Raw genomic sequence first — 102873 nt, forward strand, 5'->3', positions numbered from 1 at the left:
AAGTCATGGTATGGTATGCTGTACATAATCACAGAAACTGTCAGTCAGTCATTCTACCAGTGCGCCCCACTTTTAAGTCAATACAACATATAAACACTTTAACTTTCTGCCTTTCAACGTGCTACCTCAACTACTAATGTACAGTTTCAGCCCACTAACTATCCCACTATTGGCAATGGTACTACTGTTCTTTCAATAAAGCAATCGTATTATCAAATTCACAAAAACTCTGTCTGAATACATTGCTCTTCTTAATGGGTTCAGTTGACTATTTAATCTGCAATTTCCTATGACCTGTATCCCAAACACACACCATGTGAAGCTGTGCGTGGGCAACTGTGCACTCAATGGGTATGGACTAGTATCTATTTAATGTACAATAATTCTACCTTACCTAAGACAACATTTAAAAAGCCATGACTTTAGACCATTCTAAACATGACATATATGTCATAAACTGGCCCTTTGAGCTTATCTTCTACAATTTTACATTTGTTATTTCTGTAATATGTCACCTTCTAAACCCTTAAATAACAAATCGGCCTATGGTGGTTGTACAGTCGATTAGACTGGACTTTATTGCCAGACTCCTGTGGAAAATGTCTGGTCTACAAGCGGCCACAATGTCTATTTCATTGCTTTCTAGTACAGCATCCTGCCCGACTGCACATTACCCTTGGTCTAATATGCCAATCATTCATCACGTCTGCTTACTCGCAGACTCTCCTTCCTTTAAAGATCAGTATTTAAAGTGCGATCCACCCACGATGCAAACGCAGTCCACGCCGTTTGCCAGGTTAAATGCAAACAGCATGAGGGTGAAAGCCTGTTTAGACGTGCCATTCTGTCGGAGCTGTGATTGATTCGGCGGTTTGTGCCCCCTTCAGGTTGACAGATCTGAATGCCCACAAGTATGAAACAGTTCACACCCTCTGCAGCTGCCGGTCCACAGTGAGGGGGTTGTTGGCATCTCATAGGAAGCCTACAGTGATATTATCCTTCATGGTGAAAAACATGATTGTTATTCAGCTGCCAAGCTGTAACATGTGCCATTAAAATGAAATAGTAAAAATGAAATAGTAGGCTGGGGTCAATAGTGTGACCACAGAGTTGTGTATAGTGTTGGACAAGACAAGTGATAAATCACATGTTCTTCTTATATGCACTTAAAGCTCAGCAGCACTAAATAAGACAGATAATCTGTGAAAAAATTACACTCTTCTGCCTACTTTTGCCTTGTAGCACATCTAATTGCCGTACCATATGTGAACAAAAACAACCAGTCAGAGCCGCGGCGTCTCTAAAGCAGCTGTCAATCATGTCATCCACTGCTCTTGAACTGCGGTCAAACTGGGCAGCGCTGATCAAATATAAATCAAGATTCTGTTTCTGGCCTATTGCTTGCCTCGAATGTTTTCACAAATATATTTTAGTGTAGTGTTTAGCTGTAAAATGAGAAACTTTCTCATTTTACAGCTAAACAGTACACTAAAATATGTTTCTGAAAACATTTAAGGTGAGAATTAGGCAATGCATTTACAGAATCTTGATTTATAATTGATCAACACCGTCTAGTATGACGATTTGATCAGAGTTCTCCAGGTGATTGACATGACTGATGCTCCTTGGCTTTGATTGGTTGTTGCTGCCATGCTGCGATCAATTCTAGCTAATGCCATTAGAGGAGGAAGGAAGAGGAAGGACATGATTTTGGTTTTTTTAGAGACTGTCTGTCACTAGACTCACAAGTCAGTCTTTAGACGCTTTGCTTAACTAAAGACTGATGACTTTCTCCCTGATTTTGTGTTTAGATGGGCGGATACAATTTCAGAGTTTAAAAAAACTCCCTACGTTGCAGAACCAATAGTAAATCCGCAGGGTGGTCCTTCGGTGGCTCGCTGAACTCTTGTGCTCGTAAACATAGTCCGACTGCGTTAAAAGTTTTAAACAAAGTCGCTGTAAGTCCTTCATTTCCACAATCTTGTGGACTGAGCACACGTTTGATAAAACGGAGTTAAATCTCTCGGCATCCATTTTCAAGCTCTCTGTGTGTTTGTTTCCTTGCGGACGAGAAAAGGGGGAGCGCACATTTCCGGGAGGGCGTGTCCTTTTCAAAAATGCAAGAGGTGTTGCTTTGTTGCCGGCTGTTTTCGCCGGTGTGTTAAACACACTTTAGAAAGGAGTGTCCCCAGACTATCAGCAGGCGGAGATCTCTGATTGTCTGGTGGCGAGACTAGTCTGTCACATGCACTTCTTTCAGAACATAGTGACAGTCTCAACAAATATGACACAAAGTTATTTTCCTAACAGTTACCAATGGTAGCTTTAATATAAGGTGGTAAAAACCTACATTTGCTGAGTCACTATTGGAAAAAAAAGAAGCTTATTTTTAAAGCTACTCTCTAATGAGCATGTCCACCAGGTTATCTCAATGTGTTTCTTTTTTACATGATGTGCGAAGTATGACAGAAATCGTTATCAGCTCGGAGGTAAAAACAAACGGCAGCAAATCAAAAGATGTGGTGACGTTACTCTTAATGGGGGCCCTCATTATATCAGCAGAGAGCACCAAATGACTCAGCATGACGTGGTTAGATAAAGGAACAATTTCTAAATGGGGTCTAATAAAGACAGATTTTAAAGAAAGTTGAGCTATATAAACGGCACTGGAAATAAAAAGAGTCAGTTGGACGGAGGAGAATTTAGAGACAAGGTGGAAGCCAGTCTGGTGGCATTTCAGATGTGGTTTAAAAATTTTAGCAATGTCAGACCACAGAGAGTGCTTTCTCATGTTCACGTCCGAAAGCTCTCAGCAAGGAGGGATGTGTTTGCGCATTTGCTATATTTAAAAAACAAAACACCTGGCCTTACAATGCATGCTTCCTTTCCAGTTTCAGTGCTCTTTATTTTCTGTTTCTTGTCGTCGCTGCAGCAGAATCACACTAAAATCTCCTCATGAAGTTACAAAATTTGTTGTTTATGTCTTTTTGGATTCAAGCTTCTGACATTACATCACTGTGGTCTGATTGCCAGACTGTTTCTCATATCCAATAGTGCTTACAGTAGATCATTCTGCTCCCACAGCTTGATGCTAACCGAGTGGGGCTGTGACAGCATATGTGTGGGTTGTAAAACTGGAATGATAGTGGAACTGGGCATCTGTGTGTTCAGTGATGCCATTATAGAGGACTATACCTCCCCCAGCTCTTATCTAAAGATGACACAACATATCACCACAGCCAGACTCACACATGCCACCCTGTCTGCAAAGAGAATGGGTGCCATGAAAGATGAAGTCATTATTGATTTTTTTTTTTTTTTTCTTTTAAACGGACATGCCACTTAACTAAGCCTTCCCATGCCAGTGCTGTCACTGCCCACAATGGACCCAGTGTGTTTGATTATAGAAATGAAAACCCTGGATGCTTTGTAACAGTCTGCTGGTAATTATGTTATTATGAGGTATTGTAATATAGGCAATATATTTCATGCACTAAATGCTCAGTTTAGCTTACCACAGATATTTGGATCAGGTCTGTGTAATATATCTGTATAACTCTTATTACATGTGCAAGCCAGGGGCCCTATTAGAATTATGAATTGATGTGAGTAAAGGTAACTACCCACATGCATTTTCTAAATGTAATAAACACACACAGATGAATAAGTTGCTGGAGGTAGGTCAGTGCATGAGAGCCCAGGTGCTTCCATGATATGAGGATGCGCCAATTTGGCTCAAATTTCTGCTGTGGCTATTGAACCAAGAGGATCTAACCTGACATCTCTCTTTCTCTCTTCTCTCTCTCTGTCTGCTAATATGTGTGAGAGAGAGAAAGAGAGGATTAAAAAAAAGGAGAAACAGAGGCAGATTCTGCTTGGGACTTTAACTGGCTGCCTTGTATCATTAGAAAAAATGTTCGGTATAAGCCACATAGATTGAAAGTAAACATCTAGTCACATGTTGGAAAAGCAAACAAGTAAACAAAAGCCTCTATCGCTGCACCCATCCTTTCATTCCTGTATCTAATTACACCGTGACTGTCTCCCACTAACAAAATACATCCACAGTGGTTAATTAACTGTAACAATTTAGTAGCCAATGGATAAATCAGCATTCATCTAAATTACCTCATCCATCTTGGCCGGATCGATACCTCCTACTGCTAACCACAATGTCTGGTGCTGGCGTTTGGGTCATGACCTGCATGGCTGGAGTCTCTGACAGCTGCGGTGACATGGCTGCAGGGCAGAGAGACATATATGGCCCAAGGGACCAAATGATATGGGTCATGTATGTGTGTATGGGTGTGTGCATCTGTTTAGACCAGTTTATAATGAGGAAGGCCTAAATTTGCAATTCAATTTCCAAAGCTGTGGATATGCAGAAAATCTATACTGTGATATAAAATTGAAAAATTGCACGTAGGAGGGATTGGAGATTACTCTTCTCTGCTATTCACTCAGCTCATACTCACAGTGGTTTAACTTCAATAATCATAAAACTGCTAAAACAAATACAGATAAATACAATTGTGTAAGTATCACAGCCATATTAATTAAAAGTCCAGTGTGTGGGATTTATTGGCATCAAACAATGATGCTGCAAAACTGAAAATTCTCGCATGTGCAAAGTGTGTACGAGAACTACACTCACTGGCCATTTTATTAGGTACACCTTGCTAGTACTAGGTTGGACCCCTTTTGCCTTCAGAACTGCCTTAATTCTTGGTGTCATAGATTCAACAAGTTGCTGGAAACATTCCTCAGAGATTTTGCTCCATATTGACATGATAGCATCACACAGTTGCTGCACACCCATGATGCTAATCTTTCGTTCCACCACATCCCAAAGGTGCTCTATTGGATTGAGATCTGGNTCTGAATGTGGCAGCAGAAATCCAGACTCATCAGACCAGGCAACATTTTTGGTGAGCCCATGCGAATTGTAGCCTCAGTTTCCTGTTGTTAGCTGACAGGAGTGGCACCTGGTGTGGTCTTCTGCTGCTGTAGCCCATCTGCTTCAAGGTTGGACGTGTTGTTGGTTCAGAGATGGTCTTCTGCATATCTTGGTTGTAACGAGTGGTTATTTGAGTTACTGTTGCCTTTCTATCAACTTGAACCAGTCTGGCCATTCTCCTCTGACCTCTGGCATCAACAAGGCATTTTCGGACCATCCTCTGTAAACCCTAGAGATGGTTGTGTGTTAAAATCCCAGTAAACACTCAGCCCAGCCCGTCTGGCATCAACAACCATGCCACGTTCAAAGTCACTTAAATCACCTTTCTTCCCCATTCTGATGCTCAGTTTGAACTTGAGCAGGTCGTCTTCACCATGTCTACATGCCTAAATGCACTGAGCTGCTGCCACATGATTGGCTAATTAGCTATTTGCAATGATAAGCAATTGAACAGGTGTGCCTAATAAAGTGGCCGGTGAGTATATTACTGTCATGTGTTCCCAGTTTGGCTTGTAAAACCTATGTCCACAGTCAGTGAGGTACAGTATAGCCAAGGAATGTGCACTGCAAACTGGTTATAAGAGCTAAACACTAGGAGACCTCCTCTCTTTATTTATACTATATTAGGCAGTGCTTGCTGGTTCACTCTGCTTTGAGGAGTGCCGAATGCCTGATGAAGCATCTGTCAATTTTCTTAAGATGATTAACCTACGCTGAGCCTCACTTGCCACAAATAAACACACGATGGTGTTTTCAAATCAGACACAGCTCATCTTCCATGCATGTCACACTTAGGCGGCAACAGCTGCAATCAACTTTGATTGCCACAGTCGCATTTTAATAACTAATGTTTAAAAAACAGGAACCAGACAATGGCTGGTTGTCGCTCTGAGTGATTGAGTTTATAAGGCCACAAACATACGACGAAAAAAACCCCAGTGCTACAGTTAACCATAGCTGTCGCCTCATGGGACCGTAAAAGTGATAATGCAGCATGTTCACTGCCTGTATGCTTGTGGTATAAATGTTCATAGGGGAATTTGGGCTAATGCGCCATGACAAGATGACGACTCTGCAGGCACCTGCTTGTTTCCACTGCACCTGCCACTCTCCTTGCTGCTCATTTTTCCCCCTTCAGCATTCACGCTGGTGGGTTTTCATGTTAAAATGAGATCAATTAATTATATTTCTCTTTGCTTGTTTGACAATAACATTTCCACTGGATAAGGAGAGGACATTAAAAAAACACTGCATGTTGGGTTCTTTTTTATTTTGTAAGCCACTGTGTTGCTGTATTGTATGAAAATTGTTCTCCTCATTTTTTCAGTGATGATAACAACATATGAGATTCAGCTCATATTAAAAATATCTTCAGCATACACTGTACACACCTGAAAATAGAAACCTGGCAGATGTGTCCTTGGGTCAGTCAAAACAGAAGACAGAACAATGCTGCTGAGGACATTGGACCTACTTTGCTCTTGTCATTCGTGTCACGCACAAAGTCCTAACAAGCACTAATTGTAATTTATGCATTTCTTTTTTTTTGTATTTCTTATCTTGATTTCCTTGCCTGCTGTCTTTTAAAGTAGCATTTAAAGCAATCCGAAACTCACCATTACAGATCGAGAGAGGGAGAGGAGGAGAGAAATTGCAAAGTGAAAGTGTAACAGCAGTATCAAAGTAATTTATGAGACAGTGTGGGATAGGCTACCATTTTGTATTTTATATTATGAACACATATTTTTTCTCAAACATCCCCTCAAGGAGTCCTTGGAAAAGAAGTTACACCCCACCAAAGCAGCGGCATTAGCATACTTATATAAGGATATTGAAATGGGTACCAGAGCACCTCACAAAGGACAATGCAAACCTCAGGATACTCTTTCTGGAGTGGTTTCAAAAAATGTCAAAAGACTTGGAAAAACACATATATCATAAAAAGAATTGTGCATGCTGCCAAAATATAAATATATCATCTGGCACGGGCTACTTAACCTCATTCAGTCAAACAATTAATTAAAGTACAAAATAAACAGTAAGGTAATCAGCTCCGTTTTAAGGAGGGATGACAGTATTTATGTATTTGTTTTTATTTATTTATTTATTCATTGTCAAACCAACTGGGCTGTGAGAGCCAGGATTCCTCTTATTCAGGCAGCAACACGCTGACAGAAGCTGTCCTTGGTGCTGATGGGTGGTTTGTTATGCAGATGAAACTAATAGAGCTGTCCAAGGTGCTGAAAGCGTGACAGGACTTGACTCAGGCATGCGGCTCATTTTGGACTCTAAATAGATCTGTATGGCATCAGGAGACACACAGACAAACACACACACACACACTGCCTCACCTGAAGTGGTTTGTGTAATACTTAAAGGAATGTTTCCTTGTCTGCACTATCCTCCTGAGAGCCTGTGTCCTCATGTAACAACATCATATTTTGGGGTTACTTGACCTTATACTTCTTTTGAACTTAGACCTGTTGTCCTCATTCGTGGACACTTTTATGTGCCATTTAGTGGTAGTAAGAGCACAATACACTGATCCATGTGAAAACAAGATGGCAGCCGTCTCTGCCAAGTCAGTCTGCAGACGATCCTGACACAAAAGTGGACAAGATCTAAAACCTGATCACATTTTATGGTTGAAACTTGTTTATTTATGATTAATAATATTTGGAGTTTGATATAGCAACAAAGTGCTCTTATGAAGACATTACGACTTCATTATCGTCTCGTTTGAAGACACTGGGACTTAATTATCATTGAAAATGTTTAGTTTTTTATACTTATCCGGTCCTACTGATCCCAAATAGCTAGGAGGAATTAAAAATGCATACCAAACAAAAGTTCAGGTCTCAGGAGGCGATACAAAAAAGTGCAATACTTTACAGTACATAAAGTGGTGTATAGCTCCTTGTTAGTCTGTCAGGGACCCCGGGGTGTCACCTCAGATCTCATTTTGTGAGACTTAAAGTAGTGTGCATCATATTATTTGACAGCAATTGCCAAATCGGGCAGCTGCCAAGACATAAATCATCACCTTCACACAGTATTATTTTCACATATTAACAAATATATTAACAGGCATCGCGCGGTGTGCACCAACAGAGTGTCAGCAACAAAAAAAAAATTAAAAAAATAAAACCACCATTTTTGTTGTAGCACCAAGCTAACGCTCCCCCCACCCCACCCCCCCTTACTCAGTTGCAGCCCTGCTTCCGCTTGGTGAAACCACGCATGTGTTGATCCGTGCTGCAGCAACGTGCATCAGTTCCTCTCTGACCCCAGTGTTAATCTGCATTCAGACTGAGGCTCCACTGTGTGTGTGTGTGTGAGTGTGTGTTTTTTTTTCTTTTTTTCAGCTGCTCGATATTAAGAGTAGCATATTACAGGGGGGGAAGCTTCGCCGTCAGCGGCAGTTTTTGCAGGGCCCCTGTTTAGGGCTGACGATTGGGCAACTGACACGCACAGAACAGAAAAAAAAAAAAAAAAAAAAAGCGACGCGAAATCATCAAGCTTTCCACTCGCATCGATTTTGTTTTGGCTGATTTCACACCACCGCACGTCCGCCTCGGGTCTAGATTTGCAGACCCGCTCCCGCTAACGTGCGTAATGTATCGTAGAGAGGAAACACAGTAAATAAGACGGACACGTCCATCTGCAATAAAGAGGAAACGAAGATGGTGATGATGGCTCCACCAAATTTAGCCTCCAAATGCTCGACAGCAATGGCGAAGGCTTCCCTCCCCCTGAAGCTGTTTCTCTGGGTGTTTATCGTCGTCAATCTTCCTTCAAGGTAAGATATTACCGCCTCATATTTCCCATCCAAACCATTATTACATGTCGGCTTTATTGGGGAGCGTGTTTTTTCATTTATATAGCGGTGCCTCCCATGTAAAGCCAACACAAGCCTGCTTTTAGAGGGACCCTGAGCTATTATGTAGCTGAAGGAATCTAGATTTAGTAGAAAACCAATGCATGTAGCGGATAAATCACACCTTAAACTGCGCCTCGACATGGGAGTGTGATAATATTTTTTTTTTTACATAGCCACAGCGACACATGCGTCGCATCACAGGGAGATTTCGGGCTTCACTGTTTATTTTTCCACAGAAAACAAAAGCGACAAACAGCCACATACTGCCTTAAACATCCGGCTGTAGAAACCATTTGATTTAACACCGGCTATTTCTATACAGAGAGCAGCATCTCACACAATCTGCCCAGCGTTAGAAATAGCATAGTGGCAGGCTAATTTGCTTGAAGCTAAGGCTACATATAGGCTGTGCTAAAGCTGTCTTTAAGGATCAAGTCTATTCTAAGAGCCAAAGCCTCATTATTGAAGGCAGGTGTTGGATGTGGATGAGCTGGAATAGCTTTATGCTTTATTATAAAGGCAACTTAGGACTAGATGAGGGTATTCCCATGTATTCCAAATAAAAAAAAATACATTTCAAAATGGCAGACAATCACACAGAGAGAGTAAAGGCACAATAAGGACAAAGATAACACATATGGACTCATCCTGGTCTTGCACACACAGGCGAAAGGCATTTCAGCTTGAACTGAGGTGCAGATTCGAGTTTGTTGAGAGAAGCTGTTTGGTTGCCCCCCTCCCTGTCAAGACATTATTCTCGTGCACTAAGATGAGAGAAGTCAAGAGGAAGGATGGTTAGGCTCCTCGCGTCGCTTTCGTCTTGTGCTGCTGGAGGGTGAAAAATGGAGGCAGATAAATCAGACGACGTTCAATCACCGTCATGGTGATCGCAACCTCAGGGCTCCCTGCCCAGCCTTCGTTGTCAGGCCTGTGTATTTTCTAATTGTATGCACAAGTAGTGCTTGCAATATGCTTGAGTAAACACTGCACCTTGTCCCATTGAATTGCATCCAGAATTGAGATGTACGGGCAGGTTATGGATTTTAAGTTGTGCATGAGTGGTTGAAACATAATGAAATTGAGATGTGAAGTGCTTTTTGGATAATCATAACAAGGCCGAATGTGAGCTCGGTGTGTAAACACTTCTGCAAAGGTAATATCTGGGGCTCAAACTGGTGACAGCAACATATGTTATCTTTTTAAATACATTATACACAAGTCCTGTGCATTGTATTAAAATTAAAAGACAGCTTTTGCCCGGTAAGATGCATTGGGAGTCAATTGTGATTCATGTATGAGACCTCTTACATAAGACATCTTTCAAGGCCTCTAGCATGCTTTCAGTAATCTATGCTACTTTGTGACTCATTGACAGTTACTATGTGTAGTGATGTCTGATTGCATCACCATACATTAACCCCAGTGCACAGTCAATTACTGACACAAAGGTATCACAGCATCCACCCTCAAGTGTAAGTACAAGACATTTTGTTACAAATTTCTTACCATGTAGCTCCATCAGTCAGTAATTAGGCTCAGGATGTAGGCCCAGGATCATGGTGTTGTGGTCAGGACAGGTGGAAGTGTTATAGTGTCACAGTGAGGGTCGTCTATTATGTCAAATGGTGTTTACTGTTCCTTTTACTCACCTCAAGCATTTTAGGTGGGAGATGAAATTCATCATATAGTCACAAATTCAGGCCCAACTACAATTAATCTTTTTAAATTGCCTGTTTTTATGTTTCTAACCACAACTGTACAAGAACATATTTTAATACTAATTTATATTTCTCCTATATGTGTTTGATGGACATGGACACTGGTACATGGGGCATTATGGTAAATTAAAGGGCTGAGACGATATGCTTTTATCTTGATTCGATACTATCATGACTTGCGTGCCAATTCGATATTTATTGCAGTTTTTAAGTATTGCAATTCTACATGTATTGCGAGTCATTATTACTATTAATCACAATTTGTTAACTTTTATTTTTTTCAAATAGTGGGCCATAAGAAATGTTTTTATGGTTTCATTTGTGAACAATTTTATTCTGTCAAGCACTTTGTAACTTTGCTCTGTGAAAGGTGCTATATGAAATATACCTACTTAGTAAAATGCACATACTGTACACAATATAATGAATAAAAATTACATAATTTTCTGAAGTAATCTTAAACTGCTAGCTTGCTAGCTTGCCTGCACATCAAGCTAGTGCAGTCTTTCCCATACATTGACTTATTTGTGGTGGCTGACGCATCATCAGCATTGACTGCCATATATTTATTTTCTATGTTTTTGTTTTTTACTGATTAAATGGGTTGAATTATATTTAAAAGGGGAGCTGCATGCTGAGTATTGATTGACAGCTGCTTGATATCTTGTGTTGATCAGACCACAAATGAAACAAGAAGTAGCAAGCTAGTGCAGTCTTTCCCGTACAATGATTTATTTGTGGTGGCTGCCACGTTATCAACATTGACAGCCATATGTTTATTTTCTGTCTTTTTCTTTTTACTATTTCAATGGGTTAAATCATATTTAATCGTAGAGCTGCGTGCTGCGTATTGATTTGCCCAGCCCCTCCTTGCCCCTTTCGTTCTTTCTCTGTTCATCAGACCACAAATGAAACAAGAATTAGCAAGCTAGTGCAGTCTTTCCCAGACAATGATTTATTTGTGGTGGCTGCCACATTATCAAAAATTTTTTTCAGTATTTAAATGGGTAAAATCTTATATACAGTGGTGTGAAATAGTGTTTGCCCCCTTCCTGATTTCTTACTTTTTTGCATGTTTTCCACACTTAAATGTTTCAGATCATCAAACAAATTTAAACATTAGTCAAAGATAACACAAGTAAACACAAAATGCAGTTTTTAAATGAAGGGTTTTATTAATGAGGAAGAAAAAAATCCAAAGCTACATGGCCCTGTGTGAAAAAGTGTGGAAAACATGCAAAAAAGTAAGAAATCAGGAAGGGGGCAAACACTTTTTCACACCACTGTATGTAATCAAAGAGCTGCGTGTCCCTTTCCTTCAGACTACAAATGAAACAAGAATTAGCAAGCTAGCGCACCCCACAGCCCCTCTGCCTCACTACCTCTCACCATGTAAACTATTCAAAGGGAGGAGAACAAGCAGTCGCTCTGAAGATGGACCTTCAGTTGCCGTTGTAGCAGCTCCTCAGTACCAGAGACTGTAGCAGGCTAGGTCTTACCTGTGTAACAGCAGTAACAGAAAGTTTTCTGATCTAGCGGGAAGTTTATTCTGACTGAATCTGAACAGTCTTCCATTTTCTGCTTTCTTGCTATGGCTTTGTTTTTTTATACTGATGTGATTTAATGTGATACAAGACATTTTCCTCTGCCAAAGAAAAATGCATTTCTTATCATCTTACATAAGTCTATGGAAAATAAAAACTAGTGTCTAGTAGAACCAGCAGGATAATACTGGCTGTCTACTCTCCATAGAAAGTACTGAAAACATCTTGGCATTGCATATTTTCTCGAAATCTTTCAAGGTTTTAACAGCATCACACCTTAGATGTAAAAATTATGCGCTGTGAATTTAACTCTATCCCTCATCAACTAAATATTTAATGTTGAACATGCATAGCTCGTGCCACGTATCAGTGCCAACAACGCAGGTTTCCAGTAAGTTTCCAAAGCAATATGGTGCTCCATGTAGTTTAGACGTAAGGGGAACATCCCACAGCAACCTAACAAAAACGCCGTTTTGCTAAACAAGTAGCAGATACCTTGCCAACAACATATACACCCACACAGCTATCAGCAGTTGGCATAATTGCATATAAAAGGAATTATGATAAAGTGAGTTAAATTAAATCTATCATCAGTTGCTTCAAATGAGACCTCTGGACCTGCAATGTTAATTCTGGATAAAATTAGCTTACTAGCAAGAATATACTGTGGATCTAATACATGAAATGAAGATGGTATAAACAATAATCACAGCTTTTGTAGTTGTAGATTTGTAGTAATTTTTTTGAGCTGTCATTAGTGTGGATGATGTGGGACAAACTTCAAAACAGAAAAACAGAAAACAGAAACAAAATTAATGCCGATTTTATAAATTCAACCCACAATCCAGCCTGGCACTTGCTGTATCCCAGTTATACTTGTTTATTAGTAAGTGCAGTTCCTTTAAAAGTACATCTGCTGAAATGGGAAACTTAAAATGCACTGGACTCAGTCACATATTCATACAATATCTGCCTTCTGTCACTCGGAAAGGGTCTGGATGTATAACTGTGACAAACTGTCAATCTGTCATGTATCCCATAATGACTATCATATGTTTTTATGTTTCTGAATCCCTAAAATATGGTTGATATCAAGCAGCTGTCAATTTTCTTTTCCCTTTGCTGATTAAGACAGTGTGACAGGACAGCAGAAGACGACAGTCAGAGCCCATAGCTGCCTCTTGCTTACAGTTCAGAGAGTCTTTCATAATCATCACCCATGAGGTATTAAGGTCAGAGCGATTTTAGATTTCCGAGATAGGGTTGTGTGAATTAACGGCAGTTAATTTACTCAGCACATTAAGTATCACAATAAACCCGAAGCAGGGTCACGGCTTATTTCTGGGCTGAGAGAGTGTCCTATCTACAGTGTTTCCACTATGGCCATCCCTGCTGCCTCAGCCCTGATAGTTCTGTCTTTATTCTAAGAGATACTGTGGATAAATTTAGATCTACTACCCTAAGTCCAAAAGGGTTTGTGCAATTCTATTTTAAGGACACAGGTGCATGGCAGGTGAATGAAGATACTAGAGTAGAGAGAGGATACTTAGAACTAGTCCACTGATGTTTTCTTCCCCTCCATGTGTGGCTTGCTTTTACATGCATGGAAGAGTTTATTAACAAACACCCAATGTTGCATGAGACTCCAAAAAGTTAAAAGCACTGCGATTCAAATGCAAATGGAGAGCTCACCCCACACAGAATTGGACCCTGCTATCACTCCCTTCATGTTTGACGAACTCCTTAATCCCCAGACGTTAGACAGCATCTTAATTACTGATTAATATTTTAGCTTGCTGCTGCTAAGGGTTTGTTTATATCATCTTTAAGTCAAACCACACATTGATATAGTCCAAGAGATTTCTGATTGGCCCCTTAACTTGATACACAACATTGGCAACACTGCACATTGGCCATGCCTCGTCAACACGGCATGCCAGTATCAGCTAATCTATGTGAGCTGGTTTAGATTGGACTGAGTGCAGCCTGTAAATACACTTGCTCACGACCAGAGGTCAGTTAAGAAGAGCAGGCTAACATCAGCCAAGTGATTGGTCGTTAACAGTCCGGTATGCAAGTGCCATAACTGCAGATGTTAATTTCAGCAAATCGACAGCCTGACTGATGAAGCAGAAGCACAATTTCCATCTGCTTTAAACAACTACAGTTTGTTAATTAGTGTTATTTTGTTTTATGAACAGTAGAGCTTGTGGGAGGAGGGTTGTAGCAGCAACTTGATGTGCAAGAGTGGTTTGTTGTGTTGTTGCCATAGGTGCAAGACCAATTTCATGTTGGCTGATAATAAACACAAGGGTTCATTGGATTTGGTTCCTTTATTAGCTGCAATTTAAACCACGCACAGATGATAGCTCAAGGGAACTTGATGTGGATGCTAATGGCAGGCACATAGCTGTTTCAATAGCTGGTGTTGCTATCATTACCCTACTTAGACCTTCTTATGAATAAGTAAAACTGCAGAGGATGGGGCAGTTCTCTGCAGCTTTACATGAAACCTGAGATGAGATTTTAATTGAGATCTGTTTAATAGTAGGGACAGGCTCTGACTGCTGCATATGGAACAGATGAGAGCGTTCCTTGATGATGGCGCTAAATGTGAAGGGGTAGAATATATGAAACTATCAGATTGTCCTCAATGAGAGTAGCTGTGAACACAGCACTTAACTCCAGTACGCTCTATCATTACATACACAGCCGTGGACATACATATGCATGAAAAACAAAAGCGAATATGCCCACAAACACATAATAGCACACACATTCGACACTAATACACACACACACACACACTGGCGCAGACCTCTCTGTGGATCTTCAGGTACCGAATTAGTAGGCAAAACCTCAGATCTGCCTGCAGTGGAGAACACATGGCTCTTCCTTTGATCTGCTTGTCTTTGGAGCATTTCCATATACACAGAGATACTCTGCAAGATGAATATAGATGATGAAACTGCAGCAACCTAAAAAACAGCAGAGAAGTTTCAAGTTCTTACAGCCTTATCTGCCCTGCTTATCTCTCTCTCTCTGTACATCTGTCCATCTATCCTGTCTGTGCCGGACAGATACTCCCTGGATATATCTTTTATGACATGCAGTAAGGCATATCTAAAATGGTCCACCTGAGTAAAATTAAGATTTAATGTTTTAGGCACTAGTGTTGTAGAGGAGATGGATGGCACTTAATGCAGTCTGAGGCAGAGTGCTGGTCAAAACATTATTCCTCGCACCCAACATGAGAAAGCTATCAGGGCTTCTATCTATGTGCTTTACCATGGAAACAGTCTCACCTTTTCTGATTCTTTATTATTTCATTCAGAAGTCTCTTTTCTTCTCTTAAAGCTTTGCTGAAAGCTCCCAACTGTTTCACTGTTGCCCTTTTGTGCTGTTGGCCAGATCTCCAAACCCTTCTTTCTTGGAATCACTCTCTTTCATCTCATCTGTCACTTTTGTCTCTTTCTTGCTTGTGATGCGTTGCACGCCTGAAAGAATCTGTGTTATTTATGCAAGTTTTCTGTCATCTGAGGCACAATTTCCATGTAATTAGGGGAGAAGGCCTCGCTTTAATACATATGCATTGAGGGAAGATGGCACAGATAGCAGGAGATATGAAACAAGAGGCTGATTGCACATTCTAATGTATATCACCTTGATGCTTTGTTTCCATGGAAAATTACCTCCCTCCAAAGACATGCATGCACATTTACATTGGTATATATATAAGAGAAAAGATATTTTAATTATCATGTAATCTATCGAAAACTGTTTGGTTAAAAACAAGACAACAAACTAAAACACAGGACTGGGAGATGTGGCTTTGTCGTAAACAAAAAGTTGACATTCCCCGAGCTGCTGCGGTACAAAGATATGGATTGCACTCTTGATAAGTCAAGGCAAGGCAAATTGAACTGCCTTGTTGTTGAACGGTGCTCTATAAATCAAAGTGTTTTACTTAACATATAAAAAAAGTCAGGATGTATAAAAAAGAAATATTACTGTAAAGGACACATATAAAAAGAGTACAATAAAATAACAGATTAAAGAGCATAACACGAATCACACTGCAGTAACAGTGGAGGGCAAGACATGAATGAATAGTCCCACTGTTAATTTAATAAAATATGTAGATATGGCAAACAAACGTTTAAAGTACTGATTCAGAGAACTGAGAATTGGAGCAGACCTGAAATTTTAACATAAAATTCATAGAGGCACTGCTCCTCCATGTTTAGTCAAGATAGACTTTTTTTTCTTTTTAAAAAGACGTGTTTTGTTTGGCACCACTTTTGTCACCCTGTTGCTTTTTGAATTTTTTTGGCAGTAGTATGACTCCACTGTTGTACTTTACAAACATTTCTTGGAGGTAATGTCAAGATTAAAACTTTATCAGATGCCTAAATCAGTTTCTCAGCTGAATTTTGGAAGATTGCTACTTCATCACGTAACATTATCTTGTGACTTGTTTTCAATTTTTATTTTTTAGGTTGGTAATCTTACAAAAATCGCCTCACCAAACTGCACTTTTTGGAATCTTTGACACACATAACACATCTGGAAAGCAACCCCACACACTGATTGCGTAATGGACTGCTGCCTTAGTAAATCACAGAGTAATGACACACAGATAATGCTCGCACAAATTGAATGAAAAGATGCAGCGCAAATGTGCCCCATGCACGTACATAAATCTGGCCGACAGTCTCTTTCACTTACATTCACATGTCACGTCCATGAACGTCTGTCTGCTCTTCTCTTTTTGTCACACACACACATACACACACACACAGAGCACACATCACCCCTGCCCTCTGGCAGTACACACCTCCCCTCTTACTGCAGACAGCATCAAGTCTCCTGACATTTATTCGTCCTAATGCATTGTCATACCTCCATCTTCTATTTGAGGTCTCAAACCTGAAAAAAATGATCTATTGTAACAGAGAATAACCCTTTATTCCAGACATATAATTTACCAAGATCACACTTGTCTGTGGGAGAGCAGGAAAAACATTTACGGCCCCGCTGCGGTGGTATTTGTGGTCGGGGGCTCTTGAGACATCATTATCCTTTCAGTTTGAGACGTCTGTGGTGAGGAAGTAAACTCAGGAAAATTGGCTTGTCTTCTCCGGCTCTCGCAGAAGCTTGGGGGGCCCTAAAAACCCTATTTACGATCCGACAAACAATTCCGCCGTCAAGTTCCTCAACTTTGCCATCTCACAATTTATTCACGGAGTTGGAAATTGAAGGAGCGCTTTAGCTGTTATTGAAGGTGATTGTGGAGGTTGTCATTTAAATTCCAGGCTTTACATTAAGAGTGTTTGCCATTGTTACTTTTGTCTACATTTGTGCAGTGAAGGCCATTTTGAAAAGCAGGGGAAAGACTGAAGTTTGATCTTGAGTTTTTCTCTCTATAAATGGTACTTTTTGCAGTGGTAAAATCCAGCACTTTAAGTTAATGTCTTAATGTATCTAATGTGTCTCTACACTGGTCCTTTGCCATGCAGCTTTTTTAGGGAAAGCCAACAAATGTCAAACGTCTCACTTTGGAAGAGTGGCCATTATTGACTGTGTTTCAGTCTTAACAGAGGAAGAAATTCATGATGAATCTGTCCAGTTGGGCGTTTAATATTACATCCAATTTACTTGACATTAATGCTAACATCAGCTGATTAAACTGTGGTGGGTTTGCATGACTGATGCTAACGAAATTGCTGACTATCTTCCCACATTACTTAATTTAACATTAATACATCTCGATGGGGAGAAAGTCTGTACCGGAAGAGAGTTATGTGTCTCAGAGATGACAGTGGCTCTCTGCTCGATTGGTGGTGCACACTAATTTGCATTGATGTCGGTCCCATTGAAAATAAACCAAAAAGTGTTAAACTCAGATAATGAGTTATCTGCTTCTAAATCATCTGACGGTACGTCTCCTCGGTGACAACATAATTCCCATCAGCCATAAGCTCTCCATATATCTATTTTATATCCTCTTAGATGAGCATATATGCATGAGCCTTGTGCCATTTGCAGGCAATGATTGCTTTGTGCTTTTGTCATATTTGCATCTCTTCCAACTGTTCTATGGCACGAACAAGACTGAGAACTGTAGGATTATTAAATGGAGATGCCATCGACACGCAGGGAATGCAAATATCTAAAGCAAATACATTCAGCCTTTTCTTCTCATTTTCACATCAAACATCAGATAGCACACAGTTTGTTTTTCATCTGTGTTATGTGATGCAGTCTAAAGTAGAGCTTCAGAGATTAGTCAATTAATCGATAAGTCAATCAAAAAAACAATACCAATTAGTGTTGATAGTTTTCAAATGTGAGTATTTCCCTTGTCATTTATGATTGTAAATGAAGAGTCTTCAGGTTTTGGACAGTTGGTTGGACAAAATACGCAATTTGAAGATGTCGCTTTGGCTCATTCTTCATAATTTGGTGGTTTGGACATCATTGACCATTCACAGACAACAGCACTGGTATATTTTTATCTATAAAGGAATACTGGGCAAACGTCCGGCCTACCTCTGCACCCTTGTGTGTGTCAGCTCCTGTAGTTACCAGCTACACTCCTCCAGGCGGTTGCTTTTTAATGTACCGTGGGTTTTAACAGATCTGGGGAAAACTGCATTGTCCAACTCTACAGCATGGACATGGAACAATCTTCAGAAAGATCTAAAATTAGAAACACTTATTTCCATCGATGAATTAAAGGGCATCATAAAGAATGTGGTGACAGAGACATGTGCTTGTTTTTGTTGAGAGGCCACTATGCTTGAAAAGTTGTTGTTTTATTGTGGATTTTTGTATTATAGGTTGTATTTGTTGCATTTTAAATGTGCTTTGATTGGCTGCTACCTTGGCCAGGTCTCTCTTGTAAAAGATATGTTCAATCTCAATGGGACTTCCTGGTTAAATAAAAAAAAACTATATATATATATATATATTAACATTTTTAGACTAAATGATTACTCAAGTAATCAATAATGAAATAATTGTTAGTTTAAGCCCTACTGTAACTGCATAATGACATTAGTCCTGAAATACTACTAAAAACACTAAATGATCTTATAATTTTAACATATCTGATCGGAGTATTAATCTGAATCACACTAAAAAGGCATGTTTAAAGAGACTTTTGTTAGTACAACATATACACAAGATGGCATTCCTCTAAGAATTCAGACATCTCACCAAGGATAAACCTACATATTATAGACCGGTATATAATGAAGATAACATGATTTTAACAGGCAGTAGACCAAAACAACATGAATATTTGAGTAATGACAACCTTACAGTATGAAAAACTTGAGAAAATGTATGTTCTAGAACATGAATGTGTACCATATTTGATTCAAACCATACATAATCACATTATATCACTATTTTCTGCATCTCCTATTAGTGTCTTTCAGTGATGCAGCTCATTTATTTTACCTGAAATCAAAGAAAGAAAAAAGAAAGGGAAGATTAATCACATATATTTCGGTGTGTCTGTAGTAGCAATGACGTGGTGATGAAAAGCCCTGAAAATGGTCCCAAGTTCATCTCCTGACCTTGATTGAGAAATTCAAAAGTCGTTTCTTTCTGGCTGTGTCTCTCATCTCCAAACATGTCTTTATAAAGCAAGCAGAGCACACAAGGAAAAACACTGCTTGCTCTCCTTAAAAAAAAATATTGATTGCATGCATTTATTTTCTCTCTCCTCCCCGCAGCTCCTTCCAGACTGATGACGATGATGAGGTGTCTAACAAGACGTGGGTGCTGACTCCCAAAGTGTACGAGAGTGACGTCACGCACATCCTAAACAGCCTACTAGACGGATATGACAATAAACTCAGACCTGACATCGGAGGTGGGTGCTGATTTTCCACAGATGATCCGTTTAGTCGCAGAATCACAAAGACGTACACCCACATTTGTGCAATCAACTGCATATATGCACTCATTGACTGACATACATGCTTATATCCAAGCAGTTTGCGCATCAACTGTAGAAAATAGGGGATGTAGCATGTGTGATGTCACCCACTGATTTCTAGAAGGAGCCTGGAGCCTGCCATATTTTCACTTGCTGAAGGCAGATAATCTGTGCTTGTGCAACGGTGTAAAGCCTGAAACACTTGTTAATGAAAGCGAATCAGCCCCAAAATACACCCCTCTTTAATCTTTAATATGATTCTCAAAATTGTCACTAAGAAATACATTAAAGGGAATATTTCTCCTTTTTTTGGGAGAATCAAGCAGCAATTAGAGGAATTGCATCTTAAGGCACTTATGCAAACTGCGGGGATACTACTAAAAACACATCTAGTGACACTTCATGTGCACATACTTATCAGATTTTTTTTTCTTAAATAAAAAACACAAGGTCTTACGGAGCTGAGGAAACAGCCTTGTGGTCAGACATGTTCCTCAACAGGCAGAAGACGATGTGAGAGCGAACGAAAATCACCATTGCTGGTGTAATTGGCTTCTCACACAACAACAGTGTGTGGGTCAGGAATCTGTTGACTTTTTGTCTTTATAAAAACAAAGACTTGCAATTTGACTTCAACACCAGAGACACATTACTTCACTTGGACTCTGGCCTGATGGCTTGGAATCAATTGATATCCTCCCAAAGCCCAAAGCCTAAAATCATGTTATACAAAGTAGTTTTTTCTTCCTGACAACAGTCATATATTTTTAATTAATATGGCAGCTGCAGCCGGTCACATGGCACAAACACGAGGGGAAGGTCCATTTTGCAGTCTTTGCTTATTTACCAGGAGCTTTCCATTGAGTTTTGCAGGTTTAAAATGATGCATTGCCAGTGGCTGGTTAGATCACCTGGGGCTAGTTAACAATAATGCAGCTAATTACTTGCCGAGAAGCCAAAAAAACCTTTGTTGTGTTTTGTTAAAAATGGATTTGGACCTGATAAAATGTTCAAATCACCGACACTAGTCACAGGAATAACATACCAAGACACACCTGATTAGTTTGCTATTATAGTTTCATCTACTCTACCATTATTCTGTTTGAAATACTAAAATGGCATCAAATTCGGAGGACCCGTGACCTGCTGAAGACTCAAAACACAAAGTTTAAGACTTGGACTTAACTCTGCCTCCACAGCTAAGACTTGTGACCTACTTGAGACTTTCCTCACCTCTGGTCGGAGCTAGTAATAATGTTAGTCTTGCCACCTGATACATATTTGAATATCTCTCCTGCAAATTGTGAAATGATAAGAAATAATGACTTTTTAATGGCATGAAATGAAAATGGTAGGCCAGCTGCAGCTGGATGGCCTATGCATATTCACTGGCTGTAGAAATTGAACACAGAGGATTTAATATGCGCTGCACACAATTCATTATTACTCCATGCTGGGTAGTACAAGGTGTCCTTGTGTGTTTGCCTTTGTCTATTCTATGTGTGTGTTTGTGCAGTGTGTTGACAGGCTGCTGGGCTGATTATAAAGTGTGCATACTTGTGTTTATGTACATGCATATGTTATGGTCAAGATAGCAGTCCATCATGGTCCTGCAAGCCCCGTCTTGTTGATGTGAGAAGTAGACGAGGAGCTAACACCCTTCATTTTGACAGACAGCTGGGCAGGGCTCCCTTGTCTGCACAAGTGCACATATATCCTAAAGCCTGTCACGTCCATCTGCAAGAGCAGAATAGGGAGATATTCAGTACCCTTGAATACTTGATTCATGGGTCAGTATTCCTGGGAAAACTGGTTTAAGTCAGAATCTGTCACAGACCCTTACAGAATAATAAAGATATACCACTCTATATGCTAGCAATGAAATGCCTCTCCAACCTCTGTAAGGGCGCAGGGTAGTGCTGTTTTAAAGCAGCAAATGGCAAAAATAGTTTGGCAAAATGCCCCGGTCTTATCAGTCTATGTCACGGAGTTACAATGGAGGCACTTTACATTTGTCTTGTTTGCCTAAATAAGGTGTTGTGTATTGTGCTGGTGTACACACACACAGGGAGAGGAAAACTGCAACTGAAATATGCAACCTGCACCCGTAACAGCAGCAACAAAGGGCTCCTTCCAAAGAAGAAATATTGACCCCTTTTTGTATCTCTGCCAGATGAAGTAATCACAAACCGATGAGCCAGTTTTCAATTCATTTATTTATTCAGTTAGTAGAATCATGTTCTGGGCAGGTAACAGATTCATTTATCTGACTTCATATTATTTCTGGGTTTTAATTAGGTGTCCATGCTACTTGGAGCCACCAACATTTAAACTTGCCTATTTTATTATATATTTTTATTATCATTATTCCCTATTTTTTGGTATTTTTGCCCTGATTGGACAGATGAACATTGTAGGCAGACTGGACATAGGCAGGAGAGACAGAAAGGTATAACATGCGACAAAGTTCCTATGGTTGGAATTTGGATGTTGTGGTTACATGGCAGCTACTACGATGCTCCAAACCTGCCCAGCTTTTAATTATTACTCCTGTTTTGGAATGTGCTGCGGACTTTGTCACTGCTCCTGTCTCTGTTGACCTAAGGAGGAAGTATAGTTCAACCTAATTAGCTGCTTCTTCACATCTGACACTAAGAGGTTCTTGCTATCCCTGGATGTATAAGGATGTATATGGATGTATAAAGAGAACTGGATACAGCGTTGGAGGCAAAGCCCTGCTCATTCCAAAAATGTTTGTCAGTGGCATATGGGGCCAAAAAAAGTTCAACTTCCAGGGTATGAAATTAACTAGACCTTCCGCATCATTGGGCCATTGAACAAGTGCACGAGAGACTTCTGTCCGTCAAGCAGCTAGCTTCCAGTTTAGCCCTCTGCTGACTTGAATGGCGATCATATGCGGCTCTTTTAGACTTGAGAATCGTTATTGGACTCAATGGATGAAATCACATCAGTGAAACAAGTTATTTTTAGGGAGTTGTGACTCCTGAAAAATATATCCACTGATCTACAGTGGATATACTGATCTACCTTGCGATATAAGTCTATTTTGGGCTCCGGTGGCATCCTGTGATGGACCCTGTAACTCCATGGTTTGGCCACTATGCTAAATTGGCTTCAAAGCATGGCGCTGTTCCTGGGGGCGTAGCTGCCCCCTCCATGGCCAGTTATTTCAGGTGGACCAAGCTGGATATAACACTGCCAAGGATTGACCTGATGCAACTTTAAAGCATGACTAATGAATTGACTGAAATGTTGGCACAAGATGAAAGCAGCTGAGTAACACGGATACATAGAGTAAATCCGTTTTATGTCCTTTCCACATTCTGTATATGTACAATGCTGCATGTAATGTGAAGCATTTCATGGAGGCCAGCATCTTTATTCTTAAGACTCTAGAAGAGGGCTTGTGCTATAAATTGAAGAGCAGCTCAGATGTGCTTTGAGGTGCAGCTTCAGCGCAGAGAGCCGCTGCATAGCTGGGCGGCAGGCTGCCACCGTCTTAACCATCATCTTCAAACACGCTATGATCTCGCTCACTCAGCGGTGGTATTCCAGCTGCTGCCAAGTTCCACAGCTACAGAGGGGTTATAATTAGCTGGCTATACTGTCATCTGATCCACCAACCAATCAACCAACCAACCATACCAAGGCAAAGGAAAGATTCTCCTCCACTCCTCAGAGTGCTGAAAAGCTGTGGATTTAGATTCATCGCCGAAGTCCTTTGAAGTCCATTGTGATGCTCATTTAATTTTAATGCCCCTGGAGTCTACTGTACGTATGAAAACTGAAGCAAATAGGACAGAGACACTAAGAGAGAGAGAAAAATCTGTAATTCTTAAATCATATTGCATCCCTGGCTTTGATCAAGGTCATTGCCTACTAGAAAATAAAAAAAGATTGTTTCATAGAATTCACAAGTAAGGAGAGAAACGACAAGGACAGAACGTTATTAAACAGTGAGTTTAATTAACAGGTCCAAATGATTGCTAATGCATGATGCTGCATTTGGTCAGGGTCTATGAGCTAATTCTATCAGCCTTTTACCAGGACGCCTGTGGTGGGTGTGTTGGCATGTATTATGTCGTCTCAGACAGCGAGTTAGAAATCTTAGCACAACCACTTCATGTTCACTGGCATCTTGGAATAATGTTTCCTTGGCATCTGTTGCCGTATTTATGAAAGACATCCACTTTTCCAGTTGGCGGTATGAAATAAGACACATTTGTTTTTATTTATTAATATTGTATTTATACCATGCCTGTATCTTTATGTAAGATTTGACTAATAAAGCAGCCGAGGGTTACATATTCTCTGTATCACATTTTCAGTAACAGTAATTTCAATTATGTCGGCTCAGTAATATGCACTAGTCTTCATCACTTACTGACAAAAGGAATACTTGATTGTTTAGAAAATGCTGTGAGATCTAGTGTTCATTGAGAGCATTGTGTACCTGTGTCTGTGTGTGTGTGTGTGTGTGTGTGTGCATGATTTTGCTCATGTATGTTAAAGTGTATGTTGAAGGGTGGGGGTGCAATGCACATTGATGTATGCCTGTGTGACATGAAAAATGGATGCAAACCTGCACTCACTCCCTCCGTCTATCTCTCGTACTCACTGCAGCTCCCACATCAAGTCTTAACCCGACTCTCCTCTCCAACATAACGTCCACTCATCCATAAACACACGCATTACATAGTAAAGCGTACAGTAGTGATCCAAGCTGACATAGAGGATGTGACCGAGCATAAGTGTCCCGTTTGACACCAAGCTGTCCAATTTCCTCAGCCATACTTTGTCTGACATCTGTCTGTCCACCTCAGTAAGACACTAAGATGTGTAATGCATGGCAGTGGACAGATAAAGACATGCAGGGGCTCAAGAGAAGACAGTTTCCATGTAACTGCTGCTCTAATGTTGCAATGTTTATTGATAGGAAGTGTAATCTTCTGTCAAATCTTACCAAGTCAAAATATTTACGAGGCACTTCTACCCCTAAAAGTGCGTCTCTGTGGGAGCGTCAGGCATCAGCGGGTCTGTGAGAAAAGACAGTAACTGATTGGCTATCAAGAGGAGCTCAGTGGCCTGAAGCATAGAAGGGTAGAGAAAAGGATGGATGGGATGTTGCAGAGGGGACAAACGTATTGTGTTAAATGGGTCAGGATTTTGGCCGTAAATACAGACAAAGCATGTGGTTCTCTGACATTGGCTGGAAGCCTGTTTAGAAATGAAGTTGGCCCTGCAGGTTGTGGTGTAGTCTCCTTGCAGACAAAGGGACAGGGATTTCTCTCTCATCAGCAATTTCTGATGCATCTCAGAACAGATAACATTCTGATAATGTTAAAGAGTAGAATAAAAACAGTCAAATACAGTCAGAATATTTTAGTAAAATACTGTATATGCTTGAGTGAATTGAATGTCAGTGGCCTAGAATTTAGCTAAAATGAATCAATCTCCGGGGCTGAAAATTACAGCCAATGTGGAAGTGCCGAGAAGTGCACTTCCTCTAATGGCCACTAGAGGCTGGCTCCAAAAGCGAGGCAATTATCATCGACCTACATTATGAAAATGTCCAAATTTACAGCAGAAATAAACATGTTTACAGCCTAACACAAATACAATTTTGGTCTCTATAGCTAATTTCCCCATTCATGACAACTTTAAACCCGTTTACATATTATTAAGGCTAAAAGTTATGCGTAACTAAGGGCTTGTCTAATGTTGTCTGCGATGCCTCACCATGTGTACTCAGTCTACCCTCTTGTTCAAGTATGGTCACCTCTGGATACAAAAATCTAAGACTGCGATGGGCAGAATGTCCGAGATTCAAAACAGGACTTCACAAGCCAATGGGTAGCATCACAGTGTTAATTATTATTATATAGTCAGAGCCAGAAATTCACAATATGAGATCTACAACATATTTTTACTTAGCAACAGGCTGCAACAACCTATTGAACAATCAAACACCAAATTACAAACACCCGAGACAATTACAACGTCAGTAATTGATTAAAAAACATTATTGAAATGAGACAATCATTTTTTTTCTTTTTACATTTGTCTTCATTAGTAGTGCATTGAAATATCAACCCAGTATGTCATAAAACATTTTACTATTGGTTTTAATGTTTTTACTGAAAATATTATCTTGATATTTAGTGTATTATATTTTTGTTTTATTTTATTTTATTCTGTTTGATTTAATTTAATTTAATCTAATTAAATTTAATTGGTTTTATTTCATTTCCTTTTATTTTATTCTGTTTAATTTAATCTAATTTAATTTAATTTGTTTTATTTCTTTTTTTTCTCTATTTTATTTCTTTTTTATGAAGATTTCCTCTTTAAGGTTTTGAAGTAATTTCCAGTTTGGATAGGACACTTTGATCGGTTGTTGTCAGATCTTCCTCGCCCTTTTCTCCATCACCTACTTTGCATTGTCTAATTTTAGCAATGTATTGTTTTAATCAATTATTGATGGTCTTTTATTGCTTTTTTGATTTTTGCTTCAGCCTGTGGCTTGAATATAAATATGTTGTTTCATATTGTGAATTTGCATCCTCATTAAGGTCGGTGACAACAGTTCCACTGAACTTGGTGCAGACAGTGTGCAAGAATCCAAAACTTTCTTTGAGATGATTTTATCATACACACCTGTCTGTCAAATGTGTATTAGATAAAACTTTAAAAATATATTACACTGAAAGCTAGCTGAGCAGTAAACAGCAGCTTTGTATTCACACATTGCAACAGGGAGATTATTTCCTGCTTTTTCTTCACTGATGATAATGATGATAACAGACAAAACCACTACAACTTCCTAAATCTTGTTGTGTAAGTGCATGATAAATCATTGTTCGTCTCTTGTGCTTTCTTTGCAGTGAAACCAACAGTGATCCACACAGACATGTTTGTCAACAGCATCGGTCCAGTAAATGCCATCAATATGGTGAGTGCAATATCCTGTTAATGTGTCATCGTTGTTATCAATAATCACCCTCAAACTGCATGTAGAAGTGAAGAAGAATTTTTTTTCTAACTATTTGTGTTCAGCCTGCCTCCATGATCCTGTGGGAGCTGAGCGTATAATGATTCAGAGAGTATAGCTCTCTGCTCTGGAGCTGGCAGGGTTTCACTGTCTTGCTCAAGCACACTTCAGCAGGGCAGATGCTTGCTGTCATGGTGGATTGGTTGGTCCACCTAATCACTATGCTGCCCCACTGCCCTTGCAGTGCAGCAACACAATGCAGGTGTCAATCAGCTACTTAACTACTGCACTGGCCTCTGCACCACAGGGGAAGAATGTGGTCCGTTTAATGCATCTGCGTTGCATTAAACGCCTCTTATTTGGATATTTTGCCAGAAATAAGAGGCTTTTAATGCAATTAACAGTTGATCAATTGTGTTGCTCAACACGCGGGGCAGATCTCAAAGCAGTATATTTGCAAATGGCTGCATGAGTTGGCAGATCCTGAGATGTTCGCACTTTGTAGTTGCCAACAAATTGCATCAGTGACAATCTGAGGTGTCACCTGTTCAAGCTCTTTGTGGTTTGTTCAAATAAACAACTGGTTTTTGATTTTCCTTGGATCTGGTTTGAAGACAAGGTTGTTGTTTTTTAAGCTTTTGATCATGTCTGTCTGTTGTTGTGGTTAGAGTGACACATGTAAATTGCGTACTGGTTGCACTGAATTATGTTTGTGTTCAACAGCTGCAGGACTGTTTATTTTCTTTAAACATTGCATCTATAAAAATGTGCAAATAAAACCTTTGTGTCTTTAATAAATCTTCCAGTAATCTAGAGAACCATGAAATGAAACCATGAAATAATCTTACAGTCAGGTTAATTAACAAGTGCATGCATCAATCTCCATTTTGGAAATACCAGTTTTGGTCATATTGCCTTTTCTGTCAGTATCTGGATGACTATGGATTTGGTTTTTTTGTCATCATGTCTTCTATTGTACACTTCTAGTGTTATTTTATCATTTAACAACACTATTCCTTTGAGAAATAAGAAGCTTGTGATGTTTGTGAAGCCAAGTCTGTGTAGCATTTGTTATACTACTCTTAAAATGATGTTTCAGTCAATATGAGTGGGAGACCTGCTTCCAAAAATCACATCAGTGTATTCCTTTTTATAAAAATCACCACAATTGAAAGTCAGATTCAGATAAGAAGACCCTACTCCATGTTGTTTTGGTAACGTTTTCCACAATAACACATGGATATACTGTATTTGTACGCATATATATATGTATTTGAAAACTGGGGAATAGTAATAGGATATATCCAGAAGCTGTCATGCTCCAGTGACGACCAAAATAGGGCAGAACAGTTCATCTGATAGCGGAGAGGGAAAATGTTTGTCAGAGAGGAAGGAGGATTAGAAAATGAGAGTCTCAGGCAAATCTCGCATCAGCGTTGTTTTCTGTGTCATTGTTTTCTGTGGCAGGTTCCCGCTGAGAACCCACTTCTGTGGTAATTCTGCCGAGCAGTCTGCTCTACATGGTGGTGGCGTTCCATTTCACTTAGTCTTAGCTAAAAAACACCCACTCTCAATAACGGCAGCCGCAGCGAAGTTGGAGGAGAAGCATTGATGAGATCAGATAGAAAATGTGACTTTGCGCTCACATTAGGGAGCCTGCCTGCGTGCGTGCGTGTGTGTGATGAGGGCATCACGCTGACATGAAACGATGACTGATTGCTGCACATTCATATGTAATCAGCGTGGTTGGGCCAGTGTGTTCGCACTGTGATATGACAAATGTGGTGTGGTAGGTAGATTTTCTGAAGAGCATCTCAACATGAACACGATTCTAAATTTTTAATTGAGCAGAAATCTTTGAAATATGGTAAATTGCAGCCCATGTTAGAGGGGGGGTGGGATGGGATGGGACAGACTAACAGAGAGGAAGAGATTTGAAGTAGAATCATTTATTGATGCTTTGTAGCCACTAGAGCTGAGCTGTTCTGTGCTGTTCTTGAATGTGTGCTTCTGTTTGAATTTAAAGTGAGATTCTGTAAAAGATCCCAGAGTATGTATAGGTTAAAGGGAAAAAAAATGTTGATCCTACTCAGCAGGGCCCAGATGAAGATCCTAAGGCATTCAGTCTTTCTCTCATCATTGTATTTGAACTGTCTGCCTGTCCTTTGTGGGGGGAAAAAGATGTTGAAAGGATGGGAATGTTGCCTGGTGAAAATGTTGTTTTTCAAATCTCGTTTAGGACTCTTTGGCATGGATTTAGGCTTTATTGTTGGGCTAAGCTTTGTCAGGAAGTTAATGCCTCTATGCCCTCTTACACACAAATCCCCAGATTTTTTTTCTCTCTCTCTCCTGCTGTACTTCACTTTGAACCTCAGGGCTCAACCATTCCAAATAACAAAATAAATAAGACTGATAGCTCCCTCTCACTCGCTGACTCTCCTGCCCCCCTCACATTAGACCACATCACACCTTTGCTCTCAGCTCTTCAACTCTGCACATGCCCCTTTTCATCCCTAATATGTAGCTTCCAACAGCTCTCACAGGGGCTGAATAGGAGACAGAAGGTTTTGTCAAGCTCAGGACAAAGTGCTGCCAAGGCAGCAGGTTATGAGGTTAGATAATACTCGAGCCAAACAAGGGGAATTATTAATTGCCCCGTTGAACATTTAATTTTCAGGTTGAGGGCGTCAAGATGGTCTTTTTCAACAGAAATCTTTAGTCGGGACAAAAGGACTTCTTGGCCTGAATAGAAACCATCTTGTCTGAGGAAAAAAAAAAGTGCCTCCAAAATGTGTTCCAGCGTTAAGTTTCCACTGACATAGAAAAGTTCCCCTCACAGAAGAAACAGATGAGTGCTTTTGCAGCCAACATTTGATCTCATTGCATCTCACAGTTAAAAGCCACACACTGGTGACAGCAGTGGTTGCAAACAATACTGTTTGCGAGGTTCCCCTGACAAACAGAGACTTTCATCTCGTGTGTTACATAAAGCATGTTCAGCTTTTAAACTCAAGTTCAACATAACAATTCGGGTAAGACTGTGTTTTATCTGTCGCCAGGAATACACCATCGACATCTTCTTCGCCCAGACCTGGTACGACAGGAGGTTAAAATTCAACAGCACGATGAAGGTCCTGCGTCTCAACAGCAACATGGTCGGGAAGATCTGGATTCCAGACACTTTTTTCCGCAACTCCAAGAAGGCCGACGCCCACTGGATCACCACGCCCAATCGCATGCTCCGAATCTGGAATGATGGACGGATACTCTACACCCTCAGGTAGAATGTCAGGGATGCTTACGATGAGATATGAGTTATTGAACTGATTTGGGTATTTGTCATTCATCTTAGACTCACAGTTTGATTGAGTGTGTGACTGGACGGCCGCATCATTCTACTTACTACTATCACCACCATTTTATTACACTGAAAGCTTAAATTGTCAGCTGTCATTATCTCTGCCATCATGCATCCTGTTATAATGCTCCTATGTTTAAACTGAGAGATAAAAAGGCATCTAATTTTAGATTTAGTGGAATGATAGCAAAGATGATGGGGAGTTCAAAATATATTTACATAAGCTATTAATTCTAGTGCTCTCTGCTGAATAAAGCAGAAAGCAAAAGATAACAGTGAAAATGCATTGTAACTAGTCTCAACTCAACAATTTGAGCATTTAAAGCTGGACTAACAATAACTATGCAGCATTTTCTGTTTTTATTTGGATGATTATCAATTTGTTGCCAGCCCAGTTTCCACCAAACACTTTCGGTATTGTACCTTTGGAACCAAAAGTAACCCTTCAGACATGGTATCGAGACCCTAGGTCTGTTGAGCATTTCCCCTGAAAACAGTACTCTTAAATGTGGCCGAGGTTGTTGTCACTCACTGTTCCATCCAGCACTCGCTGTATTTCTTCATAGATCGGATGTCTATACCTTGTTTGCTGTCCACACAATGAGGTTGCACACCAACATTTTCAGAGCAAAACAGAACAGTGAGAGTCTCTCGATGGGATATTAAAAAATAGGGGGTTTGTGAATGTAGTCCTTCTCAGGCAAGCTCAGCCGGCTGTAGCCCACAGGAACAATGCTCCACAATGCTTTTCTTTTCTCCAACTGAGGATTAGAATATACACAGTTCACATAATCCGGTTGACATCAATATATATATTTTTAAACCACTGACGATCCACTAATTACTAAAAGTCTGTGGCATCAAAGACAGACAAAAAAACAACTGAATGGTCAAAGTCGTCATATTGACATTTAAGTTGCGCTGATGGATTCAAGTCGTCAACTCAATGCATTGAGTAACATTACAAGTAAACGTTGTACCTTAAAAGTCGCCAGCAGTCGGCCCAGTGAATTGAGTATTTTTTCTCAGACTCCAGCTGCTGCAAGAGACAGCAAGATATCCTTTATTTTTATAGTTGCAGTTTACTAATGTAAAACTTGCCACAGTATGAACAGTGGTTTCAAAACCAGCCACAACTCAGCCCTGAGCACAGTGACCATCAGCTATTGACCAATCAACAGACTGCAGTGTTCACAGCTCCACCTTTTAGTACCAGATCTGTGTGCTAGGTACCCCAACAGAGGGGGGACCAAAAATGGGGACGGTGCGGAACGGTTCCATTGGTACCATCCACAACTTTCCACAGTGAGAACGGAAAAAAATACGTACTGAACTGAACTGTACTGTAATGCTCAGTGGAAACAGGGTTTTAGGGGCTCCCTGCTCTTCCTGGCGTCCACCACAAGCAACACATGTACTTCACTAAAGTATTCTGAAGTACCCAACAACTTACGGCTTCTCTACATAAATGATTCATGGTACTGATTATCCTGAACAGGCTCAGGGCAATTTTAAATTCCAGCATTTTAAATTTGACATTAATTTGCATGCAGGAAACCTGTCCTACTGAATCAGGCAGGATGTTGTTAGTGACAAGGAAACGCTGGAACTGCATCGCCATAAACTGATGTTTGTAGGCACTTTTGTGTGTAGCATTTGGCTTCTTCAATTTTTTATTGTTTTTTTTTTATTAGTTTGAGTTTCTGAAATCTTTGGGAATATTTTTTGAATATTATAAATGTTATGCAACTTATAAATATTGCTTGATGATCCAATGGCCCATTCTTGCCTGAAGAGCGACTGATTGGAAGTAGTATAGTATAGTAGTCAAGAAGTCACTGCTGTCTGATGGGTTGGTGTAAAATCCCTGGAACTAACAAGGAACATGTTAAAGGTGTAAAAGAGGAGGATAGATTGAAGGGGAATATTAATTGTGCTTATTATAATATTTTACATGCCATCATAAATACAGCAGACGTTCACACTGACACCACAATATATCATCAGTGATAATAAGAGAGAAAGTGAACTATTCTGGACTCAATCAAGCTGTGATGGATGTTCTGCTATGCAGAACACTACCCCTCCACTTCATTAATTTGTTAAGGAACTCAGAATTTAACCAGTGGTTAATTAGGATGACCGCTGTGATTGGGAGGACAATGATACATGACAATAGCGAGTGCATGGATGGGTAAAGTCATTTAAGGTCATTCTCTCATTAAGTGGAAGTTTAATGACTTTGCCTTCAAACTCCCTCAAGTGTGAAAAAGGAAGAGACGGGTGTGTTGCTGTGAAAAACATCAATTTAGTTTAGTGAAATTCTAATTAATAATTCCTTGTGTTAATGCTGATAAGGTTAGGGGGTTTAATTCAGACCTTTCAGGACCCTCTTAAACGTAAACTGTTGTTTTGTGGTGTGTCATTTAAAATGTATATTCATGCATATACACTCTTCTATAATGACTGAGTCAGTGGATCCAAATATTGTGTCTCTGCAGGTTGACCATCGACGCCGAGTGCCAGCTTAAACTGAACAACTTCCCAATGGATGAGCACTCGTGTCCCCTGGAGTTTTCAAGCTGTAAGTTTGGCCATATGCTGATCCCCTACTGTTTTACCTCTTCCTCTCTTTCATCTCAAACACACACACACGCTGTGGCCATGAACGAACAACATATGAGCCTAACAAAGACATCATTCGAGGTGTAATTATGCAACAGCCTAAATCAAGGAATTTAAGCTGCACTAGTTTTTTTTTAGATCACTCTAATCTCTAATAAGATGAGTCATATATTGAGGTTTCACAGATGTATGCATATCTTAAGGTTTGTATGCATTTACAGTATGTACAGAATATCTTGCTCTCTCTGCCAGCAAAAATGCTACCACATGCTTCAGAGAGCTCTGTGACAGATAAGGGAAAATACAACACTATGCATTTATGTGAACAAAAACATGTTTATTCAAAGTATGTACTGGTGTTTAATAATAGATGTCTCGTCTGCCAACTCGACCAGAGGTAAAGTCCTGATTGATTTTCCTGCACGTTGTCGATACTGCTCTAAAAGACATCTCAAAAAGTGACACGAGTCCAAATGAGTCAGTCCCTCCGTGTGAGGAGTGGATGGGGGGTAAGTTATGCTAATGAGGCCGCTATGGATCTACAGAGAAATGCACCATGGGATATTCTCCAGAGAGAATGCTTCCCAAATAGCTCCAGAGTAACAAGAAAGAGGAAGTAGGGGGGTAGCAGGCCTAAAAATGGAACAGAGGCATTCATTTAAATTTGATGAAAGCCATGGATGTTTTCAGAACTTTGAGGATCGCTTGATGTACAGTACATGAGCGCAATCTCAGAGGCAGCAGGCGGAGCACTGCGCTGCAATTTATCACGCGGCATATTTTCTCGACACGTGCCACAAAGCAACAAAGCATTGCAGATTTTCCAGCGCAGCCTCTTTTGCGGTGATTTTGGACACATGTACTTTTAAGCAGACTTAAATGACATATACTGTATCATTTTAATTTCTTAACTTCAGCCACAACTTGTTCCAAAGTGAATTCACGACACTGAGCTCCATGAGCATTGTTGTTCGAGCTTCTCAGTAAGGACACTGAATCAATAATTTGTCCTGGACGCATTGCCAGTGAAGGAGCAGACGGCCTAGCTGCCTGTCTGCGTGCCCGGCTGTAATGTGGCAAATGGGCAGATCCTTCCATCCCCTGCTCCTCTGAGGTCCAGCATTACTGGATGTCTGAGAGCACTTTAGTAATAAAGCCATTTAAAGTTCAAGCTGAGGAAGTTTCATTTGCATTATTCAAGCCACTCAGCAGCACACAGCTCATCACTTGACGAAAGACAACACTAGAGTATTCACAAGATAAGGAGCCCCCATTCCAAATTCAACTTAGTTTAAAGGAGGCTAAACTGTGCCTTTTTATTCACATTTGGATACCAGACGTAAATTCAAAATATCATTTGATTGTGATAATGCATCTGCATCGTCTTAAGTGAATCCATATCAGACATCTAAGATTGTTATTTGATTCTCAGAAGCAGGGAGCATCCTCTTAAGGAAACAGAATTACTGGATTCAAACTCGTAGACAGACGTGGATCAATTTTGTAATTTTTGCTTTTAAGTCAGCTGAGTGTTCCAGAAAAAAAAGAAAAAAAAAAGTTTTCACTCCACAGATGGACTGCATATTTTGTCAGGAGTCTGTTATGTAATGGTTCTTTCATGAAAAGGTTTATTTGCAAGCTAGCTGACTGTGTGTATGGATTACTCTGAAATAAAACAGACTGTGCTCTGTGCTTTTGTTTTATATTGAATGCCGCTTCAACATGTTGTTTTAAATAGCAGAGAGCTTATCCAAGGAGTCAAGCCTTAAGATATCTTCTGAAAGGAATGAATTTTTGCACCAAGCTAAAGCTCCATGTTTCTGTTCTGTCCTGTTCAGATGGCTACCCCAGGGAGGAGATCGTGTACAAGTGGAAGAGGAGCTCAGTGGAGGTTGGGGACATCCGCTCCTGGAGGCTCTACCAGTTCTCCTTCGTTGGCCTGAGGAACACCTCTGAGATTGTCAGGACTGTCTCAGGTAAGAAAACACTTTGATCTAACATGCCTTTTTTCCTTCTACATGTCTCCAGTGAGGGTTGACTGCATGTTCTTTGCCGGTGACACACTGTTTGTGTCATAGGACGGTCGCATGAGTGACAGAAGTGATTTCTTGAACATGCAGCAACAGAATCGGGGACTCCACGGGTGCTGCACGACACAGCATTCATGTTGAGCATGATATATTTAATCTGATGGAGGCAGGAGCGTGCAGGCAGCATCACCTTAATGTGATGATACGGTGGAGTGAGAGGCATTATTATTATTATCGAGCTTAGCTGTGCATGCCACTGACTCTAAACACATTATAAACTAAAGTGAATTTCTCTCTCTGACTCTTTCAAAATTGCCATTTCTCTTTCAAGGCTGACCTATAAGCAATCACTGCTGATGTGTAGACTGGTCTGACTCGTGTCTGTTGCTAGGGGTTACCACATGAGCTTGACTCAGGACAGGGACACGACCTGTTGTGACTTTTATCCACCTTTTGTTCTCACTGACTCATGTACAATCCATAGGGGCTGCCTACTCCATTCATATATCACTGCCCCTGTGGGATGGGCAGACATATGCTGCTGGCAGAGTGGGATGTATTGCAGGAACAATATATCCAAGACGGTGTCCCATTCATCCACTCAGTGCACTCGCTTGAAGCTTTTCAGCTTTCTCTATATTTTTGGCCCATACATCATTGCACAAAAGTTCTTATATGGCTTCTCCTGACTGTGTGTCCCCCTTTTTTTTCACAAGACTTTTAGTGGCTTTTAAAGATACACTGGACTTTATGGTACAAATTGTGATACTTTAGAAGGCAGTTATGAATATTTGTGATGACTGTAAAATCAGATGTGTATTTAACCCTTTTTGAGGCAGAGGTATCATGACCTTCAGTTTGTGGCTGCAACTCCTGGAACAATTTAATATTAAATTAAATAAAAATCATACATTTGAGTGTAAGTATGTAAAGAAGAAGAAAGCAACAAAGAAACAAAGACTAAGCGTCTTACAGTCATTGTAAAGAAAGCAGTGCACAATAAGGATTCATTATATTGTTATGTACCTGCATACAGTACAATTTAAAAGCCTTTACTGTTTGCTGGTAAAGCTCTGACACAGAGTCCTGCAGGGATCCATTTTTGAAAACCTGCACCCGCCTATACCCGTAAAGCTCAGTACCAGTACCCACCGTTTACCCTTCATTATGTCTAAGTCAAAGCCGCACCCGCTTGCAACTATTAATAAAAGTCCCGTGACCCGACCTACACCTGTGATTAAACACACACAGGCCACAGTCACTCACAACAAGCTGGGTTCTCTGTTCTTTAATTACAAATCCAACAGAGGAATAGTCTCTTTCACCAGCTGCACTCGATACCGGTATGGAAAAAACATTCCGGGGCGTCGGTAGCATAGTGGATAGTGCCGGTGCCCCATGTAAGAAGCACCTGCCTCGCTGCAGCGGCCGCGGCTTGATTCCGGCTTGTGGCCCTTTGCTGCGTTTCATCCCCCCACTCACTCTCTCCCTGTTTCACACACTTTCCTATCCATTAAAGGCAAAAGCCCATAAAAAAAATAAATATATTTTTATTCTCAGACACTGCCTGCACGCATGTAGTTCATTTTTACCTTTGCCCGTACCCATGAATTAATATATATACACATTTTTACCCGTTACACAGCTTTGTCTTGGCAGCTTACCCAACCTGGTGCAGGATCTGCTCTGACATATTGACTGTCTCACCTTCATTTATTTCCTATTCCTCTACTGTTACATTTGTGTCAATTGTCCACCATGGCATGCCCTAACAAGGGTGGATGGATAAATAATGTGGTGCCGATTAAATGACACAGAGGACTTTGTGCATCATTCATGCAGTATATTTATGGTGTACTGGCTGCGTTCCATTCACAAAGATGGAGGAATATGAATATTTGCTCGAGGAAAAACAGGAGAGCCACTGTGTTTGCATGCATATGCTTGTTTGTTTACATTTATATTCATGAGCTGTCGGTAAGTAATGTATGTAATGTTCTGCAAGGAATTATATGTATTCTTTACGCCTGTCTGTGGTGTGAATCAGAGAAAGCCTTCCCACAGAGATTAGCTTTGGCCAGAGGAGAGTTCATTCTCATTAGAGCAGCTGCATTATCCAGAGGAACTGACAATAAAAGATTAAAATAAGGGTCTATTATATATGTACAAGTAAAATATACGCTCATGAATCCCACAGTTAAATTGCTTGGAAAGAAATACAGCCATCTCAGCAATTATTTGCTTAAATTTGCAACTTTAAAGGTGATGAGAAAAGAAAAGCTGCCATATGTTTCCCTATAAACACGGTCATAGACGGGTTTATGTGCTTCAACGCAATCTCCTTTTCATGAGATGTTCAATTCATCCAAATCTATCTGTGATGTGAATATTGATCAGGGGGAATGGATGTTTTTGGTTGTTGTCCATTTGTCTATAATATACTATAGGCTGAAAAGCTACAGGAAGTTAAGTCATTGTTTCAGATGTGTGGCAGTAGGGTCATTATTCTGGCTTTCAATTGCAGCTCAGTATGTCTAGTCATTAGTGCTTCCCTTTCAAAATAAAAGCCCAGGCTGTCTTGTGAGAAGTATTATCTGCACTGTAGTGAAACAGGCAAATAGTAAAGTGGAAAATTACCATATAGAGTTTTGATCTTTTTCAACATGTGAATGAGTGTTTTTGGTGATGCAAGTGTAGGGGTGTCAAACATACAAAGGGCCCATTCCAGCCCACTGGATGACTTTGCACACCTAATAGTGATGCACTTTTGAAGGCTAAGAGGTGCCAGGTTTCAGGAACAAGTGAAACAGTGAGTAGCTTTCTTTATGTAAAATGCTGCTTCAGAGGCTTCTCCACCCCGACCAGAGTATAGTCTCACTTTATTTTTTTGTGTTAGTTTGGTGTGGTGATGTCAGGATTACTACACAGGAGTGGAAATGTTTCGCAAAATGCACGTCATGACAGTGAGTAGTCGACTTACTGAACGTGATACCGAGGTATATTGTTGAAGCTGCATTTATTCTTCTGAAGACATCACAGGCTGTTTGTCATCTGATTTGTAAATGGATAGTGTTTTTAATATGTACTTCTTTAAACAAGAAAATGGGGAAAATTTTGTGTTTGTAATTTATAGGATATTACACAGTGGTTTTGCTGGTATGGCCCACCTCTGATCAAATCCGTGGCCTGTGAAGAAAAATGACTGTGACACAACTGCTATAAAGATATAGTAGAGTATTGGCATCCTGAGCAAAAAGTCACATTCCCTCTGTATGTGTTGTAATCCAAGCCTTCCTGTTCTTCGTTGTGGTATACAGTCCTGTCACGCATGCATATTAGTGCACAAGTCCCTGTGTGTGTATATCCCACTGGCTAGCTAGCTCAGAAGGCGGTTGCCACTGATAAGGGCAACATATTGTTGCAAAAGGTAGCACCTACCCTCCAGTTCCCCTTGGGTTAACACAGTTAGCTTAGCACGGTTGCTGTCGTTAGTGATGTTCAAAATGTTAGCGCTGTTAGCTGCTAGCTGCCGGCTCAGCCACCTCCATGTTGAGAGCTGTGTGCAGACAATCTAAATCCAAGACTGAATCATAGATATGTTGCATACAGCTTCTTTAATGTTCAGCTTAAATGGGATAGCTATGGAACTCGGAGGCAATGCTCCCCTATAATGAACAGTTAAGTTTAAGGTAATATTGTGTTTGGAGTGTTTGCTTTGCTCTGTAATGGTTACAAACATATCTGTGACAGAACACCATGAACCATCAGCTTCTGTAGACAACACATTTTAGAAATGTTTGATTACATAGGAATACATACATATATGTACTGCACTGGCCTTTGCAGTGTAGTTTATGATTTTAAATATTTGAATATATATAGTCAGCAGACGCACAGAATCATGTTAAGGTGAAATGCTCACTTGGCTGACAAACCGAGCTCCATGTGACACAAACAGAAATACGCTTTTATGGAAACGCACACAAAGTAGCCAAGGGAATAACCAAAGTCACCCAGTCGTTCAGTAATTCGCCGCAGTTCAACAGAGTGTCACTGCAACGTTATGCTCACACACACACACCCACACACACAGGGAGGGTTGTGGTGTGTACGGTGCATGTGCGTTGAGAGACCAAATGCTTGAACAGCAGTGGTGCAAGTTGATTAAAAGATAAATAATAAAATCGTGCTTGTAAATTTTCTCTCTGTTTAAATCAAAACATTTTTCAAGTGACAACATAAAAAGGCGATCTGTGTAGGAGGGTGAGCTGTAGTGGAGAATCTGCAGCGTCCTCTGACTCTCTCTCTCTGATCTGGTTTGTTATTTCCACAAACAGCCATCTGCTCTCTTGTCAGAGCAGAGAACCTTGACTGTGGCTGAGAGACCTCTTGTCTCATTTTGCAGTCAGTTTGGGTATCTGACCTGCTTCAAGATTCATGAACACAACATCTGTCTCAAAAAGCACTCAGTTAGGGCCTTATAATTACCCAGTCATCTCAAGCACTCGCGATGCAGTGCGTAGCGCTCCTGAAAGGTGTGCTGGAAATGTCAGAAATATTCCTTAATGTGCTGCATCATTATCAGCTTCTTCTGTGCATTTTAAATATAGACAATCATTATTATAATAAACAGTTGTGGTGGTGATTTAGATGTTTCTGCTTTATTGCTTTGATCGCTGAGATGATAAATCCACTTCTCTGACAGTATATCATTCTAATTTTTTCTGCAGTAAATTCAATGAAAATCTTGCTTGACGATTCATTTGGCTTTTAAAGTTGCTTCATGGTTTCATCTTCTGGTATTTCTAATTAATTATGAAAGTCAAATATGCATTCAGATTCATATAAATAGTAGTGTTGGGCAGTAGCGTCACTACAAGTAGCAACATTACAAATTTAACTACATTTCTCAGTAGCGTGGTGGTAGCATCAATATTTTCTGAGTCAAATAACTTTTCAGTAGCGAAGTTAATTAATTGAGTAGCTCTCTTTACCAGGAAAAGCTCTGAAGTGCAGCTGCCTTTTTCTGCAGAGGTCTGGATAAAACTAAGGATAATAAAACTGAGGATAAGTAATGTGACTGACGTCAGCGCCACACCAAGGTGGTGTATAGACGAGGGGAAGCAGCACTTCCGTATGACATCGCATTCTAATCCTTCAGATTATTCTGCTTGCTGCTTTGCTATTGGCTTTTCTTGGCAAGACCCGCCCCACTCTGCCTCTGATTGGCGACATTGCACTTGTTGACAATCTCTCATGTGTCTTGCTCATAGACTATAGATATTTAGTGGATCTGCAGTGGACACAAGAGAAATAGACACAACAAGGGCCAAGAAAAGAGCTGGAGAGACGGAGAACAGGATTAAGTAGGAAGAGAGGACAGAGACATACTAATGTCACGTGTTATCTGCATTTCATGTTCTAATGTCTCCCAAAAAAGAAAAGTTTTAATTTAGGCTTGTTGTTTTTTATTGTTTATATACTGTCTTTTTTCATAATGGTTTTATTGAATGAAAAATAGATTTTGGATGTTTCTGAATTGCTGATAAAGCCAAAGAGCAACTGAAAGAGGCCAGGACAGAGAAATGCAAGTAGGAAGAGGAGAGAGGAGGAGAGAGAGCGAGCGATGGGCCCACTGATGATGTCGTGTCATTGGAGGACATGTCCAAATGTCACAAAGTCTTTAAAAAAAGAAGAAAGCCTTTTCTTGCCTGCCTATGTGTTTGACTGAGATAACGCTGATTTGACAAAGTAACACAAAAATAAAAGTAGCTTTGCAGGAGCAAGTTACTTTTGCCATTTTCTCATAGCTTAGCTTGCTGCATTTCTCTGATGATAGCTTCAATGTAGTGAAATTTCATTTTGATTTAGAGTAACTAGTAGCTTAGGTCACTACATTTTCCAAGTAGCTTGCCCAACAATCCGATCCAATCCACTTTATTTATATAGCACAGTTTTAACAAACACAAGGTTTCCAAATTGCTGATAGAAATGTTAGACTATTACCAAGAATTTTATTACTTATCATAATTTATCATATCTGATATGTATCTGATAAGTTTCCTTATTTTAATCATGTTATGTGAAGCAATGAGGACTGGATCTTGCGTGAAAGGTAGAATATAAACAGTCAAATACAAGTAGTTGTGTTTTTTTTTCTTAGAAAAATAAAAAAATAATTTTTCGTTGTTGTGTGGCTACATCCTAAATGCTATTAACATGCCATTTAGCAAATGAAAAAAGTATGAGAAATGTTTTTTTAGTATGTACGGAACCTGAGTGTGAAACCAATAGCACATAAATTGCAAACTTTTTCCAGTGAATTATCAAAGTATGCAAACACTGTATACTACACCTGCATAAATATCCCACAGTGCAATGAGGTAGAGGACAGCGTCCATAACAGACAATAGCGGACAGCAACCGAGACAGCTTTGTAACGTCCATAACGCTTCAATATAAGTGCAAGAGGAAGATTTTATTTTGCTAGGCGTAAAACATTTTTAAAATATTTTTTTTTAATTGCTAGTGGAGCTGATGTTGGCACGGGTTACCATAGTTACGCATCTCCATTTGGCAAGGAAGCTCTCAGGAAGTGACATGCAACTGTTTATTTACACATAAGTGTGTCAAATGATAGTACACATATGGAGTATGTTGTGCATAGTATAGTATTCCAGACGTAGCGCTAGAGCAAAGTTTGAGCTCTGCTGCTGTATGACTGCTAAACAGTAGTGAGTAGGAAGACTGTCCTTCAACCATATGACCCTGGGCTCGAGCTCCCATCTCAGCATCAGCTGGTGTGTATCACACTGTGTCGTCCCTGAGTGAGACACTGAACCCCTGCCAGCTAACAGTTTGTGTGTCTTACTTATAGGTAGTTACAGTTATTCTATAGAAACAAAGCTTTTCACAGTATTTCAGTTCAAGCGCTGTATGCTGAATCACCATCAGTTTAACAGAATTGAAATGGGTCAGGTGAGGCCACAGAAGGACACATAATAATAAGCTAAGCAGACAGGCAGGCAGGTGAATTGGCCGGATCCAGACAATGAAGACTGCAGCAAATAGTCAGAGGAAGAGATTCCCTCTCATTCTATGAGACAAGCCAGTCTCTCCCAGGCTCAACTTGTCACAGCGCTACTCTCACGAATTAATGTATCTGTGCTTGTATTCTCCGAGTATCTTTTTTTAATAAAAAGTGATGCATGATTAAAGAGCGATTGAGTGATATTGTAATTGAAGGGGGCCGGGGCGGTGACATGCCATCTGCTGCTCTCATCCAGTTGTGCTGCAGCTTTTTTATAAAGGCTATGTCTGTTTTTATTTTGTTCCTCTTCTCTCCCTCAGCCACTGTCCAAAGGCTTGGTCTCTCAACATGTCACTTCACATCAGAGCCGCCTGTACTGCCTGGAAGGCTATACCTGCATTTATAAAAACAGACACACACACACATTTGCATGCACGCACGCCATCTCAGGCCAATAAAAAAACACATTCACTGTTGCTTATGACAAGCAAGGACCCTTGAAAGGACGCCAGTGGACTAGAAAGAAACTAAAAAGAGATGCAGAGGATTTTGAAGGTAGGACAGCCAAGGCACACTAGGCACGTTGGGTACAAAGCTACCGTTGCTGTTAAGTTAACCTCAAAGTTAACCCCTCAGTGACTGGGTTAAGTTTGATGCTGGGAGCTGTGTTCTCACCCATCTGCCAGGTTTGAGTTCGGGGATGAACATCATAGTGCAGACAAGGACAGAGAGGAAAGAAAGAGAGAGCAGAGGGAGGAGGAGGTGAGGACAAATCATAGAGAGGGGGGATGGGAATAAAATGTAAAGGGATGATAGTTGTGGGGTTTTATTGGTCCTGCAAAGGAAAATTACAGAACAGAAGCCATGTTTCCACTTTACAGAGGTCGGGATGTGAGGCTTTGAGCAAAATGTGTGGATTTACTGCAGCTAAGGTTATATTTTGGGGACGTGTGTCTCAATACCTACATAAGAAACATTATATAAACCTGCTCTCCAATTGGGTTTTTGGTAGTTTTGCAAGCAAATGACCAGGAGATTAGAAACAGGTTTACTTTTCTAGCTTTGACTCTGCATTGTAGTGTGACTTGGGAGCTGGAATATGTAATGTGTGTGCATGAGGTTGAAGTACACTCTCAAGAGCTCAACAAAACTAATGTTAGTTTTTATTAGCTTTATTACCTATTTGCATCCAACAACAGCGCTGTGGTTGCATTAATACATTATGGATGCATGTGTTTGATAAAAGAAGATGTATCGTGAGGGGAGTACCAAGATGAATGAGTGATTTGTTTTATCAAGAAATGGGTGATTAGTCATTTTGTCCAAAGCCGCTGATTAATGTAGCCAGCGCGGTGCATTTACATTAACTATCAAATACTATCTTAGGGATCTCTCTGAGGCCGTTAACCATCTTCCCAGCACATTAGCGGCACAAATGAGCTCAGAAAAGCATCGCTTAGATTGCCATGGAGCTTTTCCTTTCGAGTATAAAGGGAATCATTGCTATTTGCTGTCTTTCTTCCTTGTTTTGTTACTCACTTTTCTGGGATGTTTGGATGTTTTAAGCAGGGCAGGAGGTGCTTAATTTGCCGTCCTTTAAGCCAAGCACAAATGCGTGCTACATGGTACCTATTTGTGTGTGGCTGACAGTCTTCAGAGTGCTTTGGTCTGCGCCTGTGTCCACGAATTAATGCATGCTCCTATGTGTCCATTTGTTTGCATGCACATTTCAGTGTGCGCTCTCCACTGGATACGAGTCTCCTTTTTTTTTCTCTACGTATTGAAAGCTATTCTTAGAGTGACCTTCCAAAAGCCATGCCGTGCAGCCCTGTTGTCTGTGTGCGCCCGCCTGTGTGATTCAGTTAGAGTGGAGAAAGCCCAGGGACACATCAGTGGCCCTCTCCCGATTACGGAGCTCCACAGTTTGCAGATGATTCTTTGATGGGGCGAATCTGGAGGCATTATGGTTGAAAGGAAGTGGCCCGACGAGAGGGAAACAGTCAGCCGAACAAACACATGAACGCCCATGCACACGGTATATATATACATATATATATATATATATATAAATAAACACACTCATGTAAGCGCAGTCACTCTCTGACATGCTAAAGGATTCCCCTTATAGCTTGGCAGAGTGCATGGTTGCCCTATCTTTAGGCCCTTGGTGCTGCGAATGGGGACTTAGATCATAATTTAATCCTCTGATACACAAACATACTCATACATGACTAAAATAGACAGATCTGCCGCATCTTTCGTTCTGATTTGAGTCCATATATCATATATATGTATATATATATATGTACAGGAGTCTTTGTAGAAGATAAGATTTTACTTTTGGATCAGGTGTTTCTAGAGGTGTGGACTCGAGTCACATGACTTGGACCTGAGACAAACTGGAGTCACGAATTTGATTATTTTAGACTTGACTTGACAAAATTAAACAAAGACTTGCAACTTGACTTTTACACCAATGACTCGACAAGAGTCTTTTGACTTGGAAATATTGGATACCTTCCCCCAAGCCCAAAGATTAAAAAGTATGATTTTTTGCATGTGTGTTTTTTTAAGTGTGCCATGAATCAATTTATTTCCGAAACCAGCCAAGACTATTTACTCCCAGCAAGTTGCCTAATTCCCAGATCCACTTTGTTTGAATCAATCTCACAGCATCCAGTCAAGTTTTAGGAGAGAACCAAGAAGAGCTAACATAACGTTACTGAGCGCTAGTTGAAAAATTACACCAACATTTTTTTTGTTCATGTACAAAAACTGCTCAGCTGGTCAACACAAATTTAAATTGCAGTATGAGACACATGTGGGTTGAAAATGACAGTCAAAGACACAACAACTTCCTACTTCATTCAACATTTGTTGAGTTGCACAAACAGTAAGTCAATGCCAAAATTAGCATAGCTAGCTACCTTAGCTAACAGTAGCTGAACAGCTAAGAAACATATTAACAAACTTGTTTTACAACTAAATGTAAATTTTAAAGAGTATTCATGATTTTTGTAAGTTTAATAGTTGGCATTACATTTGTTGAGGAGTGCATTATGTTTGCTTAGGAATTCAAACTCAGACTTTAGGACTTGGAAATTGACTCAAAACTTGCCTGTCTTGACTTCTGGTGTAGCTATGATACATTTTATCAAAACTGTGTTGCTTTACGATTGCACTGCCAAACAGGAAAGCTGTACCTTTAAGGATATCCACTTAAAACAGAGGTGCTCAGACATGACAACATGGTCTTGGCGTCAGGAGGTTTGTGAAATCCCCCAGTGGTGGTGTGGTAACATGCACGCCACATACGAGTTCCATAGCAAAAATCCAAAGCAAATTAAAGGGAAAATGTTATCAAATTCCTCGAAACGGAATGATGCCACAGAGGCATGGATGCTTGTCACCACCTTTCTGGTTTAATCAAGAAAAGATGGAGGGGAGACAAAAAGCAATAAAACCAAAATGCCAATAGTTTTTTTTTATTGTTACGGAGACATTGCATCCCTGATCAAATAAAGCACCTGTGAAAGCACGAGCATATTGTGTGAAATTATTCCAGTTTCCAATGCATAAATTGTCTCGATGAGTAACACTTCATTCTCAGAATAAGTCACCAAAAATGTTAAAAGAAAAAGAAAAGTGAGATTGAGGAATATGTAGATGCAGAGCAAAATGTTCAGATATTACTTTTTGCTTGTGTTAAAGGTTTTTCAATCATGTTTGTGTCAAGCATTTCAGAGGCACTGTTGTGTGCATTAAATCCAGTTCAGAGACAAAACTGCAAGTCCTAATGTTCCTGAAAAATCCCTTTAGAAAGTATTAAATCAGACATATGGTGAAAAAAAACTACAACATAGGCACAATAGGTTAGCCATGACATTATGCTGTATATGAAAACAGTAATTTAATCACAGTAATAATATGCTGCAGTTTTTTTTATCAGACGACGATCACTCCATCTTCGCTCAAGGAAAAAGGTTAAGAAGCGCTGAAACAATCCATTAGCCGCGGTGCGACTCTGTTGCTATAATAGCTGCTCTCTCTAATCTCTACCCCCCCCCCCCCCCGACACACACACACACACACACACACACACACACACCCCACCCCACCCTTCTCTCTCACTGTCTCCGTGTGTGTGTTCTCCCTCTTGCTTCTGGGTGATAGTTGTGATGGGCAGGAGTGGGAGGAAAAATGCTCTGACTCAGCCAGAATCCTCCTTTTGTGAAGTTAAATACCAATTTACACTCCTCCCCATCCCCCCTCCCATCCTCCACACACACACACACACACACACACACACACACATCCTAACCCGCCCCATACACTGAACAGTATTCACATTAACAAGTGTCTGCTCTATACACCCCCCCCACCACCACCACCCCTCACCCCTTCTCCCTTCTTCCCTGCTCACTCTCGCAAAAGAGATGATTTTTATTTTGTGCCCCGTGTATTCCTGTGTCCTACTTTTTACACCCCCCCCCCCCTCCCCCTCACCTTCTCTCCCTCTGCCTTTCACAGTTGACAGTCTAATAAGCTAGTAATTAAAACCTGAAAACAGAGAATGGTGATAGGCCATAGGAGAAGAGATTGCTTTGGGAAAATAAGGCTCTTGTTTTCCTCCCCATCGACCACCACCTGCATATAAAAGAGCGCCTGTGGTGCACAGCAGAGCAGCACAGATTTAGAGAAATAGATTTTATTTTTGTCTTTGTGAGACTGTCAGCGCTCTGTGTGTTCGGTATAGATGTTTGTTCTTTTTTGGACGACCCGTCATGAAGCATACAGGGATATGGATTGAAGACAGTGAGTGAAGGTCGAGAAATAGAATAATATCCAGTGTCAGAGGCAGCCCACTGCTCCACTCCTGCAACTTACTTCACCTTGATACGTGAATGTAACCGTCCTCCTGATGTAATTTTTTCATTCACTTCAATGACAAACCTTTCCACCGCGCAGCTAACTGTAGCTGCAATATGAGTTTCAGAGCGATAAACTAGGACACTGGAATACATTGACTGCAAAATTAAAGTCATCTAATTTGCAAGAGAGAGGAGAAGGGGGGAGCGAGTGGACGTAAATAAGTGAGGTTGTTGTTGGTTCCTGTTTTTCGGTTGAGATGCCAGTAGGCAGAGATGGAGGTCATGGGGCGGAGAGATGGAAGTACAAAAAAAAAAGAGGAGCGAGAGAGAGAAAAAAAGAAGAGGATGTTCAGCCAATACCAAAACAGGTCAAAGCTGTTAGAGATGCTGTTTCTGGAGGTTTGTGTCCTTCTTGACTTCTGCTGGTGCAGCTGTCACTCTGAAACATCATTCACGCCATAACAGTATGAAGCAGTGGAAGGGGTTGAGGAGGTCTTCGCTTTCGACAAGGGGAGAGTGGGTGACTTTGTAAGTCTGAAGGTGCGGGATGTGAGATAGTCATGAATACTTGGACTAATAATACTGCTCCTGCTGGTACCACAACTACTTTAGTACTACTGTTATTGCTAGTACTACTAATTTTACTGCTGCTACTAATACTACATCTGCTTCTGATAGTAATGTTTCCACTACTAGTACTTATAGTATCACTGTATCTGTAGTGCGAGCTTGGGCAGTGACTCGCAGCTTCACACACCAACAAATAAAGGTGTGCTTAAACTTCGACATGATACGCAGCTGGCTGCCTTTATGGTTTAACAGTGCCTGGCAGTGTCGAGGGGAAACATGGTGGGACAAGTCAAGGTGGTGAAAGTCCGACTGGGGCGGGCAGGCAGTAGGGGTGGTGAATGGGTCCAATAAACACAGACTTTCACCTGAGAGAGTGGTGTTTGTGTCCCGTAAGATTCTTAAACCAAACCCTGTTCTTTTTTCCTAAACCCAACCATGTGTGTTTGTTGTTGCGGTGTTGTACAAACGTAGTGCGTTTATTTTGAAAGAACACAATGCATGTAACATGCAGAACTTGACACGGTGTCCAAGAACATCAACAACCAAGCATCCAGGGTACCTTGCATGTTGTATGTGGACGTGGAAGGTCCATGACCAAAAGTCAATATGTGACGAGGTCAGAGTGAGAATGTGTTGGTAGTGCAGTATTGGCATGTGGCTGCAACAACTTTGTCTTTTTTTATACAGTACAATAAATAGTGATACTTTATAACAGATCTATGGGTAGGCTGTTTGATTGTTGGTTAATATTTAAACATTTTTGGTTTTGGTCAAAGCGGCCAAGTCATGTGAAGTTGCCACATTGGGCTCTGGGATATTGTGACAGTCAATTTTCTATATTTCCTGAAATTTTACTAACAAAACAAACCCCACAGCTCCCATTGGGTCAGACCTAGAGGTTTCAAATTTTACACAGGTGTGGTTGACAAGATGTAGAAAGCAGAGACAGTTGTATGCATCGTCTGGCATAAAGCATGTCCGACTTACTGTTATTCAAATATGAGTTATCATAGTTTGTTTGAACCGATGTAGTTTAAGTTGTGTTTTAGCTACATGCAAACTAAACAAATTTTCAGAAACTAGAAGATGTTACCTTTCAAATGATGCCTCATACAAGTATTTGGGCTTTACGGTGCTTCTGTCATATGCTTTTACATTTGGTTATGCCAAATAGGACAAAATTCCAAAAGAAAACAAAAGTGGAAAATAATAGACAGGATAACTGATGACGTAAATAAGTGGTAATTGCCCCTACTGTGCACTAAAAACAGACCAGTGTTCGACATACTCGAAACATATTACTCAGGAACTATATGTAAAAGTATGTAAGTATAATCAGACAAGTGCACTTAAAGTAAAAATACTCAGTATGCAGAATTGCTCCTTGGGTCCGCTGTGGTTACTGTGTTACTGAGTAGCAGGTGGCACCGTGTGTGGTAGCCTCAGCCACCAGTGTGTAAATATGTGTGTGAACTAGGGGTAAATGTGACATGTAGTGTTAAAGCACTTTGAGAGGTCGGAAGACTAGAGAGGTAGAGCTGGAGCTGTTTAACATACTGTTGGAAGATTCATTTTTAACAATGCATCCTATTTTATTTACTGATCATATATTTTGTATGTAAAATATCTGCAAAGTAACAAATAAACTACAGCTGTCAAATGAATTGAGATAAGTTAAAAAACAAAAAAATAAGTACAATATCATCTTGTGGAAATAATAAAGTATAAAGAAGCATAAAAAAAGAAGTAGTCAAGTAAAGCACAAGTGCCTCGAAATTGTACCACAGCTCAGCTCATTTGAAACAGACACAGCACAAGCCTAGAAGCATTACTCATACTGTAAGATAGCTGCAATACACAAATACCTGAATAGGGAGTGTATATCGTAGCTAGTGTGTAGTTCTGAGAAGGTACACTGTATTTCTGTTCAAACTGTTGTTTTAAAGTGAAACGAGGGCTCCTTTTCTCAGAGAGTGCAGAATGACGGATTGGAACAGTTATTACTGTTGCCTAAATGGAGTTGTACTGTGCATGCTCACATCTGCATGCACACACACACACACACACACACACACACACACACACACACACACGGACGGTCTCTCCTCTGTACCCTGTTGAGACGGCCGGAGCTGGTTTAGAAGCTAAAAGCGTTCAAAGTTGATGGCACTCTGTGGAGAAATTGTTCCAAGGCCAAGCCCTCATTGCTCAATAAATTGTTATAAAGTTTGGTCCTGGATACTCTTCCCACTCAGCTTATTGGCCATGTGCAATATCCTGCAGCCCAAGGTTTTAAAATAATTAGCTCTATGAAATGAGGAGAGAGTTGTGGAACATCTTGCGTCTGATAGGATGAATCTCAGATTGCAATAAAAACAGAAGGAGCAGTTTCCCATGAATCATAATGACACTGTGCAGAACATCACCTGAATTCTCCGGCTTTTTCCGCCTTGTTATTGTGGTATTAGAACTCTGCAGATTTAATATGTATATGTCATATATGGCACATGATATTACTTTGCTAAGCCTTAAAAAGAACATGCTATATCTGCATATTATGCTAATACATGTCACAGATACGATAACGTACCAGAGGCCTGTTACCAGGAAGTCAGGCAAAGGCTGCGGTGAAATTAATTTTTAAGTCATGTAAGCTCGGACTTGGAAATGTATTACCTTCTATGAAACTGTCCATGAATCCGTATGAGGGGATGCATTGTTAATATTCATGCTGGATAGCTGGGATCATGTATGGAGTTAAGCCTAAGGAGCACATTTGCACACAAGGCTTACTGCACGTGTGTTTTTCTGGGGGTGCTGTTTTGGCAAAGCTTTATGATTACTCGTGAGGTACTTTTTTTTTTTTTTTTTTTTAAAAAGCTACTTAGTGTGAGTGTGTACAGGCATAAATCTGTCTGTAGTTTTGGGCGATTCATTCAGTGTGGTGAATATGATTAATTAGATTTCAAAGCTTAAAACCAGGGATCCAAAACTCTAATCTGTAATAGCACTAAGCCATTGGCAATGAAGTGGGGGACTGATTGTCTTGGCTTCTACAGTGTTTGTCTGAGCTCATCCATCGAATTTAGATTTAAATGACATTGTTGCTATTGTAAAGAACAGTACATTATGCCATTAGGGCTGAAAATCATCCTGAAGATCTCTTGTAATATTGAGTTTTTCTCTTGTTTATCTGACAGCGTTTATGATTCATTACAGTCACAGAAAGATGAGATGTAAATGTGAACTCTTCGTATATGTTGTGCAAACCATGTTCTTATCTGGCTCAGTCTGATGAGTGTAATCAGCAATGCAAAGTGACTTTAATCTTTACAGCTCAATCAGTCTGTCATTTAACACTTCAAATGTTCTGAAACATCACGTCATAAAATTACAAAGTTTATATTCCATTATGGGGCATGTGGGAAGTACTTGCAGATTTTTTTTAAGGCAGCCGTGATGATAAACTGTTACTGCTGTGGTGTTTTTGCACAAGATCATTACTCAGTTGTAAAAAAAAATATGGCCAGCACTGTGACATCCTTGCCCTTCGATTTTCTGTTGGAGGCTCTGTGGGCTTTTCAGCCACAGTGGTTATTACAACTGAAGCTAACTACTCTGTGTTTCTACTATTTATTGCAAGCAAATTACTGCTCCTGCTGCAACACTCCTTTTTTTGCTGAGGGCTTTTTTTTTCTGGAAAGACACAGTCTTGCACCAGGTGTGCACAGCAGAATGATGAAAGCTGAAATGTAAAACGGGTGTAGCGGAATCACTCTTGTGTTTTACCACTGAAAAAGATATCCATATGGTGCCAGATATTGCTGAGAACATTTGCAAATATTGTCCATCTATCTCCCTCTGATTGCCTGTCTTAACATATCAAGTCACTTGTCCATCCATCTGTGTTTTAAGGTTCCCAATATATTTTCTTTTTGAGGCATGAGCACACAAATCAAAGCTGAACAGATCCCCCTACCAAGAGGCCTCTGCAAAGCTTTTTGTCGTGTGTGCTCGCTTATCCGTGACTGTATCACACATGGCATCACATTCTCCTCGCTCGTTTTACATTCCCAAATTAGCTGTATTTATTTTGAACTGCAAGTGAGACAAACAAGTCTAGCCATCAGTGTTGTGACTGTTCAGTGAGGATAAGTGCTGTCGCCTGGCCAAAGTGGTTACAACATAAAAAAAGACCAAAATATAAAAGGAGGTGATATATTAAACATGGGGGAGAAAGGAGAGCGAGAGTTAAATTTTAGAACTGGGAGCTTATGTAATGAGTGTGAATCGCATCTCTCCTCAGTGTGTGAATAAGAAATAATGAAGCCATTTTTAGACGAGGTAAGCTGGAACACAGATACAGTGGAGACAGGCTGAGAGAGAAGTGAGAGAAGCGGCTTGTGAATGTGTTGGCCTTGTTTTTAATTATATGACGTGATGGAAACAAACTCACTAATGTTTTTTTAAAACTATTAAAATTGTCTTTTCAATTTCTGTAGATAAATAAAATATTTAGATGAGGACAGGAAATAACCAAGATGTTTGGTTGGGGCCTAAAATAAGATGTAAAGCATGATATTTTTTAAGATGGTAGCCGAGACTGGAACAAGGGAGGACTGTCCAATGATTTAAAGCTCAATTAAAGTGGCACTGAGGTGGCAGCTGCATTTTTACCCAACTTGCGAGGCCAGGGCTGTTTTCAAAATCACATACTAGCATACCATTCATTCTAAGTATGACATAAAAGTGTGTTCACAGTGCATAGTATATGGATTTTGTGTACTGAAGAAATGCCCGGCAAAAGAGTATGAGACATGAGTTTACTGGACATGCTCATTTGCCCCACAATGCATTGGACGATGCAACAGCTGGCAACGGCAGACATTTTGAGCCAGGCAAAAAGTTGTTAATATGTCACTTCAACGCAATACATGACAAAACGAAAAGACACATTTCCACCTTTGCCTTTCTCCACTGGAGTTACCTATCTGTATCTGTTACTAGTGTTGTGTTGTGCGCGAACGAATCGTTCAAAAGAACCAATCTGTTGAGTGAACATACTGAACTGAATCACTTCTGGAACTGATTCGTTCATTTCTCAGTTCAGTTCGCGAGTCGCGAGGCAGCCAGGGTGCAGGGAGGGACTGCCTACCGCGTGACGAATCACTCGGTGAACTACGTAACCCTGATCCCTGAGTGATCCAAATCATTTCTTCTCAGGGATACACTTTCATAGGGACCGTTTTCTCCAAGCTAACGGCTAATGTAGCCAGGAGTCAAGCCACATGAACACAATCACAAACCTCCCCATTGTTTTAACAGACTGAGTTTCCAGATAAACAAACTTAAAACGTTAGGCTGGCCAGTAATGAGACTCAGCACTCTCGGAGGCCGTGAACTGAACTGAATCATGAATCTTTCAGCCGTGTATCAGTACAGTGAGTCAGACTATGCAGTACACAGTCAGGGCTCCTCCCGCCAAGCACTGAACAATTCGGTGGACAACCCTTTTTAATGAACTGATTCTAGTGATTCAGTAACATCTAAAGAACTGCTTTGCCCATCACTGGCTGTCACCACTCCCTCCCTGTCTCTCATTTGGCACCGCAGCATCATGAAGGGGTGGAGCTATCCTCCCTCTCTGTCTTCCACATTCTATGTGCAGTCCACATCCTCCTCCTCTTCATCATCATGCATCATCATGCACCTAAATATTACTACCTGACCTGTTGAAAGTGAGCTGTCTGAGTCTTTAAATGATTCTGTGCATCCCATTCCTCTGTCTTGTTTCACTGATTCTTAGTCAAATGTCTGTAAAGGCTTCTGACAGATGCGAAAAACCTATAAAATCCAACCTGGTCCGAAAATTTTAATGACTCAGTGTGCAAATGTGATTGACACAACGTGAAGTCTTAATTATTTTTAGAAGTGCGACAATTTCCGACGAAAAAATAGACCCAGTGTGCAAAGGCCTTAAAGGAAATGGCCACTTTAGAATGAAAACACAGACAGTACTTACTGGCCCTCATGCCGACAAGAAGTCCAGTGTAGTTTTTTAATCCACAAAACTCATTCGGGGTTTCGGAGGATAACAGCTAGCCGGAATAACAGCTACACTTGAAGTGCATGGAACCCACATTTTGAAAATGTAATAAAACTCCGCTAATGCATTTCAAAAACGTCATTGCCATGTAAACACAGCACTCCTGCAGGGCAGGCTAACTGACCACGGTGAGAAATGATGCTATGAAAGTGGAGTAAATTACGTATTTTCAAGTCAATTTTGCATGCCGCGGCTTCAGGGCACTTGGATTACGACGGACGACTCGTTCTGACGTTTCTGAAATGCATTAGCGGAGTTTTATTACTTTTTCAAAATGACTTCATGCACTTCAAGTGTATGGAAAAACCCGGCTAGCTGTTATCCTCCGATACCCCGAATGAGTTTTGTGGATTAAAAAACTACACTGGACTTCTTGTCGGCATGAGGGTCAGAAAGTACTGTCTGTATTTTCATTTTAAAGTGGTCATTTCCTTTAAGTCATGTTGCTTAAGTATACTGCAGTGTGAACAGTCTGTTGTTTATGGCATGCTTAGTCATTCATTTAGTGGGCAGTATGTAGTACACACAGATTGTGTGTAGTAGGCAGTAAGTTAGTATGAGATTCCACACACAGCCCGTGCCCTAGAAACGTGTCAAAATCTAGTTTTAGTACCTTAGTTAATTTTCCTGGTATAGATATACGAGTTATTAACTTCCTTCTCTAACTTTTCCTCTTTCTGCTAAAGTCTTCGAATGATGGTAATGAAAACAGTTTTGGCAGCTTCTTACAACCTTTCATAAATTCTATAAACAGCCTTGCTCTCAATAATTTGAGAGCCATTAGTGTGTCTGAGAGAAAGATAATCATCTGTCTCTGTCACATTCAACACAATGTTAACAACAAGGCAATCAAACTCTGCAGACTCCTGTCTGCTGTTTAATCATGCCGCCGTGTTCCCGCAGTTACTCACCATGACAATGCTCTGCCTCTTTTGCCGTGACATCATCTTGCCACCCGCTGCCGGGGCAGGAATAGCTGCCGTCGCCTGTGGATGCAAAATGCACAGCCATAGTAACCAGTTAATCACTGGCATATAGCCCCGAGTCATGTCACAGAAAGTGATGAGTTAACATTCTCTGTAAGTATTGTTGACCCTGGCAACCAGCCATGGCATAACCCTGGTCATTAGCAAAGCTCCTGTCTATCTCGGCAACACACACACACGCATGCTGCACGATAGCATCCGCTGTCACCTCTGATATAGATGACCCTTGACAGGAAAGGAGCTCAGTAAGACGGCCTGTCAGCGGCTCTGCAATGTGTCTGGCTCGTCTCCCTTCACTGGATGGCCAGCATGTGCCTCAGGTCTCTCCTGCCCATCCATATCCACACCAATTTACAGCCTGGCTGCCAGCGGAACGATATTCTCATGTGACAGCTTTTTTTCTCCCCTTTTTTATACCATGTTTTATTCCCATGAACTCCCCTGTGGCTATTCTGCAATAATGTAAAGCCACATTGGGACCAACATTCCCCTCAAATACAGAATGTTGTGACAATGTCTGTATTCTAATAATAATAAAACATCCAATCGTTGTGGATTCTTCTCATACTGGAGGAAGAAGTCTCTTTCCCCCTCCTCTTCTGTGTGTGTGCATCTGATTCTGTTGAGTGTGTCGTCTCTGCAGCTTTTAACAACAAAGCAACACTGTTTTCTGATGAATGATCATCCCCGCCAAGTTTTTATTGCTTTTCGTAGATTACATCAGCTCGTAGTAAATCGCTTTCACCAAGGAAATGTGTGATCCTAATAAAAATACTTCAAACCATATCTTAATGCAAACAATAGTTGTGAGCTGTTGTCTGCAAAGTTGATTTTTCACACAGCTGTCATCAGCATCTTTCATTCCTGAATTATAAACAGAAAGGAACGGATTAAATTGATAGCGATGTAATTATAGCGATGAGATGACAGGATTGGAGAAATTTGAACTTTTAGGAATTCTGATAACAAAGGAGCAAAGGAAACAGGGCACATGAGAGGCCTCGACTGGGATCTGAACTCTGAGTGTGTTCTTGTTATTGGAGAAATTAGCACACGAAATTGAGGCGAAGCTTATGAAAGAGTTCAGACTGTAGCTGCCTGTTTGATCACTGGAGAGGTGGGTGTTGTTGGATAACATGCAAAAGGCTGTGAGATCACAGCATCTCATGTATAGCGGCGCCATTTATATTCATTGTTGATCCACAGAAGGTAAATTTAACCTCAGTGGTAACAGCCTCGAAAAAGAGAGCTTCCTATAGACCCTGTGAAGATGTGAGCATGAGCAGTCTCGTGAACACGCCCTCGTCTCCTGGCGTTGACAGATGGGGAGTGCTGGCTAAGGTTAGTTTGAGGGCTCCCATTAGGAGGAACGCAGGCACCAAGGCTTGAAAGCTTTGATATCCCAGCTGCAGTCTTACGCTGAGGAATAAACAGGGACCTTTCATCCCACACACACAGACACACACAGGAATCACTGCGTACACGTGTGAAGCACCTTGCCTGAGCAGCACATTTCTTCACAACTTGAAAAAATGTTCAAATCTAAACAAAAGTCAACTGGAATTTTTAGCAACAACAATCAGGTTCAGCTTTTTAGTGTGTTCTTCTCTAATTAAACAACAACAACGAGCAAAATTAGTTCTACGTTTAAAGGATTTAAGCTTGCTGCATGATAAACAAGGTGTAGTGTGGGGCAAAGGGACACACCATGGCAATAATTTTAGATGAAGTTGATGTGACCTGTGTCCAGAGTGGAGACACAGAGCGACAGCTTCATAAACTGCTTTTATTGGTGTAATATTAATATTTAAAGCCCCTAGGTGAGGGTAAGGTCCTGAAATATCTGACATTGATGGCTCCTAGTGGTGGCGACCTACTATAACACATACACTCCACCCACCCAAGACATAGACACCACCAGTCTCACCATGTTTTTTTTTTTGTTTTTTTTTTACAAACATGAGCATATGCCCTCGGAATTATTTTAAAGATGGAAGAATCACATAACAACGTGACACTTAAACTCAAGCAGGCAATCAGTTAGAAGCTAGAAGGGCACTCAAAGAGCACAGACCTCCACCAAGCCCAAATGCCCTATCTTGCATTGTTAACGAAAGTGAAAAATAATTTGTGTATCCGCGCCGTGATTCAGATCTGCTCCAAATTTTAATGGGTTCTACCTCGGCCTATGCTTCACCCTCCCACCAAGTTTCATCAAAATCGGGCCAGGAGTTTTTCTGTAATTCTGCTGACAAACAAGCCAACAAACAAACTGAACCGAAAACACAACCTCCTTGGCAGAGGTATTAAACAACACGCAAAGCACGAAACGTGTTCACACAGTCCACTAATTACATCGGGACTGTTTATCTGGAACACTAAACTATTTGCTCCCTGTACGGTAATGTTGTGAAATCCTGGCCAGACACTTAAACCAGTGAGGGATCTGGAAACCATTTTGTTTTGAGTGGAATCAGGAAGTCATTAACAAAGCGATGCATTACTACCGAGCCATAATGGCAGGCGGGCTGATACAGATACATCAGCCTGCCAGGATGGAGGGCATCGGTCGATAACACCTCCTCAAAGTGTCTTCCTGGCAAGTGCTGTGGCCTATAATGAAACTTGCGAACAGACGGAGAGAGGCGTACGGCAGGAGGGTCTTACACCAGCCGACCTCACCCCTGTGGTGGAAATCCCATTATCATTAAGAGTCCGAGGAAATGTGAAGGAGGCTTCGAGCTGCTGACCAAGCTGGAATAAGTGTATTAACCGGCAGTTTCTCAGCTGTCAGGGGTCTCGGTTTTGGGCCCCTGCTAATGTAATGTTAATAAAAACAAAATAGTGGGCTGCGGGACCCCTGAGAGCAGCCTTCATGCGTCTCCCGTACTCCTACAAACCAAGGCGGGGAGTTGTAATATGCCGTGCACCTGCCTGCATCAGCAGAAAACACACGTGGTGATATGAACAGTTATGGTTGTGCTGCTGGGGTTATTGCACTTGGTTTATTTAATGATGCTATCAATGGCTGGGTGAACAGAGGTGCATGGTGGGATGAATCACAAAGACTTGGTCCCTGTCCAGACACTACGAGGACTCACTCACACACAGAGTGCACATGTTCGCAGGCGTAATAAACACTGACAGTCTCATCTCTTTCTCTCTCTGTCTCTCATTAACACACAAATACACAGATGTTGGCTGTTTTTCAATAAGCCGCAGTATGTTGTTGTGCGCCCTTTCTCATGAGGAAAATTATTAGCCAGCTGTTCTATCCCCAGCTGCAGCGACTACTCCATGTGCTGTGGGTGCTTAAACACACACACACAAACACAAACACACTGTAGATACATGGCTGAGAGTGAGTAGGTTTGTGCCCTACAGGTTACAAGCCACAGCGAGAGGCCAGGGGAGGTTTCCGACACCGTTAACAGTCTGATGTTAATCAATTAGCAGACAACTGACAGAGCTGGAGGCCAGCAGTGAACTGCCATTAAACCCAGGGAAGCAGACAGACAGGTACATGGGTAGACGGTTAGAGAGGAAAGTAACTATTGGCAAGCTGGCAGGAACGCCACTGAATGTGTGTGTAGGATGAGCTTGCTCTCGTGCATGCCTGTCTTTCTGTTTCATCCTGGTTCAACTCACCCTCCTTACACGGATGTTAGAAGCACATTTGCAAAAGTGTGTGTACGGCACAAGAGGGTGCACGCGCCAGTGCGTTCATGTGTGTGCTTCGCTTGCATTTTAAACAGGCAGGCCAGATGATCCATATTGTCAGGGTCAGGGCTATCTGGGCTCAGCTAACCTCAACCTCTTAACACCTAACATCTGCTGGGGTCAGACAGCCAGCCCAGGGATGGCTCATCATCAGCTGGATGCAAGTGTTCATGGTCCAGCTAACGACTGGCAGGAGACGAGGGTTTGTGTATCCAAGCAAGTCCGGCTCTAGCTCTCTGAAACACTCCGTTTCACTTTGGATGTGGAGTCGCCTTGGGGCAAACATGCTGTGGAGATTTCGGTTACACAACATTACATATTGATCAGTCCATGACTTAACGGTTTGTTTAATCCACGCTTGGTGTTTCTGTGTTTGATCATAGCGCAACAATATGGTTTTTAAACTTTATTGGGGCGCTACATTTTAGATTATCCTGTCCTTGTACTGACTGTGAACATTAGTACTCAAGACTAATTACTATTTCTACAATTTTTACACTTGTGTAATGAAGTGGATTGAATCCAGGGCTGGGCAACATTCTGATATTGTATCAGTGTTGTGATAAATGTTGTCTTTCACTGGTTTAAAAGGCTGCATTATAATAAAGATGTCATTTTCTGAGCTTACCAGACTGTTGTAGCTGTTGCCTTTACCCACTAAGTCATTATATCCACATCATTGATAATTACTTATCATACCGTAAAACTTAAATTAGTAGCCTGGCTATTATTTGCTTAAATCACTAAACTCAACAGTCTTATATTTGGGACAGGCCTTTAATTCCTTTCACACAAAATGGTTGCCCAGCAAAGATTGGAAAATACGATCAAATTATTTATTTGAACCAGTATGATTATTATGTTTTAAAAATTAGGCACTGAATAACATATCAGTTAGGAATCTTTCATGTGATCTAGCTCTGACAGACAGCACATCAGTGAAAGAGAGCGTTATGACACCTCACATACTGACACAACACCACTTTAAAACAATATTCTTAACAGTGGATCCTTATGGACGAAAGGAATATGAATAATTTCCTGGGTAATCAAGTAATGGACACATATTCTGACTTGACTTTTTTATCATGTTGGTAAATCTGAATGGATTACGGTCTTCTCTGGTGCTCACGGCTTCAATAAAATTACCTGAACGATTGAATTGTGGAGAAGCATCTCCATTTTGACATGAGTTTTAACATATACATTTGTATGTGCAACCTAAACAACTATTAGCTCCACTGGGTAGCCAACAAACTGGATTTTACATTCAAAGACCTTCAGTAAAAATGAACTGATTGGCAACCAGACCAGGCGTCTAATTGAGACAGGGCTTTATTTGTCAAAATGTGTAGCTACATCAGGCTATTAAAAGGTGCTTGGTGTTTAATTTGGACTATAGGCTTTTAATTGAATTGATTCACCCTACTGTAATTCCATCTAACATATAAACTTTTTATCCTTTATGTTTCGTCATATATTCCACACTGCCCTCAATCTTAATTTCTTTTCTCCAATTGTTTTCCTCTCTCTCCAGGAGACTATGTGGTGCTGACCGTCTTCTTTGACCTGAGCAGGAGGATGGGCTACTTCACCATCCAGACCTACATCCCCTGCACACTGATTGTTGTCCTCTCCTGGGTTTCATTCTGGATCAACAAGGATGCAGTACCTGCCAGGACGTCATTAGGTAAGAAGCACAACAAAGCAAGATGTTCAGCAGTTATTGTATGTGCAGAAAGAATGCGATTTTATGTGCTTTTTATTAAAAGATACATTTACTTTCTCTCTTTTAGACCCCATAGCCCTCTCCTCTGTAACTGCTCATCATCTCTTGACACAGCCTTTGCTCTAGTTCATCTTAATATCAGTCCACCCAGCCCGAATACACATGCTGCAGTTGTACCATTGAGATTCATTAGACATCCTGGCCTTAATTACTCTCTGCTGTGAAACACATCAAGCACCCTGTGGTAGTCACACGCCACCTGAAACTGAAAAGGAGTCCGCTTAAGCTTCCTTTTTTCCTGCTGCTCTCTCCTTTCCTTCTGTCTTCTCACTCACCATCCTTCCACCTCCTCCTGTTTCCCTCTGAGACCGGGCAGCTGCTTAGGAATCTAGTCCATCTTGATTAGGAGAGCCTCTCCTGCCACATATGTTTTCATGCATGCCTTAATGAGGCATTAATTATGCAATACAGCAGGGAAGATGCAGAGATGCAGCCTCAGCACAATAATAATGCAGGTGGCCTGCTCGCTGAATGCAATAAGAGGACACGCAATGGAGAAAGAGGGCAAGAGTGAGGATTTCAAGGAAATTTGTCAGCTTTTGAACTTGCCCTTGGCGTCCAGTGGACATCCTCAGAAGTTCACTCGTGATGCAGTTACGTTGCATATTCCTTAGTCAGCGTTCCTTTTGGCCCCTCAAGGCTCCAAAGCCTGACCTCAGGTCCGTGTGATGTGATCATTAGCGAGCATAACTGAATGTAAAGCAATCCCTGCAGGCAGAAACCCTCATTCTACCTTACCGTCATCGTTACTTTGTCCATCATTAATCTCTCTAAAAATAGGTTGTTGTTTCTTTTCCCCCTGCTTATGCAGCTCCAGACATGATTTGCAGTGGAAATAATAACACTATTAATTCCCTGCTAAAATTGCACCAAGAGTCAAATATCTTCATTTCCTTTGAAAGATGATGCGGAAGGTACAGGAAGCCAGGTGGTTAGGAAGCGGATTTATACAGATGACATAATTCTTAATCCTTCAGTGCCATCCAGAAATATATCAATTCACCCACAGCACTGCGGTGTTAAGCTTGAGGCAGACTGATGTCTTTCAGTCCTTGTTAAATTTAGACATAAATCATCTCCTATATACAAGCAAAGTCCCCTTATAAACATTATCTATTTAAAGGAAGGAGGCACTCTTGTTAGTTGCCTGTTTGTTGGTGTTTAGGGGATTGTAATACTGCTGTTGGTAATCTCTTGTATCAGTGTACTACTTATAAACGCATTTCCTTGTCTTGTGCCATCAGCCCGCCTCCATCTACATCATCATTAGAGACAGACAGAGTGGAGTGAAAGAGCAGAGGATTACCAGATGGTGGATAAAGGAATGTTGTATGTCAGTGTGATGGTGGTCAGTGGCAGCTAAACCGTTAACCAGTAAAGTATGTGGATCAAGGGGACAATAAAACAGCTGCTCACTCCGTCCCCATGACTGCAAGAGCTCGCAATTGAACAGCCAGCATTAATCCTCTTTTACCTATTTATATATGTGCTTATATATCAGCCACACGACTTCATATTTCTCCCTCACATCGTTAGTTACAAACATCAGATGATTTATAACCTTAAGCGTGACATTAATAAAATAATTTATTTCCTGAGGCACATCTGTGACTAAATTGAAATTTACATCCCATACTGAAACATTTAGGCGCACATGTGTTTTTAGGTGGGAAAAAAATGTATGAGCACATGGCTGTATGAATTTAAAATTGTATTAACACACTGGTGCGCAATCTGTAGAAATTAATAAAAACATCCTCGCCAAGTTTGAATCTCTACTCAAAGTGCAGCTCGTTTCAGCTTCCCTCCAACTGTGAAACTATTATGGGGGAGAATATCCTATTAGTAACATGTTATTAATTTGTCTTTGAACACTTGAATAAAGCTGTGAGCACCCTGCACAACTTCATGACAGATTTAAAAACACAAAAAGCACTGCAAGGTGCTTGGATTAATATTATAACTATCACTGTGTTGCTATATTTTAGCATTATTATGCACAATATAAGACAAGCATAACATTTTTAGATAAAATAGGAATGTGACAATAGCATCCAGCGCTATGTGAAAGTGTCTAAGTCTAATTTTACCTGTTTTAGCGCAGATCTCATTTTCTCTGATCTCTCCGATCTCACACCAGGCATCACCACGGTGCTGACTATGACCACGCTGAGTACTATTGCCAGGAAATCCCTCCCTAAAGTTTCCTACGTGACTGCGATGGACCTGTTTGTATCCGTCTGCTTCATCTTCGTCTTCGCCGCGCTTATAGAATATGGCACGCTGCACTACTTTGTCAGCAACAGGAAGCCAAGTGCCAAAAAGGACAAGAAGAAGAAAAACCCGGTGAGTATATTTCTAAAACTAACTCAAGCAGTATTTTTCAATAGTTTTCTTGAGGTTTCAGTAAGATTGCTCAATTACATTTTGATTCATGTGTTATATATTTGTGTAATATCTTCACAACTGTGTTTATAGTATCCTTTCTTTAGGTGAGAGTTCAAGTTCTCCCTACACGCTCCCTGACCCTCCCCCACTGTATTACAGTACAGGGATTAAGCCTCAGAAAAAAAAAAGCTATATGCTGCCTCTCGAAGGGAGCATCTTCCCAGGGACCACCACACAAATTACTCAATGAGCGAAGGCATGCTGCTTGAACCTTTCCTTAATCCGCCACATATCTGTTACAGTTGTAATTTAAACCCACGTCACATGACAGGAGAGTTGCAGTCATGTGGGCCTTAAATCCCTCCAGAGATCATGGTAGCTCAGTTGAAGGGTCGTGATCTCTCAGCATATATATGAGCACTTACGGAGCCGAGAACGTTTACCCTTGACAGCAGATCAGCCGGGGTCGCCTTATGGTTCAAGAAATCAAGATTTTGCATTAAGTCTGCTTAGTGGGAAAAGTTTATTGTTGTTATACTTTAAAAAAAATAGTTGCAATACTTTTTCAAGGGTTGTAGGTAACTGAAATCTATCTTTGAGGTTTTTATGTTGGGATTGGACTTGAGAGATATTAAATCTTAAACCTCTAAGTACACTGGGCTTGGGTGAACATGAGTATTGAACTGGAACGTGGGGAAAGTGGGGCGCTCTAGTTTCAGCCGCTGTAACTAAGGTTCTGCACATGGTCTAACTGTCTCTTGGACGAATGAATGACTAATGAAGCAGAAGGTGTAATGCCAGTTCACTATCTCCGTGGGGCTTTTCTAGGTTCTTAGCATGATTTGCCAAGATGTGGGCAGGAGGGAGTGCCCGAGTAAAGAAGGTCTTCGACTGAGATTCTTTCAGTGTTCATGAATTGTTAAAAGCACAGAAACTATAGGAAATCAAGGAAATATAAATAAAGAACTTTTTTCTCACTACTTTTAAGCTGTTTTGGTTCCTTGTGATCTTAAAATGCAGACGCATTTCCGATTTTCAGATGCCCTCCTATCAGTTTATTTTGTTTCTTTTAGATTAGCCACATACATTACCACAATGTTTGTTAAATGTCAAACACTAGGACTGACAACGACGCTTGATAAAGGGCTGTGTGAGACAAATGCTGTAGTGATGTCGCACTCGTAGGGAGTATTTGAACTCTGCATAGTAGATAGTGTTGACTTAATCTCTCCAGTTTTGCATCTGTAATATTTTTCCTGAGGTGATGCTGGCGTAAGAAGCATGTGAGATACATATATATCCCACCATGCATCTCCCCCTGTGTCTGTTTGTAACATGTTTGTCTCTCTACAGTATATTTCTTCTCTCTCCATTTTGAGTTAGACAGTAGAGTGATTGTATATTTCACACATTATCTTGTGTTTGTCTTTCTGTTTATGGACTTTTTTTCGTTCTATGTTTACATGTATTCTTTGTTTTTTGTTACTCTCTTCCAATTCCACATATTCTTTGTTTCCTGTCTGGACAAAAGCTCCTCCGGCTCTTTTCCTCAAAGGTATATTGCCTGTGTCTGACTGCATGTGTCTGCTGCATTTTGGCTCTCTGAGCCCCCAGCACCTCACTGCTTTTCTGTCTGTTCTACAGCAGATACGCCTCTCTCTAGTCCCTCTTTATCAACCTGCATTCTTACCGTACTCCTCATCAGTTGCTAAATAGGTATCAGAGATAACAAAAAAAAAAAAAAGGGGGCGCTCTGCAGTGCACAGTGCGGAGGCAGCCAGCCAGACGTACTTATGCAGTTTTTAAAATTCAAATAAGCATCCCACACATCCCGTGTCCAGAGGAATGTAATAGTCCAGGCCCAGCGTGGACTCATTCTGGCTCCCTCTGTCCTGTTTCACTCTTTGTTGTTGTTGTAACCACAGTGAACTAGCAGCCGCTGCAATAGCTTCCTCTTCTTTCCCTTCTCCTGCCAGTAAATCTATACCTGTGTGTTTGTTGGGCTTCTCAACCTGACGCTTCCTACAGAGTCAGCAGAGCCTTAACAGACTGAAACAGACAACCCCTGCACTGTCTTAAGTCTAATTAGAGGTGGAGGTCCACTCAGAAGATTAACATGTGCTAATCTTTAAACACCCAAAAAGCAGCCAGGGTGGGCGGGAGCTAGCAAAGACCTAAATTGAACCCAACACAAGATAATCTGCTTTTCCACATAGTGGTCTACATTAATGTTTTACAGGGAACAACATTAGGGAGCAATATTATAAAGGTCAGATTAGTCAGATTTTCAGTCTAGAGTTTAAGTGTATTGCTGATAACAAGGCAATAATCCCAAATGTTTCCGCCTTTTGTCCCCTGAGAGGTTGTCTACTTTCAGCCAGTTAAAGTTGCCGATGCCACTGTGTTGTTTCTTTGTTGTTATTTTTATTTATTTTTTTTTTGCTAACACTGACACAGCACAGCCCAGCTTGACCAGGCCATGCGGCAGGATGCTGTTAATGCTCCTCCTGCTTGAGCTTCCACTGCGCTTCCTCCAGTGCAACCAATCCCCCTTTGAGAACTGAGTCATAACCTGTTTCGATAACCGCCCCCCTCCCCCCATTACCTCAACATACTGTCCGTTAATAAGGACTAAAAATGCTGAAACTAACCCTTATGTTGTTTTGTTTGTGGTTATGTATGGTTTTCAAAGGGACCGCAGGTTTGTGCACTAGTGCTGGGCAACATGAGAAGTTGTAGGGAATGAACAGTTCAATCAAGTTTAAGTATTTTAAGCTTGTTTGAGGATGCATGCTTACAGCAGATAATGTTATGTTCAAACTAAAACTGCAATGACCTATTTTTATTTTATTTATTTATTACTTTATTTTGCAGCAAGCATGCCTATTGTAGATACACAAAATTGGGGCAAAAAACATCCATGGGAAAAAAAACAAAAACAATTCACTGTTTCGTGATGTCTGTTGCAATTAAAAAGAAATGAATTATTGCAGGGCATAAATAAATGCTGTAAAACATGCTTGGAGTGCAAGTACAGTCATTTACAGATTATTGTTCCTATGTTACACAGACAAAACATAAAGAACAACCTAAATGACAGCTACTGGCACTTTTCTGAGGGAAAGTGGTGATGTTAAATTCTTAGAAGTTGAACTTTGGAGTACGCTCGACTCACCGTGTCTTTTTTAAATGATGAGCTTGACACCCTAGTTTATCAGCAAGGTCAAGGAACCTCTGTAAAAGGGGGGGCGGGGAGCATTTAATCTGCCAAACAGCCAGAATTCCAATTTGTGCAAAGGTGGCATGGTATTTCAAGATAAAAGCTGATGGAAACGGCCTGTTTGAATACTAATTGTCCCCCTTTAGAATGACAGGGCCACAGACTCACTGATGTCACTGTCCTATTTCAGGCTTCTTTACAAATAAAAGACATGTGCCCTCCAGTGGCGAGCGCAGTTTGAAAAGGAGATTTATTTTAACCCATTTAGTGACAGAAAGAGTGGGCTGGAGAAATATTGAGCTGTGTGCTGCACATCTGCCAACACATGCTCCTCCCTAAGCTTAGCTTTATGATGCATCATAAGCCAGTTACAACATATGGTATAAATGTATTTTGGAGAAATTGCTTACAACAACCATACTGGTCCAAATTTGTACATTCTGTTGAGTCACTGGGCATGAAAAACATTTTTAAAACACTGCTAAGAACAAATGACACACACTCATCTGTGTGCTGCAGTGTTTTCAAACAGCAGGGGCATTGCCCAGCACTAGCTTGATATAGCTGCTAAATAAAGCTATATGGACTACTGTACTAAAAATATTATGACTGCGTCAGCCGGCAGCTATTCCCCAGCCCAAAGGTGTAATTTGCATCATGGGTTCCACTGGGACTGACCCTTTGTCGCTATAAGCCTCACTAATTACAACCACAGGTGGTAGTTATGGGTCAATTTGTATTTTCTTGACATTGAAAGGGTCCATTGGCAAGTTGAAGGTGCAAATTACATTCTGCTGACTACTGACAGAAACTGAAGCGCAAGACAGAAAATGGCAGCTCAAATTAGGTCCCCTGTTCTGTCAGTGAGGTCTTGATTACGGCACTCTGGACCTCTGACGGCTAACTGTGTCATTCTGTCCTGTTAAAAGCAGACACCCACGGTAGACATCCGTCCACGCTCGGCCACAGCCATTCAGATGAACAACGCCACGCACATGCAGGAGCGAGATGAAGAGTACGGCTACGAGTGTCTGGACGGGAAGGACTGCACCAGCTTCTTCTGCTGTTTCGAAGACTGCCGCTCCGGAGCCTGGCGGCACGGCAGGTTGCACATCCGCATCGCCAAGATAGACTCATATGCACGCATCTTCTTCCCCACTGCATTTGGTCTCTTCAACCTGGTCTACTGGGTCTCCTATCTCTATCTCTAGGCCTGGGTGTGTACCCAGCCTTATCATATAGCTCATTACATTCTGCATATGCTCTGTGCCAGCAAGGGACATTTTGAAGGAGGGGACCCACTGAAATAACCACTGATTTGATTCAAAGCATTTCCTTGAATTCCTTAGTTTTAATCTCTTTTAGTCATTTATTTAACTCTGACAGACACTGCAAATCTTGTAGCACTACATTTAACTGGTATGAGGAGGTTTGTAGACGTGTTGTGAAAACATTGATTGTGTGAGCATTTAAGAAGAAGTTTTGTGTTTATGATTTGATGACAGACTTTTTATTTGGAACGTCCTCTTTATTTCCTCTCAATGGGATTTTTACTTATTGCTTTATTTCTAGAAAGACTCATTCCTTCCATAGAAAGCAATTTAAATAACTAGCAATTCAGATCACAGCAAACGCCTATCAGAAAACTCAAAACGACATTAATTACGTCTTATGGTTTCTTTTCTCTTGCATTTTTCACTTACTAAAACACAAAATCTGAAGCACTTTAATAGAGCTATGTTAGACCGTGATGCTAATTTATTTTTTAATTTATTACGCTTAAGTGTTAGCACAATGAAACATTCTTCATGTGTGGTCAGAGAGAGAGATGATGCTGTTTATGGACAATGCTCAACTGTACAGACACTGTATATATTTTACTATTACATAGTGGTTTACATTTATTGCATGCACCTTTCAGGCCAAAATCAACATCTTTTATGGTCTTCTATTGTTGGCTATGGAAAAAAAGAGCACTGTTGATTATCATTCAAGATTTAATTATACTATTTTCTAGGAAAATTGGAAAATGAAATGATAAAAAAAAAAAAACTGTGCCCAGTTTATCCGTTTATAAGTTGAGAAATCATCTTTACATAATGGTGGGAGGATCAGCCCAGATAACTGGTTTAATCATTTTCCTCGCAGCTATTAGCTTACAGTATAGACAACACTGACCTCTCATCCTCTCCTCCATTTGCTGTTAAAAGCGTGCATTTACATAATGACACACTGTATTTTGGTTATGCAAGCTTTTACAAGAGAAACTGTATTAAAACAAGTTAGGTTTTCTCCACGAAAAAAAAAAGAAAAGAAAAAAGAATTGTTTTTTGCCCCTTTACATTAGCAGAGTGAGAACTGAAACTGCGCAACCAGCGGGTGAGTTTCAAATAGAGAAATTCAAATTAATCTACACTTTAATGCGAATATCAATACAGACAGCTGTTGGGTATTTTGAAATCCCTGCAACGGGACCGGGTTAATTCTATGTGTCATTCTTCCGAATAGGAACAAAGAAAAAAAGCCTGAAAAATATGAATTGATATCAAATAAACTTAAGAGCTTCATTCAAGTAAAAAAAAAACATCTGCTTGTGTCGAGAAAAGCTGTGTAAGCCTTATTATCAAGCATCACACTTCCCGTCTCTTTGAGGAGAAACACATTGAGAATGTAAATTATTACATGGAGAGGAAATCGATTCACTGGCTGGGCAGAAGTTCATTATTTTTATATTTTTCTTTACTTTTGGCTCCATTAAAATTAGCTTCGAATGCTGCAATGTTGCGGGACGAGAGCGGAGAACACAGCGAAAGCATCTGAATTGTAAATGTTGTGTATGATAACACGTGACGCACATGAATCACGACCCCTTGCAGATCACAGTTTTGATAGACACCAGTATGCAACAAATGGAGACAGTGCTTCGGTACGATTTGTAAACTCACAAGGAATGGGTGTAAATCACATTGTTTATGTACATAAATTATGAACGGAAGAAAAACACTCGTCAAGCCCTTGGGATTTTGTAAAAGGGTATATATTTTGTAATTTCAGCATTGTTACAGTATATCATCCTACAGTATATTAGACTTATTGTATTATGCTGGACTGACCATGTAGAATATTCGGGGGTAATGGGGTATTTATTTATTTATTCATTGATGGTATTTATTTATTCATTTTAATGAGAACAAAAAAAAGTATTTTATGTCCATATAGCCCCTGAAAAGAAACACAGAATGCTGTCATTTATATCAAAGATACATTTTTGTTTGATGTGTCAATGGAGCTTGAGCTTATTTATCTTGTGTTTTCTATGTTGTGATCGATGTACACTACTCTCACAAAGGCCTGTCAAACTGTTATATCTGTTGAATTAGTGAGTTGCAACATTACCTGTTGTGCAGCTTCTGAGTAGTAGACTTGAATATTTTTCAGGGGAAAAAAAAAATCACAAAAAACAGTTCCCGAGCCACCAGAAGAAGAACATTTGCTCGTCTAAGTGACTATTGATTATTTCCACTTTTTTTCCACCTCCACAAGGGTTTTTCATTGGTCTTGATATCCTTCATCTTTAATAAAGCATCAGTGATGACACTAACACATGCATTTACTAGATTATCTCATATTTCCTAAAGGTTCTTTCCCTTTTGTATTCAATGGTGGACCTGTTGTGTTTCCGAAGCTGCCGCTCACAGTAGTAGTCTAAACCTGTCTTCAGTGTGCACATACTCTTATCGCTCACATCTTTAGGGACGTATGTGTGTCAATAGCGATGTAGACTGGTCATCATCAGTGTTCTGTAGTTTAAAGAAATGTAGAAGAGTGATTACATCCTATAAAGTGCCAAACTGACACACATGCAATAGAGAATATCAAACTAAAATATCATTTGTGAATCCACTTTTACTGCCTTGAAGAAGAGACATATGCGAATAGCGAAGGTTCTCTTGAAGGAAATGTTATACAGTGGAAGTTGGACATACTGATGTTCCCTGTTTTTTATGTTTATGTTTTTTTCTGTTTGTTTTTTCATATGGTACAGAACCAGTTATTCAACTGTAGACCAGTCCAATAAAATCAAATTGTTGTATCAGGGTGAAGAGGGAGACATCTCCGATTCAAACTGTTTCTGACTTTATCAGTACGCTGGGTTTGTAAATAACCGAGCATGTCTTGTGTTTGAACAGTGGTGCAGAAAAACATACTTTATGGTATTTTATTTTTTTCCATGATGATAAAAGCTTGTTTATTATTTAATTCTGATTTATTTTTTGTGCACTCTACTGTAAATGCAGATCTATAAAGGTGTATGGGAGATACTGTTTATATTCAGTAGTGTGCATGTTGGGTATGTTTTTCAGGATTGGGACGAACTCAAGCAGTGTTTCATCCGGTCTCAGTCCTTCGCCTGCACTGACATGGACTTTTACGACAATGTACTTATTTTTGACAGAGTGATTTTATTTATTTTGAGACCCACAAATGACACATATATGTGAACAGCACATGTAGATATTTTCTATTGTTATGTATTTTGTCAAACTGCAGAAAAAAAACAAAATATTGCGCACTGGAATTACAGGGCTCAGTTAAAGGTATCCGAGAACAAACTGAATTTCATATGATCCTCATACATACATTATGTTAGTTGTTTGCCATCTATGTATATTTGAGTATTGTATAATAGGGGCACTGATCAATTCTGTTAGGGTCTGCATAATATACTATAAATGTACTGGAAAAACATCCTTTTCATAAGGGAACTGCACATAGCTGTGGAATTTTACAATAAAATGGTTGCATTTATCAGTGTGCATAGGTTCATCATTATTAATTTATTACTTGTACTAATGTTAATAGATGTTTTGGTCAAAATCATTCTTAAAATCACAGAAGCACTGTCAGCAAAACCTCATTAAAGTACCAGTGATATATTTCTATCAATGTTTGAGCAGCATTTTACGTTGTTTTACTGGTCGAGGTGGAATTAGATCGACTTTTTACACAGTTAGTTGAGTCCAGTGGCTTTCAGCGTGGCCTAAAACAGTTACTTCAGTGAAGTCATGTAATAAGTTTAGAGGGGATATGTCTCTTTGGTGAAACTGATAACACTTCATAGACATCTGAAATGTGACAAGAGGCCCCAAGATACTGCTTTTTGTGTATGAGGATCACAAGCCAAAAAGGCTAGAAACCACTGGTTTATTTTTTAACAGTGCAGTGTATTTCATAAGCTCATCTATGTCTGATTATATACAATCAGAGTGTGTACAGCAAGTAGTAACTATAGCTTTCCAAATCAATATATCGAAGTAACAAGTATTATTCCGTAGAATGGGAACGTTCAAGTGAAGTAAAAGTACCTCAACACTGTATCTCAGTACAATACTAGAGTAAATGTTCCTCTCCACCACTTTTTTGACAACTTGTCAGGAGCTCAGGTAACTTGGCAGCAGACAGCTCCTGCACAATTAGACTACCAAAATCAAAGTTTGCGAGAGAAACCACCTTTTTATGAAAACTTTACCACTACTGTTTTGGCTAATGGAAAAAAAAGTGGCAGACAGCATTAAAATTACCTGTCAAGAGTCCAGCACTGCAGTGTTCTAGTACGATGGAAATGAGAGGCTGGTGTTAATAGAAGATAGACTGAAAAAGGATAGAAATCCAGATACTGATAGAAGGCTATATATGCTGTAATGGCAGAGTGACCACCACACTATAGTAATAAATCACTTAATTTGGATGTGATCAGCGCATTAAATGTGTGTTATCTGAGGTTTTCAGCCTAAAAGATATGGTAAAAAGGGGCATGTCACACCTTCTCTTGGGTTCAAAAGTCGTTATCAGCCCATTAAATGGCCATTTGCATATCCAGTGTTTTCAAACTGTTGTCATTATCAGGCCATTGAATAGGCGTTTGCAAATCCAATGTTGTGGAACGACTGCACTTGTGTTTTGTTTTGTTAAAGTTAGGTGCAAAAACTATTTATTTACATTTAGTAAAATATATCATGATAAGTCAGTTAAAACAACTGTCTCTGGCTAACTCAAGTCAAAGCTGACTTTTGGCTTTACACTGAACACGGACCCAACTCTAGTGGGTGAAAGTCCTGTGTTTGTTTGACCCATTCACCTCACCTCCCTCCCTACCACCCACCTGGGACTTTCTTGGTCTTCGTACTATGTCACCTGAATTCCTCCTTTGCTCATCATAATTATTAAAGCCAAGAAAGGGTGCCACTTAACAATAACTGTAACGGCCATTTAATAGCCTGATAATGGCCGTCTGAATCTGAAACACTGGGTGTAGCAGCACCCTTCAAATCCATATCTATGACACTGACTCCCTAAAGACAAACAATTGCTGATATACTAAAAAGAAATCAATGCACTGCCTATATTACTATTCAGATTCAGATTTATGTATGAGAAAACACTGTTGGTGGTGTAAGAAAAGTGGTAAATTATATGGTTTTTCAAAGCCCCACTACTGCCAGAACAGCATAATGTTTCCAATAAACAAATTTATTTGATCCGGTCAGGTAAAACATAATATATGGAATGGATGCTAGGATATGTGAAAATAGCCGCTTAGAGTTCACACTGAAAACAGCTACATGGCCACTCACAGACTTCATATTTAAACTTTCTGTCAAGGAAAGAGTTGTTGAACAAGCTGTATTTAAAGTAGATACATTATCCAGCTTCATTGTCATTTGATAAACTGTCAAGAGGTCACTTTAATTATATGTTAGAAATTACAACTGACATGTTGAGACTTTTTAATAGCTACGTCTGCAACCTGCCCGGAAAGGATTGATCCCGCCTTCCTCTGCGTCAGTTAGCCAAATTTACACTTCAGCACCTGTCAATCATTTTGACGAGCTGTTGACTGTGAAACTGCATCTTTTTCTGAGGCTGAGGTAACTAACATACCTTCAGCAAGTTGCAAGGAAGCGGTTGGTGGATGTTACATGTGTTGGAATATCGTTTATTACGCCTACAGTGCAATATTGAGGCTCGTTTGTGCTTTTGCAGCATAATTGCATGCATGTGACACTGAGTGATCTGATATGCAAGTAAACAAAGGTCGTTTGAGTACTAACCTGCTTTTAGGGTAACAGCCCAGGACATTAGATTAGGCCTGACTTGACTCTACCAGGAGCGTGTTTTCATTTAATAGGACAGTTTTTATGTAAGAATAGCACGGCGTGTTCTAGTCCCGTCCAGTGACTCTCTTCCTTCCAGGAAAGTGCACTTGAAACAGAGCAGCAGTTGGCTGATGGACCCCTGTGCTGGCACCTCTCCCTCCACTGGGCAGTGTGGCAGCTGCAAAGGACAGCCATGTGAATCGCTCTGATTATTACACAACCGTCTGCAATGTACCACAGCACCCTGCCGTCACAGCTAGCCCTTTCATCAGCTGAGGTACAGGCTCTTCAGCGAGTACCGAGCTGGGAGTGCAGGGAGTCCTGCATGAATAATGCAGCCTGCACATGGCTCACTTTTTAGAACTTCACCCTTATGCTTTCATCACTGTGTGCATGATGAGATATCCAGAATATGAATATACCAACTGCTTTGAGAAATAATAATCATAATAACAGTCAAAAGCACTATTTTCTAAGGATTGCTGACAAATATCAATCAAGATGTTTGCTTATAAAATGGTTAAACAGGAAAATCAGTTGTTTTCTGAAAATACTTAACAGTCTAAACGCGTAATTCATTCGTTTGAGAAAAAACTGAGATAATAGACAATATAATCTTGATAATTCAAAAAGAAGAGCACATTTTGTTCATGAAAACCTTTCTCAGAATTCTGAGATTATAATTGAACGAAAAACACCACAAATGGGCAAATATGTATAAATGTTTTTTTCTCAAGTGAGTGCATTACACTTGTGATGACTGATTTTTAAAAATTACAATATTCTATACCTTCAAAAAATTCCATGAAAAGATTAAAACCAACAATGAACTGATCCTTTTACCAAGTACTGACGGTGTATCCTGACTAGCTTATTCTTCTTCTTTGATATACTGTAGATTTTTGTTCAAGAAACCTATCAAACCACATCGATCACTGGGAAACGTCCTTTAATCACTGAGTCAGCCCCACCATCCTGCTGCCAAGTCTTGCCCACAAAATGTGTATAAATTAAATTAAATTCCCCTTTAAACTTGCATAAGGAACAGTATATGATAACCAACAGCAACATTTGTCACATAGTGTGACACCCCTCCCAATGTCTTTGAGAATGTTTCAGCCAGTCTCAACAGGCAGCTGGCTGACATGGGAGGGTCGTTACCTTGATTAAGCTCACCCGGCCTTCCAAGCTATAAAAGCTGCCTAATCTGTTCACTTGGTCTCTCCCTTCCTTTCAGCTGACATCCACTGAGCATCTTTGGTTTTGGTTTGCACCTTCAACACCTCCACAGAACACCTGACACTCACCCATGCATGGTTTTCATGACTGACTTTGCTGATCTACACACTCCATTGATTATTTAAGTTAATTTTAGTTTAATAAATTCAGCTTGTTTTAAGTAAATCTTGTGTGGACTCCCTTCTTGTCACATACTGAGCCAGTTTGTAACAGTGTATGATAACCAACAGCAACATTTGTCACATAGATTAATGATATCTTGCAAAAAGTACTTACAACTTGACTTTTCAACTTGCAGAAGCACACAGAATAAACCCAGCAACACTGTGATCTCGCTAATTACTGCAGCCATTTAATTGCTGTTTCTGACAGTATGTATTTAAAGCATCATTCCCTTACACTGTATTTCAAACTGATTACAGCAAAGCAAGTAAAATACTATATGAGAACATATGTGACAAGTAAGGATGACATGTTATTAACCTACGGCGCAGGGTCGATACGGAGATCAAAGTGACATTTCAGCCATATGACAAAACACGGATGAAGGGACTCGAGAGGCATATGGGAAATTAAAAGACGAGTTCAAGTAAAGGGATAAATATAGTTCAACAGGCTAACTGTCACATAGCATATGTCTGGCTGTACAAGTGCATTTGAAAATTTACCTTTAAGCCCCTTTAAAGGTTTAATGTGTAGGATTTAGCGGCATCTAGCTGTGAGGCTGCAGACTGCAACCAAGTGAAGCTTCTCCTCTGCACCAAGCATGTAGGAGAACTATGGTGGCTGACACAAAAATGTGAATGGCCCAGTGGAGAGCCAGTGTTTGGTTTGTCCATTCTGGGCTACTGTAGAAAGAAAATGGTGGTGGACTCTGGGGACGAGGACCTGCTACTTATGTAGATAGGGACAGCTGATTCTAAGGTAACGATTCTCCTGTCCCATTTCTACCCCTTAAATCTTCCACTTGGTATTGAGTGCCCTCGTTTGTGAGATAACCCTTGATGAGAAATATTAGGGTAGAGATCTTTCCCTAAGAAATGGGACACCACTTCATGCAAGTCGGCGTGGCCAACGTGCAGGCATACATCACGCGTAGTAGCGACGCAATGAAAATGCCGGCTCCAGCGCTTGTGTTGTGGTGTGTGCTATGTTTATGTCCTGCTGAAAACAGGAGGCGCCTACAACTTCTTCTAGTTCTGATCGATTTTGTTCGAGTAAGTTGATTTGTTTAAATATTTTGACGCTGTGTTCAACCGAGTTGCTGATGAGTTCACGCTAGCCCAACCATCTGTTGTTGTTTGTATAGCCTACATTCCGATCGTATAGTAATAAATTGTTTTCCAAAAGTTCCCGAAGTTGCTGACTTCGCAAGGTGTTCAGGGAAATTTCATCTTCCACTTTGTTGAAAGTGTGGGTCGGGGCTCCCTTGGAATCTAGGGCAGTTTTTAGGTGTTGGAAACCACTTCCACTACCTCAATTCTGTTTTGGGACACCACTAGCCTAAACGTGAATGCGCACAAAGAAAAGAAAATTTAGTTATGACGTTTTATATTCCATTTCTGCCAATATATCCTTCTAAATCCTACACAATAAACCTACTTTAAAGTGCAATCAACAACATCTCATTAGTCATCACCATTGATTCCTTGACACATTTCATAAAAACATTAACCACAAAGACATTTGATTTGCATACTGCCTATGATGGTGACCTCTTTTTAAAATGTCTGAAAAGTCGTGATACTGAAGACACCACCGTTACATCAATATACCACAGACTTCATTAGAGATGGCATTTAGTGACTTTTGAACTGTTCAATCAATGATGAACGTTGTAAAATGTCAGCCATAAAATAATTTGACCTTTTACATTCATTTCGACTGTGCCCCCCCACCCTCTGTGTTAGCACTGAGGGCTGGTGGGTGTGACCGCCAGTGCCCATGTATGTAATTCTAGGTCTTCTGATGTTCCCGCTCGTGTTTGTGACATGTATTTAACGGTGCGTGCATGTTTCTGCCTGATTTTCTGAACCCCTCATTAACAGCTCAAATGTAATCTGCTTGGGCTCCGTAACAGTGCGAGCGGGGTAACAGAGGGATGGTTGCATAACTTCCTCCTTTAGCCAAGACATTGTATAAACAGGGATTAATTACCAGGGTTTACTGTCAAGATACTCCAATCCACATCATCAACACTTGATTGTGGATGAATAGGATCCTAAATGCACCAGTAGTACTACGGCAGACACACACACATACACACTTTCATTATGTTTTGTAATTTCTGACACTAATGAATGAAATAAAACATTAATTTTATTTATTTAGCTCTGAAGTCCAACATTGAAGGATTTCTCATTGAACAAGGTGGACTTTAACAAACCGCTGTGAAACAGCTGTCCCACAGTAAAGTCCCTCGTCTCATATCTCCGACTTAAAAGGCCAAAGAAGACAAACTGGTAGACTGAAGGTAAGTAAAAGACAAATAAATAAAGATTGGATTTTTTTTCTTCACTTTGGTAATTAGCAGACTTTAACGCCTGTAGAGACTTCTGACATTCATGCTTTCTAAATTCACACCCAGCTTCACTCCTTACAACTGCAGCTGTCTGCACTCTCCTCCACTGCAGCACTTATTCTGCTGGGGTTTCTTACAGTGATTACAGCTCCAAATAATGTATATATTTATATATAATTCTGCAGCAATCAAAGAGGAATTTAACATTTTTGGCACGTCCTAATAACGTTGCAATAAATGTAGTTATTTCAGTTTATAAATGTATGGGTCAGGTGAGCTTGAGGCCTCAATCCAGAACTTTCTGCCCGTTCAAAAAATAGCAATGGTGGGTGAGAGTTTTATTGGTAAAAAGTTCTCCTCATTGTTGGTGATATGTGGTGGAGATGAAATTAATCAACGAGGTGACATTGTCAACCAGACATAATAGGGCTGGGCGATATGTCACGTGGATATATCACGATTAACTGAACATTCTACCTCGATTACGATTAATGAACAATTTCGTTTTTGCTTTTTGCTTTCATAGATCACTGACAAGGTTTGTACTTTAAATTACTCAACTATTAAATACTTTTTCTAATGAAATAATGCATACCTTATCTTTGTGGTTTTAAAATAATTGAAGGAAAAACACATAGATGAACCATTTATGATTTCTTTTTTAATATTTCGTGGTTGAAATCAAAGCACACATTGCTTGAAATGAAAACCTCTTGTGAAAAGCTCACATTTTAGTTTTAATGTAAAAAGTAAGCTCCCTAAAAAATAACTTTTCTGGCAAACAAATAAATCATTTTAAATATTGCCATGTCAAAATTAGAAAATAACTCACATCTCTTCAAAAATGTCACATTTTAGTTTTTAAGTAAAAATCAAGTTCTCTAAAACAGTATTTAAAAAAAATAACTTGCATCTCTTGCAAACAAAATACATTTTAGATATTGCCATGTCAAAAGTAGAAAATAACTTGGATCACTTGCTTTTTACAACATGAGTTGTACACGTTTGGCACCGCAGTTCGGTAAAAAATATTTTCACAATAACACTGTGTCTACTGTTGAGGGTTTTAACGAGGTGTTTAAACCCACTGTGCCCCACTGTAGCTATGGGAGCCATATCCTTTGCAATGCAGTAGGAAATGGTGACAGTTATTTCTTTCCATTTTCTTGAATCTTTTCCATATCGTGTAGTCTTTGTAAATGTTTGTGTTATCAGGAGCTACTACTGTTCATATTCGGTAATGTGATTGTGATCCAAATGCTGAAACAGATTGGTGGTATGACCTTTGGTCACTTAAATGGTTTTTCCACAGTGTTTACATTTTATTTTCTATCTGTTCTGGGCATCTGTGGTACTGCACTGGAGTGGTTCATATCTTATCTGGCCGACAGAAGCATGAGTGTAAGCCTTGGAAACTCAGAATCCAGCTCTGCTCCACTGCCGTATGGGGTTCCACAGGGGTCAATTTTAGGGCCCCTGCTTTTTTCTTTGTATTTACTGCCCCTGGGATCCATCCTGAGAAAGCATGGCATCTCTTTCCACTTTTATGCTGACGATAGTCAGATATATGTGCCGCTAAAAAAAGAAAAATGCCTTCTCACTCACACCACTTCTGGCATGTCTTGAAGACATCAAAGACTGGATGGCCTTGAACTTTTTAAATTTTAATGAGAAAAAAACAGAAGTGATGGTGTTTGGTCCCAGTGGCCTTTGTAAACCCCCCCCAGTTGACTTAGGCCCTTTGGCAGATTTTTTAAAGCCAACAGTCTCAAACTTGGGTTTTAAGATGGACAGTGATTTTAAATTGGATCGGCAAATTAGCTCTGTAGTGAAGTCCAGCTTTTTCCAAATTAGACAGCTGGCTAAGGTGAAACCTTTCCTTGCACAACAGCACTTTGAAACAGTAATCCATGCCTTTATTACATCTCGGCTGGATTACTGTAATGCACTTTATTTTGGAGTCAGCCAGTCCTCCCTCGCACGTCTCCAGTTGGTGCAAAACGCAGCTGCGCGCCTGTTAACTGGAGTACGTAAGAGGGAGCACATAACTCCCATCCTGGCCTCCCTCCACTGGCTGCCTGTGCACTTTAGAGTCCATTTTAAGATTCTTTTATTAGTTTTTAAATCTGTAAATGGTCTGGCCCCACCTTACCTCTCTGAGCTTCTTCACCCCTACGCTCCTGCTCGGTGCCTCAGGTCAGCTGATCTGCTGCTCCTGGAGGTACAGAGGTCCAAACGGAAGCTCAGAGGGGACAGAGCTTTTTCCGTTGCCGCTCCTAAATTGTGGAACGAGCTACCCCTCCACATTAGACAAGCCTCCTCACTGTCCATTTTTAAAACTCGTCTAAAAACCCATTTTTATTCCTTGGCTTTCAACTCCGCATGAGACTCTGCTTCTGTTTTAGTGTTTTATGGTTTGTTTTATTTATTTATTGTTTTATTGTTTTTAAATTGTTTTAAAAACAATAAACAATTATTTTAGTATTTATTTCCTGTTAATTGTTTTATGTCCCTGTGTTGCTTTGTCTATTTATGTACAGCACTTTGTTTCAGCTGTGGCTGTTTTAAAGGGCTATATAAATAAAGTTGAGTTGAGTTGAGTTGTTCAGCGTCATCTTCACGAAAGCCAAAATGTGCAATAGACACGTAATTTCTTTTCGGCAAAAGCTACTCAAGTTACTCAGTTGGCTCAGTGTTCATGTTCCCCTCCATGTTGCTTCCAGGTTACAGACTGGACTGAGTGGAGTCACGTGACTACACATGCAATAGTACGTTTTTAAGGGGACAGTACATGAACACACACAGTGGGGAAAGCATTAAAAGAATTTTAAAAAAAATTAAAAAATTACTGACTGGTTTTGATTAGTTTTCTATCAATTGCCCAGCCCTAAGACATAATGTATACTGGTATAATTAATAGATAATAAATATTTGATCTTCTACTGTTACTAAACTGTTTGGTTAAGGTCAGAGAAATACTGAGGTTGAATAGAAAAAAAAAATAATTATGCTGCAAAGCTGTGCCCATGTACCATTTCAAAGTAATACTGTTATACTGTAACACTGATGCATCTTTCTGTACATTGATCATTTATATCATGGTAACCACTACCCTACACTTTCTGTTCTACATGCACCTTTGTCAAATGTCTTTTTTTCTTTGAGATGAAAAGTTCTGTCCTGCCCTGCAACTCTAACCTCACTTTTTGCTGAACCACACGCACAGAACATAAATCACTAATGCAGAAGTGCAGACAGTAATTGATGGAGGTTACTGGCAGACAAACCCACAGCTATCTGAAGTGACATTTTGAAGCTTTAAGTAATTTGCCTACAGTGATTTTATCTATTACTAAGCCGCTTAAATCCAGATTTGGTAAAGTGGGTGCAGGGAGGAGCTTGTGCGGAGCAGCAAGCCAATGGTAGGTACTGGTGCTGAATGTATAGTCATACTCTTAAATGCCATCTAGGTGTTCTGTTTCCAAAGAGAATCCCTGTTGTTTTAAAGCTACCAAAGCCCTTTATTCTTAGCTGCTGATTGGGCCTCTGGTGATACAGAGTAAAGACAAAACAAGCCATATCTGAAGAACTTGCCCCTTTAAGATGCCACTGAAATTATCTGAAGTGTACAGCGGCTACTGTTTTGTCAGAAGTGCATTACAGATATAATGTGTTTGAGAGAAAGAATTACCTTAGGTATCTGACTCTTTTTTTCCCCATTTGCTGAACACAAATCTGACCAACATAAAAAGTCTTGTACACTCTTCTTTTCAATGTAGGAGCTAAGATCCAGCACAGTATGACCTCTCTGAGCAATGTCTTTTTGTAGACAAGCTACATTTAACATGAAGTGAAAGCACCATAAACCACAGGCTTTATCAGCAACTTAAGTTCAATGACCCTTGATGCCTGGAGCTGCACACTCTAGGCTTCCTGTAGTTCTTCAGCAAAGTTACCCCTTTATATTAATTTGACTTTCTTGAAGTTCTTAAATGTGCTAGAAGTTGTATTATTTACAGATATATGTAAATTTAGATGAGAGAAAAAAATACAATATGAAGTGCCATTGTGAAGCACAAGCATTGTGAATATATTTTACTAAACTGCATTACATAAATTCCTGTACCAAATATGACTTGTATAAATAATAAATATTACATGTGTGTTCTACCATCAAAATAGTATATATAATATACAGTATATAGTTAGTATTATATATTTTAGGGCTGCCCCCTAAAAGTTAGTCAGTCAGAAAGGTCATTAGTCGGCAAGATTCCATTGGTCGCTTAGTCGCAGGAAAAAAAATGCCAGTTGCCTTGTCAAAATAAATCAAAACTGGACCATGTGGAAATTTAATTTGAAAGGACAGACACAGGAAGAGGCAACGCTTAGCAGTCAGACAGGAGTGACGTTACAAACCAATCACAGCCGACAGATATCTTTCCCTTCTTCTGTAAATATTCAGTCTGATCAACACAGAAATGTTGATCATGTTAGTGCAGGGCTACCTAGAGCTTTACATCTGTCCCACGGACGATAGACCTACACACTTATAAACAGCGGCTGGAAGAAGATCAGCTCTGCACTCAGGATTTCAGCTAAACAAGTTATATGGTGCTTGTCAACCTCAGATGCAACCTGCCACTGTCCTCTTGAAAGCTGGCACAACAAAGGCACAAGAGTAGCGCCCTGCATCCGACCTCACATTTTCCAGGCGGTTACGGCCCCTAATTTCCAGGGCTGGTAGCTGCGGTTATTCCACAGGCTAGTTAATAACATGTCGGGCAGGAAATCCAAAGTGTGGGATCATTTTGAGAAGGTGAAGGACGAACCCAAGGTGATATGTAAACTCATCTTCATTGGTCGACTACAAACATGACGTATCATCTGAAACATGTCAGTAGCTACATGCCCATTAGCCCACAGCGTCATTAACAGGCGGCTCGCTCAGTGTGTGACGTGCACTTGTAGATAAAATATAGGCCTATATTAATGAAGGTTCATTAGTACGGTTTTGTATTTCTCTATAATGTAGCACAGTGTTAACAATGTTACTGATACTATTCTTTCTCACACCTTCAACTCAAACCACCCTAAATATGTAATTTAATAATAAATTAATATTGTAAACATGCAGGCGACTAGTCGACTAATGGGCCTAAATGATGAATATTGGTCGACGAGGAATATTCTTAATTAGGGGCAGCCCTACTATATATGTATAAAATACTGTTGTATCAAAAAAAAAAAAAAACCCTTCATATTCTCTCTCTCATGTTCTCTCAGCCCCAAAAATGGCATCAGCAAGTGTTATTTTGTAGCAGAACATTTACACTTAAGGCACCAATAAAAAAAACACCCAATAGCTGAAAAACAAGGTCACGTACAGCCGGTCACCCACAGCTAAGGGGGTAAATCTCGGCTGATGCACCACCAGCACTTAGCCAAATGCAAGCAGCTCTTGCTTTGCAAATTTGACATTCTCAGCAGAATTTACATCCGCTTACAGCAAATATTTTTAATAAACTTCTTAAATAGATGCACAGAGAGATAAACACAACAGGACAGATCAGGAAAATGCATGTGATGATGTTACATCATTAATACATGGGCAGTTAGTGTGCAAAATCTTGCTGTGCTGCACCAAGAGGCACACTGGTACTTTGGAAGCCTAGAGCGTGAATCACATCTATTCTCTGGCCAAATTTTACTAATACCTTACTAGTTTCACTTTTTTAAGTAATTAATAACAATAAGTTGTGGTGAATTTGACTAATTCTATCTGCACCACCAACAGGAGGCAGAAGGTCATGTCTTCTACCAATTTGCAATGGCTACTGTCATTTTTTGTCGGTATACTGGGGATATGGAGAAGTGGAAAAGTCTGGATGTGTTGTTGGGCTGAGCTTGGCACCCTGCAGGCAGCAACAGAGGTGAGAACAAGGACTGTACTGCATCCTGAGCAAAAATCTACCCAACTCCCACACCCTCTAAAGTTATCACCTTCATCGCTCTTCTCATCCCTCCAAGGCGCAACTTTCAGAATCACACTTTTGCCAGCAGTCATGAGACTATACATCTCCTCCCAAACAGCCTTAACAAAGTTAGAATGCGAGCAATAAACAGTATGTAGAAACCATTTCACATTTGTCTATATACAGTCCTAACGCTGTTTTCCAAAATGTAAACTTTCCAGGAAGTGACATCCAAAAGCCTTCCCTACAGCAGACATCTATCTTTCTATGTATCACCACTCGATCCATTTTTACTCTACATTTCTTTGCTGTACCCTGTTGCTATTTGCTGATGCAGTTGAGCTAGTTTCCCCTCAGGGATCATTAAACATTCATTGTATCTGAAGTATGAGGTGGAGGTCGAGTTGTTAAGTTGTTACTTCGGCTGAAGTCTTTGCAGTCTCACATATAGCATGAAATAAGGTCGCTTTGGGTCTCAGCTCTGTCAAGGAAGCCTCAGGTGTTGCTCTTGACACTGGAAAACACTGGGGAGCAAGAAGCAGGGAAACATGCACATTTATTTTAGATGATACCATATAGATGAATGGTTGGCTGGCCTTGACCAACTTCAAATAGGATATCATGGCATTCATACATGTTTATTTACATCGCTGAGATAGCAGCAACTCAGTGGCAGGTGCAGGTTGGTTTAGTTGATTTAAGCTCCCATGACAAAACTGGAGGCGGATCTCATTTTGATATCAAGTCACTAAGGCTGCACAATTTCAGGAAAATATGTGATTGCAATTTTTCTGACCAAATGCAATTTGAATTGTGATTACTGCTGTGAAATAAGACCTGTATTAGGTCAAGCAATGGTATTAATTAAAAATTAGTATCAGATAAAGTTATGCAGTGGCTTGTTGTAGTTGCTTTTTAGTAAGTAAACCTGACTTATTATCTATGGATAAAATAACTATATCGTACCATATAATCATGATATTCAAAAGTGGTGTTATGTTTATTGTTAAGCTGGATTTATACTTGTATGTCAGCTCTATGCAGGGCCTACGCCATAGCCTACGCACATGGTCTACACTGTTGTGTGCATTTATACTTGTGTGGTGGTGTGCCTGTGTCACTCTGCAGTTACACCTCCAAACACTAGTCGGCGGAAGAGGTTTCTATGAAGTGCTGTAAAGTTTAGTTGATTCAAAACACGCCCAAAACACACATTAAACATGGCTTAATAGCGACAATTTCAAACACAAGTACACAAATCTGCTTCACTATAACTCGCAGCATTCACAGACAAACACTTGCCTTTTGCTGGACAAATTTTCCCCACAAATACAACATGCTAATGTTTTTAGCACAAGCCTATGGCATTTTACATTGTATAAATTAGCCTAGCAGCTAGCAGACTTTTTCCCCTATTTATATGAAGCCAGGCACAACAACAACAACATTTAACAATGGTAATGTTACAAAATTCAGCTCCATTACAACTCATAAGGTTCACTGACAAAACAACTGTCTTATACTAAACACATCCAAACAAGTATAACATGCTAATTATTAGCACAAACCTATGGCATTTTACATTGTATGAATTAGCCTAGCAACTAGTGGACTTTCAGGCAGTCGGGTACGTACTGATGGGATGCAGAAGTATAAATCCTGCATTAGCAGCAACTGTACATACTGTGGCTGCTGAAACCTTAGCAGACTGACAGGATAAGTGTCTTTATGATTCAGAGCTTTTCAGGTGTTTCAGCTTTAAAAGAATATGGAGTGCTTAAAAGTTTAACAGCCGAAGATTCAGACTGCCACTGTGACATCACATACGTAACCACTTTGACTTTAGGTTTGACATGGAACAGGATCCTCAGCCCAGTGTTTGTTTGACCTGTTAACCACCCCAACCGCCTCCATATGTGGACTTTGTAGCTCTTAATACTACATTACCTCACCTCCTCCTTTGCTCCTGTCATATGAGGGAAAACAGCCTGCAGTGCACAGGTCACATGATCACAGCCTAGTGGCTTATAATTATGTGGGTTATGTTCAAATTGTGATGCATCACTTTTCATAGGTAAAAATACTAACTGTGAATGAGAACAGCCTGTGTAGAGAGAAGGACCCAATACTGTGTTGGTGTGAGTGATGTTTCACTGAAACCATCTTTGGCCAAGTCTATATTGTAAAGACACCAACAAGAGCTTCATTTTGTAGTTGGGAACATTTATAAGCTACTGCGACAAATGTTTGCATAGCCAGCAGAAAATGATGGTTGATGAAAAATTCTTTCATGTTTTGCAGCTGCTTCAGATATCCTTAATTGGCCAAATAAAATTGTGGCTCTATAATTTGAAAAATGCAATTTCTATCTTCAAAGTATTAGTTTATTTAGTATTATTAGCATTTGAGCTAGCATTACTGACATGGCCTCCCATTCGCCAGTCAAAATATGCTGGATTTTTGTACACGGCACATGTGGTGAGTCCGTGGCACTGCTGGCAAGACAGGAAGCCACCATAGACTGTAAAAATAATGGATGTAGCTACCCTGACATCACCCATTGGTTTGTGGATGCCTGTTTTGAAGCCTCAAGTTCAGCATTTCAGCCATTGCCTTCTTGGTTTTTGGAGCCAGAAGTGACCACTATTTGGGTGAGAGCATGGCGCTGTGAAGGAGTGAGGAGTGACTGAGCCTGAGAAGCCAAGAAGAGTATCAGGAGACAGCCTTTCACTCAAGGCGGCCCCTGTACAGTTGTCATGAAGGGGAAATTAGCTATAGAGACCACAACTGTTTTTTGTAACAGGCTGTAAACATGTTTATATCTGCTGCTAAGTCGGCCATTTTAACAAGAGGATCTGTGGGGATTGACTGGCTTCTGGAACCAGATTCAAGTGGCCATTCAAAGAACTGCAGTTTTTGGCACTTGCTACTTCGAAGTCACACTTCGTTCATCTGCTCGCATCGCAGTAACACAGACCTTGTTGAAAATCAGCAAAGTATCCCTTAAAATTCCATTAAATTAGGGTGCCCCAGGAATGAATCATAAAACCTGGAAATGAGTTAGCATTTTTGCTCTCTCAGTTCCCTAGTCTTGAAGTCAATAGGTTTTTTTGAATAGGTTTTTGATTAGATGACTAAAATAAGATCTGAGATTAACACAAGATTATGACACTTCCACGTTTTGTTCTACATCACAAAATACATCATTAAATACCCGACTCGTGAATTCTGCTAACAAGTGGCTAAATGAGACTACAGTACATCAGGCCAAACACGGCTTTAAAGCCTTGGTATGGTGGCAACATTAAGTCGTGCAACAATGGTGTAGTTTGTTTATAGGCATAAAAGTGGTGTTTGTTCATGAGGTTTATCTTGCTGAACAAAATTGTAAGCATCATAAACGTTTGTTTGCCACAGAGTTTATTTTCTCCAATAATCCAAAATCCAATGGAAAGATCCCATTAGCTTTTTGACGAGAAAACCAGGGCGATGCCAAGTTCCACGTCAGCCTACAGAAAAACGTCATCGCTGGAACACTCTATAATGTGACATCAAAAAAGTGACTTGTATTGTCTTATGAATAAAATAAAGCTTTGTGGTAAAACAGGCACATCAGAACTAATGAGAACAACTGGCAAGAATCATTCAAGACGTTCATTTAAAAAATACCACACATATTAAAGAAGTTTTAAAGTAGCATTATGACCTACAACAGTCCTGCCAGAAGTCATTAATGCCTTTCCTCACTTTCAAAAGATTAGCACCAATGTACTGGGGAACTAAAATTCATTCAACTTCTTTTGTAGTGAATAATCCCACTTTCCTACTACCCCTCACAGCCACATGGACCCAGCACAGCTATTCCGTTCCTTTTTAGCATGCTGGCCCTGCAGGGAGAGAAAGCTGCAGGTGTAGAGATGTTTAAATCTCTAATCTCTCACAGTGACTGACTTTTTCAGTGTGACTAAATCTGTGAAATTAGAACACTCTGTTGCTTTGGGTTACTCTGCAGATAAGAGTACAGTCTGGCTTATGTTGATTAAAACAGCCTAGAAAAGTTTAGTGACATTCCTTATTTAGAAACTACTTTGCATCCCCTATTAAAAAATGTTTTATAGCCATGATAAAAGATTTAAGAGTTTTTGCTGTGATTCCAAATTATCCACACTTTCCTTGGAGCGCAGACACATTAGCTCCCAGTCTCCCTGTGGGGCAGCCACCTGTTCTGGGGTTTCATTTCACAAACTGTAGACTCTCTGGACTTGCAGGTATCCTCACATTTTGTTTTCCTGCGCTGCAGCATCATGTTATTGTGCCCTTATTATTTATGTCTCATTGATATTTATGAGTAATAAAATAAGACTGAGTAAAACATGAGGTCCAGGCACCTCGCAACACTGTCTGCTCAGCGTGGAGTGACTACCTGACAAAACCTGATAAGTCAAGCCAATACCATTACCAGGCCTGTTTCACACTTTAGTTTGGAGATGAACTGCAGCAATGAGCTTTGACAGGATTGATGATGCATGAAGACAGGAGTGACATGATGTCATCCTGCCCTACTGGGACATATATTGTTGGAGGGTCAAATGTGTGACAGTGAAACATTTGAGAGGTGTTTATATATCCTACCATTGACACACACACAATACAAATGTAAAATGTGCTGTTCACAGATACAATAAGGAGCATGGTGCACTGACCCTAACCATTTTCACCCTCTAGGATTTGCAGTTGCTTGAATGGTCTTTTCTGTGAATGTAGCAGTTTCTTTAGGTCAACTCAACTTACATCCAATTTAACAATCTGAATCACCAAACAAGGTTGAAATAGCTAACTGTAAACTCATTTACGGCAAGCAAGCATGGATGGATTCCACCCTTTCTCACTCCCAACTCATCAAATACCACCACTTTGTCAGTGATGACGGCTTTAGACATGGATGCACAGTTGCATCCTTTGTGTTGGTATGATACACACCAGGCACGTTAAGAGGCAACATGCAACAACTCAACTTGGCAAATGCACTTCATCAGTGGATGTCGACTTGAGACATGAGCAGTATGATGCACATCCTTGGTAGCAGCAGTTTGTAAAGTCACAGCCAACTACTGTAATATAAAGAGCGAGAAAGTCTGAATAAGGTGGGTGGCAGGGGAGGTGGATAGGTGCTGCAGTTAACTTCCTGTATCAATGCTGAGCCAAACCATGAGGTTTTTATTCTAAAATGAACCATGTGCTTTTGTTGCCTGAACTTAACCACAGAATTTTCTTGCCTAAACCAAAGAAAATAAACTTAAAAACAAGTAGTTTTATCTCTGTTATAAGTTCATTTCGAAGAGCTGAAGAATTTTGAAGAGACACAATGCATGTATCAAGCGTACATTTCCGCGCCAACCCTGAACGTCCAAAACTGATGCAGGAGGGTACTTGCGTATCATATTTTGGCCTGTAGCTCCACTGACAAAGCCGTGAGTTGGGATGAGAACACGTTGGTAGATTATGAGAACATGGGGTCATGGGTACAGTCATGCAAAAGGCCCCATTACCTCTTCTCAATTAGTAAGACACAACGATTTTTTAGTTGTTTGGTCTTTTTTTTTGTTTTTGGGTTGTGTGTCCGGGGTCTGCCCATTGGTCCGACAGCCCATTGTTCCGACCATATTAAACCCATTGTTCCGAAGTCCCATTGTTCTGAAATCATCATGATGCCCTGTGGTTAAGGTCTGGTTAGGTTTAGGCACAAAAACCACTNGAGAGCTCCCCACACAACCCGGACCCCAGAGTTAATAACAGGAGGTTATGGTGTTTCACTCTCTCCTCTCTATGGCACTTGTATCTCGACCAGTAGCCTACTTTTGTTGCGTTTCTGATCCTCTATGGTACACAAATACAGTATAGCCTAGTATAATCACATATCGGAACAACGGGACGTCGGACTAATGAGAGGTTGGAACAGTAAAAGGTCGGAACAATGCTACGACACTGTGTGTCCTCGTAGTCGTCACACATCTCTGTGTGGTTTTGTGTCATTTCTGTGTCTCTGTGTCATTTTATGTCTCCTTGTAATTGCCTTCCTTCTCTTTGAGGTCATTTTGAACCTGTTTTTTGTTGCTTTACGTCTTTTTTATAGTCATTCTATATCTCTACGTACTTATGTTGAATATCTCTGTAGTTGATTTGCCTCTCTTTTTAGTCATTTTGTGTCTCTTTGTGATTGTTTTGACCTTTAGAAATTCCTTGTGCGTCTCTTTGTGTCTCTTTGCAGCTGTTTTGTGTCTCTTTGTAATTGCTTTTCTTCATTTTATAGTCATTTTGAATCTGTTTTCTATTGCTTTTCGTCTCTTCGTATTCACTTTATATCTCTGTGTAATTACGCTGAATATCTTTGTATTTGATTTGTCTCTCTTTGTAGTCATTTTGTGCCTCTTTGTGATTGTTTTCACCTTTGCAAAGTCATTGTGAGTCTCTTTGTGTCTCTTTGCAGCTGTTTTGTGTCTCTTAGTAGTTGGTTCATGTTTCTCTGAGGTCATTTGAGGCTCTTCCTGGTCGGCACATATTAACTTGAGTGACATTTTGCGAATGAAGGCCAGGATGGCCCCTGACACCTTGGGCCCATGGGCCTGTGCCTGGTAGGGCCCGTTCAGTAATCCATCTTTGCACGCAAGTGCTCTGTACAAGGAGTGGGGCTGACTGATGATGCACTCTCGTGCCTTCAGCCCACTACCCCTAGAAACTGCATCCATAATGGAAAATTCTGGCCCTCATACTTTGCACTGAATGCCAATGATGAAACCTTGATGAAGTGTTTCAGTTTCTGACCCTTCTAAAGACTTAATTACCCCTCCAAAGCTTCGCAGGAGCAGGAGAGTATCAGAGCAGTGGATACATGTATTGACATGACACACAATCTTGCCCGTAAGCTTCACTTTTCATCAAATGAGTTTTCAGCCATCTTGACAACAGGTTCATTTGTCTTCTTTTTTTTTCTTTTCCATTCGCTGCCATCCACTGGCAAACATATGGGCCCTAATTCAGACTGAGTCAGATGAATACTACACATACTCATACCATCTGCAAATGCAGTGACACAATCATATGGACACCTTCAAAAACACACAAATGCAAAATAAGCCCCAGAGCGTATGCGAATATAAACACTGGCATGTTGTGAGAATGAAACATGATGTGACAGGAGGGGCATGAAAGATATGTTTATACCCCGCCACATACACATCAGCAAAACACACACACACAGTCTACTGCTTGTTTTACAGTACCTTCGGCAGCTGTCTTTTCTTATCTATCAACTGAGTGAAGAAGCTGATCTGTCAGGTCTACACTTGGCTCAGGCGATGGTCACACAAAGGACTGTCAGGTTTTTTTGGAGCACTATCCAAATGCTCTAAGTTTTGGTGTGTTTAGAGTTTCACTTAATCAGGCATTCATCAAATGGTGGGGAAAAACTGTTTTGGTGCCAAAGTTATTTTAGAAACAGCTTGTTTACATCATTTAAGATCCCAAAATATGAACCAATGAGCACTGTCTTAGCTGTAGGCGAGTCAGGGTTTCAAGTAATGGGAAATCAGTGCAGTTAGACTTCACAGAAGAGCAAGAGATAAATCAGTTGCCTACATGGGGAGCCATTCAGTTTGACATGTGCTTTTTTCCCGTATAAGACAATTGCAATGTATATTCAATTTTTAGAATTTTCAAAGACAATGGATTATGTCCTGACACAATCAAGTTTCTAAAAGTCTAAATTATTGGTGCGTATGCACATTCACACCTGTACCTAAATGTGCGTGCGTGTGCATTAGACGGCTGGTGGAGCACACTTCTCGACCACACTGCCCTTGACACTACCTCTCTGCACGTGACCGCCCCTGCCCGGGCTCCCTCAGGCGATGTCGCTCCAGCGTCAGACCTGTCTAGTCGAGAAAACTGGATCTCTCTCTCCCCACAGGGCTGAAGGCCCATGGTTGCGTGCCTTAGACATCTCCTCCACTGGCTGTCCACTCCCCCCAGGTCACAGTGACTCACCGAAGCACACAGCTGAGTCACTCCCATAGGGGGAACACAGACAAGACACAGGCACAAACATACTTCAAAACTACGTTACATATGTGTTTTTTTAGATGTATTTAGAGACATATTTTGAGAGAGAGGTAGAGGTACGGACAGAAATGTATGTATATCACATTCCCTCAGCCAGGGAACCAGACGAACAAACTCCTGTTTAATTTGCTGTGGCAGATACGTCTTGCCCTTCTTTTTCAGAGAGATTTCCAGTCGACCCAGCCCTGGTTGGGCCAATCACAACCGTTTATTTAATATGGGGTGGGTATGAGATGATGACTACCAACTTGCAAAGCCTTTGCACTTACACAAATAAGTGATGACATCATTTTTAGATCACACACCCTTGCACCAGGGACACTAAAGAGGAGTAAAGAGGATGCCGTTTGTTCTCGAAAACAACCAAGATGGCTGCAGCTTATGTAGAACTTTCTGTTGAAGTATAATTCTCAAATTCTGATGGGAAGAATAGCAACACCCATTCACTGACGTATTGATGCTACACAATCCCACCTCATCTCTGCATGCTGTAGTCCGTTTACATGTGTTCATTGCTCAGTGCTGTGTCACGTTCCATTGCTCTGATTGGTTGCTGGTCCATCCAATTGCATCCAGAGGCGTTTTAATCTAACAACCCTTGGAAATCAAAAACGAAGAGAGAGGTTTCAAACTACAGTGGGATTTATACTTCTGCGTCGAATCGACAGAGTACCTCGGGCATAGGTTCTGTGTCGATGCAGAGCCTATGCCATACCCTACACCGTAGCCTGACGTGCACATTTACTCTTATTTCACAGATAAGTTAGCTTATTGTATTTGTTTGGAAAACGTGTTTAGTATAAGGCAGTTCGTGAGTTGCAATGGAGCCAAATTTTGTAACGTTTGTTAAATGTTGATATTGTCCCTGCTTTCATATGAGTAGAGAAAATGTCTGCTAGCCGCTAAGCTAACTTATACAGTGTAAAATGCCATAGCCTTGTGCTTATAACATTAGCAAGTTGTACTAGAAGAAGTTGAAATACTATATGTGGTGTCAACAGGACACGAGGAGAATGTATCACCAGGGACTACGGGTCAGTGGGTGAGCCAGGATGCCTCACCGCCGTCTGGTAAGCATTCATCAGTGGTTAAGTGATAATGCCCTCCCCAGACAATTTCTCTAGGGCTTCCTGGAAATTCCTGAGTCATGCCCATCTGAGATAAATAATCCCTTCAGCATGTTGCAGGTCTGCTCTCAGGGTTTGCTCCCAGTTGGATGTTCTGAGAGTACCTCCACGGGGACGCATCCAGGAGGCATCCTGATCAGATGACCTCTTTCAATTCAATGGAGCCACAGTTCTACTCCAAACTCCTTAGAGATTGTCCGAGCCTCTCACCCTACGGAGGAAGCGAATCCCAACCTCTTGTATCAGCGATCTCAGTCTTTTCCTGGCACAAAGATACTCGGATGTTCTTGGAAGAATAAGGACCTGTTCCATAACCAATCCAACAGTGCTCAGCCAAGAGCCTAACCAGCACAAGAAAAGAAGAAAGCAGCCTCTATCCCTTTCCAGAGTAGAGGGAACATGATTGGGCAACTACACACACTGCTGGCAATCCTGCACACATGGATATATTGTCAATTCATCCAGTACATTAGCTTAGACAAACTTGCACACACTAACACTAACAAATGACAATTTGTGCATTTCCTAATGAGCATCACATAGTGAATGATCACCCTTTCAGCTTTTCTGTTCCATTAGGGACATCATCTATGTCTACACACTCCATATCCCATGGATGAAACTCACACATACACACACAGTGCTGCAACCACCCTCAAACACACACATATACACAAACTGTGGACAAAGCACTGATGCATGCCTAGAAGTATCATCCATGTGATGTTTAAATGTAGACTGGCATCTTCCAGGAATTTCCTGTCCTGCAATTTGGCCTGGCAGGGAGGGAGATGAGGGGGAAGGCATCTGGAACATTGGCTGCTTATATAACAGCTGGATAGTCTATTCCCTACCAAGCCTGCTTTGTTGTGTAAGTGTGAATATTTGTTATATGTGTATGTGCCTTTGTTTAATTCTGCACCATGCCACATGTGGGGGCATTTTTTTTGGATGCAAGCAAGTATCTGTACTTTTAACTTCATACACATTAAAGTCTTTGTGTCTTCTTTAGGGCTGACACAGTGGTAGCCTTGTAGCCACACAGCAAGAAGGTTTGCATCCTCTCCCAGTGTATATTTGACATTCTCTGGCTTTTTTGTTTCCTTCCCCCAGTCCTAAGACATGCATGCTAGGTGAATTAGCAGCTCTGAACTGACTGTAGGTGTGAACATGAGTGTGAATGTGTCCATCTAAAGCTTTCATCCCTGTGATACACTGTCTAAGATGTGCTGCAGCACTTGCCCAGTGCAAGCTGGAATAGGCTCTAGCAGCCTCACAACCCTGAACAGGATAAGCAGTTCAGAAAATGGATGGATTGATGGATGTTTTCATTGGCATTAGGTTAAGGTATGTGTCAGCTTCGGTTTACATTAGCATGAGCTTCGAGGGAATAAACATAAATCAATGTCCTCTTAAGTGACCTCAAACTTTGCGTGTATATGTGCATGTGTACGTGCCACTTTTTGTCTGCTACATCCGTAAGAACTTTGCAAAAAGTAAAATCTAAATGATGTCACGACAACACCAAGGTCAACCAGCCACTTGCGATGTCCCCCTTATTCAAATAGCATTATCTTGAAGCCACTGTCACAGTCATGAGTGAAAAATGTTGTCAGCTGTCTGATGTAATCATTTATAAATATAAATGTCACAGCAGATGTTGGGACGAGCATAGCCATTGAATTCAAATGACGGTCTGAGTCAAGTCAGGGGATAAATCACAGGCATCAACAAAAGGTCAGGGGTTTAAGGAGCATTTTTTTATTTAATTATTTACCATCAACCTAAAAATAAATTCACAGTCCTTGGGCGTTGGATGGCCTTAAGGAGTATGCTCAGGAAGGCGGCACTGATTGATGAGATTTCTCTAGATGCAAATGTGAGTTTAATCAGATTTGCTCTGATTCGTTTCTTGACTTTTTTCTGGTTATACTGTACACTTGGCATTCACAGTGTCAAAAAGCATGACCTTCTCTTGAATGTTTAGAAGACCCGTGTGGAAAAAAAAAAATAGAAATTAACAGAAATTACTGATTAAAATGAATTTATGGCGCAAGACCCGAGCTGCTTTGCACCTGCTGAACCTTTTAAAATAAGTCTGTGGAGTGCCCGACAGATGGAAATGCCAACTGTTATACTGAGGCTATTCAAAGAGTGTAAAACAATGAGCATTACACAACTCTAAAAACAATCAGCTATGACTCAAGCATGACTTAGTTTAATTGAATAACATCAGTGCTCTACAGTGTGCCCATATGCTATTTGTTTCTGATGTGAAATAGAGTACAGACTGGAAAAAAAGAAAAACACAGAAGCGTGCAAAAAGCGTTCGGGTTGTGAACTTTTAACTTTTTCAAACAGCTGCTCCTACTCACCCTGGGCTGCTATTCACTTTGTATGAGGTCAGATAGAACAATAAAAAGAAAACAACAAACATTTAAACCATCTCTGTCAAGCTTATTCTCCTCCTGCAATCAACCAGGATAGCAAAAAAAAAATCTTGAGTGATGACAAAATACGGTCTGAAAGCAAGCATGCAAATGAAAGAGCAAAGGAGAAGACAACTAAACCAAAAAAAAGTTTGATGAAAATTGAATGAGCCAGCTGTTAAAGCATGTTTTGTCATGCACAACCAACAAGCATTAAACTTCAGCTCATATTTGCATTGCTTGAAACAACTGAAATGAATATAACAGCCGTATGAGTGTGGATAACACAATTCTGCTCAAAGTCACAGAAAGTTGACTGAGTGCGTTTGCTCCTCTGCCAACTCTGTTTACATTCATCTAAGTCCACATCCACACCTGGAAGCTGCCAGTACAGCCAGTTTTCTGCTGTTGATGTACAGCTCAGTTGGTGAAGTTAGAGCGTTTTGTGCCTGACTCAAGGGCAAACAGTCATTGGGGGAGTGTTTCATTTTAGTAACCAATACTTTTCCAGGCGATCCATAATTTTGCAACGGCAAATTTAACGTTTACAAGCAAAAACCTCTGACGTCCCATAAAACAGTGACTTAAAAGTCCAGTGTGTAGGATTTAAGGGGATATTTTGGCAGAAGTGTATAATCACATGAAAATAAGGACAATTGGGTTTTAGTTACCTTAGAGTGAGCCATTAAATCTACATAGGGAGCAGGGACCAGTTGCACAAAACACGTTAAGTTTTCTCCTTACGTATGTCACCTAAGGCTTAATTTCTCCTTAGCTAATTGTCTTATACAGCTGCACAGAATCCCTTAATTTTACAGCGGTAAAACCTTTAACGGAGATTGTTTATTTGTTTGGACTCGGGCTTGTGATGCCTGTTATCGTCTCACATAGTTGGCTTATAGCTAGACAGCACACACCTGGAACATTGTACCCATAGAACTCAGGAGCATCACATCTCTTAAGTCATTCTACAAATCAGTAAAACGGTGGTTACTGGACAATCAAACATGTTGTCATGATCTGAATTAGTGGTTATGTCCTCGTTTTCTTACTCTATATTGGAGCATATGTGCTTCTGTATAATTTTCCTTAATGTGCTTTGGTTTTATGGTTATGTCACTGTCTTGCTAATTGTGCCTGTGTGCTGTGGTCCTTGCTTATGTGCTTTGCTTTGTGCTTCTGTGTGTTTGTTTGTGGCTATGTGCTTTGGTCCATGTTGTATTTTATGTTGTACTTTTATATAGTACATTCTTAATGTTTTTAGTTACATGGTTATGTCATTTTTGTTTTTATTAATAGTGCTTATGTCTTGTTGTTTTTGCTTATGTGCCTTGCTATGTGCTTTTGTGTTTGGTTACGCTGTCATCTGTGCTCATATGCTTCTATGCTTTTGTATGTTATCTTAGTGTCTTTCTCTTATATACACATATAGCATCAACCTGCCAGGGACTGCAGATGAAAATTAGCCTGTATGGCTAAATCTGGAACATTTACGTATCTTAAGTGATCATGTTAACTAATGTGCACTGTCCCTTTCTAAATAAAGTAAACATAAAACATAGTGAAAAAATGGCAGAAGAATGAAAGACAAGAAAACTGCGTTGGTCAGAGGAGAGAAAGACTGTACTTCTGGAGGAATACAATCATAGAAAGCACACACTACAAAGTAAATTTGAACCCCAATTACTAGAAAACAGGAAACGATTGAAGAAATTGTGTAAAGTATAAAATCAAAAGCGTATCCATTGGGTTCTCCTGGTTGCAGAACGCTGCAGAACTTTTTGGGGTGTGTTAGCCTTTTTAGTTTTTTTTTTTTTTTTTCATTTATCACCACAGACACGGTCATGTTGCAGTTAGAGTCAGAGGTACCTTAAGTTTTTTTTTTTTTTTTTTTAATACCTTGTTTTGGTTGCTAAGGTCTTTTGTGCATCGGTCTCGGGATTCCTTAAGTTTAAAACCAAGACAAGGAAAAAAATCAAATATACTCAAGTGAACATTTTAAGGAAACCTTAAGGAAAAGACTTAAGGGTGTTCCGTGCAACCAATTACATTTGAAGAAACCTTAACTAGGACTTAAAGAATATCCAAACCTAAGGTGTTTTGTGCAACTGGCTCCAGGTTCTTGTTCAGGGAACCTACCATGTTGTACTGCCATGTTTCTACAGTGGCCCAAAATGGACAAACCAAACACTGACTCTATATAGGGCCTTTTGTGTTTTTGCGTCAGTGACCATAGTTAACAGCCCCTCTGTGATGAGCAGCGTTGGAAAAAAATGTTTTTTTTTTGTTTGTTTTTTAACAGAAAACTGCTTTATTCAATATCTTTACCACCTTTAATCACCAGGTATGTTTGTATTGGAGAGGCAGAGACCTCTGCAGATAGTGCGGCTCCTGGGAGAAACTTTCTGAACAGTGAACACTGAAGGAGTTCTAACTGGGAGAAGTTTCAGCTGCTTGCAATATGCAATCCTCACCACTAGATGCCACTAAATCCCCTTAAATGTTACACACTGGTCCTTTAGGAAAAAACAAGTTGTAATGAGCTACATACTCCTAGCTCATTCTTTTCTACATGAGCCGAAGCTTCAGTCTGAAGGTTTACTTAGTGTATAGAGTAATTAAGTCTCATATTTATATAGTTATTTCTCATTCCGTCTTGGCAGCTGACAAGTACAACCACCAAGTGTTTGCTATTGCACCTGACAGTTTCTGCTTGCTCAAAGGCATAACCATTTAAAGACAAAATTCATGTAAATATATCTTGCCGGACACTGAGGGTGGTGCAGTCTCAGAGTAAATGTCCTTTACAGACTGACTGGCTGACACATACATTTGAGATATGCATGTGCGGCAGTTTCCTGGTATGTTTTTCCAACTTACAGTACCAACTTTATCTCTAGAGTTCCTGAATATACGACCTCTTTAACAACTTAATTAAACTAAAAAAAAAAAAGAAACCTACAGAAGCAACTAATCAAGCCCCTTTTTGGCTGGACATTAGCCCCCAATTAAACTCAGTGAATCTGCAGTCCACTTTGTTGCTGTGGCTCGGGTTCAGCTGCATTCAGTGTGTGGGAGGGAGTGGACACATTAAATTAACTACACAGCAGCCAGACTGAATCAGGGACTTATACAGAGTATTCAGTGCATGTGAAAACACTTTACTACTGCTAAGTAATGACTTGATCATTTGACCGTAAGCTTCAACAAGTAAACATGGCAGTTACATAGCACAGTGTGTACGTTACACCTGATCACTGTGGAGTCAAGAACTTCTGCTTGTGCGTTGGCTCTTTAGAAAAACTACTGTGAGCTTCCCGCCTTCCCCAGAGCTAAGGGAATTATGCAAGACTCATTGAAATGTTACACTATTCTCCTTTTTATCTCTTTGCCTTTCCTTCTCCCCACATATGACTTTGTGGTAATGGCGGACTCTGGCCCCTAAGGTGCAAGCTATGAGACACCACATTTTAATCTTCGCCGCATTGTATTCTCCTTTTGTCACATCCACTTAACCTCCCTTAGGGAGTCTTAAGATAGATAGATTTTCCTTTTGATTTTTTTTAACATGTTTCACTCAAGTCGGCATGATCCCCGCTGCAAAGCGACCCTTTGGCCTAGTACTGAAAGAGCTTATGTCCACTGCAAAATGTCTCTGTTAATCTTTGACTCTTGGAACATTTTTACTTTTTAAATAATTTTGAACTTTGGCTTTTATGTGCAAACAAATATTTCTTAACACTAAATATGGAATACATCCGCGTCAACCATTTTATCTACTGTTGCAGGCCTGTCTGACCTTTACCATACTCTAAATGAAATGGTTCTTTCAAGGGTGCAGTTCAAAAAAAGAAAGGAAAATCTTTTCGTCCCTTGAACTGAAGCAAAGCCTCTTCACTGCATCTGCGTCAGGCGATAAATTGTTGGTCAAGGTGGTGCTGTCATTAAATGTACAACCATATTAGTTGAGATAGCTCTTACGGTAATTAAACTAACAAGCTAGGACTGAAAAAGATTAGATTCAGTGTATTTTAGTGATCGCCGGTGTGAAAACTACAGTACAGAAGCAACGCTGCAGCTGATTCGTCGCGCAAAAGCAGCACCATGCTTGTCATCTGCAAAGACGACCATTTGGGTTCAAGAGGCTGCCATTTAATTACGTTAAACGCCTTTCTGTCCTATTGCATATTACATGGCTGTTTGTTTTCCAGATGGCTGTCAAAGCTCCACTTCACTTCCCTCTATTTGCCTGATTCATCTCTGATGATGAGGAGGAGGACAGTGAAGTGGGGAGATGAAGGCGTTGGACTTTTAATTCTCACACAGAAATTCTGCTGACTCTCCCAATGGAGGGAGCCTGATTGATGCTTTTTAAAAAAGCCAGTGATTAAACGCTATTGCATCCGTTTATCCTCACAGCACCCCTCTCTGTGTGTTTTCTCTTTCTGTGACTCGACAAAACGCTTTCCACATATGCATATACTAACGCTGTAATTAAAAAGGAGATTGCTTAAAAATATTTTCCTCCTCTGTGTAAAAAAAAATCATTACTGGTGGCTCCATTTGTTTGTTTATACCTGGACTTTGTCTCTCCTCACACTGAATATTAATGTGGCTGGCTATAATTGATTAGACATTGCTTTGTTGCTGCTGTGAACCATAGAAGTGCTTTATGTATTTATCCTCCTGCCAGCCAAGTCTCTGAGTCTGGACTATAAACTCTCAAGTATAAACAAGTGCTTGCTATAACCAATATTTTAAAAGAAAATCCACTCATATTAAGTTATCGCACAGCTCTCTCATCTTAAAATGAACATCATTACCCACAAGTCATTTTATCCAAGGTGTCCTCCATAATTCAGATGTCATGTGAAGGCTTAAACACTGAATCACACATGACTACTACCCTCTTAAACCTCATTCATTTCCTTGTCACATGCTGTTTTTGTCATTGGCTTCAATTTCATCCAACTCCCTTTTGGTTCCTACAAAATGCAAGTAATCATAAACAGCAATATTGTTGTCGCCATACCCCTCAATATATAGCTTTCCACTGAATCCCCCGGAAAGCCACCAACCCTATTTTATCATGGTTTCATGTATTTGCTGGCAGCTATGGCTGGAGATATGAAGGTGCATTTGCCTCCAGCATTCAAAGCCTCCCCTTCTGGGAACAACATTCAGCACATCCAGAAGGCAGGCGATGGCTCGTATCTGAATACCAATACACCTCTTAGATCCCTGTTGCTACCCTGGCTCTGAAGCCACCTTTGCTGCGGCTGCCGGCAGGTAGGTAAGTGAATCATATCACTGCCTGTGTTATTGCTAGAGGCAAAGGCATTTGGAACAGGCATGATAATTAGCCCGAGTCAACAGCTGTCTTGAAGTTGTCCTTACATTGTCCCATGACGTGCGGAAAAACTGAATAATCCATGGGCTCCGAAGATCGTTAACCTCACCTCACCTATGTGTGGGCCATTAAAAGGTGGAGCGTAGTTCATATCGACAAAAACTTTAAATTCTTTTTGTGTCACAAGAGTTTTAAACTTAACAATTTCATGCTGAGCAATAGAGAAATGTGTGTTTGGACATTTTACTGCTTCAGGATCCTTGGAACAAGCAGATAACTGAATTTACTGTACCTCTAAGGCTCATGGGAACTGTAGTAGTTGATTGCTAATCAATAATAGCTGTTGTATGTGTTAAAAGCAACAAGAGAAAAACACATTACTGAACAGAGATAATGCCACAGCAGCTAGAAGTACTGTGCTTCTGATCCCTTTAGCACCTCTTCTGTTCTAACTAAAACAACCTGCTGCTACACTGAAAATAACTCTTGTGCACCACACTGACCCTAAATACCACACAGTGTGCTTAAATAGCTCTTGCATACACAGAATAAAAACACGTGCCAGTGAATATTTCTGTTTTTTCACTTCAAGCACAATGAAAGAGCAGTGAATGATTCTTTGCCATTGTTTCATAATGTCTAGATGTTTTGTAGTATTCCAAATCACAGCTGACAAATAATAGAGACTGACAAAACCAGTTTTGCTTCATAGGTAGTAATGTCCAAGAATGACTACTTCTTGTCAGTGGTCTGGCTTGTTCCATTTAGCAAGCTAAATTTTGACCGGAACTTTGAGCGTTATGCCATAAGACCTTAGGTTATACAGAATGAGAGATATTAAAGTGGAAAGACCAGACATCAGAGAAGAGAGAGTCCCTGAACCTTGTTAACATACAGACACACACACCCATTCAAACACCACCTGTCTTGGCCTAAAGCGAGAGCCAACTAGCACAGGGATGCTGCTTGTTCACTGAAGCTGTCAGAAGCTTTGCTCCGCCCTACAGATGTGAAGGTGTGAGTGTGTGAGTGTGTTTGGGTGAGAGAGCTGCAGGGGGCTGCTGCGCAGGAACAGGGGTGCTGTAAGTTCAATCCTTTCACGGAGATCAAAGTCGAGCTCCTGGCACTAACGATCTGATGTGAGCAGCTGGCTGGTTGCCACTGCTGCCACTGACCTGGCTAAAAGTTTTCACTTGGACTAAGATAGATGGCCTTATTTGGCCGTTCTCTGTTAGGAGGCAGGCATGTTAGCAAACAGGACATCAGTGGAGTCGCTGGCAGTGTAGTGAGCTGTAGGTGAAGCCCCACTGCAAGTGTAAGGAATATACAATAGACATCACAGACATTACATACAAAAAATATACATAATTTACAAAGATAAGTAAGCACCATGGCTAGTTGAGTAGCAGTAAAATTGAGACCTCCTGATCAACACACGTCCCCAAGTGACATTGCATTTTTAACTCTCTAATTACATGGATGCATACCAGTATGTTTAAGATAAAGAAAGCCTGCTTCTTCTTCTTTATTAGCCCTTTGAAACCTGAGCAGATTGGCTGGATTTCTTTTAAATACTTGGGAAGAAGGCAATGAGCAATGGAAGAAGAAATTACCCCCAAAAAACAGAAAGAAATTAGTAAAAAGAGAAAATTGAAAACAAGGAAATTAGTAAAAAAAAAAAAAAAAAAAAAAGAAAAAAAAAGTAATAAAAACAATAACAAACAAACAAACAAGGAAATGACCTGGAAAAAGTGCTTAAATATCATAATAATTTGGTAAAATAATTTTAAAATCTAATAATAATTATAAATATAGTTTTTCCCTAGCGTTTTCTTTTTTCCCTATTTTTAAAAATAATTTTCTCAGTCTTTTTTTTTGCAATTTGTGGGACATCTCTTACCAAGTTACCCATGTTTTTGAAAGAAATCACACCAATTTGCTCAGTGTTCAAAGGTTTAAATATTTGCAAAACGCCCCTGAAAGCAGCACCATTAAAGTGATGTCACTCCAGGTTTCAAAGGTTCGGAACGGCGGTGTTTCGGAATCGCTGTGTTTCGGAATGGAGGGCTGTCCCCCGTCAGGTTTATGCAGAAGTGACTCTGTGTGGTAGCGGTGACAGTTTTATATCAGTCCGCTTTGAAGTGGTAGCTTGTGTGATCAATAAAAGAGCTTAACTACTGAGAAGTTACTTGATTCAGAAAACAGCGACGCTACCACCAAGCTACTGAGAAATGTAGTTAAACTACAAACGTCCGCTACTGTAGTGACACTACTGCCCAACACTGGCTATATCCATTCACACCCTCTAATTACTCATAAAACTTTGCCCTGAACTTTGACCCTCTTGCTTTTATATCCATTACTTACTTAATTTACTTAATCCTCTTCTTCCCGGGTGGTAAATAAGGCTTTGACGACTCGACGCAATTCATCTCGGCCGCCCAGGCTTACGTTTTCCAGGTGGTGTCCATTGTAATGCTACCTACGGTATCCTCTCCTTGTCCATTCTTAGCCATCTGAGTCACTGGTGTTTTATTTCAAGGACCACATCTCCGCATCCTGTTTTGCCGTACAGCTCCTAGGTTGTTATTTTGTTTGGCCAGAAGATTCGGCAGATTTTTCTCAGGCACCCATTGTGGAAGGCACTGATTTTATTCATGTCTCCTTTCACCACTCGCCAGCATTTTGAGCTGCACATAAGGACAGATTTCACATTGCTGTTGTAGAGCTGAATCTTAGTCTTAAGGTTGTACTGTCTGGACTTCCAGATTGGATTTATATCCATTACCTTGGAGATAAAACAAAATGCCACCAAACGATATTGCCAGAGATTAAGATCAACCCAGCGAGATCTGCTGTTGTTACTTTAAAATGTCTGTAGTTTAACTTTAAAGTTATAACTGCAGTTCTCTGTCACAGGTATTTTTATAGTTATGTCAGATTGTTGTCTTCTTACTATATAATGATGAAAACTGTCTGTCTGTGTGTGTGTCAGTGTGTCTGTTCCATGTTTTTCTCGTGACTGACTTGGTCAATCCATGTGAAATTTGGCACAGTGGTAGAGGGTCATGGGAGGATGCGAATGAAGCAATATTACATCAATTGGCCAAAGGGGGGCGCTATAGCAACCGATTGAAATTGCAAACTTTGAATGGGCATATCTCATGCCCCGTATGTCGTAGAGACATTTTTCTTTGCACAG

General features: G+C 40.4%; 1 protein-coding gene across 4 annotated transcripts; it reads left to right on the forward strand.

Moving 5' to 3' along the window:
* Nucleotides 1-8190: 8190 nt before the first annotated feature.
* gabrg2 (gamma-aminobutyric acid type A receptor subunit gamma2) lies at nucleotides 8191-70630 on the forward strand. Of its 4 annotated transcripts, none has more exons than XM_050040689.1 (10): nucleotides 8191-8756; nucleotides 19845-19984; nucleotides 26956-27023; nucleotides 30122-30342; nucleotides 32922-33004; nucleotides 34884-35021; nucleotides 59896-60048; nucleotides 62288-62493; nucleotides 64067-64090; nucleotides 66685-70630. In XM_050040689.1, exons 1-10 carry the CDS (start codon nucleotides 8641-8643, stop codon nucleotides 66964-66966), a joined length of 1431 nt encoding a protein of 476 aa, XP_049896646.1. In that variant the 5' UTR covers nucleotides 8191-8640; the 3' UTR covers nucleotides 66967-70630. The 4 variants fall into 4 exon arrangements, with proteins under 4 accessions (XP_049896646.1, XP_049896647.1, XP_049896648.1 ...); XM_050040690.1 differs by having other exon boundaries at nucleotides 66688-70630; XM_050040691.1 differs by lacking the exon at nucleotides 64067-64090 and having other exon boundaries at nucleotides 66685-70629.
* Nucleotides 70631-102873: the final 32243 nt, after the last annotated feature.

This window comes from Epinephelus moara, chromosome 3 (assembly GCF_006386435.1).
Source record: "Epinephelus moara isolate mb chromosome 3, YSFRI_EMoa_1.0, whole genome shotgun sequence".
In the NCBI taxonomy this organism is placed as follows: domain Eukaryota; kingdom Metazoa; phylum Chordata; class Actinopteri; order Perciformes; family Serranidae; genus Epinephelus; species Epinephelus moara.

What these genes read in the sequence shown, in the direction of transcription:
- gabrg2 (XM_050040689.1), top strand. Translation starts at nt 8,641, where the DNA reads ATGGTGATGATGGCTCCACCAAATTTAGCCTCCAAATGCTCGACAGCA. An exon ending in CGGATACTCTACACCCTCAG is followed by an intron (nt 30,343 to 32,921) that starts GTAGAATGTCAG and finishes GTGTCTCTGCAG; the next exon opens with GTTGACCATCGACGCCGAGT. An exon ending in ACCTGCCAGGACGTCATTAG is followed by an intron (nt 60,049 to 62,287) that starts GTAAGAAGCACA and finishes ATCTCACACCAG; the next exon opens with GCATCACCACGGTGCTGACT.